At 41.2% G+C, this 144,179-nt stretch overlaps 1 protein-coding gene and 1 long non-coding RNA gene across 3 annotated transcripts; one reads left to right on the top strand and one right to left on the bottom strand.

Annotated features, from left to right (window-relative positions):
* Window positions 1-22,677: 22,677 nt before the first annotated feature.
* Window positions 22,678-136,529, bottom strand: nr6a1a (nuclear receptor subfamily 6, group A, member 1a). Of its 2 annotated transcripts, XM_035998392.1 has the most exons (10): window positions 136,272-136,529; window positions 107,948-107,995; window positions 35,175-35,405; window positions 33,836-33,891; window positions 32,210-32,370; window positions 31,241-31,471; window positions 30,014-30,268; window positions 25,435-25,556; window positions 25,183-25,335; window positions 22,678-23,627 (listed from the first exon to the last, which is right to left on the bottom strand). In XM_035998392.1, exons 1-10 carry the CDS (start codon window positions 136,336-136,338, stop codon window positions 23,497-23,499), a joined length of 1,455 nt encoding a protein of 484 aa, XP_035854285.1. In that variant the 5' UTR covers window positions 136,339-136,529; the 3' UTR covers window positions 22,678-23,496. The 2 variants fall into 2 exon arrangements, with proteins under 2 accessions (XP_035854285.1, XP_031156710.1); XM_031300850.2 differs by lacking the exons at window positions 107,948-107,995; window positions 136,272-136,529 and adding an exon at window positions 51,145-51,482.
* LOC116050628 lies at window positions 87,013-101,765 on the top strand. Its single transcript, XR_004105114.2, has 2 exons — window positions 87,013-87,233; window positions 99,747-101,765. It is a non-coding gene; the product is annotated as an uncharacterized LOC116050628 (long non-coding RNA).
* Window positions 136,530-144,179: the final 7,650 nt, after the last annotated feature.

Below are 144,179 nucleotides of genomic sequence, written 5' to 3'. Positions count from 1 at the left end.
AGACATGAGTGATGCACAGGCACACTGTGGTGTATTTTAATCATGCAGTACAAAATACTCTTCAACAACTCAACTGGCCGAATCAGCTCCTTGTTGTTTTTGGACAGTTCACAGATTTTATGTCATAACTGTTCCATTAGTGGGACACAAGTGACGCAGAACATTTTCGTGAACTGAAACAAGGTCATTTGTTGAAATAACAAGCAATAGTACTGACACAGAGCTTCTCAGTATGTATGTTAAGCAGAGATGAATGAACACAAAACATTATAGTGGCAACATTATTAAAAGCAGCACATGGCCATGTTTTGCTTCTTAGTTATAATGCAGTGATGAAGTCTTACAGCAATTATTTTACTATCTTTTTGAAAGCCCATACTGTATCACAGTCACGTATGAAAAAATTGCCATGTTTCTTTACAGTCATTTGGTCCAAGGGACAATTTTGGAAACTTTCCTTGGTCAAGTGTCTGCTCCAACATCCAAGAATTGATTATCAGCTGCCAAAGAGCTTGGCCTTCACAAGCTACGTTGTTGAGGAATCCAACCCAGGAGCTGAATCTAAAATCTCAATCCTTAAGTCATTAACAAGGCTGTCTGTTAAAGTGGCTGTACTCAAAAGACTGAAAAACAGTGGCCATTGCTTCCAAACGGCTCTCACAGACGTTTTCCCAATACGTTAAATCCCTTAAAGCTATAGTGCATAGTTTCTGTCGCCCCCATGAGGAATTCTAAGTAATGACAACAAAACTGTCGCTGCATCCACATGATACAAAACTTCCGTGATCACGCACCACCCCCACCCCTCCTCCACGCAGTTGCTAGTAGCCAAGGAGGACACGGAGGATAAAAAAAACAAAACATTATGGACTCTTCACAAGAGGTAATTATCTTCACTTGATTTTCTGCTTGTGAAAGTCACCGGACGTCACAATCTTCTGAATACTGAGAAATACAGAGAGAGAGTTGTGTGGAGCTGATAGTCTTAATTAGCTTTGTAGCAACTCATTTGGCAATGGCTTGAATGTAACAGACATTTATTAATATCAAAAAGTTACGCTCTAATGCTTTAAACATTTTACAGCTACATGCACTAACATGCGACAGGCTATCAAAACAAAGAACAGAGAAATTCAGATTACAACACACACAGAGGGAGTGTGACTTAATTCTCTGCTCAGAACGCCATTGCTCCTTTTTTATTATTATCTTTACAAAGCAAATTGCTGCTTTATTAATGATCTGAATGTCAAGTGCAGCCCCTTTTAGTCTGTTAATTTTTCATTTATTTGATTTTCAGATTGTATATATTTTGTTAACTGATCAATGATTTCCCAACAGGACGATCCAAAGCTTTCAGGTTTAGTTGTACTCATTTATTGATTGTTGGCTTAAAAGTAGTCCAATTTAAAAATGTTAAAAATATAAAATACTGAAAACAGCCCATAGCATATCCACCATTTTGTAAGTTTTTTAATGGTAGAATGTTAGCTCTCCTCAAGTTGCCTAAAATCCCCCAATTAGAGATAAATTGAAATAGAGCAGTCATGAACTCAGTGGTAGAAACATTCACATCATAGTTTGTATTTTGGCATTTCTTTTTAAAGCAGCTTTCTTGCAAAATCTGAATACATCAATAAAAGCCAGGCACAACACTGTCTTTCACTATGTAGAACGATTTAAAGTGTACTCATTCCAATTACAGAGCCTCAAATGAGAATATTCCAAATATCTATCTTATTCATGATTCTTGACTTTTGCAGTTCTTGCTTTTAGTTTTTACTTGACTACCTCACTATGTTTGTTGATATACACCAAAATACAGAGGCAAACTTTGTGTTTATGAAAACCTACACATAATAAACATGACTCTACTTCTGATATGTACTGTAGGCTTCAATTGTTTGATGTGTCAAAAATAGTGACATGAATCAGCTTGCAATGCTACTGACAATTGCATACTTCTGAGCATTAGCAATATGAGTTAGCAGCAGCAATTGAGTCAGACAGGTGAATGCTTAAGTGGGGGGTGTATTGGTGTACATTGGCTGACAGCAATTAGCAGAGATAGCACAGGATGTGCGGAACACTTCAATGTGTGTAGGTGTGTAGGTGCCACGCTAATGGAGCTCAGCGAAAATTCTGACAGGAAGACTTCTAACTAATCATGTTCTCTCTCTTCTAAACTGAACAGATGGTAGAGACGCCCACTTTAGCTAACCAATCAGAAGAGGCCCTGAAATTCTCAAGCTAATCACAGCACAACACCACTGTTTTAAACCTGTCTCTCTCTGCTGCTCAGTTGTCATTCCAGGCTAAGAACAAGCTCACCTTTTCACGGCCGTGTCTCGTGTGGTAGCAGCTGATGTCTATACTAGAAGATGTTTCTCTTTCGCTCCCGTCCTACAAGCAGTTTTCTGCAGTTCTGGTGCATGCACCGCAGGTGCAAATGGTAGCCGCCTGGCAGCGTAATTTCACTCCAGAAGTTACTTTCACTCAAATGCAGTTCCGGGGATTTTGCCTTGTTCGTAGTACCTGACTCGCCGCACGGCTCGCCTGACCTGCACAGCTTGCCTCCAGCCGCCGACTCTCACCGCCGGCGTTGAACGTACTTCTGTCGGTTTCATCACGCAGAAGAACCGGCATGTTCAACTCAGCTGGATCATCCAACCGTTCGAAGTTAAGTATCTCATCGGGCATATTTTGTTCATTCATGTTTGCCGCACACAGTAATGCGGTTCAGGGTGCGGTGGCCAGGAGTCCGGGCGCCGTCTAAACTCTGGCTTCATCTGTAGATTCCTCTGCTTCTCTGGGGTTAATTCCCGTAAAATCTATGATAGAGTCAGCAGGGGACATCGTTTTTCTTCTATTCACGCATCAAGGTTAATTGTGCACTTAGGCAGGCACGTCTTTTCTCTATGGGCTCACTAGGTAAGCTGTTTTTATCTTCTCCGACATCCTTTTTAGCATGCTCATTTCAGTTGACGTTTTAAATTCACGTGCGTATTTACATGCGCATTTACGGTGGTTCGGCTTTACAACAGATGTTGCTCTGGACCATGGATATATTAGCTCTGGAAGATGACAGTGAAGTATCTTTGGGCTGGGCGCTGCTGCGCAGCTGCAATCTGAGCTTAGCTACATGGTTGTGGTATGAGCGACCTGTTCGAGGTTGCTGTCTTCTGGTGGCTGTGCATGAGTAATCTCAGTTATTTCAGTCTTGTGAGACGGTGATTGGGTCGTATACTGGGAGATAATGTAGGAAGGGGTAAATGTCATTGACTATGCTAGTTAACATTAGTTATTTATCTTAACAACTAAACGGTAGCCTGTTTTACAATAAACGTGTTGGAGCAAACCGTGAGATTCAAGGCATGGAGCATTTATTCTGTACATTGTCATGTTTCTGCAGGTAAAATGTATTATTAAGTCTTCAACGCTTCAGATGTAAGTTACTTGTGTCAATTGACGTCAAACATGTCACTGGATTGCTACATTGGGTGAGGCTTGTTAACATCACATGGGCATAGGAGGTACGTAGTGTTTTTGTCCCATATTCATGACGTTTCTGGGCTATAGTACTGTTCTAATTCTCGGGCAGGGGTAAGATTCTTTTCTCGATAAGGAATGACACGTTGTTAAAGACTGTCTTCGACGCTGTCGTGATATTTGTCAGTAGTCATGGTGACATCTGCAGAATGCATAGGCATTATTCTGCATTGGTAAATAAATATACTCATCGTCGTTGTTGCCTGCTTACTATCGTTTTGTGCATTATGCTCACTCATGGTGGGTGGCGCACATTCATGGTATTCACATATGGTCTTTCAATGCAGGTATTCTCAGCACAATATTCATATTGTATCCATGGCGTCACGTCGTCGTCGTTCGATAATTTTAGTTATATCGAAGATATATTTATCAAGCTGCATTGCTCGCATCAGCTATTTACTTTTATTTACTTTTATTTTATCTTTTATCTGTAGGGGCCTCATTGAGTTTTACGTTTTATTAAATCTATTTACTAAGATGTGTCGTTCATCTCCACAAAGTTTCCTATGTTGGTAAAATATTGGTGCGAGTCCTTCAAATCAGATTCTGTCGGATTCCCGGTAGATGTGTTGGAACCAGTGGCAGCCCAGGTTCCTAATCACTACGCTGTATTTACTTGGGTCATGGCTGACCTCGGCGGTTGGTCTTGCATCATTAAAGTGCGTGTCTTACTCACGGGCACGCCAAACTCAGCATGGTGCATATGGGTCGCGTGCCCTTCTATCAGCATTATGGTCATCACAACCTCTTATTTCATGGATCCTTCTTGTGGTATCCTATGTCTAATGTTGTTTACTTTTTACATAGATTCTGCAATGCCCGCTGAGGTGAGTATGTTGTATCTTCCCAGACACTTTTTATCACTTATTAAAGATTACTTTTGGGCATGTCGACACAAATAAATTTTGTTTGTGGTTGGTATTCACTTGCTTCGCATAATCGTCATCGTGCGGATGGCTTCTCTGTCTTAACCATGCTAGCGTCAGTTGGTATCTGGGTATTACTAAGGCACTATATTAATAATACTTGTGTGGCACTCGTTTTCTTTCTACTGAGTTAGTTTTGGGGGAATCCCTATCCTAAGTATGGTGGTGATAGTCCATCTTACTGGGCAAAAGGCATCTCATGTATTGATCGAATTTTAGCAGCAAGTTGTAAAATACCTTTTTATTGTAACTCTTAATTTATGCAGTGCATAAGTGACGTTATCACTGACCTTGTACGCAACTAACTCATGACATTTGACCTCATTAAGTTGTACTCCTTACAACACTACCTTCTAAGTCGCAGAGACACTGCTTCTTTTCATTGCTTTTAATCTAAGATTAACTACTCATTGCCTAGGCTCATACTAGAGGTTTTCCGGCTATATTTCGGTTTGATCATCATTTAGTTATTCTTAATTTTACCTCAGTTTATTCGGGTCATTCATTCAATATAGGGGCGCTACTACGGCAGCAAATCAAGGCATTTCATGTACGTCCCTGCAACAACTCGGCAGAGGGTCTTCCTCTGCTTACTCCTCTTACATTCATCCTATGTCAGCGACATCCTGGCAACCCAGAGATCTCTCAGGCATAATCCCAGTAAGCATGCATATAACTGGTGGTGGTGTGTTGATCTCTGAATACTCTCACATTTGAGTCTATCTGTACAATTACACGCTGGCTTATATCTACATGTATTTTCATCAGCAACCCTATCACTGTGCAGTGAAAAAAAAAAAAAAAAAAAAAAAAGTATATATTATATATATATATATATATAGGTGTACCCGGACGCTGTGCCGTGGATAAGATCAGGCTAACCCGGACGCTGTGCCGTGGATAAGATCAGGCTAACCCGGACGCTGTGCCGTGGATAAGATCAGGCTAACCCGGACGCTGTGCCGAGGATAAGATCAGGCTAACCCGGATGCTGTGCCGAGGATAATAACATGTAACCCGGCCGTCGGGCCGAGAGCGAGTGTAGCCAAACCCGTGCGCTGAGTCACGGTAAGAATAGTTAACCCGGCCGTCGGGCCGAGAGCGAGCGTTAGCCAAAACCGTGCACTGAGTCACGGTAAGAATAGTTAACCCAGCCATCGGGCTGAGAGCACGTGTAGCCAAAACCGTGCGCTGAGTCACGGTAAGAATAGTTAACCCGGCCGTCGGGCCGAGAATGCGTAGCCAAAACCGTGCGCTGACCACGGTATGTGTTGTAACCCGTGCGCTGACCACGGTATGTGTTGTAACCCGTGCGCTGACCACGGTATGTGTTGTAAGCCGTGCGTTGACCACGGTATGTGTTGTAACCCGTGCGCTGACCACGGTATGTGTTGTAACCCGTGCGATGACCACGGTATGTGTTGTAACCCGTGCGATGACCACGGTATGTGTTGTAACCCGTGCGATGACCACGGTATGTGTTGTAACCCGTGCGTTGACCACGGTATGTGTTGTAACCCGTGCGCTGACCACGGTATGTGTTCTAACCCATGCGCTGACCACGGTAATGTTGTAAGAGAGAGAGTAGGAGATATATTTAAAAAAAAAAAAAAAAAAGGGTGCGTATGTGAATACATGTGTATATGTGTTACATGGATTTTCTTTTCATCTGCTGGCTAGCTTTTGTACCGGCTTATTTACGCAATTTATTTCTCTTCTCTTATCATACAAGTCTGATACACTACAAGCCTTATTAATTCAAGCTGTTCACACTACAAGCGAATTATACACTGATTCTCTACAAAGCACTATACACTTCAAAGCTGAATCATTCAGTTTTATTGCGGCCAAAATAGGTAAGTATGTTCCTTTCAACAGTCCTCGTCACGTTTTGGGGAATCAGCTTTTGGCCTTCTAACCCCCTAATTATTATCATTTAATAATGATGGAGTCTAATCTCCAAAGACTGTACATGTCATATCATGCTTGCGTACAATAAATATTTGCATATCTGCAACGAAGTCTCTCCTGATTGAAATGGAGCTCAGCGAAAATTCTGACAGGAAGACTTCTAACTAATCATGTTCTCTCTCTTCTAAACTGAACAGATGTTAGAGACGCCCACTTTAGCTAACCAATCAGAAGAGGCCCTGAAATTCTCAAGCTAATCACAGCACAACACCGCTGTTTTAAACCTGTCTCTCTCTGCTGCTCAGTTGTCATTTCAGGCTAAGAACAACCCTCCTCCTCCCCTTGCTCCTCCGGCCTTCATCCCACACGGCTCCTGGTTCCTCTTCCGACCAGACGGCATCGGCTCATCGGTTAGACATTCGGGTTCCTCACACCACCATCAGTGTCCAGACTCCATCGGGGGATCAGCTTTTGGCCTTCTAACCCCCTAATTATTATCATTTAATAATGATGGAATCTAATCTCCAAAGACTGTACATGTCATATCATGCTTGCGTACAATAAATATTTGCATATCTGCAACGAAGTCTCTCCTGATTGAAATGGCTTTATGTTCCAGCCTACACTGTGAGCTCCATCTGTCAGACGTCCTTGAACACACACACGCATACACGCACACACACATATAATTCTTTTGTCAACAACAGTAATGCAACTTGACAACAAAAGTTGACTTTGATCAACTACCTATCAAAAGTGCCGTACGCCCCTGTCTGCAAGACAATTTTCATAGTGTACTGAAGTGACCTGAACCCACTGACTTCTGCAAGGAAATCTATTTGAACACTTAACTGCATGTTTGGTAAAATGGAAGACAAGGCAGCTAGGCAATCGATAGTTAAAGGTCCCATATTGTAAAAACTGAGGTGCTAATAATGTGAACGTATCAAATGAGAAATGCACACAGTCCGTATTCAGGACCTGTGCCTTTAAACGTGCCGTCAGGACTTCCGTACGGTTGTGATGTCATAACAATACCATAGGTAAAAGGTTCCCCGGCTGCAATGACGGTGGAGAGATTCCGAAAGCTTAAATGCTGAAGACCCAAAAACACTGACTCAGAGCAGACTGGGCTTTTTTGTCACATAATACCTTCTCGACTCGCCACGACTCTGCTTGCCTTTTTTGGTTTTCCATTATGAAAAAAAAGTACCTGGTACTGCCAACAGGTAGCCTACTTTTTTTAGTATCACCTCCGTCGAGGTTCCAAGCGAGCTGAGGCGATACCAAAAGGTGACGTGAAAACCTGCAGACTACTGATTGGTCGGAGAGAATCGTCACTAATCACTGCGTCGTCATTGCTAGCGACAGACGGGGGTGTCCTGAACAAACCCGCCATTTTTAAATAGTTTAGCCAGCGGTGTGTTTTTTTTTGCTGCCTCCAGCTTCTTTTGAAACAAAATTTGTCTTCTGGCTGTGGCAACAGCAAAAACAACACACCTTCGAGGTTCTGTGTGTGTGTCGCGTCTGGTCACGGCAGTTTCTTGCGGTGTCGCTATGACGACCAGCCACGCTCGCCTCACGCATGAGGCGGTGCTAAATCTGGAAAAGGGAGGACGGGGCACCGTGGCCGAGCCGAGTAGAGCTGGTACTAGCAGTGGGTAAGCGCCATAAATGGAGCGTTTCACACGGAGGGTGAACACAGGTATATTTAGACAGACAGTATGAGAAAAAAATGTTTTTTGAACATCAAAGCACGTAATCATTAGTCTGGATCAACAGAAGTACATTTCCAGGATAATTGCCTGACATCTGGCGCGATGAAAAAGGCAAGTTTTAAAGAAAATTTGGATCGTGCAACAAGACAGGCCTACTTGGTTCTTTCATTGAATGATTGTAAAGATTCACGAAGAATATGTTTACGTCATTTACTCTCTAACTGGGACGTTCTGGGACGGATTGGCAGGATTGCTGTGGACGAAGTACACACGCCGATATACTGGTAAGATCAAATTACATTTAACCATGCATCCAGCTAATTTAAATAGCTCACGTTACTGTATTGTGTGAACAGTTAACTTCATTTAATATTTTATGTCGCGTTTTCTTTTCCAACAAAACAAGTTCCTCCTTTCTATTTTGCAGAGCCGCCGTCGCTGTGTCCGTAGCTTAGCGCAAGCCCAAGATTATTGTGATTGGTATGAACCTGAAAGACTTAGATGAACAAACTTTGGTAACTGCATTTTCTAAGGTTATTTAAATGTTCAGCAACTTTTTTATTTAATTCGCAATACTTGAGAAAGGGCTTGACAACAGTTCAAAGCTCGTAGTAGTAAGTGGATCTTGTGTCAAGAATAATCCTCCAAGCTCAACTTCTTAAGTTCAACTGAAATTAAATAGCATGTCATCTGTCTGCTACAGAATACATATCTCACTGTAAACACTTGCCCTGTGTTCTAAAAAAAATCAGAGAGAAGAAGGACTTTTATATATTTTTTTGGTTTCATGATGGCGCCCTCTAGACATCAATTTGGTCGCCATGTGTTCAGCTGACAGACCGGTCCAGTACGTGCTGGTTTGGTGCAGGGATTGGAGGTGAGGGGGAGGCGGATAGTCTCCACCAAAAGAGAAGAACTATTGTTAGCATTCAACTCTGCCAGAGTGTCTCTGACTGTTGATCAGTAAATAGCCTACCACAATGTCTTGTTTTCTAACGTGAGTATTGAGGATTCAATACTTCAAGATCAATACAGTGTAGAGACTTACTTTGTTTGTTTAGAAGCATAGAAGTGTGCCGTTTCAACGAGGCTGTCCATGTGATAGTAGGCAGTTAGGTTTAGGAAAAGATGACGGGTGGGGTTATTAATGTACGTTTCAGGGACACGCGGGACAAGAACAGGACACAAACCCCGGTCTCCTGGGTGAAAGTCCTGTATTGTTTGACCCATGTTTAACATTAAAACCTGAGTTATAGGGGCGGCCTCTAACTCACCCAGTAAGAGCGTTCGCCCCATGTTGGCTGAGTCCTGCAGGGTTCGAAACTGACCTGCAGCCCTTTGCTGCGTGTCATCCCCCATCTCCCTCCCCCTTTCACATCTATCCACTGTCACTACAATAAAGGGAAAAGCCCCCAAAAAAAATAATCTTTAAAAAAAACCTGATTTATAAAATGATGCCAACAATTAATATTTTTATATTATATTTATTTTATTTTAAGCTTGGTATTCTATGCGCTAAAAAGGTATGTATAAGGGCTTTAGGCCACCCACATGTTATTTGCCCAGTTTAAGATGCAACTTCATTTTATACAATATACTTAGTAGGGGGTCCCTGCTCAGTCTCTTTCAGTCAAGGGGTCCTTGGCTTAAAAAAACGTTGAAGACCCCTGATCTACGTGTTTTATCAAAGAGAAAGAGGATGTTGGACTTTGGGTACAGATAACACAATCGCAGTGGTTGGCATTCGTGAAGGGCAGCGTCTGATGCTTTGTGCCAAGGTGAGACCAGAAACACCAACACATCAGGAAAATAAACACCCTTCACACTGATACTCATTGCAGGTCCTGCCCTTTTATATAATCATGTACAAAATCCATCCTGCAAGCCCCCATCCCCACCCCGGCCCCCTCCCCAGCCCATCAGCGGTGTTGTTGTGCCCAGGGGGATCCGCAGCCTTGACTGGCTCTGATCTGATTCAAGGCTTCTTTTTTTTCTTTTTTTGGAGGGGTGGGGGGGGGTGGGGGGGGGTGGGTTGTAAGGGTTAGGACAGCCTGTCAAAATCCCCTCAGTAAGCCTTGAGGAGATGAAGTGATGCCTCGTGGACCTCCGGTCTGCTCCACACTCATGATGCAATCAGCAGCTCGCTGACAACCATCACTCACTGACACGATCATCTGTGTACGGGTATATGTGTGTGTGTTTGTGTGTGTGTGTGTGTGTGTGTGTGTGTGTGTGTGTGGAGGAAGGTTGACTGGGGGTTAAGGCCAAGACTGATGTATCATTTTAGCAATGCACAGGACTGATATTGGTATTATATTAAAGGAGTGATCCAACATTTTGCTGTAAAAGTCAGATGGGAAGAATGATCATCTGCATCACTGTGTAGTGGCTGAAATATAGGCAGTACAGCTGCCTGTTCGTTGGTCCATTACGGGTGTAGCCCCTCTCTTTTCCAAAATGATGTGGGCGTAATTAGAATATCTGTTTTAGAGCTGGGCAATATGGAGAAAATGAAATATCACGTCATGTACATATTGCAACGATATTGTAGGGTTGACTATTGGCTCTTTCACAACAATTAAGTTTAGCATTAGTTCATGCAGGGCACGGAAGTCGTACGCCTGCTAATTGAACACTAGACACTAGAACTCACTAATTAATTAGATGAGGACGTTCATGCCTGATCTTTTTCATCCGTACGAAGACCACAGTGTAAAAATGACAAGATGTGTTGATGCCGAACTCCTGGATGGGCGCAGTGACTTTCTTGACACTCAAGAATGTCAAGAAATGACACTAGTATTGAAAGTAGCATAGGCACTGATTTATGTTCCTACATGGGTGCTCACAGGCGCACGCCCTTTAAAAAAAAAAAAATAGTCAAAAATTGTTTGCATTTCAGAAACTTAGGAAATGGACAGCGTCCGACATGAACACACACGCCTATTAACTCGATAATTAAACTCAGGACAGCGCCACTTCTCACAAATACAGACAGGACTGGAGATGAAAAGTTTAACTGACACGTAACCGTGGTCGGATTTAGGAGTTCCTGGCTGGGTTATGACCGAAAGAACGAGATCCAGGGTACAAGCGGCCGAAATGGGTTTCCTCAGGAGGGTGGCTGGCGTCTCCCTTAGAGATAGGGTGAGAAGCTCAGTCATCCGTGAGGAGCTCGGAGTAGAGCCGCTGCTCCTTCGCGTCGAAAGGAGCCAGTTGAGGTGGTTCGGGCATCTGGTAAGGATGCCCCCTGGGCGCCTCCCTAGGGAGGTTTTCCAGGCACGTCCAGCTGGGAGGAGGCCTCGGGGAAGACCCAGGACTAGGTGGAGGGATTATATCTCCAACCTGGCCTGGGAACGCCTCGGGATCCCCCAGTCGGAGCTGGTTAATGTGGCTCGGGAAAGGGAAGTTTGGGGTCCCCTGCTGGAGCTGCTACCCCCGCGACCCGTTACCGGATAAGCGGAAGAAGATGGATGGATGGTAACCGTGGTCAGCTTCGTGGGAAATTAATAACCAATGCCACCGACATAACCAATCACACTATGACAGACGCTCCACTTAGCACCAACTGCAATGTTTAATTGTAAATGAATGTAGCCTACTGGCAGTCTGGCACACGTGGGTGCTCAGTATTTTCCGTGGGCGCTTGAGCTCCGGAACACCCACGGTATCGGCGCCTATGGAAAGTAGTATTGATCCTCTAATCTAACTCTCAGCAACCGCGTGAATAAGCGTCTTTCTCCAAATGTCAAACTATTTCTTTCAGGAGCCCAGCAGCTCATATTTGTTCCTGGTATCGGTTTAACCTGACCCTGACCTCCAACAACTCCAAAGCTGTTTCATTTCTTTATATGCTGCACATGTTACCAATGCATCCAGAATGTTGTGTGCAGTCACTGTGTTGTTGTTCAAGAGGGTCAGTTTGAATGAATCCAATCTGAAAGCAGAGTGTCATCATAATTGAATGCCATTTATCTATTACATGTCAGTGTCTTTAAAGGAAGCGTTAATAAACCCTAGCCTTGATCCTGGACTGTGAGTGAAAACCATCTGATGCACTGCCTCACAACTTTCAATCTGCTCTTTAACCCTTTTAAGCATGAATTATGACAACATCAGTCAGGAGTTTTTAATTCTTCTTTAGGCATGAAAAAACTTCACAAGGTGTTTTCCCACTCAGGTGGACTGCATGCGTTGGAATTTAGAAACTATGAACTGATATATTTTCAATGGTGTTAAACTAACGTTTTCACACTTGACATATTCTAATACCACTCAATGCCATGCAAAAGCATTGTACCTCGCTCATAACTCCACAAGTGGAGGAGTCGAGGAGGCAATTTTAGCAACATGAGAACCAGCCAAGGGGGTAAGCGTCTGTCAACAACCCGTAGATACTGTCGGTACACGATCCGTTCTGCCTGCACGATCCGTTCTGCGCATGCACAAGATAATACTGTTTTACCGAGGATACGACCTGCACGATCTGTTCCACGCTAGCCTATGGCTAGCCTCCACCGGGAAGCTAACGTTAGTTTAGCTAACAGCTAATTCGGCTAACCGCTAGCTGACAGCTAGATTCAGTCTAAAATAACGTTAACTCAAACGTAATGGGAAAAGCAGGCTACAGCTAAATTAAGACTTCACAGTAATAACAATAAAGACAAGTATTGAGTGATTGTATTTTAAATGAGCACAAGTAAAGTAGAACTGACGTAACAGCTGTTATATATGTTAACGGTTATTTTCACGTTTTATTTTGAGGGTCTTTTAAAGTTATTACATGCTGTCTCAGCTAGCAGTTAGCCGAATTAGCTGTTAGCTAAACTAACGTTAGCTTGGCTGTCGACCGGAAGCGTGGAACAGATCGTGCAGTGTCGTAAATCCTCGTACATGCACATGCGCAAAATGTTCGCGCATGCGCAGAACGGATCGTGCAGGCAGAACAGTTCTGCCTGCACGATCCGTTCTGCACATGCGCAAGATAATACTGTTTTACGTATCCATACGACCTGCACGATCTGTTCCACGCTAGCCTATGGCTAGCCTCCACCGGGAAGCTAACGTTAGTTTAGCTAACAGCTAATTCGGCTAACCGCTAGCTGACAGCTAGATTCAGTCTAAAATAACGTTAACTCAAACGTAATGGGAAAAGCAGGCTACAGCTAAATTAAGACTTCACAGTAATAACAATAAAGACAAGTATTGAGTGATTGTATTTTAAATGAGCACAAGTAAAGTAGAACTGACGTAACAGCTGTTATATATGTTAGGTGTTTGTTATATATGTCAACGTTTATTTTCAAGTTTTATTTTGAGGGTCTTTTAAAGTTATTACATGCTGTCTCAGCTAGCAGTTAGCCGAATTAGCTGTTAGCTAAACTAACGTTAGCTTGGCTGTCGACCGGAAGCGTGGAACAGATCGTGCAGTGTCGTAAATCCTCGTACAACCGCGCATGCGCGAACATTTTGCGCATGTGCAGAACGGATCGTGCAGGCAGAACGGATCGTGTACCGACAGATACTATGGTGCCATTTTGCCATTCTCACCTGCCGTTAGCATTCCACTGACTGCCATTCATTATGACGTCACTTTGACAGCAAATAACTTTACATCTGAAGTGTTTAAAGACTTTATTTGTCCATTGTTTATTTCTAAAGAAACACAACAATGTATAAAAGGGTCCATTACCTTGTACCTCACGTTATGGCTCCGTAGTATACGTTTTTATAAAAATAGGCTAACAATTGTGTCATAACCAAGCGACTTACTGTCGCATAGTAGAGGAATTACCGTATAGTACAGGAGAAGCTCGCAAGCAGTTTTGACTCACGTTAAACGTTTAAGTTTAATTACTAATGTTAACTAGCACAAGGGCATAAATCCCAGGGGGGTCGGGGGGGTCAGGACCCTCCCCATCTAAGGGTTGTCCCCCCCTAGAAAACCATGCTGTGTATTGTAAATAACATAAAGATGTATACTTAAAATATCTGTGTAAGAAGTAAAACAATACAAACCCCAAAAAATGCTTTTTAAGTTTAGGAACATTTTGAGTTCCCCCTCCTTTGCCTCACAGTGGTTTGGTCCACTGCCTGCTGTACGTTACGAACCGGATCTGCACTAGACTCACAGTCACATCGGTAGTGACAGGAATGTAGCTAGTAAGTAGGCGGTTCAAGGCTATTTCATTCACATTAAACATCGGATGACGTTGTTCTTTTCTCAAATGGAAATGATGCTAATTAATGAATTAGTCATGACAAAAAGTTTGCTATATTAGTAATATAATGTAACGTTACCTAGCTTGTTTAATAGCTTGTTGGATAGAAATTAACCCACTACAACTAACGTTACAATGGTGAACGTTATGTGTGTGAACTGATATTAGGGTTATTATCATAGACTGTATATTGAAGATCTACAGTTGTGTTTTGTTCAATATGATGTTAAGTGGCTGATCAGTGGGTTTGCTGCAAACAGTGTGGCTCATGTGGCTGTCAGGGTGAGCAGATGAGCTTTACCAGTGGCTCACTAATTAACATTATGATCAGCTAATTTAACAAGCGTACAAAAGTATTGTATTTCTTTTATATGGGGACACTTTTTCACAATAAGTCATTATGTTTTATGGTATTTTTGTGGCTTGATTGTAAACAACTTAAAAGAAATACATGGTTTTAAATTAGAATATTTTGGTCAATTTAGTCAGCTTTTTCATTGAATCAAGAGAACCACTGAAAAGAAGGATAATGGTACAGTTTCCATGCTACACTAATGATAGTATTAAGGTTTTCCTCTGTGTACACGTCCCCCCCCCCCTACTGTTAAATCAGATTTACGCCCATGACCACAACAGTTAAGTTTAGGCAACGAAACGACAAGTTTAGTTTGGTTTGGATTAAAACACTCAAACAAACGCGCATTTCCTAGGTGAAAATATTTTTCGCACTTCGTCCAAGAGGTATTGCCGTAGCTAGCTGTCAAAGATGGCGGCTGTTCTGCACATGCGCGACTCACATTGTGCCAAATATTTACATCTTCCAATGTTCCGTATTAGGCTCTGTCAATTCTCTATTAGATACAGAGGGAGCACAGCTATGGAACTGTTCTATCAACACTGCATTTCAGTCAACTTCTGTCAAAAATGATAAAAAAAAAGAGCCTAAGGACCTGTCTGAAAACCAAACTTAACTATCTTCATTGATCTTAACTATTCATATCTGATTTTGTTTGGCCTTCCTGTCTCTCATAACTACTCACACATAAGTCCACATATCCTCATTTTATCTATATTCTTGTCATTTATTTAATGCCTTTGTTGTTTTATGTAGCCAACCTTATGCTTGTTTTTTTTTTTTTTTTTTAATTCAGTGCTTACTTGTATTCAATTTGTTTGTTTAGGACTTAATTGCTCTCTTCCTTAGGTGAGATTCCTCCCATAAGCCCCACAGGGTTTTCTTCATCTCGCCTGCACAATCTTTATTTTATTACTTTATTTCCTTGTGTTACTGTTGCCATGATTTTATTGTGCAAAATAAACATGTTCAAATGCTCGGCATCAATGACTAACTAGACTAGCATCCATTTCTATGGTCATCTATCTCTGCACTGTAAAACTTTTCACCGTAAATTTACAGTAATATACTGGCAGCAGCTTCGCCAGTAAACTACTGTTTATTTACAGTAAGCATACATTTTAAGATATTTTACTGTAAATAGACAGTTTCTTACTGTATTATTTGAATTTACAGTAATATACTGACAGCAGGGTAATTCTCGCCTTTTCCTTTATTTTCCCAAGATACATTGGTATTAACAGTAAATACCTGTAATCTGTAACATTTGCAGATAGTGCTGTAATGAAGCTCAGCGCAAATTCTTTCAGGAAGACTTTTAAATTACTTCAATCACCACTATCTCTCCCTAAAACTATTCAGCTGGTAAGAGGCGTTCACTTTTCAGTAAACCAACCAGAATTGGCCACGGAATTCATGATCCAATCACAGCATGACATCCTGCTTTAAATGTCTTCTCTCCTTGCTATCAGCTGTGTTTTCAGGCAAACGTGCAACCCTCCTCCTCCCCTTCCACCTCCGGGCATCGTCAACCACTGCAACCTGAGTCCCTTTCCGGCAGACAGGTCCTTTGTTCGGTCTCCGGGTTCCCTCTCCACCATCACCAGTGTCTAGGCTCCATCGGGGGGGGGGATAAGTCTTGGCTTCTCTACCCCTTTAAAATATTTTTAATGATGGAGTCTAATCCACCAAAGACTCTGTACATTTCATATTATGCTCATGTACAATAAATCTTCAACAAAGTCTCTCCTGATTGAAATATTATTTCCTCCCAGAATGCATTGCCATTTACAGTATGATCCTGTATAGCATTAAAACAGTAAGATACTGTGATGTTTTAGCTGTAAATGTACATCAAAGGGTTCACAGTGTGTGTATGAAAGTCAAAGACGGGGCAGAAAAATGGAAGAGAGTCCGTTGTACACTTGCATAACGTTCACATTTATTTGGTTTCAAGTCCTAAAACATTTCTAAACATGCTTTTAACACGTAATGGATCACAGTCTTCACAGGTAGTTAAAGTAACAAGAGCAGACAAGAGATTTCTGAAGGGAAAAAACAAAACAAAAACATTTCAACATTTCAATTGTCTGACGGCAGTGTGTAAAAATCGATTTCTTCCCTGAGATATGTCAAGATTCTTCCGCTTCACCCCCTAAACTCTTCTCATGTTGTCTCATGCTGTCAACACATTCTCACTCCCGTCGCGTAAAATACGGACCTTTGGTTAGGTGCCTTTGGCGTTTGTTATTGACGCTAAAAGCGTCAGATATACACGCGGTTTATCTAAACGCGCTGGGTCGGGACTATTGGCGTCAAAAGTTAGGTTGAGGAAAAGATGGTGGTTGGGCTTATAAAAGGTACGTTCACATCGTCTCCTGGGTGAAAGTCCTGTGTTGTTTGACCCAACCAGCCTCCCTACGCGAAATTTGGGGCTTTCATGCTACTCTCTACCGTTGTCTCTCTCAATACTACGTCATTTTAAACGCTGACAGCCACTGCCAAATCATCCGTGTTTCACGAGTTGGGAGTGAGAACGGGTTGCTCTTGTAGGGTTCGGACAGCGGCGAAGGGGTCAAACTGGTGACTCAACAGACGGGACAGCTGTGGCAGGATGCGGAAAAGATGCGATCTGGACCACGCGGTTATGGTAGGAGCTTTAAATAATGTGCAGCGACTAAACGTTCCTGCTGCAACTTGACATTTCTAATTCATGTGAAATATAACCGTGTGTTCCAGATCTTATCTTCCCAGGGTTCTAACAGCGTTACAGTGCTATGGTTGGACACATATGTTGGATGTTGGTTTGTCTGTACTGGCCTTTTTTTTTTTTTGTTTTTTTTTTTTATAATAGGAACTGTGCAAAACCTGGCTAAACCTTGAAAATTCTACTTTCTTTACAGCCTAGATCTTATTTTCACAAGTAGGCAAATGAGACAGGATGTCAGTTTAACCCTTGTGTTGTCCTCTCGTTTTCAACGTTTTTTTATATCGGAAATATGGGTTTCTTTCAACCAAATTGACCCCAAAAAAATGGATGCATGGATGTACATTGTATGGAAGCCATACAACATTCTTCCCAGGTAGAATTAATGATAACTTCCATTGAATTTTAGATGTTTTATATCATTTTATAGCATTTGAAAAAATATATAATGAAATGGTGTTAAAACAGTATCCTGACTAAACTTTGACATAACGCAATCTGGGATCCACTCAACATCCTCTGATCTTAACTATTAGACCACGTGTCAAACTCAAGGCCCGCGGGCCAAATCTGGCCCCTTGCAGATTTTGATCTGGCCCGCATATCAATTTAGGTTCACAATAAATAAAAAAAAATAATAATAATAAAAAGCCTGAAGCGTTGGAAAAAAACGACAAAAATTTTGAAAAAAGCAACCAAAACATTGGGGGGAAAAAAGATGAATGTCACTAAAAGGCCCACCTAGTGACAAAAACTTTTGACACTTATCAATGTTTTTGCCATTCACGTTATCCTATAATGGCTAAGGACTTTTTTTTCCGACTTTTACAGGGCTTTATGACGGCCAAACTGTAAGTGAGAAAGCTATAAGAGACATGCAATAATGCAGTCAACATATTTGACTTTTTCTCTTAAATAAAAGCATGTCAGTTAACTCATGTCTGGCCCTTGACGCGATTCTCATTTTCCAGTCTGGCCCTTACTGAAATTGAGTTTGACACACCTGTATTAGACAAAATAATACATAATTGCAGAGGGGTTTTAAACTTAAAAATGATGGATATAATGTCATTTAAATTAGGTTTATTGACCATGAATAAAAAACAAAAGCGTTGGAATTTGTCAATTTTGACCCGGAAGGACAAGAAGTTCATGGTCGACATGAAGACAACACAAGGGTTAAAGGATAATCTATTTCTAAGACTTTCCCTATTGCTGGGTGTCACGGCGTTCCGTATCAGTAACTAAAGGCTGGCAGCTTCTATCCAAAAAGCCATACGAGTTCAACCCCAGTGATAACACCGCAGCAGCCAATCTGTGGTTGTGTGCAACAGTGTCAGGGTCACGCGAGGAAGCGAAAAGCATGCACAAGGAGATGTCAGATTGACCAAATTACGCTCTCCAATTGATAATCAATCCCAAGCGTCCGATATGATACAGCCCCGCTGTTGCCGCTCCCATCGTCTGTTACCTTCAACCCGTCTTTACCAGTGAACAACACTCACGGATGAACAATGGAAAAACACTGTCCTATATTGATGTGGTGAATATAGTGTGCACAACAAACGGCCATTCATAAGATAACAAGACGCATTCCGAAAAAAGAAAAAAAACACGGGGAAATAAAGCACTGCAGCGAGAATGCATCACGTGAATGCTTAATCAGTACGCTGACATTGCCAGTGACATTCTTTCATCGTTGGTGTTGGGTTCATGATAACAGGGCAGAAGTGAAATAAAGCAACAAGAAAAAAATCTGACGCTAATGTAACATGAAACGAAGCCACAAACAAAAACAAAGGAGGAGGAGGAGGAAAGAGGTTCCCTGAAAACGAGCGATTAAGAGTGTTAACAGTGTGTAACATGCTGTACAGCCGCAGGTCAGAGAAAAATAAAAAGCTGCCGACAGCAGGCGAGTCTGAGGTAGAGAGGGTTATGAGGCAACATGTTTTTACGCATTTAAAAAAGAAAGAAAAAAAAAAAGATTAAAAAACCATGTATCATAGCTTGTTAGAAATCTGAGAGCTCACTGAGTGAAATAAGACAAAATAACAGAACATTGGTGCAATGAAACCAATAAATAAGACAAAAGAAAAAAAAATTTGAACGAAAGCAACACAATGACAAATAAAGAGGTAGTTTCAGTATAGACATTGCAAATGTCAGATCCCTTGTCTGCAAAAGAAAATAAAAAAAAAATAAAAAGAACACTTTCATCAGCATGTGTATCAAAATATGACAGGTAGGAAGTCAGAGCGGTGGCAGTAAGATTTTTTTATTTTTATGTTGATGGGCAGCGGTCAGTATCGATATCGTTTTGCTGCTACATTGAAGGACAAATCCCCCCTTCAGATCCTCTTCCACTGTCAGATCTCGGCAGTCTGTGATGTTCACAGCATTCCTGGAGTTACTTTGAGATGACGCGATTTTGTTTGTCGACCACCCTGCTATTTCTCTTCTACGTGTGCTACAGCTGCAAGTATTCCCCCAGACTCTTTCGGGACAGATAGGTGGGATTGTTAAACAGCAGTGCAAAACGGCAGCCCTTGCTTCTACATTCTGACACTCAACACCTGATATTTATTTAGATGGGTGTTTTTTTGTGTGTGAAAAAAATCCACTATGAAACTCAATTGTGGCCGTTTGTCAGCAGTGGTATTAAGGATTTTATTGGGGGGGGATTTTCCTTTTTAAAAGATACATCACATCACTCAGACTTCTGTTACATAAAAGTACATATCCCTGAGATTGTGTGGTTTTAAGGGTCAGTTCACGAAAAAAATTACAAAAAACACACATTGTCTCACTTACCGGTCGTTATATCTGACTGCTCAGACAGTTGTGGTTTTATATGCTTGGCTTTTAAAAAAAGGTATTGGTCTCTAACATGTTTTGCCTCCATCCCATAGCAAATTAAATTCCAGTCACCTCTCTTGTTTTTTGGGGGTGGTGGCAGAAATCGCAGAGACAAATAGAAACCATAACCTTACCACTAGAAGACAGTGAGAATATATATGTATTTTTTTGTGGTGAAATTGCCCTTTAACCTCAGATGCCTGTGTGATGAGTGATGCACGTTTTACGAAATGGAGAGAGAGATTCTCCACAAAGCCATCTTAGCTGCTCTGAGAATCCTTGTGGTGGAAAACGAGTGTAATTTCATTCAGGCTTGGAACCACAGATGGCTCCAAAACATCACACTTGCATTGTAAAAAGATTCAAATAATACATAAAAGGCTCCCCAAGACAGACGTCAGTATTGACATCACCCGAGTAATACTATTTTTTTTTTTTTTTTTTTTAATAAACCATGGTGGACAAGGGAATGAGTTAATTAAAATCATGTCCAAAAAACAAAACAAAAAGTCAAGAATTCATTCAAAGTTTAGAAAATGATAAGGGGGTTGGTCTTCACTCTTTAAAAAAAAAAAAAAAAAAAAAACAACGACAATGTATACGTGAAAACCAACAAAAAACCCAAAAACATTCACATCATAACTACAAGAGGTACATGAAAATGTATATAAATCAAAAGATGCAAAGAGGCTAACTGAAACATCTGAAAGAAGAACACTGCTGTTGTTAAGGCCGCATGCACAGAGAGGTGGATGGAAACGGGAGAGAGACGCCGCGACATTCTGACAAATGCCGCAGCTCCCTCGCTCCGTCCCGTCACGTCACCGATGGCGAGAGAATAAATCCGCCCTGCGTGTCTCGTCTTCAAAACTACACCCACTTTCACTGAATGACTTGGGGGGGTGGGAGGGGGAGGGGAAGAAATAAAAAAAAAAAAAACACTTTCCTACAGAGGACCTACAATGTCCTGGAAACTACGTCTTACTAATACTACAAGTACATCAGCGTGGTCACTGAGTTACTCCTGAATGCAATACATAACACTCACTTTACCCTGTTTAGATTCAGGTCGGCAGGGACCTGAGAGAGAGGAACACACTGGGTGGGCAGTGGCCCGAGGTCAAAGGTCAAGCTCTCCAAAACCTCACCGTCGTGTGCAAAAAAAAAAGAGAGAGTCGTTGCAAGGACTGCATTTTGTCTGCATTTCAAGTTGTTTGTACGTCATGAAACGGCGGAGGGAGAAAAAAACAAATTCAAGGAATCCAAGAAGACACTTCAAGCGGTTTTGAAATGATCATCTCATACTTCAAAAATAAAGACCATTGTCTATGGCTATTTTTTTTTTTTTTTTTTTTAAACAATGTGCACATCTGTCACAGAGGGTATGCCTGAAAGTCAGAGGTAAGTCACTCAAATTCTCTAAACCTAGCGTGGACTCGTTGAGACTCGTTGGCCTGGATCAATCACACTGTATCCATCCTTTGAAATGATAACTTTGAATTAGCCAGTTCAAAAAGAACCATGTCCAGTTAAACCCTGAGAACCAGAACCAGAACCAAGTCTCAGGTCCACACTATCTCGTGCCCCTTGGGTCTGAGTCAGGTCAGACTTACACTGCTACTGGTCTTGGGTCTGTGCAAACTTTTGATTGGACCTGACAAGACCTGAAAACAGTCTAAGTAAGTTCCTCTAAAACTGGCATGATCTGGCCAGTGGAACTTTTGAATGGACCGATTGGTTTTGTAATCTGGGGTTTCCCAACTGGTCTGACGCTGGATAAGCTAACAGAAGCTAGCACTCTACACCGGCTTCCAATGACCTGGAGGCAGCCAACACTAAGTGTTAAGCACTTTTCTTGTCGACTAAGGTTTTTCACGCTCTACGGTGTTTTTTGCCTCCAACGGCGCCTTCCAGGCAGCTAACCCTAACCTTAACCCTAAACATAACCATTGCCGCGCTGCCTGGGAGGAGACGTTGGGGGCAAAAAACACCAAAGACCTATTTCACTTGGACCAGTTAGTTACCAAGCGTTATCTTTTCTGGCTTTTGGTTTTGCTCGGAATGGAATTGAAAAAAAACACCCGCGAGATTTGTTAAACCAAAAGCGGTGTTGAGAGCAGGCTACAGTGAAATCTCGCGTTTTTATTTTTCTTCAATTTATTCCGATGGTGATATAGTTCCTGGCACTGAAGGCAGCAGGGCCCAAAATAATTGAGCCATCTGACAAGAAGCAGAGGGAAAAAAAAAACATATCTCATCACATCTGCTCTATGCATATATGTGTGCACAAGAAATGTGTGCATGTTTAGCAGCATTTAGAATGAAATCCGGCAACATACTCGTCTGTCCAGCAGAGGGTTCTCCCCTCTGACACAGATTGATTAATTTCCTATACTGATCCTTCATTGATAAGAAATCTTTTTTTTTTTTGGTGGAGCTATCAGCTCCCTACCCATCATTGGGTGTTTGAAAAAAGCATTGCATAACACTTTGGTCAAAAAAGAAAAACAATAAAACTAAAAACAGCCAACCTAGCTATCCTCCCCTTCCCCTGCAATAAAGCCTTACATCCCCGGTCTATGATTGTAGAAAATACCCGTATGCTCCTTTTTTTTTTTTTTCCACTGAAGATCCCACAGATCCAACAACTGTCACCTTAACCCACGGAATGTTAAATTGACAAGACTGCCTCCCATAAGTAGGATGTCAGAGAGTCCATGCAGATAAAGTAGCTCAATTTTGCTGAATACTTTTTGCATTTTCAGTGTAACAAAACACCGTTTTTTCAATCTTTGATTCATGCAGCTCCTTTGAACATTCAGTGTCTGATTGAGGTGCCAAAGCATCCAAAGGGATTTGGTTTTGGACTGGGCAACTCTTCATTTTAACAGACAGAAAAAGGTACCCGAAAATAGCAACAACATTTTCCTGAGGTAGTCACATGTGTCTATCCGCCCCCCCCCGTCTGAATAAAATAAACTCTTTTAAAGTCTAGCTCTAACAATAGCAACACTGACACATTGAGCAAACTGGATACACACTTGTAAACTCCAAAGACCAATGCATCTACGAGCATTTGTTTTGTACAGAAGCATGTGCACAGTGTAAATCAGCATACATTCAGCTCTGTCGTGTAATAAATATATAAAGAAAAAAGGTACAAAAAACAAACTAGCTGCTTGTCACATTCACAAGAGGGGAGACCAGTCCCTCGGCTTGGGGTGGGGGTGGGGGGCTGGGGGGGGTCGGTCTAGTTTCCGGAGGAGGTGGTCACGCAGGGCGACGGGCCGGTCCTGTAGCTGGTCAGGCTGGATTTGCAGGAGTGCAAGACTGCTTTGAACAAGAGTGGGAGCTGCTCCAGAGGGACATTCACAAGCTTCCCTGCAAACAAGGTAGGGTTAGCTTAATAATAATAATAACTTAACCCTCTGAGGCCTAAGGGCATTTTCACATATCTTCTTAAATTTACCTTTTTAAGGTATAACTGATCCCCATGTGTTTTGTATCAAAATGTCCAGAACAAACTCAGCTTTCCGTATAGTGACACCCACATTTTTTCCAGAGCAATGTGTAAAGAGATAATCTGGCACTAAAGCTGAAACGTTGATTTCCACTTTTTGAAATTCCTCAAATCTCTTTTGAAAACAAACAGTAAAACGAGTTTACCAAAGTCTGTAGGTTATATATGACTAAAATAGTGAATAAATGTCAAATGGAATTTTTTTAATATCGCTCATCTTTTAACACTTCATGCACATTTTTTTTCACATTTAAAGCCAATCAGGACAGGGAGGGACTATGCCCTTTGAGCTGGTGGAAGGTTTCCAATGTGAAACATAATGCTGAATTTCATAGACAGAAACACTAAACAAAAAAAAGGAATGAAAATGTATTACTGAATGTGTCCTTTGAAGATGTAAACTCAGAGTTATGAGTGCGACTCTATGGAAATGTTATACGGAATTTATCGATATAACAGGTAACCACGGAGGAAGTTTGGCATTTGCATTGACATCAAACATCATAAACAGCAAATTAAAATGGGAGCAGATCAAAAAAACAGGGAGGCTCCGTTACTAAGTACTTCCAAAACAAATGATGTTAGAAATAAATAGCATCTCTAATCTAAAATAAAGGCCTTGCTCTCTCCGGTCATGCGCCGGTTGGAGCCAAAGAGCCACCATTTCTTTTGGCTATGTAATATTGCACAAAAGCCCCCCTACAAAATGAATTGGTAAAAGAGGAATACCATTAAAGGACAAATTGGGCGCAAAATGACCCTAGGGGTTAATAACACGTGTACCGAGTCGACCGTTCTCTGGGAATTGTTTTCATGCTAATCGAATGTGACCAGTTTTAGCGCAAACCGCTAATTAGCTTATAACGCTAGTCATCGGGGCACTGGTAAAGTAAAAAGAAATCGCTATTTGTATACCACTAACAAGGCTCAAAATAGCACCACACTTCCACGGTAGCGTAAGGAGGCTCCCTACATGTAAACCGAAGCATTGAGAACTTTGTAAGTGTACAGACAGTTTATTAAAAAGATAGTTTATAAAGACAGTACCGTTCACGTATACAGACAGGTGCCAACAGTCACGACCAGTGGAACGACGAACGGCGTGCAACTAGTAACCAGTAACATAGCTCAAGCACGGCGTTCGTCGTTCGAATAGGTTGTGACTGTTTTCCCAAGATGGCGCCTAGCATTATAAGCTAATTAGCGGTTTGTGCTAAAACTGGTCACATTCGATTAGCATGAAAACAAATCCCAGAGAACGGTCGACTCAGTACACGTGTTATTAAGCCCTAGGTTCATTTTACGCCGGATTTTTGTCTAAAGGCAGCGATGTTCATGACACCATACAATAGACAAGTGTTGGATTTCACAACAAAAATACTGACCACTGTAATATACAGTACTCAGAGGCTTTACCTGCGATGCAGCGGATCTCCGGGAGACACATCATGATCTCAGGGAAGCGTTTGGGCTGGTGCGGGTACTTATATTCAGCGTAGTCCTGACACACATACCAGTAGCGCTTGTTCAGCTGCTCCAGCTGGGAGACGTTGGACAATCCTCTGATATCTGCAGAGATAGAAACGAACGGAGAGAGTCACGTGGAGAATACTGTATTGGGGTTTAAGAAAAGCTTGATCTCCCTAATAGCGGAGCTTGCAGCGTTACCTTGGTTGAGGAAGTTGATGGCTTTCATACAGGCATACTCCTCGTTGCTGATCTTCAACTGGTGAAACTTGCGGAACAGATATATCAACCTCTCCATCACCTCCATGCCGTCCTCGCTGAAGCTGAGGGAATCAGACACAGACTCGTCAAATGAAGCTGGGAAAGTGAAGTGGTGGATAAGGTATACACTCACTGGCCACTTTATTAGGCACACCTGTTCAACTGTTACCTTGCACGGCAGCTAGATTATCGCAATATCACACGCTTTTTAAAGCCATTCTCCAAACAAAACAGAAGATAGACTGAACTTTAGCAGGTTTACGGTCCACATGTTCACATTAAAATCCACTGTCAAAAAACATTAAATCCCTCAAGCCCCATTATCTTAAAGCTTCTATGCTTCGATGAACAAGGCAAAAATTAGGGAGGGAATATGTCAGATCTACTGAAAGTGCTTAACGTCTTGCTAATCCCACAGCTTTTTGAAGAAACATTCAAAAAGTGTAAATCCACTCATCAAAGCTCCATTTCCTGTCTTTCTGGCTCTCATAGTCCCAATCGCTCTCACAAACTTTAGTGCTGTCACTGTAAATCAGATGTCCACTCCTAAACTACACGCAAATTGACTGAGGCAGCAGAACAGCACCGTATATTAGGAGAATCAGTGTCATGAGGTCAGATAATTCCAAACCCCCACACATCCTTTTCTACCTAACGTGGGACATGTGTGTATTTCACATGCCAGACGGTGCTAGCCACAGCTCTGTCCTGAGGAGGCCTCCCGTTCACGGACCACTTCACTGGCCCTCATCCAACAACAATATCTTCCCTGCTGTGATAAGGAAAAAATATCAAACTTTGGGAGATGCTCAGCTCACAGAGTGGAACGTCTCGCCATTTGAGAGGATTATCGTTACAGTGGGGAACATTTCATTCCTGATATCCACCTTTCATCATAGTGAAATATTGAATTGGCAATGCTCCCAGAGGCTAAATCTAGCGTTTAATATCTTGTGTATATTAATGGTGCGATAGCCTCCACAAAAGAGACGTAGGAGTCTATATGAGTCACTGTAGGTGAGATATTAACACATATGAATGAGGGTCATTTCTTCAGGCTATGTAAATGTACTGTAGATGTCGGACATATTTATGTGGCTAGCTACCTCATTGTTGTGCTGATGTATGGTAGATCATGGTAGTCAGCTCACAAACATCTGGATAAAAGCATTATTAGTCTCGCATTGCCAGACCTTCCTCCACAGCGCGGCGGAGGAGGGTCTGGCTAGTCCACACATCATTCCGGGGTGGGAGAAAAACGTGCTCTGGTTTATTGGCATTTCTTTAAACCAATCACAATCGTCTTGGGTGGCGCTAAGTGCCGGACGGAGCGACGGTTGCGCTGCAAAAAATAGCCTCGGGAAGGAACTTGTTTTGGTGGAACGTGTACGTTCAAAAGTTGTTTTAGTCATGCGAGAGAAAACTCAGATTGGACAGATAGTCTAGCTAGCTGTCTGGATTTACCCTGGAGAGATCTGAGGAGCAGTTAACCATAGTCCTCAGAAATCCACCGGACTTTAAAATGCCAACACAAAGAAAACGAAAGGTGAGGGGCATCCGACGGAACCTCCGGCGGCAACAGAGCAATAACGTTAATGATATTGACTAAAGCATTAATAACCGGGGTTTTTTTTTGGCCACTTAAAGGGGAACGCACCACCTAAATTATGAACATGTCATTGCCATAGCATTGGGGAGTTCTATCAATATCTGTTAACATGAGCTTCTCGCTCTCAAAGCCAGGAACAAGTCTTACACTTGTGATGTCATAAGGTGTAAAGTGTGAAGCTGCTCCAAAGACAATGAATGGGAGAGTGATTTGGTTTTCTTCATTCTCCTGTCAGTTCCCATATTCTGAGAACATTCCTCTGGGTGTTTTCAGTGTCACCTGTAACTATCTTTCCCAATGCATTGTCTAAGCAGTTCCACATTTTATACTTGAGGACATCACATATTTGAGTTTTAGCACTAGTTTTTGGATTTGGGAGTTGTATATGTTTTGGCTAATATTTTTGGACTGTCTTACACCACTGGAATAACATGTAAGTATTTTGAAAATAGGCGTAGTTCCCTTTTGAGGACAGTGGAGCAAGCTGCAAAAACAATATTGGCATATTATAAACATTATATTGCTATGACAAAGTTAGCTTACATTTGCTTATTTACACACCCAGCACAAACACACACACAGCAACATTAGCAGTAGTTTGATTTTTAGCTCTGCTCTGGGCTCCAGATTCCCTGAAACATTCAGTTATTGCACTAATTTAAAATCATGATAACTGCATGATATATATTATTGTTAAAAATATTATTATGACTATACTTTAACCCTTGTTTGTTTTGTTTTATGCAGGTGTTGTGTTAAGTTCTGTATGTCACCCTGCTTCTCTTCGCCAATCCTTGTGTATTTTATCTTGGTTTCTTTCATTATATTTGTTACTGTAAAGTAAAATTAAACAAAAAAATATACTTTGGTGCCTAAAAGCAAACAATGAGCAGATGCTGAAACGCTCCATTGAGTTGAGGTAAACTACAGAGTTGGTGACTATAGTATCAGCGACTCCTTTCACATTACAGTTCTTGTTTATAGAAAATACTTATCGGCGCAGCTTTAGGTGCAGTCTGCAATTCTAAAGAAAGATTGTTGATATTTGAACCCAAAACCCAAACAAATACCTTCAGAGTGTTAGCGTGCCAGATTTCCCAGCCCTCTCACTCCCTTTCTCTTTATACATCATGACCTTTCCCCTGCAGTATTATTGTTGTGTTTGTTTCCCATTTACAGAGCCAGGGCTGTGCATGAACACAAGGGGCCCTATTTTAACGATCTAAGCTCACGGTGTGAAGTGCCCGTTGCAGGTGCGTTTAGAGCGTGTAAGAATTCACTTTTGCTAGTTTAACGACGTTAAAAAAGGGTTTGTGCGCAAGGCGCGTGGTGCAAAAGGGTTGTACTTAGTGTCTTAATTAATCATAAGTGTGTTTTGGGCGTAACATGCAATAAACCCAGCAGAGTGTCATCTCCCATTCCCTTTTAAAGCCAGGCGCGTTTGTACCATGGCGCACTGCTATTATGATGGCGGATTTGCTAAGCAGGAAGGAGAGATTTTCAGGAAACTGATCTGCTCATGCGTGAAGTGCACGCAAAGAGATCATATATGGCACGAGCACTATGCCACCAAAACTCCACGAGGTGAAGCAGGCGTTAAAATAACAATGAAATGCTGCGTTATTGACTTTAGACCAGGTTTTTGTTGGTCAATGGCGCGATCACTTTCCGCTGCCTCAAAATAGCAACACGCCAAGAATGCACCCTAACACACCTCCCTGTAAGACCAGCATGCCCATGGGCGCACAGATGGGTGCAGGTGCATTTGCCATTTAAACGACGTGGGCGCTGGACGGGAAATTAACAACTGCGTCGCTCTTAAACTAACAAAGACACTTGCGTCGGGCTTTGTACTGCACTGCGCTGCACTGCACTGCACTGCACTGCGCTGCGTTGCGTTGGGTGCAAGATGGGGACCAAGATGTTCTTCCAGCGCACACATAGAACAGACAGCCATAAGAAGATATTCACTGAATTTGAAAAAAAGTGTTTTGGATTAGAACTGAGACTCCACCTTTAAGTAATTAAAGGGGAACTTTGTTTTTTCAACCTGGAGTTGAATGGGAGCAACAGTATTTGAAACTGGTACAGTATTAAGCAAGGACAAGCCACGATGTAACGTTAACGGGCAATCGCGCACCGTCACTTTACGTCCACCAAAAGTGCTTGTTTTGCAAGTGACATGCTCAGATTATTATTCCTTTTTGTTGAAGATTTTTTTAACATGATACATCCCCAAAATCGCTAACCCTAACTCCATTTAAATAAACAGTAATTTTCGTGAAACACACATCATTTAAAGTCGACAGAAACTAAATAAAACTCAAATCAAATATTGGTTCGTCTTTCCATTGTCCACAATCACCACTCTGGTTTGGTTGATATACATGCTAAAATTACTGTTTATTTAAATGGAGTCCGGTGAGTTAGGCAGTGGTCATTTTGCAGCAGTTTCTAGTCGGACAAAAAGGATCTAACTCTTTAAAAAAAAAGCCTATCTGTGTAGGGATCCTCTCCATAATGTTGTCAGACACTTGGAATAATAATGTGAGCCTGTCGGTGGCAGAAACAGCCCTTTTAGCGGACAGAAACTGACGATGCGCATTTGCCTTTTATGATTACATTGCAGCCCGGTACGCGGCTGCCGGTCACAACATTCTCGCACAATACTGGACAGATCTCAAATATTTTTGTTCACATTAGTCACTTAGACACCAATGCATGGGAAAATAGGGTCCACAATAAAAAAAATGCAAAAATTCCCCAGTGAAGTCATACTTTACATGTGTAATTTGTTGTATGGTTACAAACTAATTGTCGTGTTTAGGTCTTGTTAGGTCTGGCAATAAACTGGGAAATAAAGCAACCACTCTGGGACCCCTCTTTACTCTCTGAGAGCATTCCACTCACCCCTGCAGCTCGTCGTCAGACGGTGTGTACTTGGCGGTGACGTCGGCCAGGTCTCCGAAGATCTGGGCGCTGTAGATGGTGAGGCAGGAGAGCAGGATGAGTTCCTGCCAGGTGGAGCTGAGCAGGCAGGTGTAATCCTCTATGGAGAGCTCGCAGAAGAACGGCAGCTTCTTGATCCAGGAGATCTGGCGGAAGAGCAGCTCGTCCGCCAGGCGGCACAGCAGCGCAAACAGCTCCACCTGGGTCACTTTGTACCTGGGACACAAAAAAAAAATGTTTGAATAGGGAAGTGATACATGACCAAAATATTGGCTTGTTATGTAAAACCAGATTTGCAGTGTTCACTCTGGATCACCACTACCACGATGTCATTTGATTGATGACATATTGAATGCTGAAGTCACCATGCCAACATTGTTATTCCACCACACTAATGGTACGTGTCAAATTTCAAAACCAACCAAAATGGCAGCTGTTTTGGAAAACAATTTCTTATTTTACGAACATAGTACACAAAACGTGTTTCTTTTAAGAGGCGGGCAAGCCGTGCCGGCTAGAGCTGTAATCGGCCTTAAAAGTTAGGCCCGACAAGGCCAGAGCCTGACAGAATTCGGCCCAAGCCCAACAAGTACATTTTGATTGACAGCTTTTTAAAAGCCCAAACCCGTTTACAGCCCGACATTATTAAAATGTCCGCACGCACTAAGCTCTTTTGCCTTTTGTCAAGAATTAGTCATTTATACATTGCTTAACATAATTTATTCATGACTAACGTAGGCTATAGGCCACTTGGAAGTTGGAACAAAAAAATAACATAAGTCCAGAGGCCAGCCTCCGTTTCACCTCATCAGCATCCATTTTCGCGCTAATTGAAACACATCACCTGACCACCTGCTCATTTACCACGCAACCCGGAGCGCAAGCCCGAGCCCGGCCCGAGTTCGTGTACAATGATAGAAATTAAGACCGAACCCAAAAGATCTTCAGCTCTGGTGCCGGCCGCTCCTCATTTACATGAAGTTGTCTGGATTCAACTTTATGCAAATGAGGAGCGGGCGACTCAACGCCTATCTTCTCCAGTCCCCCGCGACCCTACCAGAATGCATAGCACGGCTGCTCCCGTAGCAATGAATGGGAAGCGTCGAAATGACGTGAAAATTACACCTGCCTGATAATCGGACTATCCCTAGTTAGAATATGTAGTATCTTGTGTATGGATGGACTCACCCGTCTTCTATGAGCATAGGGGTTGCCAGGGGGGCCAGGTCTTCAGCAGCCACCAGCTGCAGCACCAGTGGGTGGGACTGTGGGTAGAGGCTGCGGGGCTGGGGGGCCAGCAGGCCGGACTGGGCCGCGTAGCTGAACAGGTGAGGCAGGAGCTGGTAGTGTGTGGACATGGAGGTGTTGATGTATTGGTCCCTGAGGGCCGCCGTGTAGCCGTTCATTTCCACAGAGCGGCTGGAAGCACACAAAGGTCAAAAGGTTACACACACTTGGCCATATTTGTTTATATTTAAAGGAATAATGGGACATTTTGGGAAACACACTCGGGTACCATCTTTCTAGTGTAGGCTAGTGTAGTTTCAGCGGTGGAAAAAGTATTCAGCTCATTTACTTAAGTAGAAGTAGTAATACTTCACTGTCAAAATACTCTCTTAAAAATAAAAGTTACGCATTGAAAATGTTAAGTAAAAGTATGTAGAGCTCCACTCTATTTACTATTACAAATCTTAGCATACAAAACTTTACAGTACTCATTTTGTACCTGCATACTAATGCCTACACTGCACAGGCATTCGGTTAGTGTTGTTCATTTCTGCTCGCATTTCATTTGATAAAGTATTCCTCTGAATAGCTATCCCGTGGTAATAAACCTTATGTTTATACATAACGAGACTAAAATAAATACAGCCAGGCGAGCAGCTAGACAGTATTTGTCCTTGATGAGTGCAGATAGACATTGTGCTCATCTGCACAGCAAGAATTGCAGATAGTGCAGCGAGTTCTTTGTGTTTGCTATCATCAGCCGAGTCTGAGGAGCGGGCATATTCAGAATTTTTTCGGCTGATGAATACCTTTTAACTAAAAGTCTGGTTAAGATGGGAACGAGGTGTCTGTCAGGGCCGGCTCATTATCTCAATGGTGAGGCGAGTGCCGGGCGCTGCAGTGGCTGAGTGGATGAGACGAGTGACTCACTTGGATGACAGGGTGGAGGCGGGCGATGGCTGATTGCCCTCCGAGGCTCCGTTGCTCGGAGAGCTGTGGTCGCTGTCGCCGTTGGTGCCCCAGGTGTGCTCCGGGGCATCCTCCTTGAACTCCTGGCCTGACATGATCCGCTCTATCTCCTCCTCTGTGATCTGTAACACACACGCACACACACTTAAAGAGGGTGTGGGCTTTTTTTTTCTTTGCAGCACATCCTCATGTGTCCAAAAGCACTGGACTGTGTATCTCAGGTCAATGGATTAGCATCTACTAGCACCACACTGCTTTTCACTCAAATGTTGAAGAGCAAGGATGCACAATCACACAGCGAAATAGGAAGCCAGAAAGAAGGAGGCAAAAGGTGTGTGTGTGTGTGTGTGTGTGTGTGTGTGTGTGTGTGTGTGTGTGTGTGTTACATGTTCAATGTTCGAACAGGGAAGTGTGTGTGTGTGTGTGTGTGTGTGTGTGTGTGTGTGTGTGTTACATGTTCAATGTTCGAACAGGGAAGTGTGTGTGTGTGTGTGTGTGTGTGTGTGTGTGTGTGCGCTTGCACGTGTGTTACTGTGTGTGTATGTGTGTGTGTGTGTGTGTGCTTGCACGTGTGTTACTGTGTGTGTATGTGTGTGTGTGTGTGTGTGTGTTACATGTTTGATGTTCGGACACGGAAGAGTGTGTGTGTGTGTGTGTGTGTGTGTGTGTGTGTGTGTGTGTGTGTTACATGTTCAATGTTCGGACAGGGAAGTGTGTGTGTGTGTGTGTGTGTGTGTGCTTGCACGTGTGTTACTGTGTGTGTGTGTGTATGTGTGTGTGTGTGTGTTACATGGTCGGACAAGGCGGTATGTGTGTATGTGTGTGTGTGTGTGTGTGTGTGTGTGTGTGTGTGTGTTTGTGTGTGTGTGTGTGTGTTACATGGTCGGACAAGGCGGTGTGTGTGTGTGTGTGTGTGTTACATGTTCGATGTTCGGACGTGGCTGTGTGTGCGCGTGTGTTTGATTGGCTGATACACACACAGCCAAAAATAAAGGAATCCTTTGCCGCTCTGCGAAGGAAAAAAAAAAAAAAAAAAAAAAAGCTGTTTTGAAAGGCATCAGCATGCCAGTTAAATGTGGTGTCTTGTATCCGTGGCTCAGGGGGTCAATTTACTTTGATTTCCATGAATTCAATACGCATACTGAAACAGCAATTCATTCCATTATTAATGCCAGGGAGGTATTTAAATGGAAGCGGGCGTTTTTTATTTAATGGACTTGCTGAATTGAGCTGGAATGAATTGACCACATCCCTACCTAGCCTTGTGTCACACATTATCCCTCACCGCTTGTTTCTCTCGTCAGTGTTAACAATGAAGCCGGCTCTGAAGAGGGAATAATAAGCGGCTACATGATTATACCGATGATACAACAAGGTCAGGGCTCACTCTCGTTACATACACTCAAATCATTAGCATCACAGCACTCAAACTCAGTGTTGTTTAAGTGAATGGTTTGTGCTCTGAATGCAATCGCAGCGAGCTAACTCGGGGGACGATAATATGTACAGTATAGAGTGGCAGGGGGTCAGCGAGTGTCACAAAAACAACATTTCTGCCGAGTATTGAACAGGAAGGCGGTACGTTACCTGAACAGGCCCGATGCTTTTGTTCCTCCCTCCTGGCATGCCATCCTCCCTGATTGCTACATGACAAAAAGAAATACAAAAAAAGAAATCTACATATGGTCCACAAACAGAACATGATTAAGGATAAGTATCAGAGCACCACCCAGTGGCTGAAACAAATTACACTTCACATCATTTATTTCCATGTGGGGATTTTTTCAAAACAGAACTTTTTCCTTGTTTGTGTTGGCAGGCAAAGATGTTTTTTTTTTTTTTTTCCCCCGTTTCCCGGGAACAGTTTGCTAAAAGTTAAAGGAATCTATTTCACGTGTCAACACAAGTTTAAATCACAGTATTTAGAGGATAAATCATATAAAATGAGGCTATCAGGCTGAAGGAGCACTGCAGGCTCATTTACGATTATCGCCCACTGGGAGGCAGCGTTGTACTTAACTAACCGGATTGAGCCATCTCCAGCATTCCCTCAGAAGGCCAAAGAAAGTCCCATGGTTAGGGTGCTTCCTTCCAGGACGTTAGCAGCAGATAAAATCCCTCTTGGCATGTGCCATGTTTTAGGTTTTCATAACTAAAAATATTTGCTGATTCGGCTTAGTTTTAGGGGTTACTCAACAGAATGATGTAAAACCGGGGTGTCAAACTTATTTAAGTTCATGGGCCACATCCCCCTAATTTGAACTCAAGTGGGCCAGACCAGTAAACCACTCCAGAAAGATCAGAAACTTTATCTTGATCACACATCAAAATACTGCACAATATGCAACTTGTACCAACATAGGTTATACTTATATCTGTATTAATACTATTTAAGTAGGTTTGTACATTTTTATTCGCCACTTGTATATATACCTGTGTACGTTCTTCCCTTTGTATTTTTTTTATATTTTTTTGGAATAGTTGTTCTTGTATTCTATCCTATTTATTATTTCTTGTATATTATTGTATGTATGTGTGCTGTGTGTCTTATATTTTGCTGCTGTAGCGCTGGAAATTTCCCAATTTGGGATCAATGAAGTCTATCTAATCTAATCCAATGGGATTGCCTTTTTCCAGTGTGGCCCTGATGGCTGCGATCGTTTTTAGGTTGCTACAACATATTAGATTGTACTACTTATTCAGGTCATTTCATTATATTGTATTTAAATCATATTTGTAGTTTTTTTATGAGAAGAGAGGGCCACGGCAAAACACATTTCATTATCTCTGTACTTTGTACTTTTAAACGCACATGACAATAAACTTGAAAGATGCAATTTAGTGAAGTTGAGGTTTGACACCCCTGCTTTAAAGTGTTAAAAAATGCAAATGGAAACAATGTCCCTGTGATGTGTCCACGCGTTACCTTTGCGGTTCATCCCCATTTGCAGACACTTGAGGAGGCGGCAGTACTGGCAGCGGTTGCGCTGCTTGCGCGACATCTCGCAGTTCTTGTCGCGGCTGCAGCGGTACACGCGCTTGTTGCAGATGCTGCGCTTGAAGAAGCCCTTGCAGCCCTCGCAGGAGATGATGCCATAGTGCAGGCCCGTGGCGCGATCTCCACAGATAAGGCAAGTACGCTGGTCCGCTGGATCATCTGTTAAAGGGACAGAACAGAAAAAGGAAAAGGGATGCATTTAGAACTTGGGCTGAATGCACATTTATCAACATGAGCACAGAGTCCAACATGTAAATGTGCCAGATTTAGCCATGCGGGCTAATTTTTCATCTGCAGTCCCTAGCAGGTTGATGGCTTAAAACAAAAGATACGCTACAACAATACAACACATACACATAAAACAAGAACACATAGGCAAGTATAATGACACAACCAAAAAGTTACGCACTAAAGCTTTAATAGCAGCATCTACATAGTGCACCTTATATGATCATGTTAAATAAAGTAATACAAAATAAATTAAATATCCACTGTAAATGAGATAAAATAGACTTTTTTAATCCCAAAGGAAATTTGTCTTGTTGGAAGAATTCAACACAAAAAATTGGACATTTCTGTAAACAATCTGTGATATGCAACATTATTCCAGCACTTGAACCCTAAAATATAAAAATAAAAATAGGAATGAAATATGTTAAACCAAATGTTACACCAAACAGTCAACTAAATGTTGCACAATCGCCGCCTTCACGATTAGCTAATCGCATTCTTTCAAATCTCAATTCCGATTTGAAAACGATTAATCGTTCAGCCCTATTTAGAACCACTTCAACCCACCTCTTAACACTAATTCATCCACAGTGTGACAAAAAAAAAGGTGCAAGAACCTCGCTGGAGGCACAAGTTTTTAATTGAGACCATGGGGGGCGGTTGGGGCTTAAGCACTAGCCAGGCGCTGGCTAATCCAAAAGGATTCTTAAGCCCTATAACTCTTATTTTGTGAAAGTGGAAGGTGTAACAGGCAGCGGGACAGGCAGCGGAGACGTCTCGAGGATGTTTTATTCAGCAGCTCTGATGAGAGGAGGCAGCGAGCTAAAAACGACACGGCTGATTTGTTTACAGGCTCTCCTTTCTCTTCTTCTGACAACAGCAGTATCACTTGAAACGTCCTCTTCATGCTGAAGAGCTTTGAGACATAGTACTCTGTCTGAAATGTTGTACGTCAATCAACTCAATTGGTGACTGACAATTTGGAGAGTTTTATTATCAGTCTATCCATCTAGCTCCTCAAGCAGCGGTTCTCAAACGTATCTCTCAAAGGCCCGTGTCAGAATTGATTTTTCTTTTTTTTTTTAAGGTCAGGGGTCCGGAACGATTGGCGAAAACAAAAACAGTTAATCAACTAACTTATAATTTTTAACCCTCCTGTTGTCCTCGACCTATTTTCAAAAAGTTACTATATCAGAAATGTGGCTTTTTTCACCCAAATTGTCATTTCAAAAATAACATGGATGGTTCGGTACAACGCTCTTCACAAGTCAAATAAATAATCACTTCACTACTTCCATTGAATTTGAGTTTTATTCAATGTTATAGCATATGAAGAAAAGAATTGGTAAGAGAACGTTGAAAAAAAGTCGGAAAAAAACGTCAAAAGTGCAGAGAAAAAGAAATCGACAAAGACATCGGGAAAAAGTGACAAAGAACTTTGGGAAAAGTGACCAAACGTCAAAAAAGTGACAAAAATGTTGGAAAAAGCTTCAAAAACGTGGTAAAAAAACAACAACAAAAGCCGGGGTGAACAGCGGGAAAAAGTTTTGGTCAAAAAGTTGCATGGTCGACGGCAAGCCAACACAAGGGTTAAGCAACACACATTCAAGTTGAGTACTCCTGGTCAGCCTTAGTACCGTTACCAGTACCTGGAATTTGGTACCGGTACCTTTTTTCGGTACCTATACTTTCTCTCTTATAACAAAAAACTGTATTTCAGTTGTAAAAATACTGTAAGTCCAAACCTATTTATGTTTTTAGGGGGAGGGAGATCTACAGTCCGTTACACTGCTGTTCAACTTCACTAACAATGTATTGATCAGTAGAAAATGTATTTAAAAGTAGAAAACGTTACACTTCATAAAGTACAGTATTCATAACAAAGAGTTTACGGGCTGGGTCCGGATTGACCTGTCCGCTTTTCCAACCATCACAACTCTAGTTTTGGTTGAAATAAACACGTAGTTTACCGATTTACATGTGAAAATAGGTTGGCTCTTTACACGCTAAAAGTATTGCTTTTTTAAATGGAGTCTGGTGGTTTTACCCTAGCGACTGAAGAGCTGTTTCTGGTTAAACAGAAAGGTCTCAAAGAGGTTTTAAAGGTCTATCTTTGAAGGGATCCTTTCCATAATGTCACAATGACACTTAGAATATTAATCTGAGCCTTCGCCATTTCGCTTAATACTGGACCAATGTCAAAGATTGTTGTTCCCATCAGTCACTTAGACACAAAAACATAGGAAAATAGGTTGGAAAAAACGGTAGTTACCCTTTAAGTATCGAAAAATGCCTTGTCATTCAGTACTCAATTTCAATACCTAAGAAGTAAATCTCATCAGCGTCAGTGAACCAATAACCATGCAGCATTCTTCTACCAAGATCTAATAATGTCTGTGATTGGCTGTCAAAGTCGTAAAGACACGCAGGAAAAACTACTTTACCCAGAGACAGCTCACGTAATAGGGTGCTGGAACATAAATAAAAAAAATTGTGCCGTAATGTCGCAATTATTTATTGTTCTATAAAATTGATATTGAACAAAAAAAGTATTGTTTAGGAACCGGTATTGAAGTCCCAATCTTGGTATCGCTACCGTTATCGAACATTTTTGAACAATACCAAGCCCTACTTACAATTGGTGGCTAATTTTCAGGACTGGCCCATGCCAAGCCTCTCTTGGCCTGGATGTTCCATACAGGCTCTCTCTCAATCATTAGCCATCACCTTTTGTTTCCTTAAAGAGCGCACACGTTGTGGTACATGAATGAATGAGGGCTGTCATTTGGAACATGCAAAGGGATATTTAGGGGCTTGAGGTAAGAGGAAGTGGGGGCTCACACCGTGTGGAACAAGATGTCCTGATACAAAGTACATTCAAAAATAGTAGTAGGAATTAAACTTGGTGTGATGCTGGTTTATAAAGGGTGCATGGCTGGCAGCTTGCTGACCATGAAGAATGAGACATTAAGCTGGCAAGAAAAGAAATGGGCCAAAGTCTTAGAAAGTGATTCAAAATGACGTTTTGGATGTATGGGAGAGCAGAGATATGTGACAGGGTGGGGAGAGGATCAAAGAGCGATGGGCATTACTGAGTACCTTCTTCGTGAAGCTACTTTACTAATCATGAAGGTGCTCTCAAACTGTTAAGACAGCAAACTGAGAGGGCGGTTGGAAAATCTTCTCTTAATCCCCCATCTACCTCCAGGCTACATAACGCACATAATCAAACTCACGGAGGAAGCCGAGAATTAAGTCGGAGCACATATTCTCTGCTGTCCACGGTCTTAAGCTTGAAGAGACACACACACACACACCTCCTGCTAACAGCCGCAGAGAGCAGATGGGTTGGACTCCATGGTTACAGAGAACTAGATACTAGCTGCAGCAGGAATGTGGCCTGCTGCTGATCTGCAGGCTTCACTGGGATCCAACATATCAGGACCAGATAGGTCATAGTGCGTTCCGTTTACCACGGAACTCGGAAGCCGATGCTGGGAATGACGTCGCACCCGAGTTGAATGCGCTCCACACAGTCGTATTTTTCATTGTTTTCATTAGCTCTAGCCAGGTTAGTCATTGTTAGCAACGCATTACGCTGGTTTTTTTTGTGCGTACAAACTGCTTAACAACACATCCACAGATAGAAGATGGACAGCACCGAGTGTACGACTTAGTGTTACGATTTAGTGAGACACAAATAAGACATTAGTGCTTATAACTGTATGTTACCACAGCTTTCACTACTGTTGATGCACGGAGCCGCCATGTTGGACTTCTTAGCTCAGGGTACTCTGTGGGTGTCTGACTTCCGAGCTCGGAAATCCGAGGTCAGGGGGGCGTGTTTCCGACTCTGACCTCGGACAATCCAACCTCCAAGTACAAATGACACGCATTATTAGACCAGTGTTTCTAAAATTGGGATACGTGTGTCCTTAAGGGGTACTTTGGAGTACTTCAGGGGGTACATGAGATTTTTTTCTAATCTAAATAATATCAGACATGCATAATTACTATAATTATTACACCCTATAGGTGTGAGTGAATTCAGTGGTTCTGAATATTTGCGGGGCAGGGAACATCGCATGACATACAAAATCTCAAACAAATTCTGCAAAATTTAGATTCTTTATTGTAATTAGTCATTTAGCCCAGTATTGTCTTCTAGTGATGAAAAAACAAGACAGATCATTTCACTTATTTTATGTAATTATTGGTGTAATTATTGTAATCACAGACTCTTTTCAATTTTGTTACTTCAGGTGAGCAAGCCAACTCTTACTACATAGCTTGAACTGCTGTCAAACCTTTTGTTGCATAGTAAGTAGAATTATGTAACATTTAAGCTCGTGATTCTTCTCTTCTTGGGTACACTTACAGCTCAGTTTTTTTTTTTTGTGTTTGAGCTGGAGATAAAAGCCTCCTGCAGGATCACTGGTGGTTGGTGGATGTAAAGTGCTTTAATGCTCTACTAAAGAAAGAATGTGCATGTGGACAGCAGCATGTTTGCTTTCAGAGAGAGCTTGCTCATGAGTAGAGAGAATGTAGTAGACATAACAGGTCTGAGGCTGCCGTCCAGCAGGTTAATGCTGCCTGCTGAGCCTGAAGATTAACCTGGACATCTGATTAATGTAAGACTCTTGTGTAATGCAACAAACTGCCCCGCACACAGACGGGGACCTTTACCCTCCTATGGGACTCTGTGGTTGGAAGTCAATAATGTAGGCAGACAAGCTGGGGATTGAAACCCCCGACTGTACCGACGGGTTTAAATCTCTTTCCTACTGACTGACTCCAATCATGTAGTTTAAGCTTCGGTCACACTACAGTACTGCTAAAGGCATTATTCACACATAAGGCGGCAAAGAATCACATACTGCTATCATTCAAAATCTCCATTGGTCCAGATTGTGGACTGAAATAGACATGCTGCTTTTGGATCACATTTTATGTAGTCTATATCCACGACGTTCCACTTCCGGGATTGCTCCGGTGCCGCGGAAATTCCAATGGTTGAAACTCATTTTGGCCAGATGTCCGTTACCTTCCACTTTCTGTGTGTTGGAATTCTAAACTCCGGTTGATTTATGAGGACTATGGTTAACTGCTCCTCAGATCTCTGCAGGGTAAATCCAGACAGCTAGCTAGACTATCTGTCCAATCTTTTTCGGTTGCATGACTAAAACAACATTTGAACGTACATGTTCCACCAAAACAAGTTCCTTCCCGAGGCTATTTTGCAGCGGCACCCTGCTACGCCCGGCGCTTAGCGCCGCACAAGACGATTGTGATTGGTTTAAAGAAATGCCAATAAACCAGAGCACGTTTTTCTCCTATCCCAGAATGCTGTGTGGACTAGCCAGACCCTCCTCCGCAGCGCTGTGGTAGAAGGTCTGGGAATGCGAGACTGCATTTTATATGTGACATTCTCTGCTCCAACAAAGTTATATACTGTTAATTATTATTATTCTATGAAAATATATATGATCATGTAAAAGAGTGGAGAAAATCAAATATCACAATGTTTTTGACGAAATACATCAATTTCGATATTGTGGCGATATTTTAGGGTTGACAATTGGTGTTTGTTTTACAAAATATTAACACAATGAGAGTTCTGATAAATAATCACCAATAATGTGGATACAATGACTACGTGGGTAAAGGCAAATAGTTAAACAGCTAGTAAGTCTGGTAAGTTCACTTTACTGTAATGCAGCCTTTCAAACCAGGAAAAGACAACACTTGCGTCATATCACAATATCCAACATTTAAGACGATATTTAGCCTCATATATTGATGTCGATATAACATCGATATATTGCCCGGCCCTAAGATGACGCCGCTGAAGAGTCCCACAAACACACACACGATGATACTGTTGACCTCATGATACAAGAAACCTGATATTGGGACCATTGTCAATGGCTGACCTAGTCACCCATCACTGATTCAAAGGCACAATATTTTGACAATAAAACAGGCCAAAGTGACACCATCTCTTAACATTCAAATGAGCAGGATTAGAGTTTTTCTGTGTGTAGATCATTTAAAGGGCCAGCTCACCAGAGGCATGTGACTGAGCTGAGAGCTAAGCCTCCCAGAGAGAGAGGGGGTTTTCATAGCGGGGCTGCAGGGTTCATGTACTAAAGGTAATTAGAAGGAGGTGGGGGGTGTATATGGCATAAAGCCTCTCCCAGATAATGAATGGTGAATTGAGGACTTCTAAAGCCCAGGGACAGATTACCATTTAAATGGTGCGAGGTTTTAAATGTGCTGCCTGCAGAAGCCTACAGGGGCTACCACACTGTACAGAGACAATGGGGTGTCACACAGTGAGCCCATCCTAGGATTAGAATTTAACTATTTTGGTGATTAACTCTATATAGCACAGAGGTTAAGGTGACTCTGAGAGAAAGCCCAACCAGTCTCAGAAATACCCTTGCTGAGGCACACAGTGTGACCTAGACACTCTACAGAGATGATTAACACTGTTCTATCATTACAAAAAGTAAGAATACAGGATATAATCAGGGATACAACTAATGATTAGTTTCATCATCGATTATTTTCTTGAGTAATTGTTTGCAGGGCTCAAAATTAGCACCAGCCACCAGCCAAATGCCGGCAAATTATGCAAATGGTTGGTAGATTTCCTTCACTCGCCAGCCAAAAAAGTGAAGTTAAACTATTGAGTGGCTGGTGAAATTTGAACATTCACTAGCCATTTGGCGTGTGGCCAAAAAAGTAAATTTTGCACCCCGATTGTTTGGTCTGAAAAATGTCAGAAAAAAGTGAAAGATGGCCATTATCATTTTATAAAAACTTTGTTTTGTCCAACCAACAGTCAAAGACTTAAACATATTCATTTCTACAATCGCATAAGACAAAGAAAAGCAGCACATCCTTACATTTAAGAAGGCTCAATAGGGGATGTTTGGCATTTTGCTTGGAACTTTACTTATAATAATATCATCCGAATAGAAATAATAATGAATAAATAAATCAGAATATTGGCTGATTAATCTATTCATTGTTTGTTTCTGCTCTCTAAATAATGCCTATATAGTACCTAAATCAAAAGAGTTTACTTACAAGATCACAAGTGTGTGGACTTGCCTTTAAGGATTAAGAGTTCTGTAATTTCTCTAAAAACTGAAACACAGAAGACTCTTCAAAATGAATACAGAGGAACACCAACTTCAATAGTGCTATATCTAGTCTGTAACTGCTTCTTTATGTGTGACAATATTCACTAAATTGACCCCTTTACCACCCATTGTTCTGCCCATGGGACAGCACTGTGGAGAACTTTGAAAAACTGCAGGTATGAGTAAGTTATTGAATATTAACAGTAGACTGCAATAAACTGTATCGACAGATCAGACTATCGTCTTCTTGGGTTATTCTCAAGAAGAAAACTCTGCTTTAAATTGATCCAGGTACAATGCCCAGCAGAATTTGTTTCATTACTTGGAGGATCACCACCTTTTTTAAAAGGGTAAAAGAGTGCTCCAGAAATATGCCTGACAACTTTTCAATAAAAGCAACCTTGTTTTAATTTATAATATATTTTTTTTTTTTTAAGTTTTAGCTCTGAATGAACTTCAGGCATGGTAACACAGAGCACAAGAGTTGAGCATCAGTTTAGCACAGATTCAGCTAAAATCTCAAAGAGCTTTTCAGCTGCTATGCTTCAAAATGAAGCAGAGAAGGCAGACTCAACAATATCACCATCCTCCTCAAACACTTTCAGCTAAAAAAAAAACTAAAAAAAACAACCCTGCTTTTACTGTATAGCGATCACCTCTGCACACGTTACTGTAAGTAAAGCTAAGCATTAGGCCATATGAAGACCCTGGCATCATAAAACATGAGGAAGATCAAATCAGCTCCCCAACCAGCCATTTGTCAGCCCATGTGCTCATTCAGGGAACACATTAAAACCATATATTTCACTGGCCACCCTATGTGAAAACGCCTGACTTCCTTCATTGAGGCAAAAACACAAAGGCTATTAGTTGCCTTCACTCGGGCTTATTTGCCAAATCTATCACCCTGTCTTTCAAGTGCATGGCCACCATATAAAACGGGCTGATTCACACCTTCAACACACTTGATCTCACATTGTCACGTCCTATCACTCCTCCTCCTCCTGCCTGTAGATGACAGTTAAATATTCATGACATTTGCTCTAAGGGGTTTCACTTGGTAAAGGTTCCGTCTGCAGCATGTTTGACCCGGAGTTTGTGGCAGTCTGGTAAAATAGATAATATGTAACCAGTGGTGGAAGAAGTATTCAGATCCTTTACTTCGGTAAAAGTACTAATACTTCACTGTAAAAAATACTCTGTTACAAGTAAAAGTCCTAAATGTTACTTGAGTAAAAGCATGCAAGTATCATCAGGAATATGTACTAAAAGTAAAAGTAGCCGATGCAGAATAATCCTCAGATTTTAGGAACTGCAAACGATCCAAACAATTGGGTGTTTAATGGTCTAATATTTACTTGTATGCCCATACATTGTTTTGGTTTTATTTATAAAAAAACATCATATTTTATAAACTGCATGTCTTTTGTGTGCAAAAATCGTAATGTGTAAAGTAACTAGTAACTAAAGCTGTCAGATTAATGTAGTGGAGTAAAAAGTACAATATTTCTCTCTGAAATGTAGCGGAGTAGAAGTAGAAAGTGGCATGAAAAGAAAAGACTAGTAAAGTACCTCCACATTTGTACTTAAGTACAGTACTTGAGTAAATGTACTTAGTTACTGTACATTCCACCACTGTATGTAACCTAACTTTGCAGTAACAGATACAAAAACTAGACTCAGAATAAAATGGCCTTCCAAAATAAAAGCATGTGATAAAAGTAGCAAAAACACTGACATCCCGTGCAATTATTTTTTAAAGGGTCAGCTTACCCCAAGTTACTCAAACGCATATTGTTCTCACATATACCTAGCGGTAGGTTTGGAGATATCCACCTATGAGATTTCTGCCTCCACACCAATACAATGGAAGAGGAAATTGTTTTTTTTATTGTGGTGCATAAGGAAGGAAAAATTACACCTAACTGCGACTTTTGTTCCCCAGAAACAATGTACCAGTTACTATAGAAAATACCTTGCAAACCGTAGTTCCACTTGACTAACTGGAGCATTGTTTTAGACACATAGCTGTTTTTAAATGTTTTTTTTTTTTTTTTTTTGTTTATTCGCATCATCAATGAAATTCAGTTCATCTCTGTTGTAGTGGCAGTAGATATCTTAGAACAAAGTCTAAGTCTGAGACAGACATCTGAAAACATGGGACTAATTAAGGAATATGGGTGAATTACCCTTTACAACCAACTTGGGTGGTGTGCTGTGTAAACCATTTCATATGTCATATCTGATCTATAAAAACATTATTCATCAGATGTGTATTACAAGGGGTTACATGGTGCTTTACTAGAAGGTTATTACTAGAACTGATAGATGGAGGCAGCAGAGGCTTTACATGTTTTACTAGTCATGAAGAGTACTACTCAGCCTGTGAAAACAAATGTCTAATGTCTTCTGTGGCTGTAGAGGAACTTTGTTAAGTCTGAGAAAATAACAGTGACACGATAACATCATCAGGGTTATCTCAGCTTGGGCTTGGAGACTACATGCTGTAGCAGAGCCTGTGTTACAAACTGGGGATGTGGAATTTGAAAGACGTGGGCGGTTACCAGGCAGGAAGGGTCTAACAAAAGGATGCTATTAGTTGCATTGTGGGAAATGTAGGATGCAGAGTTTTTGTAAGCTTAAGGCCGCGTTTAGACCAAAGAAAGTGATCCGGCAATTCTTCACAGGGTTGTGCGGCGGTGTGTGGGGGTGTCACCAAATGGCCCATTTGTGTGACGTCCTGTTGTGTTGTTAAACGCCCTAATGCAGCACAAGTTAACTTAACTTCTTCACAATTGTTGTTTTTCCGTCAGATCGCTTATAGATCTCGACGTTTCCGACCGCATGTTCAGTGTTTGAAAAAAGTGACGGAGGGACTATGCTTTGTTGTTGCAGGAAACAGTACGCTGTTACACTAATTCCTGGTGGGTTCAGTGTTTGAAATCTTTGTTGAGGCAGCAATAGAGGCAGGAATGTTTCCCGTTTACTGTACGGCGCTCTCTCGTCTGATCGTCAGTGACATGATTGGTCATTGCAGAGAGACGTCAGGTTGCGTTTCTCCAAAAGTTGAATCCGTCTCAACTTTTTGCTGCTGTCATCAGCCTTGACTGGTAAATTCAATATGGACAATGAATTACAGCCGTTTCTGGCCTTCAAGATTCAAGATTTTTATTTGCCATTGGTGCATAGACAATACAGTCCAGACACATGGGAATTCTTGTTCAGGCTCTTTGAGTCAAGTAAAAAGAGTTAAGGGCAAAGAAAAGCACACCGACAAAAACAGAAAAAGATTATACAAGGTAAATAAATTAAAATAAGACAAAAAAAAGCTTTGATACTATACAAAAGAATCCTTGCTGTTGGCCCTACACTGAATACGCCAATGCCCAGTGAACGTGAATTGTCTGTGATATGCATTTTCAGGTGTGTTAGTATGGAGGGAGATTAGTTCTGAAACGGTGCTAATATGCTTGTGAGGATGGACATCGTTTTAATACGGCGGTTTAAAATAAAAAAAAACGTAGTAGTGTGGATGTAGGCTAAGCCTCCGTTGCTTCCATTTTGTCCATTTTATTTATCTGCTGTCTGTAAATCCTCCAACTTTACAGAAACGCAAAACTACATTGCTGAAGTACCCATTTAATGTATTTATTATTTTAACACTGGAATTGGATTATACATAGCTGATAGTGGATCCTGCTTACGTGTCCTACATGCTAGTGAAGTCTGTAAGCACTTAAGGTTGATTTGCATAGAAGATGACATTGTTAGGATTTTGATTGTTGCTAAATTCAGAGGTTACGGCTAAATAGTTGCAGCTGGCCAAACGTTCCCTCAATCAAGTACGAATTTTGAATGAGATTGGAACATTCTGCAATTTTGGTGCAAGCTTATTCACTCGCGGAAAGGCTGTTTTTGTTCAAATAACTTCTAAATGAAATATTTAGCTTGTGAATTTATCGCGAGGTCATAAAATTGCGGCGAAGATAAAGAGTTATAAAAGCAGTGCTTCATCTTGACCTCCACCCCATTTCTTGCTGTAGCTTGGGTGCAGAAAACCCCCGATGCTCTGTGTCACACACACACACACACACACACACACACACACACACACACACACACACACACTAAAGGCTGCATTGTTTCCCAGGGGTCAGCCTGGGTTTAGTTTCAAAATTCCAAACACAAACCAGGAAATGCAAGTCAAGCATTTTAACCCCCCTGTCACTGGCAAAGACAAACAGCGCTCCCGTTTCCCACTGCTCCCAAAATGTTCACTGTAACCCAGCTGATCGAGTGCATCACTCGTCATGTAAACTATGAGAAATGGTCTCTTCACACAGAGGAAAAGGGTATGAATGTAAAAGCTCAGCATGCTTTGAGGCTGAAATCAGTCGCGTGCTGTCTTGAGACTTTTTCCATGATCTCCTATGTGGAAAGTGCCCAGGTTTCCCCATCTCTTTGACCCTCTGTGAGCTGCATCATGCTGAGAACAGAGATGTATCGTGGGCCAAATCTCCCTATTGTCCACACCCGACGCACACAAAAGGCTGCTGGATAGTGTAAAGCAGCCTTTTGAGTGGCTGACAAGAGCAACAAGGCCTGCTGCTGAAGGGGTTTTCTCTTCAGGTTTTGTCTCGGGCTTTCCGTCACAATCACGCCCAGCTGAGACAGGGAGCGGGGGTTGGAGGAATCTGCAGTATTTTTCCGCTGCTGGCACCCTCCCTCCCTCCCTCCCAGCCTTTCTCCCCCCTTTCCCTTCCTCATATCTCTTCTCCTCCTATCTAACTTATCTCTCCTACCTAGGGGTGAATGAGGGGAGCAGCCGCCCCCCCCTTCCCCCATACTTGACTGGTATGTGCATGGACACCACACATCTAACACATTGTCAGGGGTTAAAAGCATCTGACTCAGATGCAGCATTCCTGGCAGCCCACGCTGTGATGTTAATCTTACATGCAACGTTCATGGAGTTGCAGATCGGGCTCGTTAACGAGACAATGGCGACCTGTTGACATTGCTGTCTTGATAATATACACCCAGGCTTAGAGGCTAAATCATTAGCATTGAGTAAAACCACAGCAAAGATAGGCTACATATTAATGTTATGCTAATATTTGTTGAATAATGTGGGGGAAAAGCCTCGGCTGTAGGAGTCTGGCTCACTGTCACAGCTTTGTTTGCATCTAATAAGATCATTTACATGTTTATTTTTTATTTTTTATTCCAAATAATGTATGTCTGCATGGGGAGAACTTTGGTGAAGATGCTTGTTACATTCCTAAATTTATGTGCACGAGTTACTCTTTTTTTTTTTTTTTTTTTTTTTTTTTTTAAAATCAATATTACTTCGAAATCAAAGCCCATATGGGTGCCGATACCCTACTGTGACAAACTTTTGTTTTTCTAAAAAAAAAGTTGAAGTGTAAGTTCTAAAATTTCCAATGATATAAATTAAAGTCTAAAACCCCTCAGGAACAATCTGATCAACACATAAGTAATGAATACAATAAATCTGACCCGACATTCAACGCCAAATTCGGTAGTTAACAGTTTTTGATACTCACTACACGACACATTACGGTCAATACCAAAGGAGTATTAAGATTCAATACCCAGCCCTTATTATTAAGCAAACATATATATATTTTCTTAAGTGAATCACAATAGGTTTTGACAATATTGTTTGGTAGTTTTCGCAACATCTTTTGACACGGTTTGTCGTTTTCAATATAGAAAACAAAGTGACTGAAGCGTCCAAAAACAGGAAATTGGCATTAGCCTAAACAATTTCCGTACAAGATGTTTTATGACTGATGTCAGTTCATTAACATCTGTCACTTTATAAACATAAGACTGGATTTACTTAAAACGTAGTAAAGAAAAATCACATGCTACTTAATGTTTTCGGTTATTTACTGTTAATTTGAAGAAGAAAAAAAAAAAAAAAGTAAATGGAGTTTGGTGTGTTGGACCAGATGAACAATCCTGGAAGAATAAAACATGCTTAGTACGCTTGAATGGGAACGCTGTTCAATTCAATTAGTGTTCTACGGTTAATGAAGTTTGTATGTTACTTTTTTTATCGATTGTGTCCATAACATTTTTGTGTAATACATAGCATACCAACATTTTATACTAACAAAGAAAGAGGACAAACTGTGGAAGTGATGCATGTTAGACTTAACTGGTCTAAGCCTGTGGCCAGTTCCTTCTTTCCTAATATTTGCAGAACATTAAAACCACTTAAAAAAAAAACAGCAGAAACTGGTTTTTTTTTTGGCCCTGAGCTCCTTTTTAATGCTGATATAAACCATGTGGTGACTTTTACAGCCCAGGCTTTGTGATACACACTCATATAAAAGTGTGGTTAATGAATGTTGAGTCTCTCCTACATTAACGGTGGGGGGGAGGGGGGAGGTACTTCCCAGAGACCTCAGAGCCAGCAGGATAAACTCCCACTGATATTTCCCATGCAGGACTGACCCAAACACTGTAAAAAGTCCACCGTTAAAATGTGGAGCTTGTTGTGGCTCAGCAGATCATCTGAGGCAGACATGTCCTTCCGTAACAATAAGCAAAAAGAAAAAAACAATGCGCAATGATTAATTCAATCCTGTGTGTGTGTGTGTGTGTGTGTGTGTGTGTGTGTGTGTGTGTGTGTGTGTGTGATTTTGTATATGTATGCACCTATAATATTTCTGTCCCTGTAAATTGTTCCCTTCAAATGGACTTAATACATTGTTAAAATGTGTGTGTGTGTGTTGGGGGGGGAGGGCAGTTGAAATAACACACCCTTAAATAGACAATGATCTGCAACATGATGGACTTGTGTGTGTGTGCATGGTGTTTGGTTAGACAAGGCTTTGTCTAATGGATACGTTTCAGTGAAATTAGGAAAAGGAAGAAGCATGCATGCACGGCTGGAATGAGCAGCCCCTGTCATTGGCTATTTATAGGCGTGCATTACAGAGTCACAGGAGTCGCTGACCTCCCCCATGGTTACTATTGATCTTCACACAGCTTCTGTTCCCCAGCACCTACATCCACATAAACAACTTATCATGCTCCCTTTCTCTCTCTTTCTCTCTGTCTGCCTTTTGTGCTTTGTTTCTGCTTCCCCCGAATGAATGCATCCTTTCCAAAAAAAATACAGAACAACATCAAAACAGTATAGGCCTTCCTGCAGAATGAAGGTGATGTGGTGAGTGTTAGCAGTAGTACGTGTGGAGTTAACCCTCCCTTAGCTGGAGCACAACCAACATGGCTGCTGGCAGAGGGATTAGCATGAGGGGGAGGGGGACCAATACAGCAACATAGTTCCTCCACATGCAACATTGCACGTCCTTGAAGGGAAAATATCGAATGAAGGACATTACTACCAGAAATTCTTTCATGGTCTTTAAAACTCCCCGAGTGGCGATTTCGTGTCGAGGATTAGCAAGTTATGACGAAAATGATTTGAGTGAACACTACAATCAATAAACTGCGAGATAAACGCTTATGTAAGGACATGCAGCAGTGATGAGCAGTCCAGGACACTTTGCTTTGCCATGTGGACTATATATCTTAAAAGAGTGAGAGAGGGTCACGTTCCAAATTCCTGGAATACAAGGGGAGGACCGGGGGTGGGTGCTTGTAGTGCGAAAACTGCCAAAGGAAGGTTATTTTATTCAAGTACTTTAGATAATAACAACCAAATGAAGTGAAAAATTAACAGATGAGCCAAAAGCAATTTGGGTTGAGGGTCATAAACAACGTTCAGGGAAAAAAACTACACCATGGCTCAAAACAGCATGGAAGTAAAAAACAAAGAAAGAAGCGTAACAAAAAGGGCAATAAATAGCAATATGTGAAAGTACTCTCAGTTCAGGGCTAGTGGTGACTGGCCAGCAGAGGGATCATATCAACACTGTACAAACCCACAGGCACATACCAAAGATCAATACACATGGAGGCGCACCGAGATACGTCATAACACACACATAAACATAGCACTTGAAGGCATCGATCACAACGAACCCTGTGAAAAGCTGGAATATCTTTCAGCTCATTAGCCATGGCCTGAGAATCATTAACAACGCTCTGCAGAAAGGGCTAATCCCATCAAATGTAGCGCAAATCTAAAAGCAATGTAGCATCTGTTTACCCAAACTGTAGCGAGGATCTAGAGCACAGCAGATACCGGAACTAATTAGGCTTTTTCTTTTCTTTTTTTTTTACATTCATTTATAGTAATTCCAAGGCAATATAATTCTCAAATATATTGCAGAAACCGGTTGGATATGGATCTATGTTTGACGGACTAGCAATATACTAATGTGACATATAAATACATAACAGGAACTAGCCTCCCTAATCAAACAAACAAACAAAAAAGGTATACAACAGACTATTACATTCTCTCGGCTTAATTACAAACAACTCTCTTCTCCCATGCACACGTAATTATGGTGAGTTTAAGTACGACCCATTTAAAAAATAAATAAAAGCAATAGCCTTCTCTGCTGGCTTACCTTCCCATGTATCCATTTCATGCTTCTCCCAGTCTGCCTGGACCCCATTCAAGCTCGGACTTAGGCTAAGAAAAAGCCACTGGGCCTGGTCGCTTCATGACTCTCTGTTCTTTCTCTGCCTCTGTTCTCTCTCTCTCTCTCTCTCCCAGCAACCTCTTTCCTCAACAGCCTGTCCCTCTCTGACCAAAGCCAGAGTGGAGCAACACCACTGGTCACTTTACTGCCCGGTCACATGACCGCAGAGTTCAAGCCCCGGGGTCACAGCTTGGTTTGAGGTCCAATGACAGCTAGGGGTTATCTGAGTGGAACTGATAGTCCTATTTTCGCTGCCGTTCAACAATACTATACTCCCCAGCCGGCACTCCCAGCCCTCGCCCAAATTAGCCTGCCCTCCCCTCGACCAATGCCTCTGGCACTTCTGAGTGGGACCAAAGTGCACTGCTAAGCATAAACACAGGTTCAAGCTGACAAGACACACAAACATTAACTAATTGAAGCACTTAGTGCACAAGGCAAGAAGAGTAAAGCTGGTTTCTCCGCTTGCTTGGTTACAAGCTGGGGGCTGCTCGATTATGAAAAGAAATTCATCATAATCACAATTGTTTTGGTCAATATTTAAATCACGATTACTCGTTGTCTTTTTGGAAAGATATCGCAATTATTGAACTTAAAAAAAACAGTTAAACAAATCAACAGTGAAAACACCTTGATCTGTGGAATTTCCCTTCATACGTTTGCCGTTTAAAACTTTTGTTTTCATTCAGAACACAAGACAAAATAACAGTCAACTTGCAAAACGTAATGTGCAAAATAACCGTTTTACGATTAATCTGTTTTTGGTATCGTAATCACGATTAACATTGAGAGTAATTGCACAGCCCTATTACAAACTGAGCGGAGTGGAAAGCAAAAGGAGCAGAGGGCCAATGAGATGGAGGCCAACAGAAACGCTGAGGTGGATGCTCTTCCTCAGATACATTCCTCCATAAAGGATGAACATTGCATTCAGATATTCCCAGCCAAACGTGGGTGTGCTCTTGTGGTCCAACATGGACACTGCCTGGACAATGTTTTCAATCAACAGGAACTACTATTCTCCATCAGCAAATGTAATGTCAAGGATATTTCTGAAAACATGCTGGCAGTTACTAATTGTAAGTGCAACTTTACATCATAAATGTGTACTTCTTTTGATCACATTGATGTTTCATGGATTTCGGGTCATGTAATGCAAGTAACCAAACATATTGGAAGGATAATGATGTGGTCCAAGGTATAGATTTAGCAGACTTATTTCATATACTAGTGCTGAAATAATGTGATGACCAGTCATTTAGTCATTCTTTTAATTAGTTAAATAATTAATTCATTGGGAATCCTGGTGGAGGGGTCTAAATTGGAAGGTGTTACAGTAACTGTTACTTTTGGCAGCAACTAGTACGCCAACGCATTATCTTTTAAATAAGTAATTAAATTACGGTTACCGAAAGGATTGTTTCTTGGTTATTATCTCCCCCATCTGCCAGACGTAAGTCTGGAAGGGATCATGCGTTTGGTCGTGTGTATTGTATCTGCTTGTTGGGTGTCTGTCTGCCTGCAGCTAATCTTGCATATGCTACTACTGGACCCTAACTTAGCTTCTTATTTTTTTTGTGCACATTTCTGTATGCTCCAGGTCCTCTACTCTTGTGGCGATTCCCTTTTCTTTTTTTTATTAAACCAAACCTTTATTGACTGCTCTGTTTTATACAGTCATTGGACTGAGACGTTTACAAAGGCATTCAGCGTAGCTACGTTAATTCCCAAACACATGTTGCCGTGTCATGTTGACCAAAACGTCGGCCAGTGTATTACCACCACCACCATAAGTGATGAGTAAACTGATAATAGGTATTTTAGCAGCTGGCTGACATTATTGACAATACACACAGACACAAGACTAAAGGCATGATGCCGGCGTATAACAACAGAAGCCTACTGAAATGAGAGCTACAGGCACATTATCAATGGCAGCATTTCAAAGTAGACACTTAAAAAGTAACTAAAAAGTTACAGTAAGGCATTACTCGATTTGGCGGAAGTAATCAGTAAAGGTATTTAGTTATTTTTTTTAATAAGGTAATAAATGACTATATTTCAGTAACTAGCACTATTAGGTATTAGGTATGGTATTTAAATGCAGTGTCCCTGGTTCGATTCTGGGCAGGACTTTCATTGCAGGTCACCCCTCTCTATCCAAATGCTTTGTGTCCATTTTTCTTATGATAAAATACATTCTAAAAAGGCTAATAAATAATGTTTTAAAATTTTTTAAAAAGCAATTCACAGAAGCAATTATTGCTTTGATCAGAATCAATAAGATTATGGGTTCTCCATTGACATGCTTTGCTGCTTTCCCCTGTTTTATATCTAAAAACTTTTGTTTTTTTCCCGTTTGTTAAACAAAATGGGCAATGTGAAGACATCACTTTAGGTGCATTTGATTAAAAAAAAATTAATAGTTTATCTAATAATGAGAATAACTGGCGTTATTGGCGATTGCAGGCTTATTTCTATTTTTCAAAGATACATTTACTCACCCCAACATATTTTGAACATGAATATACACAACAAACAATGTTAAAAGGTGAAGTACGAACCTGTGCATCTTACAAAATCTAGGGTTGGGTATTGAACCCCAATACATTTTTAGTACTGACCGAAATGGGTCTTTGGCACAGACACATCGATCAAAAACTGTCAAGTGCTGAATGCATTCCATGTCTGGTAAGTATCTAGTTGACTTATTCTTTGATCAGACAGTTCAATCAAGACGTTGCCAATTTAAGATTAGATTCTATCAAGAAAAAGTTCTTCGTGCTTCTTTTGGTATTTTTTCCCCATTTTGTTTATAATGCAGTAAGTAAGTAAGACAACAAAATATGTGTGGCTATCACATTGGCAATACTATTGGAAAAAGCATACAAACAAACAATTCCAGCCCGTACAAACACTAGGTTGCAGAAATCCTACAGTTTCCTACTTGCACCTTTGACTTGAACGGCCATCCAATTTAAAATTAACACATTGAGCTTCACATTTTCTGACATGATTCTGCCCATATTTTGGTGTTGTGGTAACCAGCCTTAAGCCTGTAAGAGCATCTTACCATCCAGTGGGTTCTCTTCCTTCATCCCCTCCAGCGTCCTGGTTAGGGGGCCATAGTGAGAAGCATCCAGTGTCCCTAAACTCTACTGCACAACCTGATGCTCTGTGTACCCAGCAGCCACTTCTCTACCTGATCCTCACCTCGCATTACAGTGGACAAGCCTGTCTCGAGTCTCCCAGCCCACCCTCTCCACAGCTCCACCCTACTAACACCACTTGTTCACTCTCACAACAGCAACCCCCCCCCCGGGCCCAACCCCTGATGAGAATGCTAATGACCCGGCTGCATTAAGTCACATATAAGAAGCTTTTCACATTCAAAACACAACAGAGAGAGAGAGAGATAGATAGATAGATAGAGATTGGCATGTGAATGCATACAGTCAGAGAGAGAACAGAGCCATTCCGCTGGGCTCGGGAGGATTCACAGAAAACAGCAGCTGAGCTGGTAAGCAGGTAGAAATATGAGGACACGTGTATCCTGTTGGTGTGATCAAAGGCAGTCTCGCTGTCTCCCAGGTTACTTTACACTAATACCATAAGAGTCTACTGCCATATGTCACTGTGTCAAAGGCAGGGGAGGCTTATAGGAAGGACCCAGCCAAGGTGTTGTAATTGCATACGTGTTTACATGCAGATTTTGAGCATTAATATTCTTTACAGTTCACCATGAGTTAATGGCCTGGGGAATACCGGAGAGTAAACTGATCTAAACCTACTCTACACATGCAGATTTTCAGAGAAGTTCTTCAAGCTGACATAAATGTTAACTCCAGAAATTCTCATAGTTTAACCAGCTTTTTAATTTCCCCATTACATTCCTGGTATTATTCAAAAGGTTATTGTAAGTAAACCCAGCAGGAAATACACTTTTCTTGACATTTATTTGAATGCAAACAATAAAAAAATTGCTCCATACCAACAGATTCAGGAGCAGGCTTTGTTGACATATTTTCAGTCCGAATGACATAACATTGCTTGTCGATAGTAATAGGAAGTCAAACCAGAGCCTTGCGCGGGGGTGGGAGGGAGGGAGTGTGAGTGTGAGTGTGTGTGTGTGTGTGTGTGTGTGTGTGTGTGTGTGTGTGTGTGTGTGTGTGTGTAGGGGGGGGCATTGCTGCCATATGTCACCCTTGACCTTAGCACCTTTCCTCCCATGCGGCGAAGATGAACGGCATAATCAACCATGTTGCCTTTAACCTTGAAGTCAATTGGAGCCGGTGTGGCGCTGAGCCTCCGCTGGTTATCTGCCGTCATATGGAGAGAGGCGCTACCTAAAGACTGAGCCCGAGGCTGGGGGGGGGGTTGGGGGACCCCTCAGGCCCCTCAGGGCATGTAGGATATAGTGCTGCTACACCCGTCGGACACAATGCTAATACTAATACCACATATTCTACTTCACATCGGACAGGCTCTCTAATCTCTCTTATCTTTAGTTTTCTATACTGTTAGGTTTTACCTTATATTTGCATTTTTTTTTAGAATGTATTACTGTATTGTAAATATGACTCGTCTTTCTTTATATTATTTGTACATATAACTTATCTTTTTATTTCTTACATTACTTATCTTTTTTTGTATATGTTTCTTATCTTTTATATTATAGTGTCCATATTGCACCGGGTCAGAGAGAAACATATTTTCCATTACTCTGTGTGTCAGACGCATATTGCAGAATTGACATTAAAGTTGAATTGACTTGCAATGACATTGGTATATATCATTTTTGCTGAATAAAAAGCATTTTTGATTATTTTCGATGTCGGTTTTTGATACTGTGTCCATACATGAGTGATCACTTTAATTTCAATTTGTTTAACTAGTGCAGGTTCTTCACCTCAGGTGTTCTCTTGATTTGTGGGCCTTTGGGGAGCCTGTACTGTATGTGCACATGCAGCAAGAAAAAACAGGCAATCATTTAATACATGCAGTTCCAATTTTTAGTTAGATTGCAGTTAATCCCACTCATTTATGTGTGAATGTGATTTACTAATTAAAATCCTACACCACAACCTGACCCTACTTTAGATATCTTTGTAAGTGATGCTTCACAATCAAAAAACATTTGAAAGAAAACCCTACACCACAGTAGAACTGTCCGAGAGTTTGATTCCAAAATAAAAGTGCAGCCCATAAAAAAAAAAAAAAAAAAAAAGGGTCATCTATATTTTCCAAAAAATAAATCATACATTTAGAACATCACACACAATGATCAATATTAAACTAACTTTAGAAAGCTACTTCTGCTGTTAAAAGACCTGGCGAATAGAAACTGTTGAGCTATCTACGCAACTTTGGACAAATGAATAATTAAACTTCATTTGACACTGACGTTAAAAGACAAACTCCTAAAGCATGTTGTTGTATCCATCGGACATGAAAAGTGTATTTAAAGTGAAAGTTAAATTAGCCTCAGGCAGCCGGAGGGTTAGGTTTGGCTTTCCTGCTCCTGACAAACAGGCAGCAAAGCCCTTTTAAACAAGCCCAATGTGTTAGCTTAAATGCTAATTTGATACAATGTCAGCCCGAATGAGCTGTTTTGTGACTTGGGTTTCTGCATTTCCCTAAACATTAGAGTAACAAAAGGGCACTTCTTTTGTTTGAGTTCCCCTCCCCCCTCTGCACACTGTCACATAGGCCAAACCTCTCCACTCTCCAAACAAACAAAGAGCTTGAAGAAAAACCGGAATAGGCCACACTGCCTTTAGCTCTCCTCCAAATTTATACAAACATGTACAGTAGGATTTCCCAAGGATTTAAAGTCAAGTATTTGTGAATACAGAACAATTGGCCGTTCCTATTAGAAGAAAGGATGATAAGTGTTGTTAAAGCACTTCAAGACCTTCACCATCTCTCTGCAGACAGAACATATATTGTCCCGCTGCCTCTATTGAATACACTTACAAGAGCCAACAAGAGATATGAATCCTCCATTGACTGTTAAAAAAAAAAGAAGAAAAGAAGGTATAAGTTAATGGAGGTCCCTCCTTTTCGGTTTATTCCAGAGCTTCGGGGCGTCGGCCTGCTAAAACCTGAAAACCAGCTGCCTCGCCCTGCCTAAAGGCCAGCAAGACACAAAAAAAAGTTGCTCTGAAAGACAAGTCCTTTAAATAGGAGGAACAAAAGTTCCTCAAATTCTTTTCTCTGGCAAAACCTTTGGACTTCTGTTACTGATACATAAGACCACATGAAGCGTGTGGTTTTCATGAGTATGAGTATTTTGTTGCCACGCACCAAGTAGAAAGACAAAATAACGGTGCTTTGTGGCTTACTACATGTATTCAATAAACACTCTACTAACATCACTGGGTCTTTGTCAGGATACATGCATGCATACTGTAAAGATGACCCAACTAAGTTTACAGATGATGCTCAAATAATCAACAGCTGGGGGACGCTCTATAAAAAGGGGTCTTCTGCATTTTTTAGACCAAGGACCCCTTAGCTGTAAGAGAGACGCAGCAGAGACCCCCTTACTACATACTTACTACATTATGCATCATGTTTTAATGTTAAAATGTGGCATAGGGAATCCTCTAAACTTAGCTAGGCCAGTATCATCACATCAATGTTGTGTACATTAAAAAAAAAAAAGAGTTATCTTTACTAATAATATGTTGGATTTAGGTCAATGTATATTTTTAGCAACTTTGAGTACCCCCTATTGAGGATCTCTGCTTTACAACAAAGTCAAGGCGTACAGCATACCTTCCATCTTAAAATATCAAATTTCTATACTGCTAATTTCAACTTTTTCCCTGTGGGAATCGATTAGGTTTGCTATTTTCTTTAAAGAGTCTTTAAAGAAGAAGAAGAAATATTGTTTATCTCCGTTTTTTTATGAAAATGTGTTAATGTTGTTATAGAGTAAAAGAAGCTGATAGAGAATAGAATTATTGGTATCACTTTTTGTATCAGTTATATTAACTAGGGGGCACCAAGATTAACCTAAAGTCTCATAAGTTGATTAAAAGATAAAAAGGAAAACAATATTTGTATATAGCCGGGATTCTCAACTGGTCTCACCCTGTGACCCACATTTCCCCATGGTCATTAAGTCGCGACCCACTTTGATAGAAGTCAAACCAAGCAAATTTATTTTTCAAAAATAGCCTTTTTTTTACATAAACGCACATATTTACATGTGCAAAGTGCAATTCAGAGAACATTAATAAGAAACTCAGGAGGAACATGACAACTGCATGGACAAAAGTGACTTAAATATATTAAATAACAAAACTGCAGAAAATAATTACAAATTATCTTGCCTCCGAACATCAACACAAATGATGGTTACCACGGCTACGGTGCTAGACTGCTGCATGGCTCCGAATGCTGCAGGGCTCTGACACATGACTGTCCAAATATTTTTTTTTTCCAAAATAAAAACAAGTCAAAAATCAGACGCACATTAAATAGTCATATTTATTTATTGACCAGCTGTCGACCCACCCAAAACGGGTCCACGACCCACCAGTTGAGAATCACTGGCATATAGGACTGTTTGTGATGAGTCACTTCAGAGGCTGCTGTTTGTACGGGAGCTGACCTCAGGGTTTGGGTCTCGCCCACTCCTGCAGATTAGATTTACAATGATCCACCTTACATTCCCCGGATGCATTTGATTTTCGGAGGCCTGGTGACCAGCAGATCAATGCAGCTGTTCTCTGCCTGAACTTCCAAAGGGCATATAAAACCGAGGTGACCTGGCCACCGTCTTGGGAGTTAATGACCACTAAAACAGCCACTCACAGGAGCAGTCCTCAATAGCCATTCATCACGCCTTTAATTATCCTGACAGGGAGGAATTATAAATAGAAGGCATTGATGTTAATGTCTGAAAAGGTGCATCTATCTATTCACGCTGTAGTGCTAGCCAAATGGTTGTCAGCGTTGGTGTGCCTACCTGTTCCGACATTATAAGAAAGCTTATTTATCGATAAACAGTATGTGCTAGATGACAGTCTCAGAAAATTATACAGGCTTTAGTGCACATTGATCTTAGCTCTGTCAGGTTCGCATCTAGACTGTGGAGACAATGGCGCTCATGTTTGTATATTACACGTGAAGATTGCTGACCTTGTTTTTAAATTATATGAATTGTACTTTTATAATATTTATTGCTATATTATTGTATATATTGGATCTTTTTTTACTGTACTATGGACCTTCCATTGTGTCCTGATAAATCAATCAATCAAATAAATCTATCTATCTATCTATCAATCAATCAATCAATCAATCAATCAATCAATCTATCCATCTTCTCAAAATCAAGCAAAGAAATATCTGTGTATTAACAGTTGTATGTCTGTGTATTTTAACATAAATTGTCCATTTTGGGCATTTTTTTAAGTGCCGTTTGTCGGGGGTGGGGGAAGGGGGGGGATTTCAAATTTTTTTGACACCTTTTACAACGTTTTTGTTGCTTTTTATGACATTTTGGAAGTTTTTATTTAACGTTTTCAGAAGTTCACTAACCGAGCAGCTTTTGAGCAGAGAATTTTGAATAACAGAAATGTAGTTATACTGTCAACGCACATCATTTGTTTTTTTAAATTCTGGTGCAAAGTCCGAGTAATTAGCTGCCAGAACTTTTTCTGTTACTTTACGGATTTATTTTTAAGTCTATCAATGACGAAACATATTTTCCAGTTAAAACCATAATTGCTGACGCTCACCTTCTTTTCTCACATCTAGTGGATGCTCTAAATTTTCAATCAAATTTTTCGTCATTTTTACCATGTATTAGAGGGAAAATATTATACAATACTATTGACTATTATGCAATCCAAGTAGAGTAAAAGTAAACAATGACAACACAATAGGTTGTAACTTTAATTTAATTGCTGTTTGCCAACATACTGTATGTAAAGGGTTTACTGGATTAACTTGTTTTGGGGCCATAGGGCGAAACTTTGCTGTTGGGCCACTGTTGACTACCTACACCCCACTACTGCCTTCTGTGTATTATGTATGCATCCTGTCACATCCAAATCCCCATAAAGGGAATAGTTTGACATTTTGAGAAATATGATAATTCTTTTCCTTGGAATGCCCGCTAAGGCTGCGCTCAGACCCACATCACCTCTGCATTAAAACGATGCAGGGGCTACGTTGCTTCAGGTACCGATGAAAACATGAAATTCAATCCAGGAAGTCCAGTTGCAATAACAGATCAATACATTTGAGGGCTTCTCTAAAACACCAAAACACAGCACAGCGGTTGATAATACTCAGACACAGTTTTTACAACTGGAAAATGACCACGGCAGCAATTGTTTTTTTCTTTTCTTCGTTGCAACAATCGCAATGGTAAACAGTAGAAATATGGCGTTCACGTTACAAAGTAATCTACCCGGATTGTGCGTTTGCATTTATACGATTGGCCACAGCAGCCTGCTGGATGATGTCACGTTGCATTTCAGCATAAATTGAGCCAGGCTAAAAAAAAATTGCCAGGCAACACTGAGTTGTTTTTGGAGCCTCCTGTGTTGGCCCCGGACTGGGCTGACATACCGGCTCATTTCGAAAAGAATGAAGCTGGTCTGAACGTGGCTTTATTGATCTTCTCAATCCAACTCCCAGCAAGAAAGTCAAAGGGCCCTATTTTAACGATCTAAGCGCACGGCGTGAAGCGCCTGGTGCAGGTCCGTTTAGGGCGTGTACAAATCCACTTTTGCTAGTTTAACGGCGGAAAAATGGGTCTGTGCGCCAGGCGCATGGTTCAAAAGGGTTGTACTTAGTGTCTTCATTAATCATAGGTGTGTTTTGGGCGGACGATATAAACCAATCAGAGCGTCATCTCCCAGTCCCTTTAAAAAGCCAGGCTTGTTTGTACCTTGGCGCATTGCTATTATGATGGCGGATTTGCTAAGCAAGAAGGAGAGATTTTCAGGAGAAGAAACTGATCTGCTCGTGCGTGAAGTGAAAGCGCACGAACAGATCATATAACACTGTAATATTTTTATTTTTAATCTTGCATGTTTGTGTGCTGCTGCGCTTCCCTGTGTGTGTAACAAGCATCATGTGCGTGCCCTGTGCACGAGCCTAGGCGCATTTTACTAATGCGCTGTTAAAATAGCAATGAAATGCTAGGTTATTGACTTTAGACCAGGTTTTTGTTGGTCAATGGCATGATCACTTTCCGCTGCCTCAAGATCGCCATACGCCAAGAATGCACCTGAACATACCTCCCTGTAAGACCAGCACGCCCATGGGTGCACAGATGGGCGCAGGTGCATTTGCTATTTAAACAACATGGGCGCTGGACGGGAAATTGACAACGCTCTTAAACTTCAAAGACACTTGCGTCAGGCTTTGCACTGCGCTGCGCCGGGTGCAAGATAGGGCCCTAAAAGTGTATTTCCCAAAAAGTAGTTCTCTAAGTAACGTGCACACAGCAACTTGCACTAAATGCAGAGTCTTTTTTGTTTTCGTTTCTCTGAATAAAAGCCTAGTTTTATCAGTTCATTCGCTATTCATCAACTATTTCACCCCTTTCTAAAAACAAGTCTCGTTGCTGCACCTTGTGGGGAAAGTGGACCCTGTGGTTCTCCTAGAGTGGACTTATTTTCATATGATTGTTGAATGTAGGTACAATTAATTGTTTTCGCAGTTGTACAACTTATTTTGTATTAAAACTAAATCACAGAAATTGTGAAAATAACTTTCCTGGAATTGATTGCAGGGAGAACAGTGGGCCAAATCAGCATAGGGGGGGTGGGGGGGTGGGGTCAAAGGTTAACCCATGCCTTTGTCACAAGACTGTAAAGCAGGAGAAATCCCTCCTCCTCTCCTCAGTTTTTACAATGGGGGTTCAAGCATCGCTCAATACAGACCTCACTGTTACAGATCCTCAGCAGCAACATACTGTTGGACCAAATGGTTTGCCAACTAAATGCAATCAAGCTCAGACAAAAATGAAGATGCCTTCAAACTAGGGCTGGGCAATGTATCGATATTATATCGACATCCACATACGAGGCCAGATATCGTCTTAGATTTTGGATATCGTAATATGACACAAGTGTCGTCTTTTCCTGGTTTTAAATGCTGCATTACAGTAAAGTGATGCCATTCTGTGAACTTACCAGACTTACTAGCTGTGGAATTATTATTTGCCTTTACCCACTTAGTCATTATATTCACATTATTGGTGATTAAAAAAAGCCCACTCAGTTGACATTTTTAAATCTAGATTGAAAAACCACCTCCACTCATTAGAATACAGCCATCCATAACACACCGTCCTTTCAGTGTCCTTCACAAACTTTTTCCACTTATTGTCTTATGTTGCTGGTTTTGTATTGCTTATTACTACTGCTTTAAGCATGCGATATCTCCGCAATACCGACGCTGATGTATTTGGTCAAAAATATTGTGAAATAGGATTTTAAAATGAACGATTCATCGGTTACATGCTGAAATCTTATCAGAATAAAAACATACCAGTCATACACAAATTACTTTTACATGCCAGTGATGTTGATAGGTGTCCAACGTAGTGAGGAAAGTTGAGTGGGTCCCAGTCCTTAACTAACTTATTTCACTATCCTCCCGGAGCCGTCCTGAAATACAATCTAAGCCGTTTTTCTACACTATCATGAGTTGAAATCATTCAGAGTGACCTTTAACATAAACAAAACCTCATGCAAAGGATTAGGCCTAAATGATTAATCATCAACCTTTTCATTTAAATCAATCTGAAAAGATTAGATTAGAAACTGAAGGTTTAAGGCAACGGATGAAATAAAAATAAAACGGCTTTCAAGGAGCAGAGAACTTTCAACTGTATAAGATCCTGATAAAACATTTGAATAGGTCCTCTCTGTCTGAAGAGTACAAATGCCCCTCTCCTTACTAAATAAATAATAATAAAATAATAAATAAACCCAAATCACATGTACTGATTCATCATACTGATGTAGCTTTAACTGTATTTTAAGCCATTGTGCCATTGATTGACTTGCGAATAGACATGGGCCGGTGACCGGTTTCAAGGTATACCGCCGGTTTGAAAAAGTCACGGTTTCAAAAGCACTTTGTTTTTTTACCCAGACATTTTAAGATAATATATTTTAAAGCTGTAATTGCTAGGGGTTGGAATCACCAGAGGCCCCACGATACGATATTATGACGTTACTTATGTCACGATACGATATTATTGCGATTTTAAAACATATACAGTATCTCACAAAAGTGAGTACACCCCTCACATTTTAGTAAATATTTCATTATATCTTTTAATGGGACAACACTGGCCTTGAATGAAATAACTGGCCTTTAATAATAAAAATCTGCCTGCCTCTATGGGAATTTAACATAGGGGTGTACTCACTTTTGTTGCCAGTGGTTTAGACATTAATGGCTGTGTGTTGTTATTTTGAGGGGACAGCACATTTACACTGTTATACAAGCTGTACACTTAATACTTTACATTGTAGCAAAGTGTAATTTCTTCAGTGTTGTCTCATTAAAAGATATAATGAAATATTTACTAAAATGTGAGGGGTATACTCACTTTTGTGAGATACTGTATATTCTGCCATATATTTCAATTCATTACCTTTTTTCCCCAACTTCAAATTATGTCCCCAAAGCGAAACTTTGTCAAACATCAGTTTTGTCTGAAGAAAAATGTCTCTGGTTTGTTCATTCTAGTACCAAAAGGTAAAATTATCATGTGCAATTTATATAATGAAAGATCGATACTTTGGCGTCCGTGTATCAATACAGTATTGCCACAGAAAAATATCGCGATACATTGCTGCGTCGTTTCCCACCCCTAGTAATTGCAATATCGCTATACCGTGAAACCATGATATTTCTGCAGATGGTTATCATATCGTCAGACTCTCAAACTGCCCCATGCCTACATGTAAAAAAGGTGTCATGAACGCAGCCAAGGGTGTAGCTTTTGTTTCAACTCTTGGGGGGGGGGGGACACACATTATAAATGGTGTTGGGGGTCTATAACATTTTGAGTGTCAAACAATTTCCTGCATTTGGGGGAATTTGTATGCATCAATTTAGCATGAAAATGTCTTTATTTATGTAAAGAGAAGTATTATTCTCCTGTATTATTTCTTTCTGCATATTCAAAACATCACCACGTGTTTCGGAATGTTTTTTTTTTTAGGAATCATGTTCATCTCAACAACAAATCTGTTGGAGAATGAGACCTTGTTAGAATCATAAGCTCCAAAGTTTAAAGCGTCTTTATTTTTCTCGCCGTAACACAAGTAAACACAATTCATGTTTTCCAACCATGTTTTGAGCCCCCTGAACACCCTCTTCTAAATATTGGTTGGGGGGGGCACACATATCCCCTGCATCTACACCTATGAACGCAGCACCATCATGATAAGAAGGTGCTGCAGGGTGTTTATGGGCTAGGGCAGCGCCGTGCTTCCCCACCAGAGGGCGGTATCATACAAACATGGGCCCCCCTGTGAGCTTTCTGTCAGCAGACAAAGAGCAACAGAAGTCAGCAGCATGAGCTGACTTGGTCACTCACAAATACCAACAGGCTGATCAAAGCGGAGCAATGTGCGAGCTGAGAGGCAGCGGAGCAGCCATTATAAGCTCTAGATGTGGGCCAGCAGCTTTAATGATGATGGAGGGTGCTGAGGGGGCTCCGACTCCTAATCGTCTTATCTGCTGCCAAACAAACCAACACCACCTTTGATGTTGCGTGGTTTCGGTTCACAGAAGTGGTTTCAGCGACGGCTGACTATTCTGGATTAAACTACCGTTTTTTTGCTCCAGTATATGGCTTTTGTTACAAAACAAGAGACAGAAAATGGCTCTCTATGACATAGAGGTCTAGCTCGGTGCCGCATATTTGTAAGGCTAGCTGTACAATTATTCAAAAAAGGTGGTTAAAACTCCTCACTGTGATCAAACAAATGCAGGCAAGCCCAAACAAAAACCACTACAATCAGGTTTAAGAGGTAGCTTCACAGCGGAGACCCCACCCCAAACCTCATGTACCCAACTGATATGAAGCCTCAACACCAGATGTACATTATATATGTTACAGCAATGTAGGGCTGAAGCCAATGAGCCCGCTCGTGATAAAAAATCCATTGTTAGAAAATATAAGTTAGAAATATTCTTCACAGGAGCTAAAACTATTGGCTATTGATGGTAAATAATTAAGCATCATCTCTACTTTTGCACTATACGGATGGAAAAATTGCAGCATTGAACCACTTCAATTATGAGTAACAAAAATGAAAAGCATGACATAATATCTGCAGTGAAATATTGTGTTGGATATAAGTGCTAAAGGATTTTTCTTGTATAGGCATACTTTGTGCAAGGATTGTTAATTTGATTGTTAATTAATGTTCCAACTTTCATACTTTTAAAGCAGCCATATTATGCTCATTTTCAGGTTCATAATTGTATTTTAAGGTTGTACCAGAATAGGTTTACATGGTTTAATTTTCAAAAAACACCATATTTGTGTTGTACTGCAGTGCTCTCTCTCACTGCTGCAGATCCTCTTTTCAGCTGGTCTCTGTTTTAGCTACAGAGTGAGACTTCTTTTCTTCTTCTGCACTATCTTTGATTGCACTGCACATGCCCAGTAGCTCAGATGTAGATCATGTCAGCTAGCTAGCTCCATAGACAGTAAAAGAAAGGCTGTTTCTACAACTTTGGTCAGTTACAAGGCAGGATTAGCTGGGAGACTTCTAAATGAGGGCGCACATGGAAATAGTTCTTTTGTAGATTATGGTGAACTTGTGTGTGTTGTAGCAGTGCTTTGCTACTGAGAACAAGGTAGCATGCTAGCGTTAGCATGCTAACGCTACGAGCTAATGGTTGCGGTTAGCCTGCTCGTTTCGGCTTGTGACATCACAAGTCGTGCCGATTTTGAACAGCTCACCCAGAGACTGAAGGCAGGACACATTCAGAAACCGTATCTCACTCTAAACAGCATGGATGGATTTTTTTCAAAGTTTGTATGTGTGTGGAAGCACCAGAGACACAACATAACACCCCAAATCCCAGAAAAAGTGATTTTTTCATAATATGGGCACTTTAATGTGTCGATGTGTGGACAATTTTCTCTCCACATGCCAGGAAGTCACAAATCAAACATAGATCTTGAATGTCCAAATGTGCATTGTAAAGGAGGATGAGAGAATCTCTGTCTTTCTGTCATGTCGGTAATGACAGGTTAGGTTGGCAGCAGGGTGTCTGCTACGCCTTCTTCAAGAAGAACTGCTGCCGAAGCCTGAGTGGCACTGGAGCCTGTCAAATTACAGTGGGATCCAAACTCGCTTCCCACTCCCTCTTCCCTCCATCTGCCAACTATCTCTTCACCGCCACTCCTCCTTCTGCTATCTTTTGTCTGTCTGTCAGTTCTAAAGTAGCACAACTCATTTTACGACTCGGAGACTCACAAAACGGAAATGTTCTTATATCAACGTGTCCAGCCGTGCCCGCGCTCCACCAACATCTGGAAGCGACATTGGATAGAAATGTGTGAGTGATGCTTTAAGAGTATTTCGGGAATTCCCTCAAAGGCAGATTCTCACAATGGCGTTTGAGTGAATCTGTCCCACGGTGCGAACACACAGGGGAGTCTGGATGTGGTGCACTCCGATAAGTATTTGATAGAATATCTAAGACTTAAGATTGCAGCCCTCAGCGCCTACTTTGGAGGTGCGGACTTCTTCGGTGTCTTTCAAGAAAAATGTTTGGGAATATTTGGACATTTAATATGTCACACTGATAAAAAGTGATGGCTCTCATAGGCCATTTTCTAAAGCGGGTAACAATGGAGGTCCCTACAGTATCGCCTCTTTAGCCCTTCCCCTCCTATATCCCTCATCCCTGCTTTGTCCATATCTAGCTCATCCCCTATTTCTCTCTCATCCAACACCCCTTATATATTCCCACCCCCACCCCTCTCTATCTCTTAACAACCCTCCCCCCTGCTGTCTTCTCTCTCTCCTCCTTTTCTGTCCAGCCCTCCTCTTCTTGCTCCAGAACTGTCAGATGGCATTAGCTCCGTTCACGCTCACGGCCTGTAGGAATAACAGCCGTGAACCTCGCCGAGCAGCGCCATTCTCCTGCTCCAGTTAGCTCTGCACTCAGCACAGGCTGTTGCGCAAATACCAATGTTATTCACGTTGTGCCCCTTTCACTTACACAACATGCCCCACTAAAGGGCAAAGCAAGGCGGACGCAAATCTCAGCGGAGAAGGTCATGGCACCGAGTAAAGATGCGCGTGTATTGTATAACTTGGTCACGGTCACTCATAATTATCAGCTCGTCCCCCACTGATTCAAGGATCGACCCACAGCTTTGCTAAGATCTGGCTCACGTGGATCAAAAATGGATCCACTTCTTATCTACTTATGGAGCCACAGGCCTGAACATTTGTTAAATATATCATGCTCAGCTTATTTCCCATGAAGTTTCAGCTGCAGGGCAAGTTGTGGTTGCTATTAAAAGCCCACTGTGACCAATAAGCTGTAAAATGTGCAGAAGTTTTCATTGTGCGTTGAAACAGGGTAAAATAATTCCAATATGGCATGCATACATGTAACAGATGCTGCATACAGGCTGCTGATTTTCATGCCAAAGCCTGATTAGTCGTTAATGTATTCCACTCTGAAAATATGTCACTATCTTTAAGAGTCTTGTATTTTCAACATCAATATATGTATTGAAATCACAAACATAGGCATTTCAGATTTCATGGTGTGCATGGCTACTGACATTGAGTAGAACACCACAAAAAAGAAGAGCCAGAGCCAGAACGAGCCAGGCCAGGCTAGCATCCCTCAGGGTGAGAAACTGAACACCTGAAACTAATCTAACCCAGTTGGAGAGGAGATTTCTACTTGTAGCTGTTGTCACTGTGTCCAGACTGATTATCTGTACATTTCATCTAATAGTTTGGGGGGTTTGAAACGTGTAGCATGGATAATTAATCTGATTTCGATTTTTTTGAAGGGCTGCGGACCCTTATAAATAGGATTTAGTAGGAATAGGAATCGTTACAAAAATTACAATATTAGGGTGAGGGTTCATCCGTGAAGAGAACACCTCTCCTAAGTGCCAGACGCCATTGAATGTGAGCATTTGCCCACTCAAGTCGGTTACGACGACAAACTGCAGTCAGGTCGAGAGAGAGAGAGAGAGAGAGAGAGAGAGAGAGAGAGAGAGAGAGAGAGAGAGAGAGAGAGAGAGAGAGAGAGAGAGGGATGAACCCTAACCCTACCCCTAACACCAGATACTGACTGGTTTTCGGACCCTCCCCGGACCCCCCCCAATACAGTAAAACTGCACATTTTAGAGTGACCTTTTATTGTGGCACACCTGTGCAATAATCATGCTGTCTAATCAGCATCTTGATATTGCCACACCTGTGAGGTGGACGGATTTTCTCGGCAAAGGAGAAGTGCTCACTAACAGATTTAGACAGATTTGTGAACAATATTTGAGAGAAATAGGCCTTTTGTGTGCATAGAAAAAGTCTTAGATCTTTGAGTTCAGCTCATGAAAAATGGGGGCAAAAACAAAAGTGTTGTGTTTATAATTCTGTTCAGTGTATAAACTAGTCCTAACAAATGTAAAAGAGGTGGTGTGAACTGTGGTTGGAGAGGAAACAACTTGATTATTAAACTATATATAAATATATAAAGTATTTGGAATGCAATAATTGATTAAGTGTGAAGGAATGTTTGCGTTTGTGAGGCAAATACGTTCTTGAAGGGGTGATCCGCATGGGCGACGCAATTATCAGTTTGACAAGCAAGCACAGATAGATTAATACAAATATGAAGAGAGTATATTTTCTCATCACCCTGTCCTCGACAAGCCCGGCATGGAAGGAAGGCTTAGAGGCTAATAATCAAAGCAGATTAGCCCTAGCTCTGATAGATGCTACGCAAGCCTGCTAATCATCTGAGTGATAACCATGAATCATCCCATCGCAGTCAGAAATGAGCAGTGTGTTTCAAATTACAATTTTGATGGAATGATCTCTGTATCAGCGGCCCATCAAAGTGCCTCTCTTTGACTTCCATTTGCCTCCTCTAGCCCGTGTCGCAGTAATTCCTCCGTGTTAATATAGTATGTGTAAGTCGGTGCATATTAAGTGCGACAAGGAAGGGTGGGTGGAAACAGTGAAGCTTCAGAGAACCGGTGTGACTGTGATCTCCGGCCTGCCTGCCTGCCCTGTGATTTAGCCTCGAAATGACAGACTTACCCCTTATTGGGCTACGGGTGGAGAGCTAATGACATGCTGCGTGGGCTAACATGACTATTAGCCCACTCTGAGCAGCAGGAACTGACAGGAACACAATTCTGTCATTACGCCCTGAGGAGACCTCTAATCAGGAAGGCAGGGATACTAGGAGAGGCCAGTCGCACTGTTTTCGGTGTGGAGACAAAGAGGTAACTGCCTGGCTCTGTCTTACCTCAACCGTTAGGAGGGCCTGCAGGCTCAGGAAATAATTTCCAAAAGATTTAAACCTTAAGTACGCATTGTTGTTTTTACATGCCAAAGAGCAATAACAAGTGGCAAGAATAACTCACCTAGTTGTTGCTACTTGCAAAGTAAGTGCAATGAGCATGGTGGTACATATGTTTTCCAACCAACTCTTTGCTGCTACAGCCTCACTTGGCCTGGATGACCAGTAGCTTACCATGGCTAATGCTAGCTAAATGTAGATAATGCTGTGTCACTGACATCACACCATTCATCATTTCTGGTAAAAAAAAAACTCACCAAGGTCACACATGTCGCCTCCAAAATGATCAGCTCCCCTACACCCAACATCTCAGACCTGAACGATGGAGCCATCACACACCTTGCCCTCACCATCACTGCCAATGACACCAATCACCCTCTATATCTACACCATCATATAGCCACCGTCTGGCCACAGATATAGGACTCTGAGGTGTAGAAGGACTCACTTTGGCATGGTGTCGTCGTTGTCAATGTGCTTGTTTCTATGTGTCTATATACCTGTCTTTATGTTATCTGTTGATGTATTTGTCTGTATATATTGCCACGTGCATGAAACCGACTGAAACAAAAATGGGACAATAAATATCTATCTAGCTATCTGTCTATCAATCCATCTACAGAGTCAGTTCAAAGACTTTATTTTACTTGATTAATCAATTAGTGGTTTGGTCTATAAAATGTCAGAAAAGGGAAACATGTTGATTAGGGTTTCCCAAAGCCCAAGATGACATACTTACAATTATTTTTTGTTTTATTTGTGCACAACTCAAAGATATTTACTGTCACAGAGTAGTGAAGAAAGTAGAACATATTCACATAGAAGTTGGAATCAGAGAATTTTGTACTTTTTTTCATAAAATAATTGTCTCAATTACTTCATGTCCTATGGTCATGTGACAAGGTCCAGGAATTTTGGACCGGGATACATGATAACCTATGTCTGATTGCAGGGTTCCAGGTTCCATTCAACCCAAAACTATTTGCTCTGGGAAATGGGCCAATCCTAAGCGGGATGGATAAGCACATAAGAACCTGGGTCAAAACTGGTTTAATGATAGCCAGACAGATTCTTCTAAGAGGATGGCGGAATGAAGGGGTGCCTTGTGAGATGGCTAGAATGGCAGTGTTTGAAAAAAAAAAAAAAAAAGTCATATAAATGGTTTGCAATATTGAATGTCTACATTAGAAAATGGGGAAAGTACTTTTCTGGAAGGCTCCTAAGAAGCCATTTGCTGTGGAGAAGTGTATGCTATGCGCTTATGGTGTTATCACATATACATCATGTTTATTTGGTTTACAGTTTTTTGTCTATTTGGTTATTAGTTTATTGCATTGTGTACCTAAGTTGACAACCAAGGCCTACTGCATGTGTGGTGATGATGTGTGAGGGGGTTCAGGATGGTATGTTCATGTTGTAAACTGTATGCTTTGTATGTTGTTTAAAGCAATAAAAAAAAAAAAAATTGGAATCACTAAAAAAAATGACTCAAATTGATTGATTAGTTCACAATTATATCAATAGTTGACAACTAATTGATTAAAGTGACTATATATAACTTTTAAATGTTTCTGAAACTGTTAAATTTTCCATCTGATGATCATAAATGACCTGTAACAGCAAACGAGACTAACAGTAAAAAGAACGCTATTTTTATATTGTTGTTATTAATGCCTCTGCCCGGGTCTGATTTTTCCCGCAAAGGCACAGAATGATTTGCAGCAGGTAGACCGCACTACAGTAACCCATTCTGATGGGTCACAGATTCCGTTGTGTAACACCGGAAATGTCTGTTAGTGTATCCAGCCGGGTAAAAGGTAGCAGGAGATTTCTTTATATAGGCCGAATTGTATTTTATTTTTGTTTTAGAAGTGATCTACTGTAGTTATGCCTAATACTGGGGCAAGGCCATCACAGAAAAGCAGGAAATTAAACAAAGAACAACTAAAAGCTAAAAAGGGGAAAGTGACAGACGACGGGCGACAACCCGAGTCAAACTTGGTCAGGCTTTCAAGAGATGGAGACTATTATTGGATTGTAAATAATTCAAAAACGTCACTGAAGTGACCCTAAGGTATTTAATATGTCTATTTCATTCATAAAATAACTTAACGATGTGCGTTGTGGTTGTACATCAGTAGCTTACATTAAATTACGTCCCCTTCGATCTATTTTCTTGTGTAAAGCGTGCTTGGGTTTCATGAAATGCGCTATATTAATCTAAGTTAGTTACTACAACAAACTCTTAATACATACGTAAACAATTGATCAATTATCAAAATGGTTGCCAATGTTATTTCAAATGACTAAATGATCAATGGTCTAATTGTTTCAGCTGTAGCCAACTGACTATTTTTTTTTTTTTTTTTTTTTACCCTTTATTGAGAAATGAAATTCAACCAACCATCACCTTCGATTTTCTTTTTGCGACTGGTGAATTGCTACTCAGTGATACTGAATTTAGCAATATAATTGTACATCTTCTGCTAGCTTCACTGCTACCTCTATGAGGCCCTGTCCCCCCAACCCTGCCTACTTCACATTATAGTGTCTGTTTTAAAACATACTACACATGTTTTATGGCTTTGTACTGCCAACATCTGTGGATTTGCTTCATTTGATCAATATGGTGTTTTAGCAATGGCCAGTTGGAACACCCATGTATTACATTACGTCTGTATATGAGCATCAATCCAATTTCACCACATACCTGACACTGTGTGGAATTTCCTAATGCAGTAAACCCCACTCATCTTACACTTCAAGAGGATTAAAGCAAACACTGAGAAATATCAGCAAACAGCACTGAAGCAGGTTTGTCCACGAACATTCCTCCCTGCAGTAGATGGAACGCAGGAATGTGACAGGCCCCCATGCTGTAGCCCACAGACTGTATCACGGTGTTAATCATACATTATAATCAGTACCCAGGCACATACCTACTTATCTGGGTAAGGTTGTGACGATATAGAAAGAGCCTGAAAAATTACCTGGACTTCACTCACCCGTTTTAAATGAGATCGCTCTGCCCTAGTGAACGTTGGATATTTTAGTATTTATTTTACCAAGCATTTCCTTTTTATGAAAAACACTCAGCAAAATGTGTTCATAGGGGTGCGAGAGTACTACACAGGCCTAAAACTGAGACCGAGCCTGTCCTTGTGTCTTTAAGACCCAACCAGCCTGAATGGTACTGCCAAATTTGAGTTTCAAACCGAAGACGAAGCTATATTTTTACAATTAACGCAATGCATTGGCTACACCATCTATTTTGTTCTTGCCACTGGGCATTGGACGAATTTGGTCATTTAAAAAAAGGAAACAAAGACCGCAATGTGCTTGGTAAACTGACAGTTTGCCCACTACTTCCAGGACTACACCACTAGTACAAAGTAATAGAAGTAGTAGCAGCAGTAGTAGCATTAATGCTGGTAGAAGTAGTAGAAAAACATCACACTACAGCATTTCAATCTAATGAGGATTTAGTTATCTTGAAGGATAACCATCAAACACCACTACATAAGATCAAAACTCAGAGTATTCCACTTACCTAGATTACTTTCATTGATTGCATCTGTGAAAACAGAAGACAAAAAAACGTATTAATACACATTATCAATAGAGATGGAATGTCAGGATGTATCCATGCAGTGAGGTTCAAGCCTTAATGTTATGTCTATGTGCTAAGTCTGGGCATTCGGCCTGACTTGCTGAGGCCTGCACTACAGGAAGGAAGAGGTAATGGAGCAGGCAAGTCAGTGTCAGGTAGAGGGTTCCAGTACAACAATGTTCCAGAGTTCATTTACAACATCCTGAAATATACATTTTTACAAATATCAGATTATTTGTTTGTACTTTGGAAGTCTTATCTGGAAAAGAAGCATGTACATTGGAGTTATCTACAGTATCACAATGTTTCTGAGTTACAACTAACAAGATTAGGTGACCCCGAATTCATGGGAGTAGATGGGAGATGTCTCTACCAATGCTTTCAACCACATTTCACAGTCTTCCTCGGTAGATGGAGTTTGCTCCGAAAAAGTTTTTTTGTCAAACCAGGGTTGCACAATTTATCAACAATCCTCTCCTCCAACCGGAGGCAGCTGTCACAGCCAGGTTGGAAGGTGAGTACTGTCATGATGTAAGGAAAGGGAATGGTCCCAAGAGCTCCATAAAGGGAGCCCACAGCAATGAAGTAGATTGACAGCAATTACAGCTGGGCCTCCATAGGACTGCCATGATGCAGACAGGCCGAAAACTTTTGCCTGATAACTAAAAGCTTTTACCCAGTAAAACATTTAGGTAAAACCACAAGGATCTAAAAAATGTATTTTTAACTATGGGTTAAAGCTGGATAAAACGGCAATTTATGACAGAGCTTCTGCCTAACATAGACCACATCGACGCCACGCATGTGCTCTTAGTATTAGTAATTATTCTACAATTAAGACAATGTAGTACTACCACCACCTGGGGCCAACAAAATAACAAAATAACGAAAACTAGGAGGGAAAAAACATTATCGTTAACTGAAATAAAAATAAAAACGAGGTATTACAAAAAAAACGATAACTAAACTAAAACTGTAATGTCTGTTTGCAAAACTAAAATTATCGCGCAAATGTCCTTAGTTTTCATCTTTGTCAATGTCTTTCATAAAAAAAATAACGTTATATCTTTCAGAGTTGACATTTCCGACCATAGACCTGTTTTATACAGTCTATGCCATAGACATAAATAGTTTGACTAGAAACCCAGAAATTCTGACATTCCATGTCAAATTAAACACAACATAGTCCATCCCCACCGAACGTCGGAAGAAAGCGGCAGAGTCCTATTTGATTGTGATTGTGTTAGATAAAGGCAAGTGCCTTGCAGTGGAAGGTGGTAAAACATGTGGACAATTTATTAAAAGGGGAAAATTCCACAATTTTGAAAGGACTTTTGAGAAGCGCACACAAGGAGGCTAACCTAGCTTACCTTAACAAGGTAAAGGAGAAAGAGGGTTGAGAACGCAGGAACACCACAAGCGGGAGGAAGCGTTGGTTATTATGTGTATTGATACTGGGTTGTCTACAAAACTGTGTGAGTCAACTGACTTCAAAAAGTTCGCCACTTTACTCGAACCAAAGTTTAAAACACCTGTTCATGTATGTCTTCTTTAGTCTGTTGGCGATTTAGTTTTTTTACTGGCACATGTCACTTACACATTTTGCACTTACTGCGGCGTCTTGTGTAGATCGTTTACATATTTATGACCATATGTACATTTTATGTACTGGTGTTATTGTTGAATACATTGTGAATACATATTTCTAAAATTGTATGATGTTGTTGTTGAGTTATTATTACACAATACTTTTTCTGACCTTTTTTTTTTTAATCTTGCCCCTGACAAATAACCCATATTACAAAAAAAGACTAAAACTAACACTAAAACTAATAATAACTAAACTAAAACTAAGCATTTTCAAAAAATAAAAACTAAACCAGCAAACCCGCTTTAAAAACTAATTAAAACTAAACTGAATTTGAAAACAAAAATTCAAAACGAAATACAAATAAAAACTAATGAAAAATGCAAAACTGTAATAACCTTTGCTGGGGCTGAACAATGAATCAGAATTTTATCGAAATCGCAATATGGACTAGTGTAAAATTCCAAACTCAAGATAATATGTTTAAAAATATACCCATTCTGAAATAAGTATTATGGTTTACTGATGAAAACAAATCGTATTCAACAGAATTGAGAAAAAAAATCTTTGTTTTGACTTTGTTTGGACAGATCCTCGCAAAATATCACACCATGATCATTTCAATATATTTTTCAATAAAATAAGAATAATCATGCAAAAATGATCATTCCCTCCAACATCATGAATCGTATCGCAATTTCAATATCAGTCAAAAATAATTGCAGTTAAATCGTTCAGCCCTACCCCCACCCCCCAAAACATCATCATACAATGCATGGTAAACCATTATTCATTATATAAAAAAATAATTCATGTCAAACATAGCAACAGGGCATGTGTGAATATAACACTGTTTAATAGTTGTCTTAAAAACTGCACATAACAGCCTCGGTTGACTTATCCGATTATTCTAAAGGCTACCCAACCCCTGCCCTCCTCATCAGCAGCTTAAAATAAAAATGCTCCTGACATGCTCACACTGAGCGCCGAGAGCGAGGCAGCCTTACGAGGCAGAAATGGTGACATCACCCGAACAACAGCTAAACAAAATAGGCCACAGCTGTTTGGTTCTTTAGGCTCCAAATTAGACTCAATATGTCACACAGCATCACATCACACGGAGGACTGTAGAAATAAGCACTGAGCCGTCTCCATAGGACTGAGCCGCTGCTATCTCTTTCAGTTTGCTTACTTTCTCTGTTTCGGTTTTCAGACATACAGATACAGAGCTCATGCTAATTTGCACTAGATGAGGAATGAGCAACGGAGGGTGTATTGGTGGGGAATGGATGAATTATGGAAGGATTTAAATAATAAATAGGCCCTCTTCAACCAGATGAGAGTCTTGAAAGTGGGGGGGGTATTCAGGGAGGTAGTGGGACACTTTGTGGAAGCCATAGAGTCTCTAAAGAGATCTGGGGCATATGAATAATACCTTACTGGGTCCATTATCGCTCATCAAAGCATCAAATGAATTATTCTGTGGGGGCCCTTGTGAATGTGCATACAGTGCTGCTATAGTTCCACTTCAACAATAAAACAGAAGGATGGATCGTAGCTATATATGCACACATATGGAAGCAGAGATAGAAACACCTGGGAGAAATCAGTTAGCTGTCAGCATGAAGACATTAAGCCAATATAAAACAGTTCATGAAGCCTTTAAAAAGGTGCAGCCACGGTATTTAGGCCACATGGCAAAGTAAACAGTAAACATGATTCTTACATTTACCCTCTAAGATAAACTGTAAGCAATAAACTGTCAGCAATAAACTTTAAGCGATAAACTGTAAGCAATCCTGGAAGGGACCGGACAAGCCAATCCAGAGACACAAGGGATAAAAGAAATGGGGAAGGGAAAGGGTGGGGGATCAGTAGTGAAAAGGGAGTGTCCCCCCCCCCTCATAAGTGTTGTTTCTCAGACCTCCACTTAAGAGACCATGGTCTAAAAATACCCCAGTCAAGCTGGGTGGGAAGGCTTCCCCAAAAACCAAACTCAATTTTTCACCAGCAGCATGTGGAGAGTATCCGAGAAAGACTATCTGACTAAACGAGTTAGAGTTAAAGACCGCCTCCTCTAGTCCGAGTCTTTGATTCCTGCCACACAAGGCAGACCAACATACAAAAATCTAAATCCAATTATTTTCATAAATACCTGTGCTGAATGTGAGTCAAAACACATACAATAGAGTGACCAGGTAACCAAGAAAATATATTATCTGAAACCAAAGATTGTCTGGCCCTGCTCACCCTTCTGTTGATTTTCCAAGCTTTTTGAAATGTTGCACAAAAGAGAGAGCAGTTTTAATGTACTAGAGTTTTATATTGCCCAACACATTTCTTCAGAAATTCCATCAATGTGTGTTCACTGTTGCTACAAGGTAAGAAGAGGAACCATGTAATGCCATGTTTTGTGCTACCCAAGCTTGCAATTTACCTGCTCAGTAACTGGCATAGCAAAGGAGACAACAAAAAAAAAAAAACTGTTGGAAAGTTAGAATTCACAAGTTCTTTTGACTTTGCAACAACGCTATTGACAATAATACCTCTAGACACAAAGCATACATGATTTTGCCAGCACATGGACAGCAGAACTACCTTGTTGTAACTTATCTTGTTGTTTTGGTTCAAAGTTGACACTAAATCAAAATTCTATTGGGCTCCACTTAGGACTGGGCAATATGGCCAAAATCTTCTATCCCGATAGTCGTCATTTCATATCTCAATAATGAGATATATATATATATATATATATATATATATATATATATATATATATATATATATACAATATACCATGTTTTTTTGGTAAACCAACAAATAAATAGTCCATATAAAAAATAACCACATGATAAAGCCTATCTTGGAGACTCCTGTGTGAATTAAAACTTGACAGTACTTGAGTATTGTCTCATTTTATGAAGAACTTTAGCATTAACATGACGTGGAAGGATCAGAATGTAAAGCATCGTCCAAATGACATAAATATTACTGTAACGCCACTGGTTTTTGTCGACATTGCTAAAGAAATGATATAGAAAAACATATGATAGACATTTACATATCAATATAGCCAAGCCCTAGTTCCACTAGCATTTTACTAACAAGTGGAATTACTTTGTGGATGCACCTGACTCAGAAAGGTTGGATGTTTTACTAATAACTTACTCTAATAGAAAGGAGGTTTCTTTTTTCTAACACAGATAATAAATCAGATTACTACAGAAAGGCAACAATAACTACATTACTTAAATGTGATGTAAATGTAGTGATAGTCTGGTTTGCTATTTCATGCAAACATGCACTGCAAACTGATGAGCTAACCCACAGATTTATGGCTACCTTCCAGAACACAGTTTAAAATCCCACACCAATGAACATATAAGCATATGGAAATCTGTGATTACAATTCAATTAATGATTTATTCAGCATTCTTGTTTTTTGTGTGGCCTAGATTGCAATGATCTTTGATGTCAAAGAAGACTGAGACAAAGCAGACCAACTGTAGAAGCAGTATGTGTCACGACGTGTTGAGACACCTCCAGCAGCTCTGCACTGTTTGTGTTTGGTCTAAAGCTGCAACAGGATCTGAGGCCCAGGCCGAGGATGTCACTCCTCACCGGGTCCCCTGAGATGGCCTCCCACCCTGCAGTTCTCAAGCCCCTGAGGAACCCTGAGATGGGGGGAGGGGGACTGGGAGTGGAAGGGTCACGTCAGTGACGTTTCTGCTCACCCTCCCATTACCCCCGTTGGCCCTGTCCGTGACACACAACCCGAGAAGCCACAGCACTCAAAGTGAAGGTTAAAGAGTTGAGGAGGACACACTGAGACGGCCTGATCAAAGACCAGCAGCACCTTCCTTCCTTTCTTCTCTGGAAATCTGAGCCCTACTACTTTTGTTTTCCTGTTTTAACAATCAATGAAGTCTTTTCTTCTAGTGCAAAACCATCATTTTGCATTACATCTGGATTAGTCTATATCCACGACCTTCCACTTCCGGGCTTGCCCCGTTGTCGCTGGAGATTCCGCCGTATGTCCTTATTTTCGGCCGGATGTCCACTACCTTGCGCCTTCTTTGTGTTGGAATTTTAAATTCCGGTCGAGTTAACTGCTCCTCAAATCTCTGCAGGGTAAATCCAGACAGCTAGCTAGACTATCTGTCCAATCTGAGTTTTCTGTTGCACGACAAAAAACTTTTGAACGTGTTCGACCAAAACAAGTTTCTTCCCGAGGCTATTTTGCAGCGGCACCGTTGCGCCGTCCGGCACTTAGCGCCACCCATGACAACTGTGACTGGTTTAAAGAAATGCCAATAAACCAGAGCAGATTTTTCTCCCATCGCGGAATGCTGTGTGGACTAGCCAGTGGACTGGCAATGCGAGACTAAATCTGGATTAAACCTGATTGTTATACAGTTCTATGAATTCAACAATAACTTAAATCAATAACTTATTTCACCAGTAAATTGCTGTTAAGCTACAAAAAGAACCACTAAATGGCAATAGGGTAATTTACAATAACTTTGAATGCACTACAAGGCTTACGCGTTGCAAGTGAACGCAACATAATGTCCCATCTGTGTTGTTTCTCCGATGACAGTGGCCATAGTGCAGCTAGTCTGTGTCTTTAGCTGCAGGCGGTTGTACGTCTCGGTGTTGGAATCCTTTGGACCCTTTAGCTGTCAGCATTTTGACTGTGTTTAAGCCATGCAGCTACAAGCTAAAGGTAGGATAACATTACCGGCTGCCAAGTGCAGTGTTAACTAGCATCACATGCAGCGATGCTTCTGTTGCCTGTAAAGTCCGTTTCGGAGCATCAGAGAGCAGCGCAGGCATTTAAACGGCATCGAAATCCGCGTTGCTACTCGGCCCGGTAGATACCGGTCCTTTAGGCACCGGTGCCATATGAGCACTGGTTTCCGGTACCCAAACCAATGGAATATACAGTTATTTTATTTATTTGGGTGGGGTCCCGCGGCCCTTAGTTTGAGAGAGGCTGGTCTAGACCTACTCTATTGATAACTTCTCATGATTTGACACCAAACTAAATTTAATTGAATTTAAACAATCAAACCATTCAGAGCTGAATTAAATGATGTTTGGGAGAACAAATATGAAAAGAGACAAGAAATGACTGGGATTCCCCTATTCAAAGTTCAATACCCCATCATTTACAGAAAGTATAATCCATATTCCACATATTTTTACCTATTTATCCAAGCCATCCAATGCACCTTGTTATTTTAGTAGCTGTGGCTTTTCCACAACACATTTGTGAATGACAGTGCTGAAATAAGGGGAAATATTTTTTTTCCACTTAGCAGTTTGTGAGTGTTTCATCTTATTGCTCAAATGAAGGCTTTTAATGCCGCAGCATTCATAACCCGTAGCTCTTATCATGGCTCCCTCCAACATTTGATGGAATTTGCCATTGCACAATGGTTGGAAAATACACTTCAAAGGCAAGACGCATCTAATCTCCTCCACTCTGCACATTGCAAATTTGCTGTGATAATAAGATCCTGCTTTCCCAAGCGTTCTTAGGGATCTGAACCAAGGATGAGAATTTATCTCCCTCTCTCTCTCTCTCTCTCTCTCTCTCGCTCTCTCTCTCCCTCTCCGTTTCTTTCTATCTCGCTCTATCCCAGTGTGGCATTGCGCAGGTTGGGGGGTTGTGCTGCAGTTTCAGAGAATCTCCGCAACAGCAGTACTGCATACTGTATCTGTGGAAATCATCCCATCCTTATGTAAAAGCCCTATTTTACACTTTTATTCTACACACACACCACAAGAGAGAGACACGACTGACAGCACAGCACAGTGACCTAGTTTTAACGTGGCCCAGAAAGATCAAGCATGACTCCCTCAGAACTGCTTTGGGCACACAAACCTGGTTCAGTGCATTCAGTCAGGCCAGTGCACATGGGCGAGCGGCCAACCTAGCAATCACACAGCAACAGAAGGCCGTCGTTGCTTTAACTACAGCTTGCAATGCAGAAACGTACCGCTGAGATCCCAAACCGCACCGCATCCTCGCCAAAGTCAGAAGACAAGTGGAACTGCAAAAAATGAAGGAAGGAAGGCAGGCAGGAAGCCCTGCAGGTAGAGCTATGTGTTGTGTTTAGTCTGGCAGAGGGCAGGTTGAGGACAGGCTTGTCATCGTAGGCACAGCTGCAGGACATGCTGCAACAACACCCCCCCCCCCCAACACATACACACACACACACACACACACACACAACTCGACTCCCAGCGCTCTACATACACCACTCCACCCCCTCCAGGTTATCTGTACACATGGAGAAGGTTATGGATGGAGATGCAATCACAGAGAGCGCATTAGCACAACAAAGAGGTGTTTTAGAGAAAGGCCCGCCAGCATAATTAGCTGATCCCTTACCAAGATGCTGTGTTCGATACAGAACAACATGCTAATGTTAAGACGTAGTGTTGTAGTGTTTAGGGAGGAGATGCAATTTGAGCCATGGCCATACAAGAGAAACACTGTGAAATTGTGGCTTTCATCAAGTAACTCATAACTTTAAAACTTTTATTCTTTGAAAAGGAACTGTGCAACATTTAGGGAAACGTTTTGCCTTGAATCAGGTGAGAAGATCGCAGTGTACAACCTATAGATAAGGCCAGGATGCTTTAGCCTAGCTTAGCACAAAGACTGGATGCTGGGGTAAACTGCTAGCCTCCATGGTAACCATCAAACATGTCAAAATACGCAAGCTAACAACAGAAAAGCTACAGCAAATCAATATCTAGCTTGATTAATAAATAAATATATAAACATATTCAAGATGACGGCGTGTGCGGACGCAGCACCCTCTGTCCCGCTATCGCTGTGTTTTCTTTTCTTTCCAACTCTTATTTTGACTTTTCTTTGTGTTTTTCTACGCCTAAACAAAAGTACAGCCGTCAATTTTTTGATACATATGGCGTTTTTCCATTACATGGTACCTGCTCGACTCGCCTCGCCTCTACTCTACTCTACTCGCCTCGCCTCAACTCGGCACACTGTGCGTCCGTTTTCCATTGCAGATTTTAGTACCGCCTCAGCGTGGCTGGTCGTATGCCGGCTCCACGCACACACCAGCGCACAAGTATAAACATCAGGCCACTTGAGCTTGTTTTACAGTTCTGTGGAGGCTCCACGCAGAGCTTTCGCCGTAGCCTATGTAATATGTGGCCTGATGTATACATTTGTCAGCTGGTGTGTGCGTCGAGCCAGCATGTGTGTGTGTATGTAGGATACAGCGAAAGCTCTGCCTGGAGCCTCAGCAGAACTGAAACAAGCGGCGCCGCAGTAAACCGCCGTGACCTAACACAGAACGTGGAAGGTGTGTTGTTGTTGCCACAGCCAGAAGACACATTTTGTTTCAGAAGAAGCTGGAGGCAGCAACAAAAAACACAGCTGGCTAAACTGTTTAAAAATAGCGGGTTTGTTCAGGACACCCCCGTCTGTCGCTTTCACGTCATCTTTTCGGCTCGCCTCAGCTCGCTTGGAACCTCGACTGAGGAGGTACTAAAAAAAGTACCTGTTAGCAGGTACCAGGTACTTTTTTTTCGTAATGGAAAACCAAAAAAGGCGAGTAGAGTCGAGGCGAGTCGAGCAGGTACCATGTAATGGAAAAGCGCCATTAGAGGCAATTCGGTCGGTTCTTAAAGCAGCCATATTATGCTCATTTTCAGGTTCATAATTGTATTTTAAGGTTGTACCAGAATAGGTTTACATGGTTTAATTTTCAAAAAACACCATATTTTTGTTGTACTGCACCGCTCTCTCTCACTGCTGCAGATCCTCTTTTCAGCTGGTCTCTGTTTTAGCTACAGAGTGAGACCTCTTTTCTTCTTCTTCTTCTGTACTATCTTTGATTGCACTGCACATGCCCAGTAGCTCAGATGTGGATCATGTCAGCTAGCTAGCTCCATAGACAGTAAAAGAAAGGCTGTTTCTACAACTTCGGTCAGTTACAAGGCAGGATTAGCTGGGAGACTTCTAAATGAGGGCGCACATGGAAATAGTTCTTTTGTAGATTATGGTGAACTTGTGTGTGTGTGTTGTAGCAGTGCTTTGCTATTGAGAACGAGGTAGCATGCTAGCGTTAGCATGCTAGCGTTAGCCATAGCGTTAGCATGCTAACGCTACGAGCTAATGGTTGCGGTCAGCCTGCTCGTTTCGGCTTGTGACGTCACAAGCCGTGCTGATTTTGAACAGCTCACCCAGAGACTGAAGGCAGGACACATTCAGAAACCGTATCTCACTCTAAACAGCATTGATGGATTTTTTTCAAAGTTTGTATGTGTGTGGAAGCACCAGAGACACAACATAACACCCCAAATCCCAGAAAAAGTGATTTTTTCATAATATGGGCACTTTAAAAAGTATTGAATTTGGTACCCAGCCCTAATCATACCTGACAGCAAGACATCCGGTCCTTGGACAAAGGTCTGCTCACCACTCCCCCACACCAACCTGCAGAAATTCGTAATGCCACATCCACGAACATATTCAAAAAACTTCAAACGCCCCCATGTTCACCACAGAATACGGACTAAATCCTGTATTTCCCAGCAAACATTACCAGTGGTTGAATGTAACTAAATAAATTTACTCAAGTACTGTACTTAAGTACAAATGTTAAGGGACTTGTACTTTACTAGAGTCTTTTCATGACACTTTCTACTTCTACTCCACTACATTTCAGAGAGAAATATTGTACTTTTTACTCCACTACATTCATCTGACAGCTTCGGTTACTTTACACATTAAGATTTCTTCACACAAAACAAATGTAGTTTATAAAATCGGATGTTTTATTATAAATGAAACTAGCCAACAATATAACGGCCTACAAGTCCAGCTGAAATGATTAGACCATTAAACATACAATGTTTTCTTTACTTTTAATATTTTAAATACATTTTCTTGATGATACATACTTTTACTGAAGTAACATTTTCAATGTAGGACTTTTACTTGTAACAGAGTAGTTTTACAGTGTGGTATTAGTACTCTGACTTAAAGTAAGTAAAGGATCTGAATACTTCTTCCACCATGGAACATTACCACCACTAACCTATTTATGTACAGTATTTCTTTTGTTTATTCTGTCTGTGCTACTTGTTCTGCCTTCATATAAAAGCACCCTTGGGTCCCTTGAAAGGCGCTATAAAAATCCAAGCTATTATTGTTATTAAAAAAAGAAAGATCAACAAATATGCATTTGTGATTGGCTCTACATGAAGCGAATGATGATGTGCTTCAAGTGAGTAAAAGTAAAAGTTCTTCAGATGGCGAGGGAAATGGACCAACACATTCTCACTCCCATGGCGTCGTGCCGCGACTCTTGGTCAGGGGCCTTTGGCGTTTGTTATTGACACAAAAAGTCTCCTTTAGCTTCATATTTAGACACGCTTAGTCGGGACTCTTGGCGTCACTTTTTGACGCTGTGGGTCGGGACTTTTGGGGTCACTATATGCCGCTTTTAGGACTCACGTCCAGCCCTTCGGCGTCGTATTTAGACGCGCTTGATCGGGACTATTGGCGTCACTTTTTGATGTTGTGGGTCCCGGCTTTTAGCGTCACTTTTTGACGCCCATGGGTCGGGCCGTACAATTAACTGACATGCGGCACAACAACGGGACAGCTGGGCTCATGTTTGGGGGTTCTAAAATGTACGTTTCAGTGACACGCGGGAAAAGAACTGGACTCGAACTCCAGTCTCCAGGGTGAAAGTGCTGTGTTGTTTGACCCATCCACCACCCCAAGCTGGCCAATCTTCGGTCTTTCATACTACTCGCTACCGTTGCCGCTCTTTATACTACGTCGTCTTACAAAACACATTCACGCTCCCATCGAGTCAAATACGGACGCTTGGTCAGGTGCCTTGGCGTTTGTTATTGATGCTAAAAGTCTCCTTTGGCATCATATTTAGACGCGCTTGGTCGGGACTCTTGGCGTAACTTTTTGACGCTCTGGGTTGGGACGTACGTTTAACTGGCACGCGGCACAAAAACAGGACAGGTTTAGAAAAAGATGGGTGGGGTTACAGAATCTACATTTCAGTGACACGCAGGACAAGAATGGGACACAAACCCCGGTCTCCACGGTGAAAGTCCTGTTGTTTGACCCATCCACCACCCCAACCAACCTCCTTAGGGAGATCTTCGGTCTGTCATACTACTCGCTATCGTTGTCTCTCTTAATACTACGTCATCTTAAAGCGCCACGGTCGAGCTGCTGCTCTGCCCGGTGCGTTCCATACAGGTAAAGGGTGATTTTTGCGTCGGTATCTGACATTGAGAGCCACTGACCAAGCGTCTGTATTTTACGACTTTGCTTTAATATCACCTCAGTGTAAGTGGAGGCTATCTGTATTTTGTTAAGGCCAAACAAAAGGCCTGTGTGGCAGCATGTTGCTGAGCATGGAGCGCTGCATGTTATCCAGGTCACAGTGATCTAATCAGGTGTGAATGAAAACACTTGGCAGAGCTCCAGGCATCGATGTGCCGTCATCACTCAGGGGGAAGGGAAACACACACATATTTTTATCTTACTAGAGTTGTGAGGACAATGGATATCGTAATATGACGTGTTATATTTTCCTGGTTTTAAAGGCTGCATTAGAGTAAAGTGATGTCATTTTCTGAACTTTCCAGACTGTTCTCGCTGTTCTATTAGAACTTATTAGCAATAGCCCAGTCCAAGGAGTTGGGTTGGGAACCGGTGGGTCGCTGGTTCAAGTCCCCCGTTGTGAAAGCACCAATTGTCAACTCTACATGTCGTCGCAATATCGGCATCGATGTATTTAGTCAAAAAATATCATACCATTTGATTTTCTCCATATCGCCCAGCCCTTTGTGTGAGTAATGGGGGAACTTTAAATGACAACTTTATCAAAGAATAAGAAACAAAATTACAAATCCGATCACAAATTAAATTCCAATTCAGCACATTTGGTACGGACGATTCATGGTGAGTTTAACCAAGCTAAGCATCCTACATCAGGGATGCAACTAATGGTTATTTCCATCATTGATCAGTTAATCAACTAATTGTTTGGTCTGTAAAAGCTTTAAAAAAAAAACATTTGTGATGTTATAAAACAAATTTGAAAAGGTTTGGCATGTTTGCTTTAACGAGTAATCAAATTAGTTCTGATTTCCTGTCAGTTGACCTATCAATTTATCTAATAATCTTTTCAGCAATATCCAAAATTCACATGGGTCAATTATAACCCTGAAACCATAAGTCAACAGAAAATCTTTTATTTTATTTATTTATTTATTTTTATTTATTTTCTTTCAGAATAAGCCATAAATTCACAGGTTTTAGCCTCTGAAAACGTGACACGTGTATACACACACACAAAATATCTCCATCCATCCAACCACAGAGTTAAAACTCCAATGAAAGCACAAAACTCCCCCCAACACCCCCCTCTGAGCAAACTCCACCCAGATCGGCAGCCGTTCAATAGAGAAGCCTTCTACTTTCAATGGTCTGAGTTCAGACCAATCACAGCACCCCCTGCCCCCCCCCCCTCAGCTCCCAGGCCTTCGGCCAATCACGGCAGCCCCCGCTCCACACATGACTCTACGTGCTGCTGTGCATTAACCGCCTCATATATAGTGCATGCATGAAAATGTGGAGCAGTTCAATAACTTGCGTCGTAGCCAGGCTCTTGTGTGTGCATGTGTCTGTGTGTGTGTGTGTGTGTGTGTAGGGGGTTGCATGCATGTGGGAATGTGTGTGCTTGGTTTACCTATTTAGAAGCACGGACGGAGAGAGGGAGAGAGAGAGAGAGAGAGAGAGAGAGAGAGAGAGAGAGAGAGAGAGAGAGAGAGAGAGAGAGAGAGAGAGAGAGAGAGAGAGAGAGAGATTTGTATTAGTACTTGTATTTGCAAACTGCTGGCTGAGTTCCCACTAGAGGCAGAGAGATCAGACTGAAAGAGAGTGTGTGTGTGTGTGTGTGTGTGTGTGTGTGTGTGTGTGTGTGTGTGTGTGTGTGTGTGTGTGTGTGTGTGTGTGTGTGTGTGTGTCAGGACTGAGACGGCGAGAGACAGGCAGACAGACACAGAGAGGAACCGTTCCACCCCGTTCAGCAGCAACTGCTCGGCCTGTCTACATGAGGTTTCTTCTCGAATATGGAGGCTTTTCGCTCTCTTGATTTTGTTTTCCTACTCTCCAGTCACCACAGATTCATGCTGCCGAACTTTTGGCCACATTTTTAGGTAAGTATTTAAACTGCTCGTCCTTCCCTGAGTCTTTTCATTTCCAACTTCACTGATTAAACACTTGTTTTACACTAATGCACGACTTGTTTCAAAAAAGAACTACATTCAATGACTTCATTGAAAACACTACTCTGTTTCTACAAAGCTAAGTTTTGGATTTACTTATAGGCAGGCACAAAAGACATTTTTATTTGTTCTTGATGTGTATGAGCATTTGTGCTTGGTACAGTTGGTCTAAAACGGTGTTATATGCATGTGAAACCAGACAGCGGCTCTGTGTGTGGGAGAGTTTTGAAAAGGATGTATGTGCGAATGAGAGGGAGACAGAGAGATTGTGTGCGCCGGACAAAGTGTGCCAAGTGTGAAAAGTGTGAAAAGTGTGTGTGTGTGTGTGTGTGTGTGTGTGTGTGTGTGTGTGTGTGTGTGTGTCTGCGTGTGCTCGTGTGACTGTCTGTGTATGTGTGCGTGTGTCTTTTTTTTCTAAAGCTTGCTCTGTGGGAATGCGGAATGCGGACCGCGGTAGCCAGTAGCGATGTTTGACTGGGAGGAACTGAGCCAGACAGTAGACAAAAGCAAGCAGGGCTGTCCAGACAGGGCAGGTCAGCCATTAGAGGCTGCAGCGGAGGGACAGGTCAGCCAGCTGCTGCTCCGCTCCACGAGGGGAGGGGATGCCCCGCCTTTAGCGTCAGGGTGGGGGGGTTAGAGTTGCCATCGAGGTTAGGGGTGACCATGCTTCACTTCACGACTGCCTCTCAAAGTGCTCACCTTGCACCTCGCCCTTCCCCACTTTGAGAAAAGACCGGCGTGCTTTGCAGGTTGAAATGACTTGAGGCATGAGTTGAATGTGCAAAGAATAGTTTCCCCCCTGCATTATTGGGGAAAATCTTTCAGCACTCGTTTGTGTAAACATTTTGTCCAGTGCCTTTTTTTTATTTTTTAGTAGCGATGGTTCCGGATCAAAAATTCAAAATAAGCTGCTGTCAATACCAACCCAAAATACTAAAAAAGGTGAAGGGAGGAAAATGCAGCAAGGAAGTGTAAATGTAGGAGGCGGTTAAATATAGACAACGCCAAAAGAGGAAGAATCGCAGAGACTGTCATTTTCACAGAGTTTTTTTTTTTTTTTTCTCTATTCCTTTTTTTCGTTGGTTTTCCCCCCGCCGGCGTGCGTGGGGGTCCCTGGGTTTGGAATGTATGTAGTGACAGGAAATACTGGCCGCCCCTATACTTCTTTTTTTTTTGTTTTTGTTTTTGTCCCGGTCTGCTTTTGTCCAAAGCTCTTAATCCACCGCAAAAGCTGAGTGCGTAAAGGAGTAGCAACAACCGAGAAAAACATGGCCCCGGAATCACACATACAGTACACCGCGGCTGCTGCTGTAGTCAGAAAAAACAACAACACATTCACAGAAGGCACAAAAGGCTTAACATGAGGACGAACAAACAACACACGCACGCATACATAAGTCTGGATTGATATCCGAGTGCTGGTGATGATGATGGGGGGGGGAAAGCAGCTCTTTGAAGCTACACGCAGCTGCGGAATTGAAAAACAAGTGTCATCACTTAAGGTCACGAATTCTGATTAAATTAACAAAAACAACAGTCCTGGCTGTGGTCTTGAAAACATTCATTTAAAACCGTGTGTGTGTGTGTGTGTGCGTGTGTGTGCATGTGTGTGTGCGTGTTGAGGCTCTCAGACTGAAAGCAGAGTACAACTCATTCTCTGAAATGCCTGTACATGTAGAGTCTTGTTACCCAGATACACATCTCAGCCCTCATCACCGGCAACGGCTGGCAACTGAAGTCATACACTCCATAACCCCAATCAACAGAGCCTTTTTTTAGTGACGCCGTCACTGAAAACACTTCTAAACTATGCACTCCAGCCTACACACGGCCTTTAAAAACAAGTCCCGTGTCTCCAGATGAGAAAAAAAATAATAACAACACCCTGTTCTTACAAAATGAGTGACAGCACAGGGTTAAGGACTACAGGCAGTCAAAGTTCTTTGTTGACAAAATGATAACACTTGGATTCTGTGGAGGTGAACTTGATTTTTTTTCCTTTTTCCGTCCCAAAAATTGCTATGCAGCATTTTGGAAACCTTGACGGTTTTTGTGCAGGCCAGTGGCACTTGTTGATTATCAGTTCAGGGAAGACAGAGGTTGTGTAAGCGGCTCCTGTGACCCCCGCACCTCTGCCCGGCCTGAGCTGAGCTCTGCATGGACTTTGATCCCATGGTTTGGAGCTCCGTTAGCCCTTCTGCACCCCTTGCTCCCTCGCAGGCCTGTGTGTGTGTGTGTGTACCTGGATTTGAATAGAAACCAGACAGCGATGATGATGCCGCCCCCCCCTCCCCCTCCTCCTCTGTCACCACTCCCGCGCGGGACAATGAGGATTTGTTAGCGCTCAGCCGCGAGCCTGCTGACACAAAGCGCGTAGCCTCCCAGCCCCTCAGCCCTGGAGTGTAAGCAAGCCGAAGCACAGGCGGGCAGGACACCAGCAGGGGGGCCCAGAGTGGGGGTTGGCGGTGTGGGGGCAGTTTGCAGGGGTGGGATTAGCAGACAAGAGCTCTGGGTTGGGGGATGGTGGCCTGAAATGAACAGGAAATTACTGCCTTTGATGAGGCAGAGGCAGATTCGCACAGGCTGAACTCCTCTGGGCCTCTTCCCCCGGCAGTAAAAAAAAAAAAAAATGTTTGAGCAGAAAATATCAAAAAGGGCCCCCCCCATGTGTCACTTCCCTCCACCTACAATGCAGTTGTTAAGTCTAGACACAGGTGCTAAGCAAACACTCGCAAAAAGTTTGCGCTTTTTTTGTCTCTCCAACAACACCAATGCTGCTTGCTCCCCCCCTCTCCAGCCTTTCCCTTCCCGTCCTCTTCCTGCCTTCAGACGCCAGCCCCTGACCATGTCATGGGAATCCTATTAAGCCATGCATCCATCCAACCCATTTTCACCCGCTGAAGGATCACAGCTCAATCTCAATACCACACTGCAAGGAAACCACAGACATATTTAGCCTTCCGCGTGAATATTTCAAAAACCATGAGGACGTGGAAAATATTGTAAATATACTGGCCGTTAGAGTTGTTCCGATACCAGTATCGGAATGCTGGTATGAGTGAGTATGCAAGCCTTTGCCCCGATACCACGTAATTTAGCCCTGAAAAAAAAAAAATCTACTCCGTCTAGTTTATTTAAGTTCAAGACTGTCAAACTTGATGATAAAAGAAAGTTCTTTGGCATTCATTCTCTGTAACCTGAGCCAGGCCATACATACAACGATACTAGTACTACAGGGTTAGTATATATACACATTTTTTTTTTTTTTTTTTTTTTTTAAAAACACACACACACACACACACACACACACACACACACACACACACACACACACACACACACACACACACACAGATACCAGCAAATATGCAGGTTCAGGTATCAGAATCGGTAAGAAAAAAAATGGTAGGGCAACATCTCTACTGGTCAGTACATCAAAAGGTTAAAGAAGCAGAGATGGGGAGTTAAATGAATGTGGAAAATCTGGATTTCTTACGCTTTCAATGAATTGTGATTTGTCTTGGTTAAGTACAAAGGAAGAACCTACCCAACATGATATCTGCCAGTGTCTTTAGCCATGTTTGATTTAAAAACAGCACCGTGCTTGCCTCTTTTTTTCACAATCAAATAGGGATTCAACGTCTTACAAAAGAATTGGGTTCTTTCCAATGCCACCCACTACATTTAAATGTCTTATATGTCTCAGATACGCAACTCCCTTCGTGCCTTTGTGCGCGTTTGCGTTCCTGAGTGTGAGGAGAGATGGTAATGTGTGTTCAGTGAATATCAGGGTCGATTAGAGTGTCTCGCCTGGTTGGGCTACAGCAGATTAGACAGGCGGAGCAGATACAGGCCGCAGGCTGGTCGTCTGGCGTTCTGACCCACATTGCTCTGATGTGCACGTCACTTCCCATTACACTGACAATTGGACGCCACATCAGCTGAGCATGTCGTGATCTGCATACCCTCCCCGCGGGCGAGGTCCATGCGCACTGTAACCCCCATGCTGTCATGCGCCAACCCTGGCCGTCCCACCGCCTGTCTACGCACGACGCGTTGGATGAGTCACAATGAGGCATCGCCATCACAGCTCCGGGGTCCTGACTGTGTGGGTGGCGCATTTGGCACGCTAGCAGAATGTTGACCTTGATTCTAATATACTAATATCTAAGCTTCTGGATGTCAAATCAAATGAGTAAAAGCTTGTGACAGCACATCCTCTGTGCTTTATTTTTAGCCAAAAGCAGCATGCATCTAAATTAATATCAGCTCTGCGCATTAACGGCTGTCGAGGACAAATATTCAGATCAACGGCTTTAAAAAAAATAAATTCAGCAGCATTTTTCTTTTTTTAAAGAGCTGGTTATTTATCCTTGTCGGCTCTCTGTGAGTGAAGTAATGCCGTTACTGGCTCCGGTTTGTCAAACAGTTTAAGCGTCCATTATGGACAGGTTGCATTCCAGCTGAGGTTTACAACCCTCCCTTCTTAAACTCATCACTCATCTCACTCACACATGTCCTGCCGTCTGGAGGTGATGCTAAGTGGGAGTTTAAGCTTTGGGTGAAAGTGCAGAACATACAGAACGCAATGAATTGAATTTGATCTCACAATCTGACATTTCAATAAGCACGTGGACCAAAAAGTGTATGCACCCAGGCAGCCCGTCATTGGTGCGTCTGTGGATGCATTCTTAAGTATACAAAGCGCAAAGCCGCCCACACATGATCCGCGGAAGAACCGCCCTGCTCTGGCCGTTACACTGTTTTCCTATGTCGGAACTGCCACCGAACGTTGCGCTCAAAAGTTCAAATTATTTCAACTTTGACCTCGTTGCCGCTGACCTTTCCAGGGCGCAACCGATTCCAGAAGCAATGCTGACGTATACCTGCGCTGCGCTTTTTGCCTCTCTGCTCTGCGCCCTGCCTCACGGTTTTTACCGCGGATCATGTGTAGGCGGCTTAAGAAGCCTCAGTGGCGGTTCTGCAGCTGGCTGACAGAGACGGGGCTGTTTTGCAGGCCGCCTGAAAGATAATTGGCAGCTATGGAGTGAAAAGCGGGCTCAGCAACAGATAAGGGCCGTGTGGAAAAGCTTCATAATCATCATGGATTAGCAAATGATAAATCATGTGTTCACACAAGTATGCTGTCACTGCTGGAAGAGCCAGAGAGAGAGAGGGGTAGGAGAGCGCGGATGAGGAGAGATATGAAAAAGAGTGGGATAGAGAGCATGCGAGAGGAGAGAGTGAATAGTAGGGAAGATGTGGATGTTTTTTTTTTTTTTGCTGTAATTCAAAAGAAAAACACAATAATACCATCTAGCAGGTCAGCAGGAGAGGCAGGCTGAGAAGGGGGGGAAATGAAAAGAGAGGAGAAATTAAAAGCTCTGCCAACACTCCAGCTAATACAATCTTCTGCCTGTCAGATTACCTTCTTTAATCCAGAAAGGTTTAACGCCTCTTAGAAATTTGAAAGGAGACATGAATTCAGCAGAGATTTTCTTCTGCTGGAGGAGAGGAGGAAGGTGTCGGGGAGGAGGGTTAAGTCTCTTGAGCAACTCTCCAAAGCACTGGCCTCAACAACTTCTGCTGCACTGTCGTCAGACCGCTATGCAGAGGATCAGCCAATTCGAACCGCTGCAGTGTTCGACTCGCACATCCCCGATTTACACCGCAGTGTTCACCTACCACTCGCGACAGTCGTGCATTTGCGCATCCGTACAAAATATCATACATGAGCTTCATGTGTTTTATCCACAGTTGAGTGAACCGTCGCCTGTCTTTCATGCATACAGTAGGACAAAAAGATGAGCTTAACTTTGGCTTAAGCGGAGCTGATTAGGTCAACGAGCACAAAGCACTGCACAGCGCATTAAGGACACAATGTCCCTGCTGGTGCAACGCAGCCGACACGCTCCCGTACTGGGACGGGGCGCAATGCATTGTAAGGTTTGTCACACAAAGGAAAAGTGTGGCTATATGGGAATAAAATGGCACCATAGACACAACATAGAGAGAGGGTAATGGCCAGTATTAGGGGCTCTGATTTTAACTGGGGCTAAAAATGTCAGTGTGGTACAGGAAGGCGTTTGAGTTAATCACACCAGACACATGGCAAAATGAAGCAATTCAAGGTATAGAATTGTGTGATTCCTGTTGTCTTTTGAGGGAATGCAGCTGCATTGGTGGCTGTTGAATGATTATTTTGCAGGGTGCGCCTCAATTTCGACGACGCAAACGAGCCGTTTCGCCTCTTCCGACACACGTCCTACACATATTCCTTCTCCCTCCGCTCAGTTATTTCAGCTAAACACACCAGCAAGATGACAGATCGACTAGGTCGGTCTGGCCGTGAGGTGGCACAGGCAGAATAAAAAAAAAAAAAGGTTGATCAGTATCCAGGTCATTCCCATGCTGGCTCACCCTGCTGGCTCCCACTGATAACGGAAATGTGAAATCAGTATTGGCGCCTGTGATGTTCACTGCTCTGTGCTATTTCTAAATCTCTCAGTGTGAGGCTTCCCCGCTTTGTGGATGGGGAGGATGCATGAGATGGAGGGCGTTCTGCGTCGACTCGACAGATTAAAAACATGGATTATGTGCCATAAACGAGCGTTGTATAACCTTTTGTTTGGGTTTCCTTGAGAATACATTTGTCTGTGTTTGGCAACTTATTTCTGCCCAGAGATTCAACCAGACCGTGAGTTCCCCCGAATAACGAAATATGATAGTTGGAGCGAGGATTTTGGGTGTGAGCTTTGACAATGCCAGCGTTCAAAGGGAGCCCGCGAGTCTGACCTGGGGATAAAGTCTGTTGGAGATAAATAAATAAATGAAGTGGCAGCGGGCTCCAGAGAAATGTCACGGTTAAATCCAGCAGACAACAACAAAGAACCTTCTCATCCCGCTTTGTTAGAGATCCTCAAACTGCTGCGAAAAAGAGCCCGGAATGCATATTGATTAGCCTCCGCGCTCATGACTGAAATGAGCCGACAAAGCTTTGGAAAAGAGAGGAGTGCGTCACATACAGTGCCGTTCTCTCAGGCAGCGGAGTGGATAAGTCAACTAGAGCCAGACTGACATGACGTGATCAAGTGCATCAACGTCGGGTTCAAAGGTTCAACAGCAGAGAGAGAAAAACAGACCGGCATGTCAATCAGCGCTGGAAAGAGTGAGGAAACTGCAAGGAGGAAGCTGAGGAGATGATTGGGGGGGTTGGGGGTTAAGTCCTAAGCAGTTAGGGCGTACGTTGAGAAAAACAGTATTTCACCATCAAGACAGAGTCGCAGGTTAATGCTGAGAAAGTAGCTGGCAGCAGAGATACGAGCTGGCCACAGTTAGGGTTGCAAATAAAAACCCCTGGAGCCTTGGCAGGATGTTCCATGGCACGTGGAGGCAAGGGGTTTTTGTTGGAAAGGCTTGGCACTCCGCCTGAAGGAGTCCCTACGCTGGATCAGTGCCGGCTTGGACAGTGCTGATTATACCCAGGTTCAGCCAGTATGACCCACCAATGGTCACTCAATTGTTTAACGCACACCAAGATCCAAAGAAATACACCCAAGCTTGTCAAACCATGCTCGGCTGAAAGGTTCTTTTCAGTATTGTGTTGCCGTTTTCCACCAGGCAGGGTTCACTTAAATGTTGATGCTTTGTGCCAATAGCTTGTATCTTAAAAGATAAGATGGATTCTAGCACTTTGAGACCCGTACAGTAACCACTGGAATCCCAGTTAGAGCCCAGCGATCTTGGTCATCTCCCTTTTGTCCTGCTTTCACTGTCAGATAACGGCAAAATCATGCCAAGAAATAACTATAACAACCTGCAGTAGAATTGGATTCATGGGACTTAACACTGAAACTAGAACAATCATCATCACCTGTGCTAAGACTAATATTAATTATCACATAATACAACCCATTCATTTATACCACAACACACACAAAATGTCTCACTAGAATCAACATACAGGGCCGTTCAAAATATGCAAGCAATTAAATGACATCACACTTTATTCATCATGCGTGGTGAATACGATTGCTACTGCAAGGCCATAATTGAGCTCTTCTATTTATCTAACCGTGATTGTATTTCTTCATTGACTTCCTCGTGTCATATCAGCACTGTTATATCACAGTCCATTCCCCTTTACAAGTGTGTGACAACAAACGCAGCAGTGTGACAGCTAAATACGATACCGCACGAAGCCCTTCACACCGCTAAATCTCATTATGAAACTTCTGCATTCGAGCAGATATTAAAATGTCTGATTATGTTGTGACGGACACAGCAATTAGGGCATGTTTGTTGAATTTGATTGAGTTTGTCCGCGAAGAGGATCACTCACAGCGCGAGTGATATTTAGCGATATAATCTCATGCACTTCCATTAGGAGATGTCTCGCAGTGCCAGTGGATTGTATAATACTAATCAAGAGGCATGATGGGATGGGGAAGTGTGAGAGATCATATGCTGGCAGCCTCCCAGCTGAGTATTTTTGAACAGGCGTCTGAGTTATGCTGGGAGTGTCGGGTTAACTGCGGGTACAGTTATGTAAGCAAAACATTTATACTGTCAGACAGATATTAAGCAAGTTTGAGAATGGCGGGAATGGATGTTACATACTTCCTGATATGTTGTTGTCTCTCTGTGCCTAGCTTTTCATAGCATGCGAGATTATGTGAAGTGACCATAATATGTAATGAAAAGTGAAAGAAAGAAAAGTTTCCATGAAATGGTTTGGCCATGACAGGAAGCAGTAGGTGGTTTTATACTGTAACTAGGGCGGCTTTAAAATAATCGATTCTCCAAAATCCTCTAAAATCAATAAAAAATTTTGATTGAGTGATCTGATATCCATTAATAAAATCCTAGTCTATATACACAACGTTCCACCGGGATTGTTCAGGTGCCGCCGGAAATTCCGCTGGATGTCGTTAATTTAGGCCGGATGTCCGTTACCTTCCTCTTTCTTTGTGTTGGCGTTGTAAACTCGGGTGGATTTATGAGGACTATGGTTAACTGCTCCTCAGATCTCTGCAGGGTAAATCCAGACAGCTAGCTAGACTATCTGTCCAATCTGAGTTTTCTGTTGCACGACTAAAACAACATTTGAACAAGCACGTTCCACCAAAACAAGTTCATTCCCGAGGCTATTTTGCAGCGGCACTGTGGCTCTGCCCGGAGCTTAGCACTGCCAAAGACGATTGTGACTGGTTTAAAGAAATGCCAATAAAACCAGAGCACGTTTTTCTCCCATCCGGAAATGCTGTGTGGACTCGCCAGACCCTCCTCCGCAGCGCTGTGGAGGGCATCATGTGACAGGACCGGGGGTTTCAATTCCACTATGTTCATTTTATTTTAAGGGTTGCTTCTTGCTTGTACAATTTACAGTAGAAGTTCTCTGAAATTCTCTTTCATATCGAAGCAAAGTTGGACTGAAATTGTAACTAAAATTCCCCTAACATAATTGATAGGAAATCGAAAATTAAGGCTGCAAAATATCTAATTGCGATTATTTTGACAGATATTGCGATATGATTACATTACTGGAGGGAATGATCATTTTTGCATCATTATTCTCATTTGCATTGACAAATATTGCAATTGAAAACAATGATTATAGTGCGATTTTGGTAAGGATCTGTACCAAACAAAGATGTTTTCTTTAGTCTATAGCAAAGCCGCCCAATTTGGGGCCCATGGGCCAAATTTGGCCCGTGCTCTCTTTGTTTTGGCCTGCCATGGATTTGACATGCTCATGCTTATTCTCCTCTTAATTTAAAAGTAATGACTATGAAACGTACATTTTGTGCAGTTAAAAAGTACGTAATCTGAGTTTAACGGCAATGTAATGCACAGTGCTGGTAAACTTCCCATTTAAATTACCTACATACATTTTTATCTATGGAGAATGGCAAGAATTACGGTATTCTTCAACTTCGACATTTATTTTTGGCCCATGGCCTTCCATCCAGATACATTTTGGCCCTTCATATGAAAGAATTTGGGCACCTCTGGTCTATAGGATGGGATTTGTAGGCTGGGACGTCTATGCAGCTCCACAATACTTCATTCAGAATGCTTTGACACATTTTTTGCCTTTAACACGTATTGCGCCCCCCCCCGCCCACCCTGCAAATTGGATATTGCACTAGTCCATATTGCGATACAATTGCATTTAATTGTGCAGCCCTATCGAAAATGTAATCGAATCAGGACCTTGTGAATCCGAATCGAATCGGGAAATAATTGGCAATAACCAGCCCTAACTGTAACAGGTGGATTGTCAGGGTGTGGCTGCTGGGGGGGGGTTTGGATGGGGGGAGGAGAGATACATTCATCTTCCAATCCAGGGACTCCCCAAATCTGTTCCTAGCTCAACATTTTCAGTTCCTGGCTAAGTTTTCTCAGACTTTACAAAAAGTTGAACTAAACCTAGCCTCAACTCTAACAGAGAGAAACAGCATGTACAATAACCAGTTCTTCTCAACCACCAGCTCAATCCTAACCAAAGAAAAATCACAGAACCAGGGGTTACATGGATAACTCGGCATGTGATGATCTACTTTTTTTGCCACGTCTGAACTTATCCCTGACTGCAAGTTCACGTTTTCAAACAAAAAACAGGTTAAATGCTGTCAAATCTATGAAGCCCTAACATTAGCATATGGTTTCCCAACCCTATAACTGACATGTATGATACACTGACTTTAACAGTCGGAGCTCATTTTGCTGAACTTTGTGCATGTGTGTTGCGTTGGCCATGTTTCAGGCAGCATGGAGTCCTGGCTGCAGAACAGCCAGCTATGCAGGCAACACGACAGAGAGTACACTGTGTGCTTCTCATTGTCCAACCCCTGGAATGTGCTGACGACGCAGGGTTCACACCGGTTCAGTCACACTGTTGCACTCTGGCCTCGTCTCATGCTCACCCAGCTATTTTTACACGCTATACTTTTGCAAGTTTGTCAGTTATGCAAAAGCTTCTGGGAGACCACAGCAGCGGTGGAATTATCAAGAACCCTGATGCAAGAGTACGGCCACGCCTCAAACGGATGAATAAGTCAGTGTGCGTGCAGCGAGTTAACATACATTTCCCATAAGTTCTCCCAAGTGCAGGGAGAAGGGGGAAGTCAAGTCAGATGAAAAAAAAAATAAAAAAAATAAGAGAGGGAGAGATATTTGAGAATGAAAAAAGCCTCTGTGTGTCTGGGGCATGCAGCCAAGCAGCACAAGTGCCAAAGAGGGAAGCCATTGAAGCCTGAGCCAGAGGGACTGAAAAAAAAAAACTATTAATTTCCACCTTGTCTGTGAGTGGAAACACAGAGAGAAATTAGGAAAATGTGGTAGAATGTATTCTTGGAGGAATAAAAAGGAGCCAAGGGGGCATCTGGCTGGTAAGCCTTTCTTAGAGATAAGACAAATTGGGGGGTAGGGGGGACAATATCTGGCCATGACTACACTGAAATAGGAATATCAACGTCACAAAAGAGCTATTGCCAAAAAAATAGCTTTTACAAATTATTTATCCATTTGTTCAAAAGCCTTTGTCTAACACTATGTTGATTATTTTGATTGAAGGTGACAATAATGTTTCAAGGGCGAATTCATCTCGAGACGTTTGGGTGAAAGCGCTAGATGGGAACAATCATGACGGCAGTGAAAATAATTCATGGACCACATGAAATTGAGAACTGTTTTAGTTTCATACTGTGGTAATAATGACGTCTCCTCCAAGGTCAGTGAACTGTGTCAGAGCAGGAGAAAGTGAATTGTGCCTCTCCTTTCCCAAAGTGATCATTCATTATGAAGAAACCAGGAGTGATGGGCTCTTTTCTGAAAGCCTGCGGTGTGTAGAGAACGCAGAAAAAGCTGCGGAGCCAATTCTCTCGCTTTCCCGTCAGATTGGTCTAACAGAACACTCATCCTGCAGAACTGCAACAAATCTCTCTACAGTGAGTTGCATCATATATTTATTACCTCCCTAGCAGGTTTCAGTAGGTCTTCAAAAATGGATAAACGTGCATAAAACGCCAAAATGTGACGTGAAGAGGATGCACAACAAACAAAATACAGTGTTCCAAATCTTTTCTTCTGTGTTGAGGGAAGCAGGCAAAACAGGGGAGAGACAGACAGAAAAGGAGAGACCGACAGAGAGAGAGCATTAATAAAACATGACTGCATGATTTTCCAGCCTCAAAGAGGCGAACACAGGAAGGCACACTCCCAGAGCAGTAGCTGAGGTTCAGCGCAGGGTGAAGGAACAGTAATCTCTAACTAGCTCAACACTGCAGTGCACTAGTTACAAACTGCGGGGCACAGCAGCGCTCTCTGATCGCCTATTCGCCTCCCTCCACGAGCCCGACTGACCTCGCCTTCTTTCCCCTTTATTCATCCCAATTCTTCACCCCCCCGCCTCCTCCTTTTTTGTTCTTCTTCTTTCTGCAGGCTGAAGGTAAAAGGAGCACAGGCTCGGCGGAGACAGATGAGAGCTTTGTTAGTAGTTTTGCAGAAGGTGAGGATGATGACAACGATGATGGCGTTCACCGCGTCTGCGGGGCTATTTAAGGAAACCTTCGCATCGCCGCCTCGCCACACTCCTGCTGGCTTCTCTTCAAACGTTATTTGAACCTCCACGTCGACATGGGTGGTAACACGCCTTGGCATGGTGTTGCTCCGCAAGGGCCAAGAAAAACACGGAAGCACACAAACACACACACACAGGATTGTGATACTCACAGCACGCAGCTATATCTAGCTCGTCTTTCTGGGGGACAGTTAGCGTTACAAAGTTAGCATTTTCCCATTGTTTTAACCATCTGTCGACAGCTGAGATGGACATATACAACACTTGACAGGTCTGACATCATAGCAGGCTTGCAAAAAACACAAAATGCATGTTTCGATTTGAATTGCAGACATTTAAAATGTATGTGGTTTGGACGGGAATCAGCAGGCGAGGGACAAGCAAGCATGTCTGTGATTTTCCACTTGTTTGAGTCCAACTGCAGCGACAAAGAGGATACAAAAAATAAACTGGGTAGCTTGATTTTGGTTAATCATACGTTGATTTTCTATGAAAAGTCAAATAGCTGCCACCAATCAAACAAACGGCTTCCTGGTGCCCACGGTGAACATTCAACGCTGTCGGTGAGTTTGAGCTCTAAACAAAACCATTGACCGTTGACTGTACCCTGAGGGACGCCACAGCACACAACCCCCAGCTTATTGCAAGCCTGGTGGCCCACCAGGCCTAAGTTGCCCCCCACTGGGCCTAGGCCACTGGGAATTATTTTTTTTAATGTATTTTTAAGACATTTTTAAACTACAGTTACAGTGGGGAACTTGGTTGGAAACAGACATAGTATTTTCAAATCTCCAGTTAGCTTTCAGCACAGGCTCTACATTAATGCTGCCATCAGCCTGTGACTGGCCCGAGCCGGGCCCTCATAAAAAATAAAAAAAAAGTCACCACACACGGGAAACCGTGTTAACATAAATCTCTGGAAACCATACGTTGTGAGATATTTCAGTTCTGCTCTCATGCAGAGCAAAAAGCAGAACCACAATCTGTGGGCGGACTACGGCTCATGCCTGTGACCTTCAGTTGGCTGGAATCGCCCCGACTCCTTTCAGCAGAGACCAGATCAGCGGTGACGCTGAGGAGGCGTTCACTCTTAAGGCTGCAATAAACATTCATTGCTGTCGGTGGGTTTACATGAGAATAACTCACTGATCAATGAATGCAGACTGCGGTTCAAACACCTCAATAACCAGTTGGCCGCTGGGTTGGACGCGGGCAATGCATGTGTACCCTAAGTCTTGATACAACATGCTAACGGTAATGTGACAAACTAAGGTCAAGTTTTCCATGGACACTGGCCTAGGCTGGTAAATAAGCATATTGTGTGCAGTGTACTGGTGTCATCATACAGGATATCTTAGCATATTCAAATTTATTTGTAATATTTACCACCAGTTTACAGTGTTGCCTTGGTTTTTGAAGGGTAAGTTCATCAAAATGAGATAAAAAAAATAGTTTCTCACTTGCCAACAGTGCTATCAAGAAACGTGGTTAGTTTTGGGTTTATTATTTATTTTGGTTTTTGTTCCAATATAATAAAAGTGAATGGCTTTTCATTTGTGGTGCTCACACCATTGAAACGTGGATATTTGAAAAACTCAATAGCAACATCTCATTCCAGAAATTCTGTCTCCCTGATAACCTAAAAAACTGTCAACAGTTTTCATAGGGACTATTTCTTCAGTAGAAAGTAGTTCCAAAGGAAACTGTTCAGTGAGGTCTGTAGACTATCCAGAGTAACAAGGACACTTGTCTCTGGGAGAGATGTTGTTGATGATTTTTATAAATGACATTTTTCGATGCTGTGAGCAACACAAACAAGATAGATTCACCTCCACTGTATTAGTGTAGAGGCAGAAATCTCACAGTCTGACAACCCAAAACTATCTTGCATGACATGAAACCACTAGTTGTAAGTGATCACTATTTGGGTAAATGATACGTTCTTTACATTTACAACGGAACAGTTTTCAAGGCATACAATAGAGTTGTAGGTATCGCAATGTGTGGGCTTCAACTCATTTCAGTACACTATACACAAAATCTAGAGTAATCAGCAACAGTGAACAACCGGTCTGCTTTTATTAGTGTTATTTTATTACGTTTAAGTGGCAATGCAGCTGTGCAGACTGACTTCAAAAGTCTACCATATTAACAAACCGCAATCACATACTGTATCTTTGACTAGAATTCAGAGTGTGTGATGAATCACATATTTAACGATATATTAAATGACACTGGATTCTTGAAGCTGATGTTGATACCAATAATGGAGTTTAAAAAATCCTTTTTTTTTGTTTGTTTTTTTACATAAACAATCTTGATACTAGGCCGGGTACAATTATTACATAATTGTATTTTTTTTTTTTTACATTATTGCAGTTTCTTTGTTTAAGCGCAATTAAGGTCTTAAGACGTACGACTGGTGATTGTTGATTTTGTTTAGATATGCCAAATTGTAATTATATAAGCGATTATTGCTGGGACTATACTGTATATTTTTATTATTATTTCAATTGTTAGTTGTTGGCACTTGACCGTATACACGTTCATAGCAACAAAAATGACAAGGGGGGGGTACAGTTTGAAAATATGCTTTATGATAATAAAGAGGCGTTGTTTACTTCATATGCTGTGTATTTGTGTTATTACATTATCTGGGTCACATAACAGTGATATCCAAAAGATGTATCTTGGGATTCATTCAAAACTTCAATTTGTTTTGAAAAAGTAATGAATAAATAAAATTATACCTTAGTTTTGGCACAGACATCAAAATGATACTTTCTTCTGAAAAACAGAAGAAAAAGAATTCTGCAAAACCCAATTCTCATTTGACGACAGAAGCCAATGTTAAACCTAATGTTAAATGTCTAAAACACAAGTAGCTGTAGACAAACTTTGCCTTAACAAAATAGCATAAAATTGGTTTAAAAAATAAAAATTTGGATCAAAAATAAGTAAACACGAAGACAGATCTGGCCATACATTCAATGCTAACTTTCACTTCTTGACCATTTTTGATATCCAGTGTGGCTACAGGAACATTTCAGATGGTACAAAAAAAACAAAAAAACAAAACAAAAAGGAGGTTCGTTACCAAGCACTAACTGTAATGTATGGTACTGTGTAGACAATGGGATAAAACATAAAAAAAACTACCTACCTACCTCTCAGAATGCATAGTTCAAAATGTTTGCACACCCTGTACAACCCATACTGTACAATCTTCTCCTTCCTTAAACATATTGCACATATTTGTTATATTGTCTTTTGACATATTTTGTATTGTAATATATCTATTCTGTATTTATGTTCTTGACTGTAGCAGTACTTTGCTTTACTGTATGCACTTAATACACCAAGGCCAATTCCTTGCAGTGCAAGTGCAAAGTTGCTTGGCAAATTATCAGATTCTGATTCTCATTGGACAGATATCGATAAGATACTTACACATCACCATTGTTTGTAGCATTTTCTCGCATTATACTGTGAAATACGGATCTAAATATTTTTTATTTAAATTCAACAAAAGTATTGGACATTTGAATTAGCACAATATTCCTAACATATGGATAATCACCACATTGTTCTGTGGACTGTTAGCCTCAGTGTCGGCCAGTCATATCCGAAGCGCAGAGGTAGGGGTTCAGCATGTTGCCTAAAGGCGGCTTTCCACCATGACCCAGATGGTAAATTCCATGACTTTTCTCAGATTTTCCATTTCCAAGTGCGACCGCTTCCATGACCTCAAAACTGTATTCTGTTCTCGTTTGTTAATGTCTGCTTTGCACTCCACTTGAGCTGAAAATCAACTACTGCAAAAAAACACGTGTGAAACAAGCTGGAAAATCCTGTTTGCTGTGTTCCGTGAAGCTACTCTTCTTTGTGTATTCTGAGACCCCCTGGCCTAAAATTCCCAAACTTTGCGTGTCTACAAGAACTCCCCCAAACTCCATGATATTCTGGGGATTCCAAGGCCAGAGGGAACTCTGTCAATGACACTTTTACAAGACAGACAGGCTGCTGTGGGGTACCTGCGACTTTTGTAATTACAACACAATCACCCAAATGTACAATAACTCAAATATAACAGAAGTGAAATGGAGAAAAGCACTAAATTTGGCTTCAGATCAAGCCACTCAAACATATATTCTATTAAAAAGCGAAACAATCTGTGCCCATGGTTCTTGGAAAGTTAATCAGCCTCGTAACCCCATTTCAGTATGTAATTGGAGGAGATATACGCATATGGAAATAATCTTGCAGTAATTGCCCTGTAAGGTTAGGTTAACATGCTGGGAAATTTCAAACACACTGACATTTTCCAGCCATTGCACACCCAAAACGCATGTTATTTTGTTTTTTTTTTACAGTGGAAAAGTGTCGGAGGGGACATTGAGAAGCAGCCTGGGTCTCTTCTTGTCTTCCAGCTGTCTTAATAAAGAGCAAACCAACACTTTTCGTCCACATTCAAACACACAGACGGTGCTGGTCATAAAGACAGAACTCCTAAGGTGTAAAATAAGTCTACTGTACTAATAGTTACAGTGCATTTATATAAAATAATTACTTGATATATCATCTTTGATTGATTTTCAAGTTAAATTATTGTAATGTGTACATTTTTTGTACTGTAAGCTAGTACTAAACAACTGAACGAAAATGTAGAAACCGATGAGTGATGTCATAAACTATAATGTTTTGCTTTTTGAAATGAATTCTTATTCAGCAACCAAGAAAAACAACCAAGAATTCTGTAAAAGAAAGTCTTATGCCTTCAAGTCTGCAGTTTTTTAAAGCTCTGGGAAACTGTGATGCATTACTGACTTTAAATGAGGGATTAATCTATGAATAAATAAGTGAATGACTTCATAAAATGTCAGCGCAGCGGTGCTGCTTTGAGTAAAGCGGTATATCTACAGAGGCCTGTGTGCGGCGGATGGATACTGTTTGCTACATATATTAGGACCACACAAAAGTCTGCTTGTTTATCCCTGTGGAGTCGGGCTTTGTCATCACACACTGAAGTTATAGGCACTGGCACAGCGTGACCCACTTCTCCCTGACCTGGAACACTCCGCAGGCTGACCCTGAGTCTAACGCCAACGCCATTTGCATCAAGCGTGTAAAAAAAAGGGACGGTGGATCAAATCTAGGCTAATCATGAATTATTAAAGGCTAAAATGATAAAGCACGGTGGTCAACAGCAGCAGCAGCAGCAGCAGCTCCTAAACACTGTAGCACTCACGCCATGTTCCGAGTGCAAAGAGCTGGGCTACCCATGGGAGTAGAAAGGGAAAATCAAGTGAAAGAAAAAGGCTACTAGTGGCCTTTCATTCTTCATCCGCTTATCTATACATTTACTTAAGAGAAACACAGCCCTTAGGCGAACACTGAAATCCACTTTAAAAAAAAAAAAGGAGAAACAACACCACAAAAGGAAGAAAGAGAGGGCTCTAAAGTGGCGTCAAGTGTTTGACTGCTCTGCTGTGTAGCACATAGGAAGATGAAAACCTGGTGATATGAAATGACTTTTAAGCATAGGAAGTTGAAGGCCGGTTATGTGAGGACAAAGGAAAGGCATGTGCTGGGCTCTGGCCAAGTAGTTCCATATGGTCGTTGAGTTCACTGGGTCCAGGTGGCTTGTGGGAGCTTACATCACATGTAGGTCCGCCATGGATCTACTGCCCCCTTCTGGCCAGCGACATGCAGTGCTGCAGGAGGCCTGTCTTGCTTGTGCTGATTAATGGAGGTGGGTTTCATGACACATTCTTCCGAGACATGATTTAATCAAAACCAAGTCCTGTCCTGGCATAATGCTTCTTTTAACTGGTTACCATCATCCACATTCATGATCCAGTTGGACATGGAACGTGAAAATTCGAGGGCAGGGTTTTTCCCCAGTGTATTGCAAGCCTGGTGGGCCCAAGTTGCCCCGCACCAGGCCTAAGCCACTGGGAAATATTTTTAATGTATTTTTAAGCCGGGACCTCGTCAAAAAAAAAAAGACTAAACAACTTTTCTGGGGGAAACCCAGGAAGGTATTTATAACATTTAATATTTTGCCTATATTTTCAGGTCTACTGTGTACATTTGTGATGCTTGTTCAAGTTTACTGCAAAGAACTGAAATTTGCATGTAGATATAGTCCGTGAAACCATTCAGGGGCAAAGTTGAGGAGAGAAAGTCTCGTCCCCAGCTGGTAATGATTAACCATGGAACAGAAGAACCGTGATAACCCCACTGGTGACCTGTTCGGCAGCCATTGCTCAGCCGTGTAGTGTGACTGTAGTGTGTGTGTGTGTGTGTGTGTGTGTGTGTGTGTGTGTGTGTGTGTGTGTGGGTGGGTGGGGTGCAGATGACAGAGCCAGGTCAGCTCAGAGCCCAATACAGGGTTTATATGAAGGATACGACTTATTTGCTTTAAGAGACCTTAATTGAACTATAATTGAAAAACCGCAAGCCTAAACAATGATTTACATCATCGATCCGAATGGATGTGTGAGTGAATAAGTGTGCAGCTACAGCTCTTACAGACTCCTGCTTTTTACCACCACCCCCAAAGAGTTACATCTGTGCCCACGAAACTGCACTCATAGGTTTATAACTCAAGAACCACAAATCATTCCCCACTAAAAAGCCCCTCTGCAGATTCATGAAGATGGCGATGGATGCTTTAAGTTTGAGGGGTGAAAACACTCAGATTAAGGGGTCGAGGAAAATGACTAAACTTTCTCGTTTGAGGTACCAGAGTTAATGTTAGGACTTCATCTAGAGGGCTTGTGTTGAAAACAGCTGTTGCTAACTCAGCTATTTGGCCCCTGACCTGGGTTTTTTGGTCACTGAATGAAGGTCTCTGAATTCCCACCCCTGTCAGAGCATTTACAAGCTTAAGGAGCCCTGACTCAGCCCCCCTTGACCCCAGCCTCACCCTTGCCCAGTGCCTGCACCGAGGCATCCTGGGAGGAGAATAGGGCCAACAGAGAGAGCGAGTGGCCGCGGCCGCGAGCCCACCTCGTCAAGTTTACAACCCAATCAGGCTCGGCCTCATAAATCCACGCCTCCTCCTGCAGCATGCAACAATGGCGGCCATTCACTGTGTGCGCAGGTTTAATAGTTCCTCTCCGGCTAACTTCCACTTCTTAGCGACCTCTCCTTTTCTCCCCTCGCAAGTTTATAGAAGCAGCGGTGAGAAAGCCCAGGCCGGAGAGCTGCACACAATCAGGTCAGCACAGAGTCACGGCGAGGTCAGCGTTCGCTGAACTGTGTCCGACCTCTGACCCTCCCGTGGTGCCACCTGGCGCTGTGATGGCAGCCACGGGAGTCCCGAGTGAACTTCGCCTGAACCTGGAACTTAACATTGGACCATTGCCTCACCCCTGGCCCTTTGCTCCCAGTTTCCTCTGGGCCAAGATCCACACATTTGGAAACATTTTTTTAACATCTCTCATTTTAGGTTTTTGCATTTAACTGGGATGCAAAACCACTTCTGATGACAGCATGAAAGTGTTAGCCCTTCACTTTGAGATTATGTTCTCTGACCACTCACACATTTACACAGACTGAGGCTATCAAATGGAACAGATATAGAAAACAATGGGATGTGTTTTTCTTCCTAAAGCAAGAACCAATATCCTGTTATAAAGCTGTAAATGCTTGTAGACATTTAATATTTACCCTCTTGTTTTCCATGTTAGCTTAAGAGCCAGCGGACTCATGCTTATAGAAAAAGCGCCTCCATTATTATTCAGTTTATACTCCCCTCTTGTGGATTTGACATAAGCCTTTCAATAAAATTACGACCCTCTACTTTACCACTAGATGGGGCTATAATCTAATGATTTTCTTTAATAGCAGAACGTAAAACCAGACTGTCAGGCTGTAATATAGTGTCAGTGCTACAGGGCAATTCAGTGACTAAAGCCTGAAGAGGGAAAAACAGATTGTGAAGAAGTTAAGTCAATCAAGACTGACTTGTGCTATATGCAGACTAAACAGAATATACACACTAAGCTGTATCCTTAGTCCACATCTGAGAATAAATGCACGTTTGTGAACTCACCCATGCTGTCGTTCTGTTCAGACTCCAATGGATGGTCGCTGTAAAAGCCTGGGGGGGGGGGAAGAAAAGAAAATTAAGGTACACAGGTTAGCTATTGGAGGTTTTTCACAGAGAGAGATGTGGATACTCCGAAATCTTCTCAACACTGTAGACACAATCAATATTTTAGAGGTTTAAGATGCATATAATGTGGACCCTCAAGGACAGTACAACCAAATAAGGAACTTTTTTTAATACTGTAATAGAATTGAACCACACATACGTACATTTGTCTTTGTCCCCAAGCTGTCACCCATCTGAACCTGGCTACCCGCTGAACTTTACTTAGATCCCCTCTGCCACTTCCTCCTCCTGTTACTGCACTTTAATATATACTATGCCATTTGCACAAGTACATTTACAAAATTGGCACTTTATGATATAATTCACAATAATTCTAAGCCTGTAAATAATGTTAACGTGTTTTTTTTTTTTATCTATCTATCTATCTATCTATCTATCTATCTATCTATCTATCTATCTATCTATCTATCTATCGTGTACGTGCACCGTTAGTTGGAAAGCAATGACCTACATTTCGTTACCTTATGTGCCTGCACATTGTGTCAATGATAATAAAATTGAATTGAACATTGAACATTGGATCAGGGACATATCAAGAAACAATGCAGCTGCATGATTAACCAGGGCAAACACAGCCCTTTTCGACCAAATAGTTCCGGGAACTGACGGAAGAAAACTATAGGAACTAAAAGTCCCCTTTGTGAATTTGCATTTCCATTACTTCTGAAGAGTTGTGGAGATAAGGCAAACTATAACTATGACTCTGTGACGGATTTAAAAAGCGAATGTCGCGCACAATTTTCACATGCAGCGAAACAACATTAAAAGAAAGAACATCACGTGTTCCGTGTATTTAGCGTTGCATTTCTCTGATGTTTCAGTAGATGTAATGAATGATAGAAAAGGAGACATGCAGAGGTCCAAGTATTATTTAACGCAGGGCTTGAATTGAACCACAGAAATTCTGCCAGTACTCCAAACCAGCACAACCTGCACAAGCTGCATTTAACCCTCCTGTTGTCCTCGGGTCAAATTTGACCCATTTTCAAAAAGTTTCTATAATCAGAAGTTATGGTTTCTTTCAACCGAATTGTCGAAAAAAAAAATAACATGGATGGTTCCATACAACGCTCTTCACAAGGTCACAATGGCGTTTTATTCAATTTTATAGCATTTGAAGAAGAAAATTAATAGAACGTTGAAAAAACAACAAAAACTTTGAAAAAGCGCAGAAAAAAATCAACAGACATTGGAAAAAGTGACAAAAATGTTACAAAAAACAAGGTGAAAAGCCACAAAAGTGTCGAAAAACCAAATGTTGAAAAAAAAAAGTTTAGAATTCAAAATTTGGACCCACAAAAACTAAAAGTTGCATGGTCAACGGGAAGGGTTAAGGACAGGACTTTTGCACAAAATTATAATTCTAAGGTACTTATGTATAATGGCAATAACAGTTGAACAAACAAACAAAAAAATATGCAGCCAGTACATGTTGGGCTTTGCACAGACCACTCACGGATTGGGGATTTTTGAATCCATAATAGAATTCTAAACTATTTCTTTTTAAACTAAACTTGACAACATGTTGGACCTCACACAGCATTTCTTTGCCTCCTCTATCCTGCTTTTTGAGCAGGACATGGGCCAGATCTGCCTGACAATATAACTGTGTACCCATATAATTAAGACAGTGGCAATACTGAGTAATAAGTAACAGCACTCAGTTGGAAAGAAATCCAAAGTGCCGGGAACCTTGTACTGGTGAGTACTGACTTAATTGAAGCACTAATTAGTAGACAAAAATCCTCACATCTCCAAATTCAAATTACAGTATGACCTGCACATAAATAAGACAACAAACTGTTAAAGGTTCCACAAATGCTAAATGCTAAACTCGTGTTACCTTGAATGTAGTAAAGTACAGCACTCGCCAGAGAACACTTGTATTAAAAGACAAATTACTATTCTATTTACTTCATTGTGTGTATTATTTACTATTCAAAATACTACAAAGGTTTAATACTGTATTGATATGCACATGGGCCAGAATGTAGAGCTCCCAGTGAGAGCAACACAAAACATCTGATCGTTCTGCGGGGTTGACTGTTCAGAGAGAGAGCAGATTAAATACTTCAGTCAACAGGGTTTTTCCTGCTTAGAGGAATTTTAGGCAGCCCCCCCCCTCCCCAAAGAGAATTTAGCCAACCCTAAAGGAAAAACACCAGCACCAAAATAATAAGAATTGAGATTAAAAAAAATAGCAATTCAAATTGAGAGGAGGAGCGCTAATCTCAGTTTTACCGTCCAGAGTCTGGCTCTCCCGGTGATTTTAACGGTGGTATTTAATTATTACTTTAAGCAGTTTTGTTGATTGGGTTTTCATTTACTCAAAATGTAATGAACATTTTTGAGAAATAACAGGCAAATGCATAGAGATTTCTGTCAAATAAGGTAACACCTTACTGTACGCTGACCGATCATGCTTACTGTCGTGTGCGTAGTGCCCCCCCCCACCCCCCCCCTCCCCACCCCTCAGAAACCCATTCTGAGCCAGGAAAAACCCAGGTCAATATTCAACAGTTTACAACCTGGCATCAGCAGTGATGTGAAGTGATGTCCCTGTTAATGTTCAGCATTATTCACCACTTTAGTGAACTCAAACGGAGATTAGAAGTGAAAGACAGAGGGACAGATTGTGGGAAGTACGCTGGAGCCCCCAGGTTGACTGTGTAGCCATTACTTTGTGGTCATTTGATGGAGTCATTGATAAATTGGTTGGTAAGAAGCACCAATGAAGTACAATATAACTGAAATGATAAGGTGGCTCATGCATTTTTATCTAATCTTGAGGGCCTATTTTATACAGGGGTCCCAGTCAAACCCACATCTTATTTTGCAGCAGGCACCATTACCAAATACGCGTGTACATTCTTTCCTTTGTATTTTTTATCTTTATTTTTGAATAGTTCTTGTATTCTATCCTATTTATTATTTCTTGTTTATTCTGTATGTGTGCTGTGCGTCTTATATTTTGCTGCTGTAGCACTGGAATTTCCCAATAAAGTCTATCTAATCTAATCTAATCTAGCAGTTTAGTCCTGCTCTGGTTTGAACCGGCTAATGATTCAGGACCCATTTCATTTATGTTTTTTTGTGGTGGTTGGGCCCAATACATTGTGTCTGGTATTGACAGAGTATGCATGAGTCGATGCTGGTTCCTTTTAAACATGGCAATCTTTCACTTACTTTAACCAAGAAGTTTTTGCTTGCCTAAACCTAACCAAATCTTAACCATAGAGCTTTCAGTCAGATAAGAGAAGTTGGAGGAAAGCCACAAGCACACTTCCAAAATTGTTCCTATAAATGCGAACATTTCTATGCCAAACCATAACAGGGTTTTCCCTACTATTATAACGCTTAGGTGCTGCACCCAAGCAATTTTGGGCCGCACCACCCAAGCTGAATGAATGTAAAAATCAATGTGAGCATCGAAACTAACTAAATTACTTTTGTCAGATTTAAGGATTGTAGTTGGCCCACAGTGGACTTCTTAAGCAAGTTTTGTCATTAAGCTTTTTTAGTGATGTTTGTTTATTATCTGCTCTAGCTTTTCCAACGTTTTAGACACACGTGGTAAAAAAATAAGGTCCAAAATGATATGCATGTTTATTGAAAAAAGTCATTTTCTTAAGGGAGGACCCCTAAATTCCCATGCCAAATATGTGCACCTAAGTCTTCCACAAACCTAGGGAAAACACTGAAGTAGGGGCTGTCAAACTCTTTCATTAGAATTATTTTAGGTTAATGGCTTCCCATAGGCAATCTGTGTAATTATCAACCGTAGAGTAAATTCTGAATCAATCAAAGTGCATCATAAATAAGAGAGGTGGACCACACTGACGGGACCAAATTGGTATTTAATACAAAGCCTGATATGTCATCTGACTACCATACGGGTCGAACCATAACCCCAGAACAATCTGTTTGCTTCATATTGGTTACCCTCTTGCTGTCTGAGCTTTATTTTATACCCTCTTTTCCCCCCCCCCATCTCGCCTCCATCAGCAGCCTGGCCATCTGCGCGGCCGGCGTCTGGAGACACAGCGTCTACTTCTCACTTACACGGCGCTCGGACAGCTCAATCACTCACATCCAGACGGGTGCAGAGTGTGGGCTGTCGGGGCATCAGACCCCTATCCGTGTACCACTCTGCTATCAACAGCTGTAGACCCCTGACCCGACACACGCCAACTCACCCCCCAACCCCTCCCCTACTAACTCCACCCCTGCCCCACAGTCAACACCAGCATATGTTCTCCCCGGAGCATACACCGACACACACAAGCTCTGTTCCGACACACACGTGCCTCAGTCGCCCTCCCCTGAACAGACACACACACACACACTTCTATTGACGTATAACACACAAACACGCACCAAGACAAGGATGAATGTCTGTGAGCGCCCCCCCTCTGAGATATGTCACAGCTTTTAAGTGAGATCTACAAAAAGATCACAAGTGAACACATCACTTTTCTTTCCCTGCAGCGCTAAAGCAGAGGTAAAAAATAAATAAATAAAAAAGCTGAAGTTAATCTGTAATCTTGAGTCAATAATTTCAGCTAGCTAACAATTATGTATTTGCATTTTGTCACAATACTGCTTTACTGCCAAAGTATTAGGGCTGTCCTCGACTAAAGAAATTCTTAGTCGACTAACACTTATATGATTTTGTCGATTAATCAATTAGTTGATGTAATCGACAGAGCTGTGCTCTTTGAGAGGTGGTTAAGACTAGAAAAGCACAATATAAATGTAGTTAATTAACCATCTGTAAAACTGAGTTTCTCCACAATTAATCCTGCAAAAGCACCACTTTAAATCTTGTGTTTACCAGAAATGTGCTCATAATTTTCTTGGAAATGAGTAATTAAGCATGAATAAGCATAGAAAATGCGTCATCAACTAAAGAAATCTTAGTCGACTAAGACCAAAATGACCGATTAGTCGACTAATCGACTAAGAGGTGGCAGTTTGCCAACTGTCAATTTTGGAACCATGTTATGAGCCTGACGCACCAGATGGACTTAGAAGCCGGCATTGGAAACTGTTTGGAAAAGGGAAGTCGCTTTCAAACAAATACCTGACAGGTGACTGGATGAACCATGATTGGTCCATCGCGTCCGCTATTGACACACACACCTAAACCAGGCCGGTAACTCCTCAGCGGACTCTGATTGGTTCGGTTAGCTGGTAGTTCAGACACAAACACGTTACTTGAAGCCAGACAAGATGGATATTCGTGTATATGGTGGCAGGTTTATGTCATACCTTGTGAGCGCGATAAACATGCTAACGAGCAAATTACATAATTTCACCAGAGCAGATACTAATCTCCGCGCACCAATTCAACAATCGCCTGTCGTAGAAGCAGCTGCGAGCGTGAAACAAAAAAATAGGGAAGGGGGAAAGAATGGCACCTGCGTGTATAAAACTAAGCAGCGTGCGCATAAACGCTGCTCTCAAAGTTCATTTCTGTTCGCTCGGTTGAAACTGACTTTTGATATTTTGGCGGTGGAAACCAAGGAGGCACTGGCCCTCCTACGATTGGTCACTTTCAAGGTGATCCCACCCACAGACCTCCTTAGTATACCTTGATTGACTATTGTTCAGGAAGCACGAAAGTGTACCGGCCAAAGAACTCTTTTACCTTCTTTATTAACGACGGAGCGCAAGAAAGCACCTTAAATAAAGGACTGTATAAGTGTCTCTCATCCGTTTTATTGTTGGGATATGTGCGATGCCTTCAAAATGTCCGTAAATCCTAGCTGTTTAATGTTTTGTGTGAAAACGTGTTAATGTGTAAAGACTTAAGAACTTGCTCGACACGAGTAATGAGTGAATATCATGTCTTGCTTCTATTATTGTCGTGATATGTTGATAAGACATTGTTGTGTGGTGATGCTCTCACTGCGACGGATTAACCAACTCAAGTCTCCACGAGACAATGTTCATACTGTTCGGAAATGATTGGAAATGCTGGATAGAAAAACACATTTTAAAATCTGAAACCCTACAGCATGCTTTGGGAAACGGTCAGTTTTCCGCTAAAATGATCCTTCAACAGAAAGCCAATGTCTGCACAAGGACACACTGATGATATTGATCAGCCAGTCCTCCCACACATCTTCTCTCTGCTGCTTTCTTGTCAGCTCTTAATGGTTGGCATTTCTGGGATCAGGATTAAGCCTGGTTTCAGTCCATACTCCCAAGGCTGCAGTGTTGGGTTGATAATGGACCAGCACTAGAGAAGAATGGAGCTCTCCAGTGTGTGGTCTCTGTTACTAATCCTCATGACAGTGTATTGACCATTACAGCCTGAGGCTGGGGAAGGCTTCCAGCAGCAGCCTATACAGCCGGAGCCTGCTCCGCTGTGGGCCATTGTGTGTTGACAAAGAAAGGCTGCATCTTTAACCTTTCACCTCTAAAGCCCTTGCAACCTCTGACGCAATCAGCTCGCCATCAAAATAACACACCACCTCTACTGTCCCCTCTGACTCTGGTTGGAGACAATGCATGCCATATATATATATATATATATATATATATATATATATATATATATATATATATATATATATATATATATTATATATATATATATATTATTTTAAATCGGCTGCGACACATCCAGAAAGACAGAGATTTTTTTGTGTTAGTTAAAATAAAATTTCAGCAGAAAAAACTCATTCTTGTTTTAATGCTGCCTTTTATATTGAGTTCAACATTCAGTTTGTTAAATAAAAGAATGTTGGAATTCCCTTCCATTTAATTTTAAATTCAACAAGCAATATGTTGTACTTTAGCAGAATACTGAAAGCAGCAGAAATGCAGAACTGAGTACACCCTAATATCGGTTTATTTATCCCAAGTAATATCGTTACGTTTTTGCATATTGCGTATTTTCCCTCATATCGTGCAGACCTAACGCAGACATTTCTTTATTTCATGTGGTGATTTAACCACAGATTCAATGGTCTGAGCCTTTTACGTGAGGCATTTACCTCATGACTGGATATATATTATGCTGCAGTTCCTCTAATGAAGGGGCGACAAACATACGGCCCGTGGGCCAGAACCGACCTGCCAAAGGGTCCAATTAGGCCCACTGAATGACTTTGCGTGTGTGATTTGATAATCATTTAAGTAATTTATTAGCTTGATAAATAATAATCAATATCAGACCACTCAAACAAAGATGGATTTTAACTGGAGAATCAATTTGTTTAACCAAGCCCTACTGAAAAGACCCCCATAAGCTCTTACAATACACAAATAAAAATAATTTTCTATAATGTGGTTCACAAACCTTACTCCAGTTGTGGTTTGAGTCTTCACACAACGCTGTGGTCAATAAGAAGCCACACCAGACACTGTAATGTATATTGCAACACAGCAGAATGGACATTCCTTACTACGAAGTGCCATATGGCTGGACTTGTCGCTGCACGAGGCCACAATGTAAAGGCTCCATCTGATGTACATGCAACAGAAACCAAAGTCTCTCTGAAATCCTGAACCTGAAGCCATTAGCACAGCCTAGGAATCCCTCCCTAACATTCATGCAGGCCCTCTGCATGAGTCCATCACTGTCCCCGCTCTTCTATCCCAGATGGCTGGGGTTCCGCATGGCCAGCGGAGGGCAACGCCAGCCTGTTATCTGAGTAGGTTGGCCTCTACCTGCCAGCCTGGCCGGCCCTGGGCCAGCCCCGCTCTTATCTCAGCAACTACGAACCACACAGCCACCATCTATCACATGTCCCACGGCAGGCCTGGCCCCAACAGCGCACAGGACACAGGAGGGGAAATGATGACAGAGACGTAGCGACAGGAGTCAGTGAGCCGGATTAGAGGCTGAATTCAGATGTCAGAGTAACCTGGCTATACGGCCATGGGACCATTGAAGCCTTAGTGAGGTCAAACTGTTTCTTTGAACCTCTGATACCCCCACTGAGTCTCCCTGTTACCGTGAATAAACCCGTTAATAGGATATTCTGTTCCTCTTTGACTGAGCATTAGGAGCTAATAGAGACGCATGAAAAAAACTTTCCATGAGAAAAGCTTTTTACATCAAAGTGAGTCCATTTCCATGTGTAGAAAAATTTTAATTCACTTATCTAGTTCTGCTCATATCACTGCTGTTATAACCTACACTGGCCGACACCGACTTAACAACCCTTTGAATTGCATACAAGAAAGGGAGGGGGGGGGGGGTTAATGGACACAAAAATGGCAATAAGTGAGGATGAGATTGAGACAGCTGAACAGGTTGTTGTAAATTGTCAGTCAGATTATTATTATTATTATTATTATTATTTCATGGCTTTAAACCATCAGTTTGTCTTTACATATCACTATTTTCATATGAAATGTTTACCGTAAACCATTTTAACTATATTTCTTGTATGGATTAACTGATCTATAAATGTTGCTGTTGCAGTTTTCTGCAAGCCGGTCATAACAGATGGATACAATCCAATAGGAAATGATTCAACCTACTGTATAGCCAGATCACTAGTTTTATCACGATTCAATATATATTGATTCTTTGAACAAAGTCTGCCACAATATGATTTTGATTCAATTTAATTCCGGCACGCGACCGTTATTATTTATATATCGATCCAGATCGATGCATCGTTACAGCCCTAGTAGCAAGCATGGGCAATGAGAGTCGCCATGGCTGAGCATACAAAGAGCTCCGTCTACAGAAGCTTAAGAAAGAAAGAAAGAAATGTCCCAAACATCTCTCACAGCCCATCACTAAATCTCCTGTCTGTGTAAGCAGCTAGGGACTGGCTGAGGCAGTGAGGACATCACAGAGAGGAAATGTATTGTAAGATTACAGCTGTGGTTTGTGTGGGTTGTGTGACGTCAGCTTTTCACTCAATCCATCCATCAATCAATCCATCAATCAATCCATCACCCCTCCAAACTGTAAGATGGATGAGAGGAAGCAGCAGCCACAGATAGATCATTGTTTTCACTCTGTGGCAGCAGGACTAGATGAATCCTGTTTTCGCTGAAAGGGTCAGAGCCGAGAGAGCTGCTCCACCCCTTTGGGCACCACTCGATCCACCCCCCCCCCCACCCCTCCAGCGGAGACACCCAAGCATGACAGTAAGGAGTTTCAGTTTGCCTGAGACAGACTTGAAGGAGCAGATGGGGTTATAACCAAGTGTAGAGAGAAGACTTTGCCACTGTTATGCGACCACCTGGCTTTAGGGGGATCACTCTTATCTAGCTGGCTACTATCAAAGCCATATTGTTCCTTTATGGGTCAAATGTTGCTGAATATTAGAGGGGTGCTACCTATGGCTGGGCAATATAATCGATATTATATTGATGTATGAGACTAGATATCGTTTTAGATTTGTAATATGGCATCAGTGTCTGTCACCTGGTTTTTAAAGACAGCATTAGAGTAAAGCAATGTCATTTTTTGAACTAACTCCACTGTTCTATTATTTGCCTTTAACCGCTTAGTAATTATATCCACATATATTGGTGGTTATTTATCTAAAATCTCACCGTGAAAAATATTTTGTGAAAACACCAATTGCCAACCCTACAATATCGTCCCAATATCGATATGAGGGAAGGAACTTGTTTTGGTGGAACATGTGCATGTAGGGAGGCGAGCTCTGGAATTAAAATAGCTGGCGAGTGTGTGATGAGAATTTTATTCAAAAACAAGATGGATGTAATTTGATTGTCGGTTCTAGCTCGTAGGACGTTTCCCAAAATCGAACGGAGTTTAGAATGCCAACGCAAAGAAGGCGGAAGGTGAGGAACTTCCAGTGGCACCGGAAGAATCCCGTAAATGAAAACGTTCCGATTTTCTCCATATCGCCCATCCCAAGTGCTACCTTCCACCTGGTTCCACAGGTAAACCCTAAATCAAACACTAGAGCCTACAACCGTTCAGAAACACTTCTATGAGCTCCCTCTTCCCCATAACAAAGTATGGGTCCTGATTAGCAGTCTGCCTTTAGCACAGAGCCTCTACTTCAGCGCTCCATGGTGGATATTGCATTTGACAGATTGTGAAGGAACTCAAGTGTTGGCTTCACAGGCTGCTGGGCGGTCATCCCTCGGAGCCCTTCACCTGACCCTCGACCCCTGTGTGTAACACAGCACAGCACAATGTCTGCACAATGTCTACTCTGTCCTCCTCACTGCTTCAGGCTGACAAAGCGCACGGCCTCACAGCGCCGCTCAAGTTCACAGATCTCCGAGCTCATAGGCTCACATTCTGATCACCTGAACTAGGGCTGAACGATTAATCGTTTTCAGATCGAAAATCGATTTGAAAGAATAATGTTTGGTGTAACATTTGGTTTAACGTTGTCTTTTGCGTTACTGTTTTTTCACAAGATAAATGCTGGAATAATGTTACATATAACAGATTGTTTACAGAAATGTTCTATTTTCAGTGGATTTTATTTTTTATGACTTTATTTAACATCATGGTAGAAGGTGCAATATGTAGATGCTGCTGTTGTACTGAGGCATATCAGACATTTCATCTTACAGGAAAGTACTGATATTTGTCATTGGAATTGTTTTTGAATTATTATATATTTAGCTTTTGTGAGAAATGTTCTGCGTTTGGCTGTTCAATGTCCCAATGTCTCATTGCTGGCAATTCATATCTATGTTCTCATCCTTGCATAAGAATATAGAGTATGTTTTAGTCTCATGTTATAATGCTCCATGACATGTTTTATCTGTTAAACAGTGAACTTTAGCTATACTTTAATAAATAATTGCAAATTAAAATCGCAATATCTGGCAGAAAAATGGCAATTGGATTTTTTCCCCCCGAAATCGTTCAGCCCTAACCTACACTAAAAACCCAAGAGACACACCATCCCAGACTGGTTAAAACTGAATTAAAGGAGGTACACACATTTTATATATTTATGTTGAGTTTTATAATTTAAATTTCATACAGATATTTTTAAACAACTTTATTTTTCAGCCTTTTTGGAGCGATACATCTAAAAAAAAATAAACCGCCAAAGCTTTTGCACATTTCCGAAGCAACTCTACCAGCTTCTTAGATAGAAATCTGCATGATATAAGAGCCATACTGTACTGAACAGAATGTAACCTCTTCAACTCTGCCAACCCCCTCTGCTACATCCATCATTACAAACACATGTTGCTCAGATGTTGCTCATTTTACACAGAACTTTCTAAAGTAAAGGAATACTTCACTTCCCCCATTTTGGGAAAGATGCTCGTTTAATTTCTTCTTTTTTTTTTTTAAAGATTATTTTTATGGCCATTTCCGCCTTAAATGGATAGGACAGCTCAGACATGAAGGGGAGAGAGAGGGGAAGACATGCAGGAAACCGCCACAGGTCAGACTAAACCCTGGACCTTCTGCGTCGAGGAATAAACCTCCACATATGTGTGGCTACTCTACCATCTGAACTAGCCGGCCACGTTTAATTTCTTTTGAAGAGTGAGATGAGGGGTCGTCTGGGTAGCTCACCTGGTAGAGCGTGAGCCCCATGTACAGAGGCTCAGTCCTCTGTCCTCTGCGTATGCAGGTTCAACTCCGACCTGCGGCCCTTTGCTGCATGTCATTCCCCCTCTCTCTCCGCTTTCATGTCTAAGCTGTCCTATCAAATAAAGGCTTAAAATGCCCAAAAAAAACAATCTTAAAAAAAACCGTGAGATGAGAAGAATGATCATGTCTGTGGGTGAGACAGAGCTGGGAGAGTCTAACCACATCCTGACTCCAGCTCTCTGACACAGAATAGAAATTCCCTCCAGCACCTCTGAACCTCACGAATGAACACGTCAGACTGATCTCATGAAGTGGCGTATGTATGATGCGCCAATTCGTATGCCATTTTGGCATGTTATCAAGACGCATACTCGCTTTTTAGCGTGTTTCTCAACGCCGTTTGGCCTCCAAGGACTTTCATCCAGGAGACCGGGGATCTTGTCCAGCGTGTCACAAAATCACGATACATACAGACATGAATCAATTTTTTTCCCACCCCTAAAAAATAGGCCACCATGGACAGAAATACAATCATCCAATGGAAGTAAGAATATATATGGGAAAATACATATCAAATAATGATTTAGCACTGAATTTTTTTTTTCTCTTTCCCTGAAAAAAAAAAGATTAATCATTGATGGATATGTGAGTTCAAGTGATCAAGCACTTAGGTTATAGTTAACTTGTCTTTTCATTTGAAGCTACAGCGATGGCCACAATGCAGCCTTTAGGATCAAACAATGGGGTGAAGGCCACTTTTTATAGCCTCTGAGACTTTTCATAGTGCACTCATCAGTGTATGTTATGTTAGGCTAATGAATGTATGTCTTTATCTATGCTAATCCCGGAGGGCGGGCGGCTGGGGTGAGGGTCACGCTGTGGTCAGAGGGGTGGGGGCTCCGTCACCGCCACTTGACACGCTCAAAAGGACCATCTTCCCTTTCATCATACCAGGGGTCAGAGTTTTACTACCTCACCGAGCGTACTGCACTGTGCAAACTCAGCCGGAAAAGCAGGCATCTGATAATAATCATTATACGAAAAGCAACCCCACTTACATTCAGCCATAGGCGTAATTTACAACCTCACCCCACCCCCAATAATCAAAACTGGGCCGTTTCATAATTTTTTTATCCTTTTCAATGTTTTTGTTGCTTTTTTTTCGGGGTTCTTGTCACCTTTTTTTTGGACAGTTGTTTTAACATTTTTGTCACCTTTTTTAAATTTTTCTTTTCGAAGTCTTTGTTGCTTTTTTCAAGGTTTTTGTTGGACAATTTCTGGGAAGTTTTTGTCGCCATTTCCGACATCTGCCACCTTTTGACGCTCATCTCTCTCACTTTTTTATTTAAATACACGCATACATGTCCTGGGGCCTCCCTAGATAGTTGGAGATCTCAAACCCCCCCCCCCTCAATATCAAACCCAAAGTTACGCCGTTTCATTCAGCTGCATCTCATTTTTGTTGATCTCAGCTCAGACTCCCAGGGTCCACTCGTCATGTCGGACGCGAGCCGTTCAGAGTGAAACACTGACATAAAATTTAGGTAAAGAAAAATCTCCTTCCTTGAACATTTCGGGTAATCTTTTTATGAAAACTGGTAAAAAAAACAAAACAACAACAAGTAGTCTTGAATCCAAGTTGCCCTATTATGGAAGGTACCAACACCTCCTGACTTCTGCATATCATCACTCAATTGCCAGTACACTGTTAGAAAAGTCCATAGAAATACGGGCTAATATACTGTGCTATTATGAAGGAATTTTCTGTAATGATTTTTAACAGGTGTATTTCCATATTTTGATTTTTGAATTAACAAAAATGTCCGTAAATTTAACGGAAAAGGTGCTGGTAATTTTCTGCTATGCAGGACATTATCCGTTTTTCTACAAACCTTTTTTTCTTACAATGTAAATTATCCAATCAAAAATTTTATTTAAGTGCAGGTTCTCCAAAGTGAAGATTTTTGGTACTTCACTCTAAATCATTGTAAACTGATATATATTTGTTTTTGGACTGTTGGTCAGACACCACAAGACATCTGAAGACTTCACCTCGGGCTCTGGCAAAATGCAATTGCATATTTGACTAATTTTTGGACATTTTACAAGCTGGAATAAAGCGGTAGGGCAAAGAAATAACAAATAGATGCAGCCCTAGGAAGCACACACTCCTGGAGGTGCACGGCTGTTAAAAACAGAACCTCGAGTGAGCAATCCGGGACATGTTTGCTCATAACTGTGTGTTTGTGTGTTAAGGTAATGAGAACAGTAACTGTTTAGCAGATTCTTGTGAAAATAGTCAATGTGCACAGCTCTGTGTGTCTTTTCTGTTGACTGCCAAATGACTGCGTTGCCTCCCGTCTGTAAATCAGTGAGGATGAATGGGTTTCCACAACCAATCCTCTTCAACGGTTTCCAATCATCCAATAAGTAGGGCTGGGTCGCTTCCCCCCCCCCCCCGATTCGATCCTTTCACCATAAATGGGTGCCGATTGGATTTGTATTGCAATTTCATTTATTGCGATTCGATAGTACTGAGTATTGTCATTTTATTTTCAATCTTTAACAAAAACCAAAGTTGAATAGTACACTTCTAGAGACAATATATCATGAGACATTTTATAAAAAAAACTCATTGTTTTCCAAGAAGAATGCACATCACATGTCAGTCAGTCAGTCTGACATTTATTTCATTTGTAAAGAAGAACATAACATGGTGTTTCTGCTTTTTTGGTCCGTTTTGCTGGAAACGGATATGATGCAGTCGCCGTCTGTCGAATCATTGGTTAAAAAAAGAAATAAAAAAATTGAGAAAAAGAAATCGATTTTAAAAATCATGGTACATACATGAATCGTTTTTTTTCCCACCCCTACAAATAGGCCATCATGGTCTGAAATACAATCAATGGAAGTATGGATATATTGGGAAAATACATTTAGCACTGAATTATTTTCCCCTTGTTTCTGTTGACTGCGGCTCCTCTGTCTGTAAATCAATGAGGATGACTGGGCTTCAACAAGCAATCCTCTTCAACAGATTCCAATCATCTCCAGCCTGGAAGGAACCTTTGCATCCATACAACAGACATATCACTGGTGAGCTTCTTCAAATCTTCCAATATCCAAATAAGTGGCACCTAGGCGTCAAGACTGAGGCTAACAGAATGACAGCTTTCCCACTCAGAAATGGAAATAGAGTTTTTGAAGTGGAACTCCTCAGCTGCTCTTTTATAACCCCCAATCTCCACCCCCCCCCCCCCCCCCCCAACAACTGCATCCTCCGGCGCTGCTGTTTCACAGGAAAGCCATCCCTACTCTACATACCAAGTTCAGTGTTTTACAGCTGCCTGTAAACTCATCCTCCGCCCAAATTCAAACTCAAATGGATGACTTTTTATGGCCTCTGGCTACGCTACGTGTTGAATATCACAGAGACCTGACAAAAAAAAATAAAGCGTGGCTCCCAGATTGCCCGGTGTCACTGTACCAACTGTCCCCCCATTAGGCAAGGGTCGGTTACCTGTTTCAAGGTATACCGCCGGTTTGAAAAAGTCATGGCTTTTCAAACCGCTAACATTTTCCGTCATACAGTTCCTGCGGTATGAGCTGGGTTTTATGAGACCAGAAAGTGCAGTCTGCAGTGTGTTTAAAAAAACTAAATACATTGTGTTCAATGGAAAAGTAGTTTTCTACCCAGACATTTCAAAATAATACATTTTAGAGCTGTAATTGCAACACCGCAATATTTTTTTCTGAAGGTTATCATACCGTCAGAATCTTATTCCGGCCCCTGCCTATCCCCCATACATACTGTATTGTATTGTATTCCCCTTCAAAATATGCTTTATAGTAGGGCTGGGTGATATGAAGAAAATCAAATATCCCGATATTTTTGACCAAATACCTTGATACCGATATTGCAACGATATTGTACGGTTGACAATTGATGCTTTCACAAAATATTAACAATGAAATTTGTGATAAATAATCATAAGTAATGTGGATATAAGGACTAAGTGGATAAAAGGCAAATAGTAAAACAGTCTAGTAAGTTCTGGTAAGTTCAGAAAATGGACATCACTTTACTGTAATGCAGCCTTTAAAACCAGGGAAAGACAACGCTTATATGATATTACGATATCCAAAATCTAAGACGATACCTAGCCTCGTATCACGATATGGATTTACATTGATATATTGCCCAGCCCTACTTTATGGCAGCGGGGCCCTTCCTCCCCCCAGCCTTCCCCTGCAGCTCATTAGCAGCTGTTGGGTGTTGTGCCAGGATCCGGACAGCAAACATGTCAGAGAGAAAGCAGCAGCGTCACTGCCGTCCCAGCCTGTAGCTCATGGATCAAGTGGAGGCTGTAAATACTTTCCTGGGTTACGCCGAGGTCAGCGGAGAGCGGGGCCATTAATGCTTCAAGAGCAACATCCCACTGACCCTGGTCACCGTTCCCATGGTGCTCGCTGCCACCTCCCCCCCCACGTGTCCATCACAGTCCGTACAACAACACAATCCCAGGTACAGCCTCGGGGGAAGAGCTCAGTGTGGGTATGATGGAAATGTTTGGGAACTTAAAACTAGGGATTGACCGATACTGGTTTTTCAAGGTTGATACCGATACAGATTATTAGTAGTGAATGCAACTGGTAACCGATATTTGGAACCGATATACATTTACAGTAAAAATGAAAATCTTGAAGTGAAGTGAATCAAGATTTTGGAATGTTACAAACTCACAGTAGAAGAGAGTCAGATAGTGTTGTGGGCGGGACATTAAGTCAGACTCAGTGCTGAGGGAAACCGAAGCAGAGGGACATACACAGAGCTGTAGCCGAGCCAAAATAGCACACTTATCAGTTCATTAACTTTAATCGGTTATCAGGCAAATAAAACCCAGATACAGATAATCTGCCAAAAAACGCACAGATTAATTGGCCAGGGCTAATAATCTGTCCATCCATACTTGAAACAGAATGTTTAACAGGGGGTTTTTTTGGCGACGATTTATAAAACCGATTATTTTGCCTAGAATCGATAGATTTGTTTTTACCAGTGATTCATCAAAATATTTTTCTGTTTATAGGGTACCGCCGACGGGCACTGCATCATATCATATTTGCGACTGCAAAGCAGACCAAAAATGCAGAGAATCCATGTTATGTTCTTCTTTAGAAATGAAATAAACTGGCTGACATGTGATGTGCATTCTCCTTAGAAAACAATTACGTTTTTGGAAAATATCGCATGATATACTGGCTCTAGAAGTGTTTTTTTTAACTTTTGTTTTGTTAAAGGGGGGGGGGGGGGAAATCGCAATCAATACTATCGAATCGCAATACTTCAAGATTCACAACACATGAAAAACCGCAACACAAATCGAAGCTGCACCCATGTATCCTGAAAGAATCGAATCGGGACAAAAGCATATCGTCCCAGCCCTAATGTTCAGTTTATCAAAGTGAATTAAAAAAATGTCAAACTATTATTTATTGATTTGATAAATCCACTGTATGTATTGTTTGACATCAAAACTTAATTTATAAAATCCACAACTACAATTATTATTTTTAAGCATAGTATTCTATGCAAAAAAAAAGATATAGTATAAATGTATAAATATATGTATAAAGGCTTTAGGCCACCCTACACGTTATAGTAGGCCCAGTTTAATAGGCAACTTTATTTTATACAGTATACAGTATGCAGTAGGGGGTCCCTGCTCCGTCTCTCTTTCAGTTGAAGGGTCCTTGGCTTGAAAAACACGCTTGTTGCCTAGGAAATGGCAGCATCAGGATGAAGGACATTCAGCCTCCGGACCTATTAGACAGAGGAGGACCTTCCGCAACAACACTGGCCTCATTCCTATCAGAGTCCTCACCATTCAATGATCTACTGTTAATACATGAATAATGGGATCACTGAATGGAGCGGACTTATAAATGATGAAGAAAAAGTCTAGTATTGAAATCTAAAGATCATGTTGTCCTCTCACTATTATCATTTTCTTTTATCTTTCAGTAATAAAACATGAACTTTAAATATGCATATGGCAAATTTCCATAATAATAAATTGTCTGAATACAATCAACAATCCCTGAGAACAACTACGACAACCAATAACAAAAAGTTCAACCAACCGATCAGTCCAAAAGTCATTCATAAAAACTAAAAATGTTCATTTCATGTTTGCATTTCTGCATACTGTATGTGTTTCTGAAAAGGTAAGTGATATTTAGAGTAGAGGGGGAAAAAAATAAAAGGCTTATTTTTAGGTATCTAAAATGATCATTTCTGGTAAAACGAATACATATAGGAAGCCTGGTAAGTGACAATATCTTACAAGGCATCAAGATTTTGAAATGTTAAGCAAATTAAGTATTCTTTTTTCCATTTGGGAATGTGTAAGCATTTTTTTTGGTGACACATTTAATTTAACTTAAAAGTTCAATCAATCAGACTAATCCCCTCCTATATATTACTGTCAGGTAATCAGGTAATGTTTTGACTTGTGACTAAAGAAATTATATTGATTCCAGTATATGTAAAAAAAAAAAAAATAATGTGTTTCAATTAGTTTATTCAAAAGTAAAAACTTTACTTGGATATAATAGTAATATAAGGTTTTTCTGAATTAAAAACATCATTTTAATAAAAGTAAAAAAACAAAGATTTATGGTCTTCATAACAAATCATATTTTTACTTTGTGTGAATGTCAACTTTTGTCTTTGGCTAAATAAACATTTTAATTTATATTAAGTCAAAATGAATTATTTAAACCTAATCAGTAATATAATTAAAGTAATTTTTTTACGTTGATCCAAAGTGACATTTTTTTCAGTGTATTGAAAAAAACAGTACTGTGTCACGGTGTATTTCTTCCAACACACACACACACACACACACACACACACACACACACACACACACACACACACACACACACACACACCATCTGCTGTGGAGCGTGCTGTGAGATAAATCACTTTGTTTGAAATGCTAATCAGCCTGGTGAAGAAGTTTTAAATGATCTTTGAATGGGTGGAGTCCTCAGATTTAGTCTTTTTGTTTCACCGTTTTAAACGAGTAGCAAGTTGAGATAACAGGCCCCCTCACTGCCAAAGGTCCAAAGTTTAAGTCCGTTTTTAAAATTTTTTATAAAGAAGTGTCTTTTTAAAAAAAAAAGACGACGAATAATAATTAGAAATCACCCCCATAAAATGATCTAAACCAAACCAAAGCCGTAATCTTGTTAAAACACTTGTATATACACATCCTTTTCATTTTTTGTTCAGTAGTTGCGGCATTTTTATCTTTGCTATCTCCTTTTAGCTTGTTTGTTATATCTAGTATATTTCTTGTTTTTTTCTGTATGTGTGAGTATATGTGTATGTCCTTGTGGCTTGATGATGTAACAGAGAAATTTCCCAATTGGCGATTAATAAAGTCTATAGCTAGCTAGCTAGCTAGGGGGTGGATCAAACAACACAGGACTTTCACCCAGGAGACCGGGGTTCATGTCCCGTGTGTCACGTTACCTAAACCCAACTGTCCCGTTCTTCTTTCCCTAAACCCAACTGTCCCGTCCTTCTTTCCCTAAACCCAACTGTCCCGTTCTTTTTATTATTATTGGGATGATTATCACAAAAGCCTGGCTGAATACACTCACCGGATGGCAGCTAGCAGCTAACGGCTATCTGGCTGTACACACTCACCGGAGGGCAGCTAGCAGCTAAAAGCTACTACCACACTACTGTTTATTTTAGGGGGGAATAAACTTCAAGACATGACATGACCTGTCCTCTGGAGGACATAGCCACACCACCGCCGCTCCGTGGATTGTTATTGGGATGATTATCACAGAAGCCTGTCTGAATACACTCACTGGACAGCAGCTAGCAGCTAACGGCTAACGGCTATCAACTATCAGGGCAAGCTAACTACCGGCAGGATCGATACAAGGACCAGGGTAGGTGAATTTAAACAATGTCTGAGTTGAAAACGCATCTTGTTGACATGTAAGGGCCCTGTTCATGTGGCACAGACATATTAATTGCATTTTGTGTCTGTTAAGAGGCACAAAGGCACTCTAAAACTTGCCCCGACCACTGCCGTTTTAGCTCAGGGGACGCTTGTACATGTAGCTGCAGCTTCTCCGTGTTACCTGCACTGATTCGGGTCGGGGTTTTTTATATCGAAAGTACTCGCGTAGCTATGGCGATCAAGATTAACGTAAAAATTGGCCGGAATTCTCCTTTAACGTCCATTAACATAGGAGAGACTTATAGAAGCTTTTGCTTCGGCTTAATCCTTTCAGTCACTGTTTAGAGTTTACATTGTGATATGTATATAATTACTGTCCGTCTCTTCACCCACACCCGCTCCCGTGATCACATCACTCCCGTCCTTCAGAACCTCTACTGGCTCCCTGTTTCCCCAACGCATCCGGTTTTAAGTCCTCCTCCTCACCCACAAAGCCCTCCATAGTGGAATGAGAAGACTTACCATCCCTGCTCAGTTCTGTTTTTTTTTGTTTTTTTTTAAAGAAAGAATAATGTAATTTCACCACTACTTTGTTGCAGAGCTGCAACAATTAGTTGATCAATACATTAGATTGGCAAAAAAAATGGATTGGCTATTTTGAGAATTGTTTTGGGTATTTTACAAGCAAAACAAAATGGATTAGTTGTCAACTATTAAATTAACCGCCAACTATTTTCATGAATTGATTAAATCAGTGAGAGTCAAATTTATTTAATTCCAATGGCTTAAATGGGAATATGTTCTAGTTTCTTCTCTCCTCTGTGACAGTGAACTGAATAGGTTTGAGTTGTGGACAAAATGAGACATTTGAGGACGTCATCTTGGGTTTTGAAAATTTTTAAAATTCAGACATTTTATAGACCGAACAACTAATCCGTTAATCGAGAAAATAATCAACGGAGTAATAGACAATGAAGATAATCGCTAGTTGCAGCCCTGGCTCCAAATGCTGCAGGATTTGCTGCTTTTTTTCTCCATTTTGTATCGTTTGATTATAGACTGGCCCACGTTAGGTCAAAGGTTTGGGTTAACCCTCCTGTTGTCCTCGGGTCAAATTTGACCCATTTTCAAAAAGTTTCTACATCAGAAATTTGTGTTTTCTACCAAACTGTCAAAGTAAATAACATGGATGCTTCCATACAACGCTCTTCGCAAGTTAAATAAATGATCAGTTCACTACTTTCATTGAATTTGGGTGTTTTATTAAATGTTATTAGCCTAGAAATCTAGACGCACCCTAGCGGCAGCAAATGTAATTTGCAGCCAGGGTCAGTCTATCAACTCTCAGTTGGCTTGCGAGCTGGAAAAACCAAACTCTGGTCGGGCCAATCACATTGTGTATAGAGTCGGTGGGCGGGCTTATGGCTGATGCTGCTGGTGAACATCGGTCTTTCGAATCGGCTTTGGCCGCGACTCTGGAAGACTTGAGAGTTAAGCTTTTCTTTGAGAAAAGAACAAAGAACGGCACTGAAGTCATCCTTAAAAAAGGAAGATGTGTTCGGAATTTTGCCGACCGGATACAGCAAAAGTTTAATCTATCAACTAGCTCCGCTACCTTGTTCGTTGCTCTGCCTGCTCTGCCTGGTTGTAGCGCTATCCTATTGCGTGCAGAGGGAATTTGAAAGACAACCGTTTATCCCGCCCTTCGGATTGAGCCCTGCCAATGGTGAGTTCCCAGTCAGGCTAAAATTGTATAGCATTTGAAAAAAAAAAAATAACTGACAAAAGAACGTTGAAAAAAAGTGTCAAAAATTCCAGAAAAAGCTTCAGAAACGCAGCGAAAAACATCAACCAAATCGTCAATAACGCGGTGAATAAAAATCTACAAAAACTTTGTAAAAAGTGACAAAAAAGTAAAGAAAAAGAACAGCTAAAATGTTGTTGCATGGTCGACAGGAAGGGTTAATGCTTAGCTCTTTTCATTTCAAATTTGTGACAAAGCATCTGGCACGTATTTTCATCCAGTTAGAACAGGAGAGTTACATTACTTTAAGTTATTTTAAGTACTTTTAAGATCGGTAAATCTTCAAAGTGACATTTCCGTCCTAATTATGCTTTTAAACGAAAGTTTGACTCGGGTACATTCACAAAAAGACCCTATGTTGCATTTTGGCGAGAGTTACGCTTTAACTTGCTGTCCAGGTCGAAATTGAAAATGACATTTTTTTTTAATGCTTTTTCCAACGTTTTGAACTTTTTTTTTCTTAAACTATGCTGCCGACGCTGTTTTAAACATCGTCGCTTTTTTTATTCATGGTGAATAAACCTAATTTAAATTACATTATACTTCCTTTGAATAAAAAAATAAAAAACCCTACAGAAATTATGAATTATTTTGACTAATAGTTAAGATCAGAGGATGTTGATGGATAATCACAAACTGGTTCATGTCAAAGTTTAGTCAGGATACTGTGTTTTAAACCCATTTTTTTGAAATGCTATAAAATTGAATAAAACCCAAAATTCAATGCAAGTAATTTTACCTGCGAGGAATGTTGTATGGGTTCCATACAAAGTACATCCATGCATCCAGGTCATGTTTGGGTATATTGGTTGAAAGAAACTCATATTTCTGATATAAAAAACTTTGACAACGGGTCAAATTTGGCCCAGGGACAACACAAGATTTAAAGCTATAGTGCTGCACAATACAGTATGTATGTATGTATGTATGTATGTATGTATGTATGTATGTATGTATGTATGTATGTATGTATGTATGTATGTATGTATGTATATATATATATATATATATATATATATATATATATATATATATATATATATATATATATATTTTATTAAATCGTCATCACGATATCAACTGGCGCAGTAAACACATCGCGAAAGGCTGCGACACATCGCGAAAGACACTCACAGACTGTGTTTTAGTTGAAAGAAAGTATCAGCAGAAAACTGCACTTGAAAATGTAACAGTCACTTTTTTTAGTGCTGCCTTTTATATTCAATTCAATGTTCAATAAAAGAATGTTGGACAAGATTCCTTTTCATTGGTTTGAAATACAATTTTGTTGCATTTTAGCGGAAAACTAAAAGCAGCAGAAAGGCAGAACTGAGCACATTCCGTATCGTTGTCGCGATATTCAACAATCACCAAACATAACGCACATCTTCCTCATATCGTGCAGCCCCATTTAAAACACACCCATTGTAGCTATATGCATACATTTGTTTTCTGTATGTATTGCTTATGTTATATTAATGTTTATGTTTGCACCATTCACCAAGGCAAATCCCACGCAAGTGTACTTATTGTGGCGATAAACCCAATTCAGATTTGATGCGTGTTTGTGTGTGTGTGATTGTGTGTGTGGGGGGGGGGGCTGGTGTGCTAGTGTTTACACAGATCTACTGATAGAAGAAAGAAGACGAAGGAGAAGAAGAGACATGATGGATTACATCTGCCTGCTAGGCCCCTAACCCCCGACACCCGCAGCAGCAGCCCCTCCCCCTCTACTGTATTCCTCCTGGCTCATCATTCAAGTGGCACGGCAGGGGGGGGGGGGGGGGGTTTAGCATCCTGTCCCTGCCCCGCCCACTGCCAGGCGTCCCCTTCACCCTGCCCCGAGGGACAGCGCAGACCCCAGGCCCGAGCAGGGGCTGACAAAACACTCTTTCAGTCTATCTGCCCTGCCGTGCAGGTCTAAAAATATGTTTGCCCCCCCCCCCCAATCCATTGGGCTAGAGTGCTGTCAATATTACAAATTTGATTTCCATTGGATCAGAGTACTGTCACTTTGCTGCCTGTTCTGCCAATCGCTGCCTTTCCATTTGGTGAATGGATATATACTTTAAATACACATTGTACGGCAACTGTGTACTTTGTTGAAATGTTGAGGCCAGTTTAGAAGTAGAAACATATTGAACTCACTGTAGAGCACTTGTTGCTCTAAGAAATAAATTGAGTATTGCACTTTATTTCTGTTCCGATACCTATTATCTGAAAACTGTGTACATCAAGGTTTTCTTTGTTGAAGTTTGAGGCAAGTTTATTGTAAGTGTATTGCACTTTATTTTTATACAGTTCTGTGAAGAAAAAAAGAAAAATCTTCCTAGCCATGGTCACATGACCAATTAAATGTTACCATGATGACTATCCAAATGTTTTGCCTTAAGAGCCCATAGAAACAGTATTCACAATTTATTATATTGTTTGCACTTTTTTGTATAGTATCCAAGTTTTTTTGTCTTATTCTATATTCATTTTTTTTTACCTTGTCAAATTTTTGGCTTTCTCTTTTTACTTGACTCAAAGAGCCTGCACAAGAATTCCTATGTGCCTGGACCGTTTTGTTGTTTGCACAAATGGCAAATACAAAATCTTGAATCTTGAGAAAATGTGTAACGTATTTGGATACACAATTAGTTGAAAATAAAAACAAGTTGAAGTAATAACGAATGTGATGCGTTTTATTTAGCAAAATTACATTATGTTGTTCTATCCTATCCAATATTTCCTATATTTCTAAGCAGATTTTCTACGCTGTATTCTGATAAAATCCCCCCTCCCCCCAACTAATTATTGCCCCCCACCCCCACTTAAAAAAATCCTAGAACCGCCCCTGGTGCTGCAGTCTGCCAACCCCCGAAGCCCCAAATACAGAATTCCTCCAGCCAGCCTCCTTTCTGCTCCCTTTTCTTCCACTGAGGTCAATTACATTAAAACAAGCACACTTCACTGAGCAGAGTGGGAGGGGAGAGGGCAGCCAAATTTCAAGTAAATTTAAAGATCAATGGGAATTGAGTTTGTTTCCTTCAAATGTGGTTATGTGGAGAAGCTGGAGCTGGAGCTATAGAAGCAGGGCTGGGCTGCTTTGTTTTCTAGGTTACAATGGGGAGTTAACGCAGCACTTCTCACAACACAGTGATGGCTGAACCAGCTGGGCTTTAAACATCTGGAACATCTGTCGCTCCCCTATGGCTGCAACCAACAACTAAATTCTTTATTGATTAATCTGCACTATTATAGACTATTATACCAGGGTTTTCCCTGCATAAAAGGAATTGTTGGCGCACCCCCCCCCCCAAAGAGGTTTTAGTCAGCCCCAAAAAGAAAAATCACCAGCAATAAAATGATAAGCATTGAGAGTAAAAACAGCAACCTCAAAGTTTAAGAGCAATTTATCAAACAACCGTTGAGCAAGCAGAACAAAAACTTGAATAGTAGAGACTCTCTCGGTTATTCATTTAAAATATTAATTCTTTTTTTTTTTTTTAACCAGTTTGGTTAACTGGGGTTTTATTAACTTAAGCATAACAGACATTTTTGTTTATCAAATTGTCAGAAACAACAGGTAAATGTATAGATATCTGTCAAATAGGGCAACACAGGCTCATTGCCTTTACTGTACGCGGACCACCCCCCCAAGAAAAAGGCCCATTCTGAGAAAAAAATAAAAAAAACCTGTGTGTGTATACATACATACATACATACATGCTTTTCTTTGCTTAAACCTTAACATGTTTGTGTTTGAAATGTGCAATAAAGCTGCCTTGTCTTCTCATAATTACAGGTATTTTTATATTATTTTGTTTCATATTTTGACTGTCATTTTCTATTCTACATTCATGTTTTTGACTGTTGCAGTACTTTGGCTTTATTTTTATTTCCCCTTAAAATGTGTTTATTGCATGCACCAAACACAAAGGCACTTGGTAAGAAACCATTCAGATTCTGTTTCCTCTGAATTGAATCATGATTTTGGTCTACAAAATGTCAGGAAAATACCTAATAAATGGGAGAGACCATGGAAGGTCATTCAATTTATATTTTTTTCTAAATGTCCAAAACCTAAAATAGTGCAGTTTACTGTCACATAAGTCAAAAGACAAATCATCATAATTCAAAAGCCATGCACTGTAAAACTTTCCACTGTAAATTTACAGTAATATACTGGCAGCAGCTTTGCCGGTAAACTACTGTTTATTTACAGTACGCATACCGTTTTTTAAAGTTTAAGGTATTTTACTGTAAATAGACATACAAAAAATGGCCAACCACTCTCTAGTACACTGTGAACCTTTTGATCCAATCTCACAGTGTACTAAAGAGTGGTTGGCCATTTTGCCTGAACAATTACTTTCTCAAAAAATGAATTGATTATCTATAGTAGGTAATTAGTTGTAGTTAATTCTATTGTTGATCGACTCATCAATTAATTGACTACACTGTTAAAAAAATAAGTTTTTTTATATTTTGTCAGCAATACATGTAAATTCATGTTGTGTCAACAACAACAAAAAAAATGTGTCCAATGGACTTGAAACATTGTGTTGTTCTGACTATTATAATTGCAAGTTGCCAGTTGATATTAATTGTTATAAAAACTTAGAAATTAGTTGGAGGGACAAATTATTTTTGGCAGCACAATTCAGAAAGAGTTGTTAAAACTCAAAACAATTCTCGTTATTTTAAGTTGATACAACTAAGCACGTTTTTAACGATGTACTCATTTCAGCTCTACATTACTGTAAAGGCCTTCCTCGCCCAGATTCATTATACTGTGTGTGATTAAATGTATATATTATGAAAACAGTGCCACTTTCTCTGTATTGTATTGCAAGAACTGTATTCATAACAATAGATGAATTTCTAAAAAAGCTCTTCATTTGGTAAATCTTATTCGATTAGTCTTTTAGAGATAGGAACATTTGCTGAGATTAGAAATTACACAAATTGAAATCGTTATCAAGGGGCTGAACAAAAAAAAAATGTTTCAAAATAGATTCGGCTCTCTTTGGTTCATGCATTCAGTTATTTGCTATTGCTATTATTTGTTATATTCTGAGAAAGAAAAAGAAAAGAAAGAAAAAGAAAGAAAAACTGCAATGAAAAGGTGAAAGAATCTTTAAAACTATTAATGTAAGGGTTAGTAGGGCTGCAACTAACATTTGACTTATTGATTCATGTGTTGATGGCTTTCATTGATCGATTAATTGTTTAGTTTATAAAAATGTCAGAAAATGGTAAAAGTAAAAAGGGCAAAATAATGATATACAGTATACGTTTATCAAATCGTCCCACTTGAGAAGCTGGAGCTTGAAAATGCTTTGACTTTTTCTGCCTGATTTTAAATAATACATTTATCATCACACATCGACACATTGTTTCAGTAACTATGCCGCCTAAAGCTTTTGATATCTAAATGCATGCACGTTCATCATTTTTTAAATTAAAATAAAAAAGGTTTTGAAAATAGTAATAGTTAGAATTCTCAAATGCAAATGATTACAGAGCCAAGGAATCTTTCGAAGTGACAAATCCATCCAATGTGCGTGAAGGCCCTCGGATATCTTTATTATTAGGCTTCTACAATCTACAATCACGTGACACACATTATCGTGGCCTACCGATCAGAAAACACAGTTCATGTTGATGTCCACATAAATCACGTGCTCAGAGCAGGCAGAGTTAAAGGAATTTTAATCTTGGAAATGTCAATATGTCTTCAGTCACCCTCATGGGGGAACGATATGGGACTGGCGCCTGGGACAGACACTGCTGCAAGGCATTGTGGGGCTTAGCTTGGGCCTGGAACTGCATGGACAATATGGAACATATGAAGAAATAATCAATTGGAAGCAGCAACACTGAATGAGAAGTGAGCTGTCGGGGAAAATTTGTTTTTGCCATGTGCTCTCCATGCATGTAAGCCGAAAAGCCAGTGTCATTTTAAGAGCTGTGAGATTAACGCAGTCCAGATCAATCGGAAATTCACCTAACTCTGAACCCATCCTGACTATTTATCACTGCCCCTTTCCAACTCTCCTTCATTTCCATCTTTTCCAACCTGTGCAGCCATTGCAACACCGGATTTTGGGGACTTAAAAAGCCATAATGGCTCCAGGGCGTTCTCCAAGTTCAAAAGTTCACTTTTTACGATCTCCCCGAGCCTGACTGGCCACCTCCAAATAAAAACATTCCGACCTCTGCGCACGTACGCACACGCACAAACACGATGCAAAGCAACGGAACAAACCACACCACCTACATTTAAGGACAAATTCAATAGGCTACTCGTAAATGCTAATTTACATGCCACTCACTCCACTTGTTAGGATTGCCACATTTTCTCTGTAGTCCTAAACTTCATTTCATCAGATACAAAAATACGACAAATAGCCGATAATACTGCGCCCACACTATGTCTCCCAACTGTGTTCATTCCCACTGAGTGCACGCGTCCGTGAGTTTAGAGAAGCGGCTTTGAGAATTGGTTGCAGTGGCTGTTCAATAGGCTGCTGCAGCAGTGATTGATGCACTGATAGGGGCAAAAACAGTGCAGCCATGCGGTTATGTTTGGAGGTGAGGTAAGGTGTGTTCCAGCCACGGACAGCAGCAGTGTGTTTTTGGCTACATGTAGCCTAGATGTGGTAAAAGTGTGTGTGTGTGTGTGTGTGTGTGTGTGTGTGTGTGTGTGTGTGTGTGTGTGTGTGTGTGTATATGTGTGTGTATGTGTGTGTGTATATGTGTGTGTATATGTGTGTATGTGTGTGTGTGTGTGTGTGTGTGTGTGTGTGTGTGTGTGTGTGTGTGTGTGTGTGTGTGTGTGTGTGTGTGTGTGTGTGTGTGTCTTATCTAGGACCATGTCCCGGGGTCACGTTTGCCTACCTTTAACGGACTTGGCGTTGTTTGTCTCCGGGTAGTCGAACCCATTCGTCCTCTTCTCTATCTCCATCCTCCTGCATGGGCTGATCCCGAGTCAGTCAGCCCGACGTCGCCTCTCTCTCTCACCGCCACGGAAAACCCCTGCACACTGTTGCGGGTGATGGTGCGATGATGGTGGCAGGGATAGCGGAGTCTCAAGTGAATTAAGGTGCCCCTGCTTTGTCTCTGTCCTCCGCCCGGCTGCCTGGCTCACTGCTCGGACCGCCGTACCATGATTTTAGCCTGATGCTTCCAGTCAGCGGGGAATAAGTAGATCCACACCCCCAGGGGTGGTGCGTTCAGGGCCTATGAAGAGGGTGGGCGAAAGTGGTTTTCTTTCATCCAAAAGCAGCAAATGATAAAGCGAGACTTCACTTTTGAAATAAGAAATGCCACAATGTTTGTCTTGCAAAACGAAACGTTGAATTTGTAAGCTATTAATTTTTATATATAGTTTAGTTTATTTTTGAAAATAAGTATTTTATTTTATAAAAAAGATAAACAAAGATAAAAGATAAACAAGAACGTGTAGCTACATTTTAGCACAAGCAAGAAAATCTACAAAAAGAAAATAGTCAACAAACATATCTTTCAAAATTGTTTTAAATTGAATTTGTAAATTCAAATAAGGATTTGCGTGTTCAAAAGGGAGAAGGAAGAAGTTCAAAAAAACTTTTCTGGTCCTACCCCCTTTTTCTACTTTTGTACTTTCGTTATATACAAGCAATTTAATTCTTCACTTATTAATAGCCTATATGTATACATATACATGTAGCCTATATATACATACTTACACGCACATATACACATGCATACCCACAGAGGTGGAAAGTAACGAAATACATTTACTCACGTTACTGTATTGAGTAGTTTTGTTGTGTATTTTGTATTTTTCAAGTAGTTTTTGAAAATCGGTAATTTAAAAAGTACTTGATTACGTTTTGAGTTTTACAGTTTTAAATATTGTATTTCGCTTCATTACAAATCCCATCCGTTACTGAGTAAAAAAAAAAAAAAAAAAACTTTGACTAACGAAAACCAAAAGGAAGAAAAAAAATCGAATAAATGAACTACTTATTACTTATTTACTTGAGTAATTTTCCAGATAGGTAATTTCACTTCTACTTGAGTAATATTTCATCAAAGTATTGGCACTTTTACTTGAGTACAATATTTTAGTACTTTTTCCACCTCTGCATACCCATATACACATGCATACACATACATATCGGCTACACATTTTGTTCTTCTTTTCCAGCTATCACCTCAGTGTCAGTCAGTTAAATCAAACCGAATAATAATAATGATAGTAATCAATATTAATAATTAGACCTCCTAAATGTGTATATGAGCCCCCCCCACCAAAAAAACAAAACAAAAAAAACCAGAACCCAAATCTATTTTTTTAGATGTATTGTTAGGTCATTTTTTTATGCAGGGTGTGATACAGACTCTAAGAGTCTAAGTGGTCAGTGTCAGTGAACTACTGCATTTCGTGTGTAAAAAGACTGAGCCTATTCTGAATAAAATAATCATTTTTTGTTATACTCATCATCGTCATGATATTTTATCGTCTATTAGTATGAAGTACCATTTATCCCACACTACCTGAAGGCAGCACAAACACACAACAGAGATTACGCAGCATGCTGCAGGCATAATGGGATATGGAGTCCCATTCTGAACCTGCAAAGCAGCAAACAAGCCAAAAGCTAGCAAGCTAATGCTAATACTATCGTTAGCTTCTGCTGCTGTTTGGCTATAGTAACATAAGGAGTATGCTACACATTTAGTATTAGCTTTCATTTAGGCTATTATTCGTTTTTAGGAAAAAAATTTCAGTTAGAAATAGTTGAGAGTGTGTAGTGCCGTCTGGTGGTCACACTGTGATAATGTGAGAAAAAAGAAATCATGTTTTAAGTTAGCATGAAGGCAGCTAGCTGCTTTTAGCTAAACCACACATGTTCTCCTATAAACAAGTTTTAGCATTTCTCAATAATCATATTAGAATGGCATGTTTTAACAACAGTCAAGTCGATGTGTGAGATTAAACTAGTGCAGAAATATGTATGTGAGCAGCAACACGAGAAAATACGCTGTTGGAGATTTTTTTGTCACCAGACTGAATGAAGAACAAGGTTAAAGGTGTTTTATGTCACATGGCATGTTATAGCCACGTTTCTTTGACAATCGTGCATCTCATGTGCAGGTAGTATAATTCAAAATTGCTTAGAAATGGCCTAAATAATCATCTCATCTTTAATAACTTTAAATTTTTTTAGTTTAATAACTAAGTCTTAAAACACAGTGCTGCTAATTATATGTAGGCTATTCCATTGGAAACTAAGATTGATAAATCATCTAATGATTGCTATTGACACATTATGATTTCTTTTGTAGACGTATGTAGGCTACATATTATAGAAATGTTGAGAGTCAGGATAAACTGTTACTGCTGGAAACAGATAAAGGTCTCACCAGCAGGTTAAGGTTTATCTCATTCTGGATCAACAGAAGTACATTTCCAGGATTAGATAATTGCCTGAGCACCAGAGGTCCCTTACCTCCTGCCCTCTTTGTGTTGCTGTTGTCTAACTGTGTTCTCTTCAGGAAACAACAACAAACTTGGAGCTAGCAAGCTACACGCTGAAAATGGCAGGTTTTGAACAAAATTGGGATCGTGCAACAATGCTTGGTTCTTTGAATAATTTGAAGGATTTACAAGAAATATGTTTACGGCATTTACTATCTAACTGGGACGTTTTGGGATTGGTGGGATTGCTGTAGATGAAGTACACACGGCGATACACTGGTAAGAACAAATGACTTTTAACCATGTATCCAGCTAATTTAAATAGCTCACGTTACTGTAATGTGTGAGCATTTAACTTAATTTAATATTGGATGTGTATCTGTTGTGTAGACCTTACTCCATAGTGCTGTGGAGATAGGTCTGGCAATCTGAGATTAGGTTTATCTTGAGGTTGTGCAGATGTCTCTGCCCTCTGCCCTCCTGACTCTATAAGCTCTTCTTCACAAGGCTGCAGCGCCATCAGGCAAAGTGGGCCCCAAGAACTCAGGCCTCAGCCTTACTGTGTGTCAGCTGGTTTTTGCTTATTTCATTGAAAACTTTGTTTGGTAATATTCACTGCTAAAGCACAATCAATAAATAGTAGTATAAGTATGTGGAAGACAAGACAACTGACTGGCACTGATGTTATGGTTTTGGGTTTTCTGTTACATATTTGTTCATTTCTGTGGTCTTTATTGTTTATTTGTTATATTCCCGGTGTTTGTAGATTTCTGTATGTTTCTTGTTTTGCATATTCTGTTGTGTCTTGTCTTGTTGTGTCAAGTCTCTGTGTTTAGTTCATTTCATGTTTCCTGTCTGTTGTCCTGGTTTCCTGTTTTATTTTGATAGTCTGTTTTCTGTCTCGTCGTATCTAGCTTTACTTTGTGTTTTCCCGCCTGTGTGATTGTCTGATGTGCTCCACCTGTTCCCCAGCCCTGGTGTCACCTGTCTTGCGTCTTCTCGTTACTTGGTGTATTTTACCCCTGTGTTCCCTTTGTCTGGTGTCAGATCGTTTTGTGTCCTAGTGCCGTCAGTTTGTGTATTCTCCCAGTTAGTTTGTGTCGTTGTCCTGACAGTGTGTGTTCCTGTATTTGTCTCGGCTCCCTGGATTCCTTGTTCATGTTTTTGTACCTTATACCTTTTTTTGCCTGTTGCCATCAGGACATCCTTTGTTGTTTGCTCCCTTTTCGTTTGTCCAATAAATCTGAGTTTCAACGCCGCTCCTGCCTGCTCCTCTCTCTGCATTTGGGTCCACCATTCCTCAATCTCACTAGCGTGACAACTGATGCTTTATCCCAATATTAGCAGGCAGTCAGCAACCTGGTCCAAACATTGGCTGAACACTCATTGGAGCTCAATGTATCCAAAACTAAGGAGCTGTACTGTGGAAGCAGAGTCAAAACAGCTTCCCATCTCTTCCAACCTCTCAGCATTTAGGGTCAGCTGGTGGAGCAGGCATAGGCAGTGCCAGGGAGGTAGCTACAGCACCCCCAAGCCGCTTGGTGTGTATCTGAAGGCGTATCTGCATGCGTGTGTGTAGGCTGTGTGTCAAGGGAAACTCTAAATTTCAGAGCACCCTCACTGAAACGTCGAGCAACCCCACAGCAGAAAATCTCTGGCGACGCCACTGGGAGAAGGTTGGCTCATTTAAATCCTCCTTCTCTCTGCTTCTACTCATAGTTGTCGGATTCATCTCCCAACCCTTTGTAGGTTGGCTCAGGTTTGCCTTGGACCAGCCCTTAGGGCGTTTTCACACCTATAGTTTGTTTGCTTTGGTCTGAATCAGTTAATGAGTTTGTACTCTTGGAGCGAGTTCCCCTTGGTTCGGTTTCGTTTCACACATGGAAAAACCCAAGCGTACCAAAATGGGTCATCACAAACGACTCCGCTTACTGGTCAGATGTGTCTGGGGTGGGAGCAAGAAAGTAAATACAGGAAGGAGGTACCGTGTTCTGGTAAATCCCAAATCGCATATTTCTTGCATCTCCATGATAAAACCAGCTCATTTCATTTAAATAATCAGACATTGTTTCGCGAGCGACGTTACTTTATCTGCTCTGGTCACAGAGACTTCACTCTGCTCTGCCCGCGTCTGTCTCCAACTTTAGCGGCGGCTGGTTTGACCACGGAAATGTGCGTGACGAAGCACTTGACCGCAGTCTATTTCTGTGAGAGAAACGTTGCAAGATGCATGTTTGCAAAACACACCTGACTACAGGAGCCATAGATCAGACTTATGAAGTACACATTAGAGCTGAGCTATAATACCATTCAAATTTAATTTGTTATTTATTTTTAAATGTTCTAATTATATTCAAATTTAATGCTTATATGCAGCCTGTTATAAATATGTACTACACTACTCAGGCTTATACATTGTCAATGCCACTATAAGCATGTGGTTGTTGTTACATATTCTGTCCACTAGAGGGACTTCCAACATCAGCCTGGTCTTGAAGGGGATCTACGTCATGGCGCATTGCATTTCTGGCACGCCGCTCTCTGTTTACATTATTTTCCACCACGCACACAGTGACAAACACAAATCAACAGAGAACTCTGTAATGAAACATTATCTAACAAGTGTATTGAAGCGGCTCTGTTGTAAAGGCTAACGTTGCTCGATTAGCACAATGACATCATGTTAGAAAGCACAGCCAAAACAATTTGTCATAAACTAAGTAACAATAGTGTTAGCCACGATGCTAACGGCATTGATAACTAAGCCAAACGGTGCTGTCACTACTATTTTAGTGATTTAAAAGCAAACCTGTTTCTTGCAGATTGTCACTTTACTGAGAATACAGCTGTTAGAAGGTAATATTTACGGTGGCCAACAGGGCCAAACGCACAGAGTTTGTGTGCTTTTCTTTTTGCATCGTTTCTGTATTTTCAGCGCGTTTGTGTATTTGGTTGTGTTGTGTGTATTTGCAGCGTGTCTGCTAAATGCTGCGCATGTGTTGTCAAATTAATGAAGATGTTTTCTTAATTTCCTTGTGTTTTGTCTATTTGCGTGTGTTTCATTAAGTTGCAGTGCGTTTGCCCCTGTCCGCCACCGTAAATATATGAAGTCAAAGCTAACTCTGACAGCTGTAGGTTAGTGTAACGCTTATCAGTTACATTTTCTAAGCACAAACGGACATTTGGAAAAACAGAAAAATGGGTTCAAATATCCAATTTTTCATTTTTTTCCATCTTGACAAATTAAAAAATTGGATCTTTAAACTGTTTTTCCAATTTTCTGTTTTTATTCAGAGAATCAGAAATGTAGAAAATTACAAAATTGCGTCTGAGCTCCAATTATTCAATACTGCAATGGTATTCTCTCCCTCGTTCTGCCTAGCTACGCCCCCCCCCCCTCCCCCCACTAGAAACCATCAGTTGCAAGCACCTCTGACCCCAAAGTCTATCAGTTTGTTTGTTTTTTGGTCCATATGCAGTTAATGACCTTCATATTCCGCAAAGTAGAGGGAGAGAATACCCATCCTTCTTCCGATTTCCATCCGCAACCTTCACTCCCCCTTGTACTAACGTTAGCTCACAATGTGAGTAGTATGAATAGTAATTTCAGCATTCGAATAGTATTGATTTTTTTACTATTCGAATTATATTCAACTTTCAGAATTCGTTCCAACAGCCCTAGTACACATACAGTAGTTGGTGCGGTTCGAGGTCGGATCACGTTCTCACCACAAACGAACGGGCTTCAGAGTTTGATTGATTGTTTGGTCCGCTTTTGGTGCGCACCCGAGTGCGATTGCTGCATTCCCACCTGCCCAAATGAACCACACCAAGCGGTAAAACGAACTCTAGTGCGATTCATCCGAACTAAATGAGGCAAGTGTGAAAGCCTCCTTAGTTATACTGCTATCGTTTTAGACTGCCAGGGGACTTCCTTAAGGTAGTTACACACCAACCAGACGCCCGACCGTCGGCAGAAAAGGCAGTCAGACTGATCAGTCGGGTCCCCGAGGTCCAAAAGTGCCTCAGAACACACCGAAGAGACGCCGACTTGAGCATACGCTCTGCGCGTGCGCGAAACGTAATACGTCTCCATAGCAGCAGGCGGCGCTGCTCTGTATTGTTTCCATTAACAGTCTGATTGTTTCCCAGAAAATGAAAACCGGCAGCTGATTGGACGAACGCGTCACGTGGTTCTTTTTTCTCCGGAAATTCACAGCCAGACTGTCATGGCGGCTTGTTCAGAATACGATCTCATATTGTACTAAAATAGTTCACCGAAACGTGTTTCTGAAAACATTTTAAGCGAGAAATAGACCATGCGGTTGCTGAATCTGTCTTCATTTCAGATCGACAAAGGTCAGTTTAAAAGATTTTTGTCAGATTTTGAGAGGCTCATCCGCTCGCCATTTCTGCTGCCCTTCTCCGACTGAACATGTTGGGTCGGCCAGAATGAAGGCTGACGGCTTCTTGGACGGACGACGGCACGGAACACACAGAACAGACTCGAGTCACCGACCTCGCCAGACGGTCCGACGGCCGATAATCGGCTCTGTGTGTCAGTGCCCTTAAACACAGAGAGTTCCTCTCTCCTCTCTCTTTCCATCTGTGTGCATTAATATCCCAGTAATGCATGTTACTAACTTAGCCCTGGGGAGCTTATTCCCCGGAGTACTTATGTTTATATTGGGATGGCACCTAAATCATGGTTGTTGCAGCTGCTGCTGTGGTCCTGCTCAACGCCCTGCTACGCCCTGCACTGCTACTACTATTATTTCTAGTCATAATTCTATTATCTTTATTGTTACTAAAATTGCTTCTGTTCATCATACCAACTGCTATAATTATTATGAATCATATGCATCTATATCTGTATCAGTGTCTCTTTGTCCCAACCGGCAGCGGCAGATAGCCACCCACCAAGAGTCAGGGTCTGTCCAAGGCTTCTACCTGTAAAAAGGAAGTTTTTCCTTGCCACTGTCGCACCAATATGCTCGCTCATGGGGGGAAATTGTTTGATATTTATAAATTATAGAGGGTGGTCTAGACCTACTCTATCTGTAAAGTGTCCTGCGATAACTCCTGTTATGATTTGACACTATAAATAAAATTGAATAGAATTTAATAGCTAGGAACAGAGATGTCCTTCACCCAGCACACTGAGGCTTTGTACAATAAAAGCTCAACAGCGCCTCCACCTGCGTTGGAATAGGGACTTTTCATGTCAGCAAGCATATTTTAACTCTATTCAACTGTTCACTTATTGGATCAATTCTCACCTTTAACATTTCATGCTGGTACAACCTCCTCACCACCAAAGACAAAACAAAATTCTCCCG

The sequence above is a fragment of the Sander lucioperca genome, chromosome 2, assembly GCF_008315115.2.
Source record: "Sander lucioperca isolate FBNREF2018 chromosome 2, SLUC_FBN_1.2, whole genome shotgun sequence".
NCBI classification, from domain to species: Eukaryota; Metazoa; Chordata; class Actinopteri; order Perciformes; family Percidae; genus Sander; species Sander lucioperca.
The sequence above is the reverse complement of the archived record's forward strand: the minus strand, read 5'-3'. Positions and strand labels throughout refer to the sequence as shown.

What these genes read in the sequence shown, in the direction of transcription:
- nr6a1a (XM_035998392.1), bottom strand. Translation starts at nt 136,338, where the DNA reads ATGGAGATAGAGAAGAGGACGAATGGGTTCGACTACCCGGAGACAAAC. An exon ending in TCTGACGACGAGCTGCAGGG is followed by an intron (nt 25,557 to 30,013) that starts GTGAGTGGAATG and finishes TGATTCCCTCAG; the next exon opens with CTTCAGCGAGGACGGCATGG. An exon ending in CATCAACTTCCTCAACCAAG is followed by an intron (nt 25,336 to 25,434) that starts GTAACGCTGCAA and finishes CTATCTCTGCAG; the next exon opens with ATATCAGAGGATTGTCCAAC.